At 40.2% G+C, this 134832-nt stretch overlaps 1 protein-coding gene across 3 annotated transcripts; it reads left to right on the top strand.

Annotated features, from left to right (window-relative positions):
- Positions 1–37744: 37744 nt before the first annotated feature.
- Positions 37745–105700, top strand: fgf7 (fibroblast growth factor 7). 3 transcript variants are annotated; one of them, XM_072278241.1, is made up of 4 exons: positions 37745–37978; positions 38953–39165; positions 92908–93011; positions 98832–105700. In XM_072278241.1, the coding sequence occupies exons 1-4, from the start codon at positions 37936–37938 to the stop codon at positions 99024–99026; spliced, it is 555 nt and encodes a 184-aa protein (XP_072134342.1). In that variant the 5' UTR covers positions 37745–37935; the 3' UTR covers positions 99027–105700. The 3 variants fall into 3 exon arrangements, with proteins under 3 accessions (XP_072134342.1, XP_072134341.1, XP_072134340.1); XM_072278240.1 differs by having other exon boundaries at positions 38950–39165; XM_072278239.1 differs by having other exon boundaries at positions 38560–39165.
- The last annotated feature ends 29132 nt before the right edge of the window (positions 105701–134832 follow it).

Below are 134832 nucleotides of genomic sequence, written 5' to 3'. Positions count from 1 at the left end.
ATTATACTAGCTATTTATCTCCTTTTAATCTGAATACACTTAGTATCTTGGAATTGTCCATTTTCCAACTGAAAGCATTGATTAAGGTGTGATTCTCTATTACTTAGGAACAATAGCAAATGGACAGGTGTACTAACTCATACCCAATAATGCACTAATATCTATACTGGACCGATCAGCTTCATAAAAAAAATTAACATTCAAAAATGGTTGAACAATGCATCCACAAAGCAGCAAGCTAACTGTCAACAGAGTCATCTCTGAGTATATCACCACAATTGCTCTCATTTTAGTAAAGCAGAATAAGAGATTAATGGGGCACCACAGTAGCATAGCAGTTAGTGTGACACCATTACAGCTCAGGGCATTTGAGTTCAGAGTTCAGTTCCAGTGCCATCTGCAGGGAGTTAGTACATCCTTCCCGTGAGCACGTGGGGCTTCTCCCACAGTCCAAAGACACACTCGTTGGTCAGTTAATTGGTCATTATAAATTGTCCTGTGAGTAGACTCAGAATCAATAGGTGGGTTGCTAGGTCGCACAGCTCATTAGGCCTGAAGGGCCTGTTCCACTCTATCTTTAGATAAATAAAATAACTGGAGAAACAATTCTTAAGATACAATGAGGGTCAATAGCCTGAAAAGTTCACACTAATGCTATTGGCAAATGCTGACTGTTCTGAACAGAATGCCAGCATTCACTCTTTAAAGCAGAAATATGAAGCACAGATGTCTGATATTCCTGTCAGATTCATAGAACATAGAACAGCAGAGCACAGAACAGACTCTTCTGCCCATGACATCTGTGCCAAACACATGTCAAATTAAACTAATCTCATCTGTCTGTACATGATCTATATCTCACCCCCACTTCTCTGCATATTTATGTTACTATCTTAAATGTTACTATCATTTCTACTTTCACCACCATGCATTCCCAGCACCAACCACCCTCATTGTTAAAAAAAAAACTTGCACATTTTTTTTCTTAAATCTTCTGTAGAGCATAATGCTATTCCCACTGGTGTTTGACATTTAAACCGCAGGAAAAAGCCTCTATTTATCCACTCTATACCTCTCAATTTTATAAGCTTCTATCCAGTCCCCCACCTCAGCATCTCATGAAAACAATTGAAGTTTGTTCAATTTCTCCTCTAATCCTAGAAGGTGAACCTCTTCTGCTACCTTTCCAAAGCTTCTAAGTCCTTCATGTAAATACCACAGAGAAATACACATACTCCAAGTATAGCCCAACCACAGCTGTATACTTGCTGACATTTATACTCAGTACCCTGACTGATGAAGGCAAGCAGCTGCAGGCTTTTTCTTTCCTTTCTACTTGTGTTGCTGCTTTCAGGAAGCAATGGACTTGCATCCCAAGATCCCTCTGGACATCACGGCTCCAAGGGTTCTGCCATTCACGGTTTAATTTCCTCTTCCTTTTGACCTCCAAAAAAAATGCAACTCCTCTGCACCCCCACCTCCAACTGATCTATATCCTGCTGAATTCTTTGACAATCCACAACACCATAAATTACTGCGTCTCTGCAAACTTGTTAATCAGTCCATCTACATTTTCATCCAAATCACTCATACATCACAAACAGATATCCCAGTACTGATGGGGGGTTTCGACTCAAAATTTTGACAATTCCTTTTCTCTCACACAGACGCTGCTTGATCCATTGAGTTCTTCCAGGAAATTGTTTGTTGCTCGAGATCTTGGCACTGATCCTTGCAGAACACCACCAGTTGTATAACTCCAGTCAGAGGAAAAACTCCTTCGCCACTACCCTGTCCTCAATAGCCAAGCTAATTTTGATTCCATTCTACCAAGTCACTGTGTATCCCATATAGCTGATCTAGAAGATTAATACTATTTTATTTAGAGGTACAGCACAGTAACAGGTCCTTCTGGTCCAACAAGATCCTGCCACTCAAGTAAACCCATGTGACCAATTAACCTACTAATCTATACATCCTTTGAGTGTGGGAGGAAACCCGAGCACCCAGGAGAAACACACATGGTAACTAAGACCACATAACTCCTTACAGACAGCAGCAGAAATGACTACCTTGAAGGGCCTTGTCAAATGCCTTGCTAAATTCCATGTAGACAATATTCTCAGCCCTACACTAATCAATCATCTTCATCATCCCTGAAAAATCTCTAGCAATTTCATAAGAGATAATTTGCCTCTCTCAAAGCCCCATTGACTACTCTAAATAGGCCCACATTTTCCCCAAGTGCTTGCAAATCCTATTTGAAACCAGATGCTAAATCACCTTAGATTTTATCATTGGACTGTGGAATAAGAGGCAAAGAGGAACTTCTTAAAATTATTTCTGTTCATTCAGGTGTGCTTCATTATTCAAAATATTTTTAATTACTTTTTAAAATATTTTTGAGAATAATAATTTTTAACATTCACTTCTAATTGTCCCCAGGTTTTGTAGGCATTTAAAAGCTATTAAATAATGCCTACAGCTGTGATGGCTTTTCAGGACTCTGAATGTTCAGGTCATATTCAGGGATGGAGCTTCTTCAGGGTATTCCTGAGAGTCCTGCTGCTGTTCATCATGCCACCGGAGTCTAGACAGTAGCATGATAGGCCTCTGCACCTAGAATTGAATTACTATCGTGGGGCGACCACCTGTGGCGATTCAAGGTGAGAAGATCAGACCAGCAAGTTCTGCTCCTTTAGTTTGTTTTTATCTCAAATGTTACTTAACAGCTGAGGACTTCCAGCTTGTTTTATTGGCAACCTGCCACTTTCTTTGAGGTTCTATCTTTCAGACATAATATTCAACAATGTCTGTTCAGGTAATTTTAAGAGAAGGCTGGTGACTACCTGGGCAATTTCCTTTCACAGTAAACTGTTTCAGCTGTACAATCCTCAATTTTTACTCCCCCCCCCCCCCCCCCAGTACTGGCCTTTTTTGCATTGCCAATTCCTTTATATCATTTTTCATCTGTAACTACCCTGAACATTCCACTTGCTACCAACAGCATGAAGTTCCTACAAATGTGAGTTTTATCCCTGTGTGTAAAATAACTTTGCTCCCCAATCAATTGCTTTCTGATAGTCACAACCCCCACTTCCACCTCACTAGCTAACAGAGAGTTGCCAATCAGTACCCTGAAATGGGCATAAAAAACAGAACTGCAGATGCTAGAATTCTGAAACAAAAACAGAAAATGCTAGAACCCCCAAATAGTATCTGTGGAAGAAGAAACAAAGTTAAGGTCTCAAGTCCAAGGTCCTTCATCAGAATCGAGAAAATAGGATGTTTTGGTGATCATGTTTTATTAAGCAGATGAGCTTAGAGCATGGGTCAGTACTTGGAGCTATGATGTTGTGTGTCAGGTTCTGTCAGGTTTCAGCAGGACTCAAGTGCAGACCAATGAATACTATTTCACCAGGAATATTAGGGAGCACAATGGCAACAGTCTTTCAAAAACAGAAGGCAGGCACAAATCCAAAATGGCAGGCAGAGGTCTTACCAGGAAAGGCAGTCAGACGAGGGCAGACAATCCAGAGTGCACAGACAAAAATCAGGTCCAAGAGCAGTCAAAGCCCAAAACACAGAATCAGGCAAAATCGGTTGGCAAAAGTCGCAATGACAGGCTGGAACAACACAGGTCAGAACTGGGATGAACTGGCAGAGAATGCTAGTCAAGGCAGGGTTTGAATGGACAGGGTAATGAGTGAAAATTAGAAACAGGAGGGTGCAAATGAGGAGACAAGCAGGTAATTGGAGGAAGTCCAAAAAAGGAAAGGGGCTGGGCCAGAACCCACATGGCCAGGTGAAAGAAAACAGAAATTAAAGACTGTTGTGATCCAGAGCTACCAGCAGAGGCCCTTCGACTCAGTGTTCAGGCTGCATCCTTAACGGTACACCCCCCCCCACCCCACAGGCATCTCCAGACGCCCTTCTTGCTGGTATGGGTTGGCTCCTATGAAAGTCCTTAACGACAGGGGGATCCAGGATATCTCGAGCGGGAACCCAACACCTCTCTTCGGGGCCATAGCCCTCCCAATCAACGAGGTATTGCAGTCCACGACCTCTGCGTCGAACATCCAGTAATCGGTCTCTGAGCCATCGATGAGACAGGGAGGGGTAGGGGGCTTGGACAGAGCGGGCTGCAGACAAAGGGCTTAATCCTTGAAACATGGAATGTAGGATGGATTCTGCAAAGGGTAGGGGGTAGTTTTAGACGTACCGCTGAAGGGCTGATCACCTTGGTGATGGGGAAAGGTCCAATGTAGCATGGCGCCAGCTTGCAGGATTCCACCTTCAAGGAAATATCCTGCGAAGATAACCACACCTTCTGACCGTGGCAGTAACAGGGGGCCTCAATGCGGTGACGGTCTGCTTGCTGCTTCATTCTGGCTGTAGATTGAAGCAGAGCCTTTTGGGCTCGTCTCCAGGTCCGTGAACACCTCTGGACAAACGTTTCGGCTGAGGGAACACCCACTTCCTCCTCCCGAGATGCGAATAAGTGGGGTTGATAGCCAAGACAGCACTGGAATGGTGATACACCTGATGAAGCGGAAGGCAAAGAATTAATGGTGTACTCAACCCATGGAAGTTGCTGACTCCAAGAGGAAGATTCCTGAGACGTCACACAACGGAGCATCACCTCCATCTGCTGATTAGCCCGCTCGGTCTGGCCATTATTCTGTGGATGAAACCCAGATTAGAGGTTAACCCTGATCCTGAATAGTTCGCAAAAGGCCCTCCAAAAGTGGGAGATAAATTGCAGTGATAGATACCACTTCAACAGGGAGACGGTGAATATGGAAAACATGCTGAATCACCAGGTTGGCAGTCTCCTTGGCAGAGGGCAGCTTGGGAAGGGGAACTAAGTGGACCGATTTGGAAAAACGATCCACTATGGTAAGAATGGTAGTGTTACCATCGGACAGGGGGAGTCCGGTGACAAAGTCCAGTGCAATGTGTGACCAGGGCCTTCTAGGAACAGGCAGGGGTTGCAGGAGACCAGTTGGTGGCTGGCTGGAGGTCTTGTTCTGTACACAGACTAGGCAGGCAGAAATGAAGCTCCCAACATACTTCCTCAGGGATGGCCACCAAAATCTTTGACTGATGAAAGCCGTCGTGTGTCTGATGCCAGGGTGAGATGCCAGTCTGGAGGTGTGTCCCCACTGGAGAACCTGGGAGCAGACAGACTGGGGAACATACAATAGATTAGCAGGGCAGGCACTGGGAACAGACTCACCCTGCTGGGCAGACTGGACCACAGATTCAATCTCCCACTGTGCTGTGGTGACCAGACATTGCTTGGGGAGAATGGTCGTAACCTCGTAACCTTGGGGAGAATGGTTGGTTGTTGGAAACTGCCTGGAGAGCGCGTCAGGCTTGCCGTTCTTAGAGCCAGGACGGTAGGCCAGGGTGAATCTAAAACGGGCAGAAATCAGGGACCACCGAGCCTGGCGGGAGTTGAGGCGTTCGGCTGAACGGATATATTCCAGGTTCTTGTGATCCGTCCAGACTAGAAAAGGAGTAGTCGTTCCCTCCAGCCAATGCTGCCATTCCTCAAGACCAGTTTAACAGCCAGTAACTCTCGATTGCCAATGTCATAGTTGAGTTCTGCGGCAGAAAATTTGTGGGGAAAAAAGGCGCTCGGGTGTAGCTTGTTGTCCTCTGCTGCACGCTGTGACAGTGGAGCCCCTACTCCTACATCAGAGGCGTCAGTCTCTACAATAAACTGCCTTGTAGGAGCGGGCTGAAGGAGGATAGGTGCCATGGTGAAACGAGTCTTTAGATCAGAAAAGGCTTTCTCAGCCGCTGGATTCCAGACAAACTTTGACTTGGAGGAGGTTAGAGCAGACAGCGGGGCAGCCAGGATGCTGAAATTTTGAATGAATCGGTAGAAGTTGGCAAACCCAAGAAAGCATTGGACATCTCGTACAGAGGCAGGTTGTGGCCACTCCTCTACTGCCTTGATCTTCTGAGGGTCCATCTGGATTCCTCCAGCACTGATCACATATCCCAGAAACGAAGTTGAACTCCGGTGAAATTCACACTTCTCTGCCTTCGCAAATAACTGATTCTCCAGGAGTCGGTGGAGCACCCGACGGACGTGCTGGATGTGTTCAGAGAGACCTAGAAAATACCAGAATGTCATCCAAGTACACAAACACAAATTGATTCAGCATGTCTCTGAGGACATCATTCACCAGGGACTGGAACACAGCAGGGCCATTAGAAAGTCCGAAAGGCATTATCAAATATTCATAGTGCCCAGCGGGCGTATTGAACGCAGTCTTTCACTCATCCCCCTCTCTTATGCGGACCAGATGGTAAGCGTTGCGGAGGTCGAGCTTGGAGAAGATAGAAGCACCCTGGAGCAATTCAAATGCAGATGACATAAGAGGAAGAAGAGGATAGCAGTTCTTAATGGTGACCTCATTGAGACCTCTATAGTCCACGCAAGGATGCAGAGACCCATCCTTCTTGGCTACAAAGAAGAACCCTGCGCCTGCTGGGGAGGAAGAGGGATGGATAATTCCTGCAGCCAAGGCCTCCTGGATATACTCGTCCATCACTTCCCTTTCAGGTGGAAACAGGGAATACAGACGGCCCCTAGGTGGCGAGATTCCCAGAAGGAGATCAATAGTGCAGTCATAGGGGCGATGTGGGGGTAAGGTGGTGGCCCGAGTCTTGCTGAATACCAGCTTGAGGTCCAGATATTCCGGGGGTACAGAGGGCAGATCGGGAAACTCTTCTGTAGGCAGAGGAACCGGACTTTGAAGAGCATGAGCAACATGCAGACAATGATTTAGGCAGAAAGGACTCCAGCTTAACACTTATTTGACCAATCAATGTGTGGACCATCTGAGCTAGCCACGGGTGGCCTAACATAACTTCAGCTTTTGGGGAATCTATCACATGGAAAGCAATGCTCTCCTGGTGATTGCCAGAAACGAGGAGACTCACCGGAGCTGTTGAGTGGGTAACCATGGCAAGTTTCACTCCGGTTAAGCCGCTGGCCTCCAGGGGTTGTTTTAGACGGGAGAGTGGCATCCCGAGAGTGGCCGCAAAACTGGAACTGATAAAGTTTCCCTCAGCCCCAGTGTCGATAAAAACTGAAATGGCGCGTCTCCTCCCTTCAGCCAGTATAAAAGCAGGTAGCAGGGTTCGAGTGACGGGGAACCGGGGGAAGGAAGTACTACTCGCCTGTAGTCCCCTATTTACGAGCGAGCATTGGCTTTTACGGGACAGGTAGATACATAGTGACCAGCCTGACCACAATACAGACAGGAGTTGGTACTGACTCTCCTCCTTTCCGAAGGAGACAGACGGGTACGATCAATCTGCATGAGCTCCGTTGGGCTGGATGGGGGTGACTGAGGACTCGGGAAAGGAGATCTGGGTGCTGGCTGGGAAGAGGTCAAACACCCCCTGGTGATTCTTCGTGACCCCCGGACATCACGCTCCTGCTGACGCTGTTTTATGCAGCTGTCAATCTTAATGGCCAAATCGAACAGCTCTTGGAAGCCAGCAGGCAGGTCGTGGGTGGCTAGTTCATCCTTAACCTCTTTGCTAAGCCCATAGAGGAACACGTCAGTTTGGGCCACCAAATTCCAGTTGGTAGTGGCCGCTAGTGTGTGGAACTGAATGGCATAGTCTGAAACAGAATGGTTACCCTGACGAACTCGCAACATCTCCCTTGCTGCCTCTTGCCCCTGCCGGGAACAGTCAAAGACTCTCCTCACAAAAGTCCTTAAACGTGTGGCAAAAAGGGGCTCTGCTGTCCCACACAGCCGTACCCCACTCTCTTGCTCTTCCTGACAGCCACGTGATAACATAAGCAATACGGGATCAATCAGTGGGAAAGGTAGTGGGCTGCAGCTGAAAAATCAGCAAACACTGAGACAGGAAGGATCTGCAGGTGCCTGGTTCACCATTGTAATGTTCAGGTGGAGGTAAACGGGGCTCTCGGGCTGGAGTCTGTGGGGCTGATGGCGCAGCAAGAGAAGGCAGGTTAGAGCTCAGCACCAGCTGAATCTGCTGTAGCTAGGAGGCTATGCCGGTCAGAGTGGCGGAGAAGGCTTCCGTCAACTGGTTGATAGAGACGAACTGAGTTTCATGTCTCCTTAGCAACACACCCTGTTAGGAGAGAGCCTCACACTCCTGGTTGGGGTCCACTGAGTCCATCTTGGCCAGTTCATTCTGTCAGGTTTCAGCAGGACTCAAGTGCAGACCAATGAATACTATTTCACCAGGATTATTAGGGAGCACAATGGCAACAGTCTTCCAAAAACAGAAGGCAGGCACGAATCTGAAATGGCAGGCAGAGGTCTTACCAGGAAAGGCAGTCAGGCAAAGTCAGACAATCCAGAGCACACAGACAAAAATCAGGTCAAGAGCAGTCAAAATCCAAAACACAGAATCAGGCAAAATCAGTTGACAGAAGTCACAATAACAGGCTAGAACAACACAGGGCTGAACTGGCAGAGAATACTAGTCAAGGGAGGGTTTAAATGGACAGGGTAATGAGTGAAAATTAGAAACAGGTGCGTGCGAATGAGGAGCCAAGCAGGTAATTGGAGGAAGTCCAAAAAAGGAAAGGGTCTGGGCCAGAACCCCCATGGCCAGGTGAAAGAAAACAGAAATTAAAGACTGTCGTGATCCAGAGCTACCAGCAGAGGCCCTTCGACCCAGTATTCAGGCCGGATCCTTAACAGTTGTGGCCATTACAGAGACTTGGATGGCTCAGGGGCAGGAATGGTTACTTAGGCTTTAGATGTTTCAGAATGGACAGGGAGGGAGGCAAAGGAGGTGAAGGCGTGGCACTGCCAATCAGAGATAGTGTCACAGCTGCAGAAAAGAAGGAAGACATGGAGGGATTGTCTATGGAGTCTCTGTGGGTGGAAGTTAGGAACAGGAAGTGGTCAATAAGTCTGCTGGGTGCTTTTTATAGACCACCCAAAAATAACAGGGACATCGAGGAGCAGATAGGGAGACAGATTCTGGAAAGTTGTAATAGTAACAGGGTTGTCGTGATGGGCGATTTTAATTTCCCAAATATTAATTGGAATGTCCCTAGAGCGAGGGGTTTAGATAGGGTGGAGATTGTTATGTGTTTTCAAGAAGGTTTCTTGATACAATATGGAGATAAGCCTACAAGAGGAGAGGCTGCACTTGATCTGCTGTTGGGAAATGAACCTGGTCAGGTGTCAGATCTCTCAGTGGGAGAGCATTTTGGAGATAATGATCACAATTCTATCTCCTTCACCATAGCATTGGAGAGGAATAGGAACAGACATGTTAGGAAAGCGTTTAATTGGAGTAAGATGAAATATGAGGCTATCAGGCAGGAACTTGGAAGCATAAATTGGGAACAGATGTTCTCAGGGAAATGTATGGAAGAAATGTGGCAAATGTTCAAGGGATATTTGCCTGGATTCCTGCATAGGTACATTCCAGAGAGACAGGGAAAGGATGGTAGGGTACGGGAATCGTGGTGTACAAAGGCTGTTGTAAGTCTAGTCAAGAAGAAAAGAAGAGCTTACAAAAGGTTTAAAAAACTAGGTAATGATAGAGATCTAGAAAATTATTAGGCTAGTAGGAAGGAGCTTAAGAAAGAAATTAGGAGAGCCAGAAGGGGCCATGAGAAGGCCTTGGCAGACAGGATTAAGGAAAACCCCAAGGCATTCTACAAGTATGTGAAGAGCAAAAGGATAAGACGTGAGAGATTAGGACCAATCAAGTGTGACAGTGGAAAGTGTGTATGGAACCGGAGGAGATAGCAGAGGTACTTAATGAGTACTTTGCTTTAGTATTCACTACTGAAAAGGATCTTGGCAATTGTAGGGATGACTTACAGCAGACTGAAAAGCTTGAGCATACAGAGGTGCTGGAGCTTTTGGAAAACATCGAGTTAGATAAGTCACCGGGACCAAACGAGATGTACCCCAGGCTCCTGTAGAAGGCGAGGGAGGAGACTGCTGAGCCTCTGGCGATGATCTTTGCATCATCAATAGGGACGAGAGAGGTTCTGGAGGATTGGGGGGTTACAAATGTTGTTCCATTATTCAGGACAGGAAGTAGATATAGCCCAAGATATTATAGACCAGAGAGACTTACTTCAGTGGTTGGTAAGTTGATGGAGAAGATCTTGAGAGGCAGGATTTATGAACATTTGGAGAAGGATAATCTGATTAGGAATAGTCAGCATGGCTTTGTGAAAGGCAGGTCGTGCTTACGAGCCTGATTGAATTTTTGAGGATGTGACTAAACACATTGATGAAGGTAGAGCAGTAGATGTAGTGTATATGGATTTCAGCAAGGCATTTGACAAGGTAACCCATGCAATGCTTATTGAGAAAGTAAGGAGGCATGGGATCCAAGGGGACATTTCTTTGTGGATCCAGAACTGGCTTGCCCACAGAAGGCAAAGAGTGGTTGTAGATGGGCCATATTCTTCATGGAGGTCTGTGACCAGTGGTATGTCTCAGGGATCTGTTCTGGGACCCTTACCCTTTGTGATTTTTATAAATGATCTGGATGAAGAAGTGGAGGGATGGGTTAGTAATTTTGCTGATGACACAAAGGTTAGAGGTGTTGTGGATAGTGTGAAGGGCTGTCAGAGGTTACAGTGGGACATTGATAGGATGCAAAACTGGGCTGAGAAGTGGCAGATGGAGTTCAACCCAGATAAGTGTGCAGTGGATCATTTTGGTCGGTCAAATATGATGGCAGAATATAGTATTAATGTTAAGACTCTAGGCAGTGTGGAGGATCAGAGGGGTCTTGGGGTCCGAGTCCATAGGACATTCAAAGCTGCTGCGCAGGTTGACTCTTTGGTTAAGAAAGCATACGGTGTATTGGCCTTCATCAATCGTGGGATTGAGTTTAGGAGCTGAGAGGTAATGTTGCAGCTATATAGGACCCTGATCGGACACTGCTTGGAGTACTGTGCTCACTTCTGGTTGCCTCACTATAGGAAGGATGTAGAAACTATGGAAAGGGTGCAGAGGAGATTTACAAGGATGTTGCCTGGATTGGGGCGCATGCCTTATGAGAATAGGTTGAGTGAACTTGGCCTTTTCTCCTTGGTGTGATGGAGGATGGGAGATGACCTGATTGATGTGTATAAGATATGAGAGGCATTGATCGTGTGGAGTCAGAGGCTTTTTCCCAGGGCTGAAATAGCTAGCCGGAGAGGGCACAGTTTTAAGGTGCTTGGAAGTAGGTACAGAGGATATGTCATGGGTAAGCTTGTTACGCAGAGAGTGGTGACTGCGTGGAATGGGCTTTCGGCGACGGTGTTGGAGGTGGATGCGATAGGGTCTTTTAAGAGACACCTGGATAGGTACATGGAGCTCAGAAAAATAGAGGGCTATGGGTAACCCTAGGTAATTTCTAAGGTAAGGACATGTTCAGCACAGCTTTGCGGGCCAAAGGGCCTGTATTGTGCTGTAGGTTTTCTATGCTTTTATGTCTATGTTTCTAAAAAAATTTAAGGAAGAATTTGTATTTAGGTGCTGTTGATTAATATGTAAACTTGTAGACATACTCAATGTCCTACTCAAATGCAGTAAGGTTCCACATATGGTATTGGATAAATGATCTGTTTTGGGAGTGGAACGTTAGCTAGTTGAAACACCCTGACATTGGGCTATCTATTACATCCACTTGAATGGGCATTCAAGTGAATAAGGGCAGGACTGCAAAGATGTGAAAATCTTCAAAATATGCACAAATCCTAGCATAGGCTAGAAACCTTGGGGGTTCTTCGAAGAAGCAATTAGCCCTTTCAATCAATTGCATCACAAGAACAAGACTTCATTTCTTTAAACTCCACAACATACCCCACCACCCCAACCTTTTCTCCTCATAAATAGCAACACAGCATTCTGGACCCTGGTAAGTGATGCATATAAGTCAAACGTTGCTAAGAGAATACTTGAAGAAAATGCCTTAATTGCTACATTTCTCTCCTTTATATGTTAATATGATGGACATGTCAAGCAACTTCCTGAAATTGCCAGTATTTTATCATTCCACTGTTATATTAAATTTGATTTTCACTTAGATGATCGACCTTCACTGCCTTAGCAATTCTAAACTGTCCTCACCGGCCCTTAAAGTGCAATGCTTATTAGAAAAACAAGACTTTTATCAATACTTACAGATGTGACAGTATGTTAATAGGATGGTTAAAAATGTAACCAAGGCAAGTACATGTTTGATAGAGCTATTTAGAAAAGCATATAATTCAGATAACGGTAGTAGAATAATTTCAAGTGTGTATAAGGGTTTGTCAAATCTTAAAACACATTCGACTTCATACATTAAAACAAAATGGGAGAAGGAAGGAGGGATAATAATATCTGAGGAAGAATGGACAATAATATGGAGGTATCAATGGAAGTGTACCAGTTCACAGAAATGGAGGGAGTTCAGGTGGAAAAACTTGATAAGATATTTTATTCCACCTTCTCAGAAATCCCATGATGATAGTAACCTCCCTGTTTGCTGGAGAAATTGTGGAAATCAAAATGCAAACCATTATCATATTTTCTGGGAATGCCCCTTTATCAAAGACTATTGGAGTGGGATGCATAATGCCCTACAAGACATCTTTAAGTGTGAAATACCCTTAGAAAGTAAGACCATATATTATTTTGGGTATATACCTCAAGAATGGTTGAAAAGAGATAAATATTTAATGAATATACTGCTGGTGGCTGGTAAAAAGACCCTTATCAGGAAATGGTTATCACAGGAGAGCCCAACTTTAAATGTATGAATGGAAATTAGAATGGACATTTACAAAATGGAGAAGATTATAGCATCTGTTAATCGTAAGTTGGAACAATTTTATTCATACTGGGAAAATGGTCTAATTACATAACACCTGATAGGCCTGATTTTATTCTCACAAGTCAATGAATATGTTGTAAAAAAAAGATCACACCCTACTCTGTACATAGTTTTCTTCCTTTGATTGTTCTTCCTTTCCTCTCCTTTCTATAAGTGTATACCTCAGATAAATATTATGTGGAGATTATGTACAGTATTTGAAATACATCTTATGGAAAGTTTTATTTGATGATGAACTTCAATAAAAAATAAATTACAAACAAAAAGAAATTGCAATGCTCTCCTGCTCACAGAGTATCCATAAAAAGGAAATGTACCTCAATCTTACGAAATGGAACCGAGGGTTTCAGAGTTGTTGGATCTCCCTTTGTCAGATTGCCATTGTTTGCTATTTCCTCATCCAGGTCAAATTTGAAATTGAATGTGGCTAGAAAATCAAAAATAAATTGATCAGTAACTTCAGTGATTCTTTACTTTAAAAGATTAGTTAGTTGATTTGCAAGTCATCAATATCAGAAATCATAAGATGTTAGATGCTTCTTTTTGTTGTTCTACATCTTTTCCTTGAATTCCACTCTTCAAAGGGAAACACAAGTATACTTTATCCAAGTTGCTCATACACTTGGAATCTCCCCCATGAGACTCTCAATTAACTATATTGAGCAAGTCTAACAAAGAAATTTTATAGATGATTAAGAGTTAAAAAAATCAACATGGCCATTTCTGGGGAAAGCCCACTCAGAAATATTTTTCTTATTCTTAACAGCTGCTCTTAATAGTAGAAGCTGAGCAGCTATTATGTCCAATGGCAGTACCAGGAAACCGGCTGCCAAACTATTTCTTGTTTTTTTTTTTGCATTGATAAACTTAATGATTGTTCATAATTTTTAAAAATATGGAACATTTCATGAATTTGTGACATGAAGATGCATGGCAGCAGTGGTAAAAGGGTAATTAAAATAAAGTGTGTACAAGTGATTGGCTGACTTGCCAAAATAAAAAAAGGTTAATCAAGAGAAGTAGCAGTCATAATGGAGACCAAAACAACCATTAAAACCGTTCATGATGGTTCGATAATAAATGCAGAATATGGATTAATCTCCTGAAGGAGCTGTTTGATTGAAATTTTATGGTTTCAGAATTTGGTTTAATTACATTTTATGCACGTCCAAGTATATTACATTTGAATCTTAAAGTTTAGGACAACTTTTCTGAAATGGGAATCCAGAATATTCAAATTAACTCTGCAATGAGAATCATTATATGGTAAAATAGTTGATCACCAAGTAATAAATCCTGTAGACTATTTTGTTTTTGAAATTGCCACAATAAATGTTATATGGCACTAATTATAAAATAGGGTAACAGACAAATTGACATAGAAACAGCTGGAGCAAATATTTTCCTCCATTTCAGCCAAGTATTGTTTTCCTACATTATTATACACTCCTTATGATATGCAAATCTTTTAAATGTAATAGAAAACCAGTTAGAACTTTCAAATGCAAACTAATTTATCCTGGGTAAAGATATAAAAATTACCTTCCTTTAAAAACATTGATGAACTACTGTAAGTTGGATTAACATCATGAATTGGCAGCTTTGTGGTCATTAAAATTGAAATTTGTAGATATTTTTGGGTACTAGTGCTGCTCAGAATTTTCCAGAAGGCTTAGTCACGATAGTGAGAACATATTGACAGGATGACAACTATATTGTTGCTGCTACAAATAAATTAAACACTCTGCAAACTTACCACCTATTTTTAATTGAGAAGAACCTGACCTATCAGTTTCCCCCAGTATAAGGAATTGATATCAAAGGATGCTGATACATGGTGCCCCATGAACTGAGTGTATACATACACTCAACGGTCACTTTATTATGTACCTCCTGCACCTACCACAGCGGCCACTGAGTGTACGTTTGTGGTCTTCTGCTGCTGTAGCCCATCCACTTCCAGTTCAATGTGTTATGTGTTCAGAGATGTTCTGCACACCACTGAAGGAACATGTGGATATTTGAGTTTATGTCTTCCTGTCAGCTTGAACAAGTTTGGCCATTCTCCTCTAACTGCCCTCATCATCAAGGCATCTTCACCAACAGAACTGCTGCTCACTGGATATCTTTTGTTTCTCACACCATTTCCTGTAAACTCTAGAGACTGTTGTGTGTGAACTCCCAGGAGATCAGCAGTTTCTGAAAAACGCAATTTACCCCATCTGGCACCAACAATCATTCCACAGTCAAAGTCACTTAGATCACATTTGTTCCCCATTGTGATGTTTGGTACGAACAACAACTGAACTTCTTGACAATGTTGCATGCTTTTATGTATTGAGTTGCTGTCGCATGATTGGCTGATCAGGTGTACCTAAAATGGCCACTGCGTGTATATGTACAAAGCTCTCTCAGCTCAGACAGAAGATAAACCACTGAGAGAAACTAAGCTGCTTAAAAGTTGCAGAATAATTTCTTAATGACAGGCTAAAGGAGCTCAACCTGAAATGGCGAGCATACTCTTTTTCACAGATGCTGCCTGGCCTGTTGAGTTCCTCAGGATTTTGTGCGTGTTGCTTGGATTTCCAGCATCCGCAAATTTTCGCTTGGTTGTTCTTAATGACAGTGATGGCTTTGATACTGAAGAATGAGGTATTATTTTGGTGAAGAATATGCAATTTTTTATTAAGACACAGATATATATTAGGTAAATTGAAAAGATCTAATAATCCAGACAACATGAGCTCATATCTTGAGGATCGTTGTGAAATTCTATTCAAAAAATGTGAACTGAGAACAAAAGTAGAAGTTAGTTGAACTCTTACGGTACGTCTCCGAACCCACACAATTGCCTAGAAATTGTAAGAAGTGTTAAGTTGGGTCACCCTTAATAAAAAGAGAGAATTTGCTAGAAGCAACTGTTGTGCAGTATTAGCGTAATTTGCACTCAAATAGATTCAGGAATCAATCAATATAGGAATACACATTTATTGCAGTTGCTTCGATTTTATTGCACAGCAAACCAGGGGCATCGGCTACTAAAGGCACACTCTCCATGCTAAACAGACAATAGCAAAGAGAAAACAGCTGCTATGAAGGTGAGAGGGGACGGAAAGAGTACCAAGGTTCTCTGAAAGAGACATTGAAGTGTTGGTGAATGATATACGCATCGAGGGGGAGAAACCATGCATAATAGGTCAATGCTTGAAAAGAAATTATAGATTTCACTAGATAAGTCAAGGTGTCAACTACACAGGAACCAAAATAAAAATATACAGAAACACCTGTAGCCTGTTAAGGGATGACTGATCTTTTAATTGACTGCTAAATGTAGAGTGTAAAGTTGTGCTTTTTTAAATGAATGCCAAAAACAGTTATCTTTTGCACCTGAAAGCTTCAAACCATCCATTGGATGATAGCCGACAAGTGTGTGTCTCATGTGGAGAAATATTTGATGTTATATCACACTTTCTGACCAGAAAGACCAGCTCCAGAATTGCGACTGTTGTACTTTATGCAAAAAAAAGATTGCTAATGTGATTTACTCTAGGTTACGTAAATTTTGGCATGCATACTGTTGAAGGAAACATTATTTATGTCTTGCATATAATGACAGCTTAAACGGTAAATCATCACTTTACTCTTTATGAACCTATTGACAGCTGTAATATTATATTACAAGAGTGACTAAACTTCTGCAACACCATTTGCTCTACAATACTTCAGGATGACAAATGTTAAATGAATGCAAGTTATTGTTTATAAAGCTTTTGAAGATAGTACGCAAAATAAAAACAGGTAGGAACCAGGAAAAAAATTATAATCTGCTCTGAACACAGTAAAAATGGGTATCTTCACAAGGATCATGCTCAGTAAGTATTTCTAAATAAATGCTTAGGAGGCTTGTAATTAACTGGATACATAGGGATAAGTGGTTATTTTTTTAAAGCCTGGTGTCTTCACCAGAGTACACAAGTACTACAAGTAAACATAGTCAACAGCAATGACAAAAATATCCACTAATTAGGAAACTATTCTATTAATTACTTGTATAATTTTCCATTCATTTGAGTTACAAGCTTTCAGAAGTCTAAGCTGCTAAAACTTTAACAAATATTGTCACATTATTTTTTCATAAATTCTTGTACATCTGAACTTAACTTGCTATTTTCTATACTACATTTAAATCCTGAACACAACAGAAAAAAATATAGACTTTGACTCAGTTGTATTGAATTAGATCATTTTAATTTGATATAATGAAAAAAAAATTATATATATACACACATATATTATAAACTTATCTTAGTTAAAATTGCTTAAAATGAAGCAACCACATTTGTTGATCCTTAGATAAACAGAGGGTGAGGTTTCTCATCATGCTGCACTGTACTAATGATAGGCCTGCTGGGAGGTTCAGTTTGTAAATTCAGTGGAGGTATAATATTTGTTCCATTTTTTAACATTATACAAAGCTTACAGTTCATTAAGTACATGTTGAATCTCAAAATAGTCACATTATCTAGTCCCCCACCTATCCCACATCAACTCCTCTAGGATTCTGTGCTAACTCAGCACACTACGGGGGCCAATTACAGTAGCCAATTAACCTACCTGTAAATCTTTCTGAAGTGGGAGGGACCCAAAGAACCAGTGGGAAACACACAGGATCACAGACAGAACATGACAACTCAACACACACACACTGCCAGAGGCCAGAATTGAACTCAGGTCACTGGAGCTGTGTAGCTTGATTGTTATTGCCAATTTTGTAGTTTGTTTTATTTTGTCAAAGATGCAATCAAGAAGCAAGTAAGACAGTAGAAAATATTTATATCAAATGGAACTAAATCAAGGAAGCTAAAAAGAAAATTTAGTAAATAGAAAACGCAAGGCAGGTAAAACTTAAAAACATATTAATTTTGCTCTGGGCAACATGAAATCTTCAATTATTACATTGGATACTATCATCTCAATTCATATTTCCTCTAATTATTTTATCTTACAATATTTTGACTTTTGAATTCTTATTTTAATGGATTTTTCACCCAAGGACACAGAAATAAATACCACAAACAGTTTACTCACAAGAAACATTAGCTGATTGTAATAGCAATGTAGCCTCAAAGCAAAAGAAAAATAGATTATAGCTGCAGTTTTGTTCCACTCATCATCATATTATGTGCGTGTTTTATGACATGGGCGGTCATGGTCTATGACCATGATTGTTCTTGGTAAATTTTTCTACAGAAGTGGTTGGACAAGAAACCAGCCATGGTCAATCCCTTCAGAGATTTTCTGCCTGGTGTCAGGTCTCACATAACCAGGATTTGTGATATTCACCAGCTGCTCATATGACCATCCACACCTGCTCCCATGACTTCATGTGACCCTGATCGTGGGGGTTGAGGGTGGGGGGGGGGCTAAGCAGGTGCTACACCCTGCCCAAGGGGGATCTGCAGGCTAGCACAGGGAAGAAGAGCCTTACACGTCCCTTGGTGGAGATGTATCTCTACCCCGCCACCCACAAATATTGTTAGTTCGTTCCACTAATAAACTCTAATTAGAATGATCTAAGCTAAACCACCTTGTAGAAGTTTGAACAATATCTCAATTAACACAAATAGTAATAACAAACTGTATTTGTTTTACATGGGGTAACTGCTTATGTAAGGATGTCAGTCATAAATGCATTAGGGACCATTTTGAAGACTGATAGAATCAAACCAAAGTCTTGTCCTTTTGTTTCCAGCCTACCCATATAACAATTACAGCACGGAAACAGGCCATCTCGGCCCTTCTAGTCCGTGCCGAGCTCTTACTCTCACCTAGTCCCACCGACCTGCACTGCGATCAAAAAGTTTACACTTAATTATGGGTGTGCAGAGTGACTCAGATGAAATCAGACTAAATCCATCGAATCTAATTCCAAAAACAGGCTAGAAAGCAATGAAAAAGTGACACCATATGTAAGATGAGCATACACGACATATTAGATCATTTCACGAAGAGATGTTTCATTCCAATAACATTCACAAGGGGTTGGCACATCTGGTTTCTGCCATTTCTAATCAAATCCTTTGGTTTCAACAGCTTGGTTCTTATTATACATACTTAACAAGACTAAATTTAAGCCAAACTAGCTCTTGGTTTTGGTTTCCACGTGATTAAGAACCCATGAAACAAAGTAATAGAACATGTTCTTTTAAAAACATCTATAGTTGGTATTATGCTAGAGAATCTGACAAATAGTCAAAGAGCTGATCTTGGAAATACCAGTTTTGACCTTTCTCATGATCTGCTTGGCTGCAGCTAAGGTTCTAACACCTAATTGTCAAATGTAATTTTAGCAATTATGAATCCTGACTGACAACTATAGATCATTGCTTGTGGGTTATGATGTAATGCACAAACTTCTGGCCATGTTTCTGTCATTAATGACTACAAATCAAAAGTACTTCATTGGTTGTAAAATGCTTTGAAATATCTTGACTGACAGCCAAAAGCTGTGGAACTTCAGTACACAAAAACATTGACAGGTGAGGCATTGTGTAGGAATGCCAACAAGATACACATCCCTTCTACAGCACCCTATCATCTGTGTTGTTTCATGAAAAATATTCTATGAATTTTGAGAGAATTAAGTCTTTAAATTAGTCAATTTAAATGGCGGAGATGTAACTGGAATTTTGTTACAGAATCTTGATCCTATCTGGTCCTGGTAAGATGGCGCTTCTCATGAAATGACAGATCAATCATGCAAACAGAGCAAGTTACTGAATGCCTTGCCACAGGCGACTGTGGAGGTAAGGTCACTGAGTGTACTTAAGAGGGAGGCTGATAGATTCTTCATTAGTCAAGGCATGAAAAGTTACAGGGGGAAGCCAGGAGAATGGATTTGAGAGGAAAATGGGTCAGCCATGATGACATGGTGGAGCAGACTCGATGGGCTGAATGGCCTAATTCTGCTCCTATGTCTTATGGACTTCTATAGCTAAATTCAAATAAAAAATCTCCTCCAAAAGCAAAAGCAGGAGGAAGCAGTAATGCCACTGAAACAAAGAATATAGCTGAAGGCTTAGATTTCTAGAGTCCTGCAAGGCATCACATATTGCTACAAATAGTCTCAGTTGGTGAAAAAGGGAAAAAGGAACAAGCTGAAGGTGTGGACAAAGATAAGGATTTTTTGAAAGCACTGATGAAGCAACCTAAGTGGCAAATTTAGGATGTACAAAGAGAAAATCACAAATTTGGGGACTGAGGAAATTTTTATATAAAGGCTATAAATCTAGTATCTTTCACTTTGTATTTATCTTCTAGACTCTGAATTAAAATAGAATAAAATACATCTTCAGCATTAATAATTGACACTAGTACCAATGAACAATGGAGGAGTGGTTTCACTCATGGGATCTGTTCTCCAAAATATTCGCAGAACAATAATCGTTGAGGCCTTATCTATAATCTAGGATATATGCATTTTTCAGATGATTTTTTTTGAAGTAGTGTTTTAGAAGCTTTTCGGACCTAAAATATAGCATGCAACCCTTTTTCCTATGGATTCCTGTTCAGCAAGAGCCCTTATCTGTTTCCAAGAAAGAAGTTGAAAGAAACCTGTACCATCTGTACACGTTGATCTTCAAAGCATGATCTGAAATAGGCATTATTCTATAGTTTTAGACCTATAACTCATTTGAAGTAAAACAAAGCCATATTGCAGCCCCCAGAACTTTAACACATGATGCATTAATGAAAGTTTTATTTCTCTGCAAAGTATGTCACCATTTTATGTTGTAAGAACCTGAAATGGAAAAAAAATCATCTGCTGTGGTTCAGTGTTTTAAAATGTCTCTCTTCACTAGTGAAGAAGAATAAGAATAAACAAGCTAAATAATCAAGGCAAATTACCAATACCTGTGCGGCTCCAAAGACAACTTACCTTATTGGTAATCTAATCTATTATTTAGGATGCATGTGCATCACAGAACCTGATGTTTAAGTAGTAACATTTTCATATCCAAGATACACATAACATGCAATTCTCAGCAGTGTCAATATTTAAAATGTAATTTCAGAAAATTAACTAGTGGGCAGAAAGATTCCTGGATTTCGCTCTGCCAAAATAATACAAAATCAGATCTGTAAAAACAAATGCCAGTGTTTCAATGTGTAGCTAGTCAAATGTAATGTGATTATGTTTTTCTGGTTTTAGATTCATTAATTAGACCAGTATTCTCAGTATTCTTTTTTTATTTGCACAGTTTTTCTTCTTTTGCACATTGGCTGTTTGTCTGCCTTTGTTTGTCTAATTTTTGTACATTCTATTGCATTTTTTTAATGTTCCTATAAATGCCTGAAAAAAAAATGAAACTCAAGGTAGTATTTGGTAACATACACATACTTTGATAATAAATTTACTTTGACTTTGACTTCAAATTCCATCATGAAAACTTCTGAATCAATATTAACAAATGTGTCTATTTGTGAATGGTGCAAATAATATTGAATACAAAAGCAATTATAATTATCAGTACAATTATATATTTCCTTCAAGGATGATGATCTAGCTGTACATGACTGTATTTTGCATTAGATGGTTGATTCACTCTGAGGTGAATTAGCAAGTCATTTTATTGTAAGGTTAAGAAACCCTGCGGGTATACTGTAAGGACAACTGGTGATAGACAACAAAAGCTGCCATGTTAGGGCCATCCACATAGGAAACAAGTAATAACATTCTTCCAGTCTATCCTCGTTACTAGTAATCAATCTAAACCAATATTCTCCTATGGACAGTTGGAATAAATCATAATTGATTTCTTCTTTGGAAATGTATTGGATCACATGTCGAGCTGACAGTATAATCACACGGTTCCGGATACCAAGATGGTAAATTTTGCAAGCTGGCTTTCAACTGTAGGAAAACTCTGGTGGACTTAAGCAAAATCTGCAACAGCATAATGGAACCTGGGAGGTGGAGTTTATATAAATAAAAAAATTGCAGGATTTGGATACCAAATTATCTGCTAGATCAAATGGGTATGGCTTCCACATCAGTGATAAACATCAAAAGAATTCTTTGCAACCAGGACTAGACGGGGACAGCAATTATCTCAAAATTACTTCTGTTCCATTGGGAGAAAAGCTGCATTATTGATTGTATTTTACAGAATACAGAATTTCTCAGCTCAATTTAGAAACATTTTATTGATCTAGCGAGAATTCAACACAAAGTTTGAAAGAAAGACATGAATCAGACCAAGATATAAATTACTCACTTTAATAGGAATTGTCCTTCAGACACAATGGAAGAACAATCAACTCTTGATATGTTTCTTGAACATGTCAGGTATATGAATGATTTCTCCACAATGCATGTCCCTAGAGCAAGGGGTTCAGATGGAGTGGAGTTTGTTAGGTGCGTTCAGGAAGGTTTCTTGGCACAATATGTAGATAAGCCTACAAGAGGAGAGGCTGTACTTGACCTGGTATTGAGAAATGAACCTGGTCAGGTGTCAGATCTCTCAGTGGGAGAGCATTTTTGAATAGTGATCACAATTCTGTCTCCGTTATCATAGCATTGGAGAGGGATAGGAACACACAAGTTAGTAAAGTGTTTAATTGGAGTATGGGGAAATATGAGGCTATCAGGCAAGAACTTGGAAGCATAATTTGGGAACAGGTGTTTTCAGGGAAATGTATGGAAGAAATGTGGCAAATGTTCAGGGGATATTTGCGTGGATTTCTGCATAAGTATGTTCCAATGAGACAGGGAAAGGATGGTAGGGTACAGGAACCGTGGTGTACAGAGGCTGTTGTAAATCTAGTCAAGAAGAAAAGAAGAGCTTACAAAAGGTTCAAAAATCTAGGTAATGATAGAGATTTAGAAGATTATTAGGCTAGCCGGAAGGAGCTTAAGAAAGAAATTAGGAGAGACAGAAGGGACTATGAGAAGGCCTTGGCAGACAGGATTAAGAAAAACCCTAACGCAGTCTACACGTATGTGAAGAGCATGAGGATAAGACGTTACAGAATAGGACCAATCAAGTGTGACAGTGGAAAAGTGTGTATGGAACGGGAGGAGATAGCAGAGGTACTTAATGAATCCTTTGCTTCAGTATTCATTATGGAAAAGGATCTTGGCAATTGTAGGGATGACTTACAGCAGACTGAAAAGCTTGAGCATGTAGATATTAAGAAAGAGCATGTGCTGGAGCTTTTGGAAAGCATCAAGTTAATAAGTCACTGGGACCAGACAAGATGTACCCTGGGCTACTGTGGAAGGAGGGGGATGAGATTGTTGATCCTCTGGTGATGATCTTTACATCATCAATGGGGACGGGAGAGGTTCTGGAGGATTGGAGGGTTACGGATGTTTTTCCATTATTCAAGGAAGGGAGTAAAGAGAGCCCAGGAAATTATAGACCAGTGAGTCTTACTTCAGTGTTTGGTCAGTTGATGGAAGTTGATCCTGAGGGGAAGGATTTATGAACATTTGGAGAGGCATAGTATGATTAGGAATAGTCAGCATGGCTTTGTGAAAGGCAGGTCATGCCGTACGAGCCTGATTGAATTTTTTGAGGATGTGACTAAACACATTGATGAAGGTAGAGCAGTAGGTGTAGTGTATATGGATTTCAGCAAGGCATTTGATAAGGTACTCCATGCAAGGCTTATTGAGAAAAGAAGGAGGCATGGGATCCAAGGGAACATGTCTTTGTGGATCCAGAACTGGCTTGCCCACAGAAGGCAAAGAGTGGTTGCAGACGGGTCATATTCTGCATGGAGGTCAGTGACCAGTGGTGTGCCTCAGGGATCTGTTCTGGGACCCCTACTCTTTGTGATTTTTATAAATGACCTGGATGAAGAAGTGGAGGAATGGGTTAGTAAATGTGCTGATGACACAGAGGTTGGGGGTGTTGTGGATAGTGTGGAGGGCTGTCAGAGGTTATAGCAGGACATCGATAGGATGCAAAACTGGGCTGAGAAGTGGCAGATGAAGTTCAACCCAGATAAGTGTGAGGTGGTTCATTTTGATAGGTCAAATATGATGACAGAATATAGTATTAATGGTAAGACTCTTGGCAATGTGGAGGATCAGAGGGATCTTGTGGTCTGAGTCCATAGAACACTCAAAGCTGCTGTATAGGCTGACTCTGTGGTTAAGAAAGCATACGATGCATTGGCCTTCATCAATTGTGGGATTGAATTTAGGAGCCGAGAGGTAATGTTGCAGCTATATAGGACCCTGGTCAGACCCCACTTGGAGTTCTGTGCTCAATTCTGGTTGCTTCACTACAGGAAGGATGTGGAAACTATATAAAGGGTGCAGAGGAGATTTACAAGGATGTTGCCTGGATTGGGGATCATGCCTTATGAGAATAGGTTGAGTGAACTCGGCCTTTTTACCTTGGAGCGACGGAGGATGAGAGGTGACCTGATAGAGGTGTATAAAATGATGAGAGGCATTGTTCGTGCGGATAGTCAGAGGCTTTTTCATAGGCTGAAATGGCTAGCACGAGAGGGCACATTTTTAAGGTGCTTAGAAGTAGGTACAGAGGAGATGTCAGGGGTAAGTTTTTTACGCAGCGAGTGGTGAGTGTGTGGAAATGGCTGCTGGTGACGGTGGTGGAGGCGGATACGATAGGGTCTCTTTAGGGAGCTCAGAAAAATAGAGGGCTATGTGTAACCCTAGGTAATTTCTCAGGTAAGGACATATTTGGCACAGCTTTGTGGACTGAAGGGCCTGTATTGTGCTGTAGGTTTTCTATGTTTCTAATGGCTCACAGGTGGCAATGACAATTTCAGCTCTAAACCTCAGCAATAGGAATCTAAAAATCAATATCTAGCCAAATAAATTATCTGATTGGATGCAACCCAGTTCTTCAAAAACAAAATTTAAAATAACACTCCAATGGTATTGTATCCAAGCTGAGACCTATTTAAAGCTTTTATCACTGTAAGATCAAATGCAAGACAGAATATTATTATGATGGAAGTCATAGCAGTTAGAATGTTATGCTAGAAAATATCTTCTCCACAAGAAGAACAAAACAATATTTAAAACTATAATCCAATACATGCAGATCCAGGTATCTATCCCCAAGCAATGTAACAGTTTCCAGACTGAAATATACTTCAGTCGTAGGTCATAGAGGGGGAAGCCTGGAACTGCACATTCTCTTGTTGCCATGCCAAGTATCGGCTAAATCTGTATTGCTCACACACTCAACTTCAAGTCACAAGACCAGGGGTTCAAATCTAATTTTGGAAGCATGAGGGGCAAGGCATAAGTTGAAACTGTAAAAAGTGCAAGAATCAAAACTATTATATCTAAAGATATGAGAAGGGCTGCATGCACTATGTTAGCCGAATGCTCCAGCTGAGTTATTCTAATACATGTTCCTCCCCAACTTCCTGTTATTGCAAAATGCAAACACTGCAGACAAAGCTGCTTTCAGGAGCAGATTCAAGATGGAATGGGAAGAAGAGGAGAGGGAAGAGAAGATTGGGTGTAAGGGAACATTTGGGATAATGGAAAAGATTGGGTGGTGGTAGGGTGTTTAGTCAGCCTGATAGTGGGATGGGATTGTTCCAAACAGGTTCGGATCCCAGGCATTGTTTCAGTAAGGTTCACATATCTCAATGTAGCAAAGCAAGCCTTAATTTTTAGTTAGGTCCCATGCCAGTGTCCGTAGATGTCACATGCACAGCACCATTGGTATCACTGAAAAGCCTTACACACAATGAAAATCCAGAAGTGTGCTTTAAAAAAAAATTACTGTACAGTGTGTTCTCCCAAGAATTTCTAGACCTGATGGCTTTTGGATGAGCTACTAAACTGAAGCTCAATGTTGGAGAGATATCAAAGACCATTCAGTACCATTTTGAAGAGTTTGTCCTTCATAATTTTTGCCTCCAGTCCAACATCATTGATTATCACATTGATCTCTACGCATTTCATGTATTATGATAGTCATTATACTTTAGAGGCTGCAGTAGTGTGAGTAGTGAGACACTCTACGTAAATGCAATCTTCTTTTTAAACCCTTATGTTTTCTGTATTTTCAAATGACACTTCCAAGCTGTGTTAGTTGAATTGGATGAAATTAGAAATTGATCACCTGAGAACTACATTTTGCTTCTCAGTGAGGGATTATTTTGATATATCATTTTAAAGGACTTTTAAGTTGGTAATTTATTATGCTGACTATGTGCAATAACAATAATTTACTTCACCATAATTAATCCACCTATGGCAGAAGCAATTTAAAGTAACCAACCAACTTACACACACAACATTCTGGAGGAACTCCAGGTCAGACAGCATCTATGGAAATGAATAAACAGTCAATGTTTCAGGCTGAGACCCTTCTTCAGGACCAGAAAGGAAGGGGAAAGATGCAAGAATAAAAAGGTAGGGGAGGGGAAGGAGGATAGTGAGAGGGTGTTAGGTGAAGCCAGATGGGTGGGAAAAGTAAAGGACTGGAGAGGAAGGAATCTAATAGGGAGGATTGTGGACCATAGGAGAAAGGGAAGGAGGAGGGGATCCAGTGGGAGGTGATAGGCGGATGAGAAGAGGTAAGGGGCCAGCGTGGGCCTGGACACCTTTGGGATGCAGAAGAAAACCAGAGTACTCAGAGGAAACCCACATGGTCAGGAGTTGAATATGCATTCTCCACTCAGACAGCGCCAAACATCAGTCTTTAGCACAGTCACTGGAGCTGTAAGGCAGCAGTACTTCCTATTATGCTAATATGCTTCCTGTTTATAAGTATTTGAAGAAAACCCTGTTTTGGAAAGAATTCTGGTGTTAGGACCATGCTCAGCATATTCAAGCAGGTGCCTTGGATGTTTAGAAATCACCATTTACTCAACAGTTGTTTTGGGGGCAGAGGCTGGTATGGTCAAGTTAGCCGTAGGAGTGATAATTTAGGGATGTTATATAATATTCAAGAAATCTAATTAATATTGAATATTTTGCACTTTTATGTTTGAATCATTTAAAGTTCCATGTGGTATGGGTCTTGAATACCAATAAGGGCAATCTTCTTTAAAGCAAGCCTGATATCTGACCTTGGAATTTATCCAGTTTTAAATCAAAGGGCTATACTAACTATTTACATTGGTAAGAATACATTATTAAATGTCAAATTCTACACTTGGCTTACTTTTTTAATTAGGAATATAAAGAGATATTGATAATTTAAAGACATTATATAATACTCCTGTTTGAATCAACCTTTGTTCAGCTATTTGAAGTTAAAGGACTCAGTTCATCATTGAAATATATCATCAAAGCCACAGTCTTAAATTCAGTGCCAAAATGGTAACAAAAATATCTATCTCCCTGGTGACTTTAGACAGGTTACCATTAGAAGGATCTAAATAGTTTACTTAGATGAAAAGCCTAGCAAATAGACAAGCTAATGACAGGCATTTTAGCTACTTGGACACAGTACTTTATTCTTACCCAAAATGTTATAGTGCTTGCACAGAGAGATTTTTTTTTTGGCTAACAAAGAGCCTCCCACAGATGTCATGCTTGACTTCATTTTTGATAAGTAAATAGTAGGAACAGGTGATTTTTCATAGTTCTTCAGGAAGCTAAAAAAAGTAATTGCTCAATATAACATTTTTTAAATGAGGCACACTATTCAGAAGGAATTTAATCTATATAAAAAGCAAACCTATTTATTGTATCAAATGTTTATACATTTCAGTTAAATTTAGTCACATGACAGTTTAGAGGGCAAGGGTAGAAAAATAGATAATGAAAATATCTGGCTTTGGTTAATTATATAGACATAAAACGTTGAATAAGACAGGCAAGTTGAAGGCACAAATGAGAATATGATATTTCAGTTATTTCTGAAATATGACTAAAAGGGGGGTAGGAATATCAATCTAACATTCCTGGTTACAGCTTTCTCATGAGATAGGAAGGGGAATCAAACAATGGGGGAAGGGCAATAGGTACATTGGTATCAATGGTAAACAAGACAGTAATGTCTGTGAAAGAGATTTCAACAGTAGAAGAGTCACTAAATAAAGTTACATAAATTGAATTACAGAACAACAGAGGGCTGTTCACATTCCTGCAGATGTATTTAGGTCTCTAAACAGCTTGATAGAGATAAAAGAGTAAACATGACTGTGAGTTTCCAGCAACAGCAAAAAACAATACAAAAGGTGAAGTGTATTCAAGAATGGAGAAAAATGATAGCAATAACACATGGAATACAACCCCAAATGGGATTGAGAGAAAAATGGATCAGCGATGATGAAATGGGGGAGCAGGTTCAATGGGCCAAATGGCTTATGGTCTTACTCATTCTTGAAGGATTTAAATCTGTCAACTATTTAACTTACGCAGTGTCTTATGGTTAGGTTAGTCTAGGAACTGCCTTGCAAGAAATAAGTGGCTCAAGGTCTAATGTGTCATTTGCATCAAGAAAATATTACGGTATGTTATCATAAGAACAGAACACCACAGAGACTGAAGAGACTGAAGTTGCTGAGATCTGGAGCAACACACAAAAGTACTGGAGGAGATCAGCCGGTCAGGTGGTACCCATTGATGGTAACGGACACTCGACATTTCAGGCTGAGACCCTTCATCTGGACCCTTGTGTTTGAGTCCCGATGAAAAGGTTTACTGAACCAAAGCTGACATATGAACATAAGAACTTTGCAAGCACTTGTTAAAAAACGTACTAGATCATACAGCATTTAAAAAAAATCTCTTATGGTCAGTAAGTTTCTATTCAGCTCAGTATTCAAATCTTGCTTTTTGTAATATGCTGCTCATTTAGATTGAAGTTTGCAAGTGATACAAAAATTGTTTGTGGTTTTGACAGGGAAGCCAATTGGTAGAAAAGTGGCAAATGAAATATAATTTGGAGAAGTCAAGGCAGGGCATTTGGGGAACAAGGTAAAAGGCACTGTAAGTGGGAGAAGAATAGATAACCATGGAGCATATACCCTAAAGCAGGGGTTTAGTTCACAGACCTCTTGCTTAATGGTATTGGTCCATGGCATAAAGAAAGGTTGAGAACTCCTGCCCTAAAGCTAGCAGGTGATTAAAAAGACACATGGATGCTTTTCATCTTTAAGTGGAACACAGGAAATAAGACCAAGGAGTTTCTGCTAGAACTTGTGTAAAATGCTAGTGGACCACAGCTTGAGAAGAGTTTATTGGTCTTGTTACAATATTGGAGGAAAGATGTGATTGCACTCAAGAATGCTGCCATGACTTGAAAATTTTAGCTCCAGGAAAAGAATGGACAGGTTGCATTGCCTTCATTGGAACAAAGGAGATTGAGGTGAAACTAAATTGTGGTGATATTAATTTATAAGGAGGCTAGAGAAAAAGTGTTTTCATTTTGAGAGTGGTAGGTATAGTTGAGACAGACATTGTCAACAGATTTTAAGAGTACGTGGATGTGCACGTGAAAAGCTGTGATCTGCAGGGCTATACTATAGACCTATTGCTGGGAGGTAGGATTAGATTGAGTTTCTCCTTTTTTTGACCAGCACAGACACAGAAGGTGGCTTAGTAGCCTCATTTTGTATCCAACAATTTCACTTTTTTCTATTTAAAAATGTAATTTCATTTTTTTGGCCTAAAAGTGTCTTTATCTTTGAAGCTGTAGATCTGGTATATATGAAAGCACTTTGTTACTTCTTTGACCATAACACCATAAGATATAGGAGCAGATTTAGGCCAATCAGCACATTGAAGGCAAGGATAACATCTACAGATGAATTGCACATAAATAACAAACTAGAGTGCATTAATATTAAATATTGTAAGGCATGGAACAGATTAACCAGTAACACCTTGAATATGATGTGGCAGGGAGTTCAGAAGCCTAATGGCCTGGGAGAAGAAGCTGTTTCTCCTCCTGACTGTTCTTGTTTTTATACATCGGTGTCTCCTGCCTGATGGTAGAAAACCAAATGGATTGGTGGGATCCTGAATAACACTAAGGGCCCTGTGCACGCAGCACTCCTGATAACTGTCCCCAGTGGATGGCAGGGAGAGCCCTATAATCCTCTCAGCTGTTCTCATAATCCTTGTAGGGACTTCTGGTCTGATGCTCAATTGCTTCCTTACCTGATGGAGATGCAACTTCTCAGGATATTCTCAATGGTGCTCCTGTTAAACAGAGTACGATGGGGGGTGGGGGGTGGTGGGGAGCCTTGCTTGCCTCAATCTTCTCAGGAAGTGGAGGCACTTCTGTGCACTTTTCTACAAGGAGGTGATATTAAGGGACCAGGTGAGGTCATCCGCGATGTGAACTCCCAGGAACTTGCCGCACTTAACTCTCCCCATGGAAGAGCCATGGATTCGCATAGGGGGTTGGTTCATCTGCACTTCCCTGAAGTCAAGGCCTGATCAAGAATAGTCAGCATGGCTTTGTGCATGGGAGGTCATGTCTGACAAATCTTTTGGAGTTGTTTGAAGAGATAACTGAAAGGTTATATGAAGTTAGGGCAATGGATATTGTTATATGAACTTTAGGAGGGCATCTGACAAGGTCCTACATGGCAGACAGATCTGGAAGGCTAGGTCGTATTGGATTCAGGGGGAGCAAGCAAGGTGGATTCAGAAGGTTCAGTGATAGGAAGCGGGGGCAAGGGTTCAAGGCCATTCTCCGAACGGAGGCCTGTTACTAGTGAGGTGCCCCATTGGTCAGTTTGGGACCAATGCTGCCTGGCCTAGGGGGCCTGAATTATAGGGAGAAGTTGGCCACATTGGATCTTTACTTTCTGGAGCACAGGAGAATGTGGGGTGATCTCATAAAAGTTTATAAAATCATGAGGGGTACGGAATATTCTCTGGAGTTGGGGAATCCTTCACTAGAGGTACAAGATAGAAGGAGACTGACTTAAAAGAAACCTAAGAGATAACTCCTTTACACAAAGGGTAGTGAGTACCTGGACTGAGCTGCTAGAGGAAGTGTTAGGTGGGTAAAATTGCAACATTTGACAAGGATTTTGTGGTCCATGTAGTATTATGGGACACGCTGGGAAACTAGGACTAGCAGAGAGGATACTAGAATTGACTAGACCAGCTGGGCAGAAGGGCCTGACTCTGACTCTATGAGTAATGGCCACTGAGAAAACTGTCGGGATGGCTCAATCTATCATTCGCACATGAATTCTAATTTCAGGTTAGGAAAATACAAAATATTTACAATTTTATTTTGATGCACAATTTAATATTAGAGTTAGTAAATAATCTAAAACCCAAATTAACAGGAATTTCAGCTGATGTGTAATATTGTTAATGTTCCTTTAAGTTGATTTGTATCGACTACTTCATGGTTTGATGTGTGCTAAGATTGTAACAATGTAATAGATAGCTCCTTTAGTCATTGAACCTTTTCAATGCTTTAATCCACCAAAAAAATCTCAATTTCTCTAAAGTTCATGCATAGTTTGGATACAATACGATAATTAATGGGATGATTTTGACTCTAATATGTCAGTAACAGGAAAATCATTTCCATATTTCATGCTGATTCTCAATCCAAGCTTGACACAGAAAGAAAAATTGGTATATGCTCAGTTTGGACTGAGAATTCTGTTGTATTATATATAGTAGAAAGGGTGATGTAACTGAAATACTATGTATTAATAAAAAGTGCCTATATTTCTTTCAGTCAGTTTTCCATTACAGAATTGGGAAGCATCTAATCCATTGGGAATCCAGTTTGGGTTTCACCAGTACCATTTGGCCCCAGGTCTCAGCACAGCCTTAGATCCAAGAGATAAATTCTAATAGTGAGGTTATAGTAACAACCCTTGACAGAAAAGCAGTATTTAACAGAATATGGCAACGTGGGGCCTTGGTAAGATTAAAAATCAAAGGGCATAAAGGGAGAACACCCCAAAACCTACTTGTTACAAGTCAATCATCTCAGGTCATCCCTGTAGACGATCCCCAAGGTAGTGCCCTCGGTATAAAACTAGCTGCAGTTGCTTTATCAATGACTGTCCTTCCATCATAAGATTAGAAGTTCGGATATTAACAAATGATTACATAATTTCAATACTATTTTACAGCTCATCATAAAAAGATACTCAGCATTCAGACATAGGCTAATAAAAGGTGCACTTGTGCAGCTCAAGTGTCTGGCAATGATACAATATCTAGCCATAAGCTGAGAAATGGTCTACAATATTCATGCTTCCTCATAGAAGAAGTGCTCATAGGCATCCGTTAGTCTCATGAGACCATGGATTTGCACCTTGGAAGATTTCCAGGGCGCAGGCCTGGGCAAGGTTATATGGAAGACCAGCAGTTGCCCATGCTGCAAGTCTCCCCTCTCCACACCACTGATGTTGTCCAAGGGAAGGGCATTAGGACCCATACAGCTTGGCACCAGTGTCGTCGCAGAGCAATGTGTGGTTAAGTGCCTTGCTCAAGGACACAACACGCTGCCTCAGCCAAGGCTCGAACTAGCAACCTTCAAATCACTAGACCAACGCCTTAACCAGTTGGCCACGTGTCAACACCAACAAGCAACAGTATAACCATCTCTCTTTGATATGGATGACATTATTACTGTTGTCAACCATCATCATCCTGGGGATCACCACTGACCAGAATTTCATGAGGATAAACGGCAAACATAAATAAAGTGGTTAGAGACTTGGTATCTCAACTTGGAGCAGTTTCATTTTTATCTCACTTTTCAGAAAGTGGTAGCCACCTTGATCTACTACCATACCTTTGGGGAGCAAATGTTGATGGAGAGAGAGTGACAAAGGAGGAATGGAAATTTATTTCCAAATTAGAATGGGGACAACTCGGAGAACATACAGGCGGTTGCCTTACCGAGTGTTTGAAGTCCTTCTTCTGCTTGGTGGTAGAGGGCTCTGAAGATGCTATTGAAAGAGTCAAGGCAGTGTTTTTAATGGACAGTATGCACTGCAGCCATAGTGCCAGTGGTGATGGGAATGCATGTGAATGGGGTAGCAATCAAGCTGATTGTGTTGTCTTGGAAGGTGTTGGAGTTCATAAATGTTGTTTGAGGTGGAGAATATTCCTTCATACTCTCTTTCATGAAATTAGATGGTGAAAAGTTTTTGGCTAGGAGATAAATCAATCCCAGACAACCACGGCATCCTTTCTGCTAGTCCCAGTTTCCCAGAGAACTTCATAACCCTCCAAATCATAAATTACTCATACACACAATATTAGAGCACTGAAGGGTCTGCTGATGGTAATGTTATTAAGTATCAAGGATATGTACTGTTGTTGGAGGTGGTCATTGTTGTGAATGTTCCTTACCACTAACCTGCCCATGTCTGAACATTTCCTAAATCTTGCAGGTACTTTGTTTTGCTAATGTGTTGCAAATGGAATTGAGCATTAGCACAATCATCAATGATTTTTGCACTACTCATGGAAGGAAGATCATTGATGAAGCAAGTGAAGATGGCTTGGCTTGGGGTACTGCCCTCAGTGTCCTCTAGTAATATTCTGAGGCTGAGATAACTGGCCTCCAAAAAGACAACTACTTTCCTTTGTATGACCAATATAATGGTTTGCCCTTGATGCCCATTGAGTTCAGTGTATAAGGGCAAACAAAATGGCCGAAGAATGGCTTCTGTAATAGGGAATACTCATACCAGGAAGACTGTAGCAGTTCAAGAAAGTGGTTTATCATTCACTTCTTAGCATTAAACCTTGGGGAACAGAAGACAGCATATGCCTTGAATCTGTGAAATAATTCTTCCCCATCACTCTTAGTTCCTGTCATAAGCCATTGCATATCCTATTACATCGATATTGCTACTGCTTTATATTCCTTTAGATCCAGTTTTGTTTATGTTTATTAATTTGTATTTAATTAACCTTCTCTATGACCTTATCAAAAATAAAAATAGATGGGTAAACATGAGTTATCTTCTATAAATCAATATTGACTTTCCTTTATTAGGCCATTCTTATGCAAATAACCATTAAATTGTCCTTATTAGGCATTTCTATCACATTTTCCAGAACTATGGTTATTTTACCAGCGTAGAATTGTGGATAGATCATTTTTCTATTAAAGACAAAAAAACAAAATTATAGGTAGATCTTTTGTATCAGTCACAAGTCTAAGGAGGATCATAATTGATTTGACCAGTGACCTCAACTCTACTTTTCTGCCCAGTTCCTGTAACCTTAATTTCCTTACATTCCGAAGATCAATACACTTAGTGAGTCAACAATTGCTGCCCTAATGAGGTAGATAATTCCAAGTGTTGACAAATCTCAAGGAAGAAAATTTGCTTATCCTACTGACCTCTTATAATGACTATGCCCTCTCATTATGGAGTCCTCCATCAGTGGAAGCATCCACTTTAGAGGATTCCAAAGAATCTTAGAATCTTTCAATTAGAATACATGTCATTCCTATAAAACTTCAGAAAATATAGACCCACATCCCCAAATGGCCATCTCACCATTCTAGGAGACAACCTAACAACAGTATTTTCACATGTAGTTTGTAAAGGCAGCCTCCTCCCCTATTTACCACACTTCATGCATCATGCTTTCCAACTCTTTGTTTTATCTTATATTTCTCCTAATTTGGGTTTCACCCAATTTCTCATACTCAAAAACTAATTATAACATTTCAGTCTGTGTCTTTCACACTTCTACAGAAGAAAATTTAAAATCATAACATGAGATGGTTTTGAATATGCAAGTTAGTTTCCTCATCCAATGTGAGATACATGAACTCTCCAGTCATTGACCAAGTTCATAAGTGAAGAGATTCCAAAATTCACCTACTAACTTCTGCCAAGTGCGAAGTGAACATCAGCCATGCTTGGAATTATTGATTGATCTATAATGTGTTAGTTAATTATCATTATTTAAATACTTATGTCATAACAGCAAACAAGAAGGGGCTTTGGTGATCCAAAACTATCTTGTAATGAAGGTATTAATGCAGACTACTAATTGTTCATCAGATTAATCCACCTATCATGAGGCTATCTGAAGGAATAGAGGCAAGTGATACATTAAAAATTAAACACAGGTCCTAGATGTATTGGGTTGGGTTATCCTGAGAAAAGGGGAGCAAATTTGTAAGTGAAAGAAAAAAATGTGTCACAATCTAGCAACTTAGTACATTACTCAGTGGTACCTTCAGGTATTTCACAATGATGTCTCTGGATATATTTATGGACAGGTGTATGTTAGATTCTTAACTCACTTTCTTCGGCAGTGGGATAGATATGAAAATAAATTTATAATAGGAATGTTTTGCATGAGTCAAGTGATGAAATATAATGGAAGTAAAGTAAATGCTACTCTATTGGAAACTGCTTTTTACAGATATATAAACTAATACTTTTATCATCAACTTTTTACTATATATAGCTGACCAATCTGTTTTCTTGGCTATGAAATAAAGTTAGCTTTTTTTTAAAAACATCATACTAATTAGATTACATGTCCAAGTCATGAAAGAAGATGCCATTCTGTAAGATGGCTTGCTAATTATATACATATTCTTTGTACCTAATAACTTACCATGGCTTTCAATTAATTTAGTTACTCTTCATCCCACCTGGAACTAAATATTCATAAAAATTGTAGTCCAATGAACAATTCCAGACATTCTTCCTTTGTATGAAAGCACATAACTCATTTATGATAACTATATTTATGAGTTCTTGTTTTTCATATTCATAAAACCACTTCCATAACTTATTGTAGAGGCTTATAATTTAAAATTCAGATTAGTGGTTGGCTCTCCAACTGAAGTTTCCAGCAATATGTAAGATCAATCCAAAGTTGTAATAACTGTCCACCATCAAAAGGATTAGAACATGAAAAAGGTAAATCTCTTTCCCCCACAGTGCCTTGGAAAAGTATTCAGCTCCAAACCTTTTGTTCACACAAAAGAGCATTACGACCAGAGACTTAGGTTAATTTAACTGAAAATTTTTATTTGTGAGTCACATGCTCCTTTGTTCAGAGTACAGCCCAAAATTCAGGAAAAATTATAAAGCATTGAGAACTAAAAACTTAAACACCGAAATTTAGCAGTTCAAATATATTCACCATCCCCACCCCTTTGTTCAGTGCTTGGTTGAACCACCTGACATAGTAGTCTTTTTGGATAAGTCTCTATTCACTTTGCGTAACGTGATGGAGCAAGATTTTGTCCATTTCTTCTTGCAAAATTGCTCAAGCTGTGCCAGGGAGTGGCAGTGGACAGCAATTTTGAGGTCTTGACAGATATGTTTGACCGGGTTAAGGTCAGGACTTTGACTAGGCCACTCAAGGGCATCAAATTTCTTCATTTGAAGCCAATCCATGGTTGTTCTGGCTGTGTGCTTTGGGTTGTTGTCCTGCTGAAATACAAACTTCCACCCCAGTTTAAGCTTTCTAGCAGAAGCTAGCAAGTTTTTATCCAGGATCTCTTTGTATTTAGCAGCGGTCATCTTCCCATCAATCCTGATCATATTTCCAGTCCCTGCTGCTGATAAACATCCTATTACATGGTGCTTCCTCCACCATACACACATTAGGGATAGTGTTACCTGGCTGATGCACAGTATCAGATTTATGCTACATGTACTGCTTAATGCTGAGGCTAAAAAGTTCCACATTGGTCTCATCCCACCACAAGACCTTCTTCCACATGTTTACAGTATCTTCTAACACACTTTTCCAGGTCTTTATGGGCAAGGATATTCTTTTTCTTTACCTTTCTTATGCCCTCCTTGCCTCTCTTCCACATGGCCTGATCTAGGCAATGTGGCTGCAGTTTCATATTTCTCCAATTGTTAACAACGAACTTTACTGAGCTCTAAGGTATGTTCAGTGTCTTTGAGATGGTCTTGTACCCTTCCCCATACTTGTTCTTTTCTATTATAATTTTCCTGATGTCTCAAATGCTCTTGTCTTCATCTTGGTTTGGTCTGTTGAAAATCTACCACACTGTTGTACCTTACAGAGGAGGAAGTATTTATTCTTATGAATTCATTGAAATTAGGTGATCCTTCAATTTTCTAGATCAACAAATTGGGTAAGTTAGTAAAGTAATGAACAGTGTACACCTGTGGAAAGTTAGCAGAGTAATTACTAAGGGATGAATACTTCTTCAGCCTCAAAATTTTGGTTTTTAATTTTTAGTAAATCGTTGATATGATTTGGAATTTTTCTTTTGATTTGACATGATGAACAATGTTTTTTTTAGATTAGCTCAAAAACTCCTACTTCAATACATTTTAAATTTAGAAAACAAGACAGTAAAATGTGGAAATAGTTGTGGTGACTGAATACTTTTTCAAGGCACTGTATTAAAAACCTCCACAAGGAAATATGCCAATAAGCATTGTATGAAGTATTTAGAATTCTGATTAGAAAGAGCAGCTAGAGATAGTTCACTCTCCTTAGGTGCTATATTGCTTGACAGAGGAAAATATTTTAAAATTATTGTACCAAAGCAATTAATAATAGACTATTTAAACAAGATTTTCAATTATTTTAGCACAGGTTAAATTTTACATTTTTCAACTTACTGTAACAAGGCAACCCAATTATTTTTAGTGGCTGATCCAGTTCCTAAAACACAATGAGTATAAAAGAAAATGTGTGTTTTATGTTAACTCGCTCTTGAATTCTGTTTTTTTTTCCCGCAGATGGGAACATATCTAAAGAAACAGAGCACATTTTTTTCTCCCACGATTGCAGTAGATTGGAATTACTGAGCAGAGAATAAAGAATAGTGACATCGTGTGGAAATAAGAAAGCCCTCTCCGAGTTCATAGCTCCCTCTGATGACCATGTGGACATCTGACAAAGGGAACCTCACTTTTTTCTTTGTTCGTGTAGCCAACTGACAGCTGACTGGCTAAGATCTAATTACTTCCAAGTGAGGTCAGGGAAAGGCATTTATTGAACAGAACTGCACAACAACAGGCTCATGATGCCCAGAAAATCCCTCCCGTGTTAACACTTGATTTATGGAAACAATTATGATTCTGCTGGAATCTTCCTGGACTGGGATATAGTCCACAATGACACACAAGCTGATGATGTGAGTGGAGAAAACAATGGATATTTTCTGTGCACAAATTGTCTTCAACATAAACAAAAGTAAGTTTTTAATCACAAATCATCTATTGTTATATGTAATTTCTACAATTGACATGAGAATTTTTTTTGAATTAAACTGGCTTAGATTAAACATGTGTATTTGACATTGAGGTAGTTGTGAAAGCTTCCAGCCAGTCTAGACAGCGAAACAAAAATTCTGTATAGGAAACATGGGAAGTTCCATAGAAAGCATTTGGTTTACCACATAAAATATGTCGTGATTAATTTTGAGTGAATGCGTACAATATGACAAGTGTACAGAAGCTTGGGGAATTGATTAAGCATCAGGGTTTAGCGGAGCAGTTAAAACTCCAGTGGAATAGTAATGTAGAACTAATTTTATGCTACAAACATCACACTTTTTAAATTATGTATGTAAAATACTAAAATTATAGACATTTTGAAAACAAGATACATATTCTACTTTTTGGCTTTACATATTTTTAAAGCAGGAACTGGCAACTAACGAGCTTTTTTAAAAAAATTGGTATACACCTCCAAGCTTGTTGCTATGCTTGTAATTTATTTGTAACAGCTGACTGTAATGGCTTGTTAAAGTTAAGTGATACTTCTGCTTGCAGCTTTATTATCGTCAAACCTCTCTGTACAAAAGGAAAATACTAATAGCAAAGAAGATCAAGACATTCAAGAGCACTACAAACTGAATTGTTTATAGTGGAAATTGTCAGTGCATCACTTCTCAGAAGAAACTCTGGCTCAGCACCATAAACTTTCTCAGGAAAACTTACACACATTCTAAAGTGCTATGCCACAAATAAAAGAGATCCAAGGTCACGGAGTCCAGGCAGAAGCTGAGACCCTAAACTAACAGCATTCATCTGACTCAAAATTTAAATTGCAGTATGTCATTCATGAGAACCCAGAGCAGTGCACTATAATGCGCAAATGGATGCAAACATGGATCCTGCCAATTTTGTTGTACAGACTATACTTTCATTGTATCCTTCTAGCAGGAAATGTGTCTATCGCTTGCAATGACATGATTCCAGACCAACTAGCTGCAAGTGTGAACTGTTCCACCAGTCCTGAACGGCACACCAGAAGTTACGACTACATGGAAGGTGGAGATGTAAGAATACGGAAACTTTTCTGTCGAACACAATTTTATCTGAGGATTGATAAAAAGGGCAAAATCAAAGGCACAGTTAATCCCAGCTGCAATTACTGTAAGTAATACTTTTAGTTTGGAAAGATACAATTAAAGGCTTTAGCAAATCAAGCGAGTGCACAATTTCAAGTTTACTAGGCTTTATAAAGCAAATTGACAATCCATCCCAAATCATTTATATGAGCTCAAAACATCTGGTACTCATTTTTTTTTTAAAATATGTACCTCTTAGTGATACATAACCAGCATATTTTAGTTTTGCTAATGTATTAGTTGACAGCTGGTAAACGTTTGCAGAAATTATCCCTTTTATTCAAGCTGACAAGGAACAGAGATATCAGATAACACTTTAGACCAAAGTAAAAATCATTAGAGTTATCTGTTTTTCATGTGTGGACATTTGAAAAGTGAATTACTGGGAAAGTGGGTTTGTGTGACAATTCCTTTTGCCTCAGATTGTGTTGCTTTTAACACTAGATTTTGTAAACAAGAAATATAAAATAATTTACACGCCAATTCATTGTATCTTTACAACTTGGCATTCTAAATACATTCCTTTTAAAACATTTTGATTTTACTCAAGTTAGATTACAGTTCAGAAATGGTTATTCCCAATATGTAAATTGCTTAAATAATATTATACTTATACTTAAGCATTATTCTGCCATGGTCTAAAGATGGTTAGTAAGATTGATTTTTGAGAAGGTCATAAGAGAACCAAGTTTCAACAACTCTAGAATTGCCTTAATTAAAAAAAGGAATGATTTACAGAAATATCCTTCCTAAGTTTACAGCTCTTTGAAACTCTGCCAGATTAGGAAAAACAGGTATTGTTATTGCTATAAATGCAGCAAGGTGGAGATGTGGTTACTCAACAACATAAGTTATGCCTTTAACAGCTGTAGATTTTGTGATGGATCACAAGTATAATGCAATAGCTTTTAAATCCAAATGGAGCTTTATTAATGCAGCAACAAAGTCAAATACATTGCTTCAAAGAAACAAAATAATTGATTTGATAGCTAAGTAAAACATACTTTACCCAGTAACATTTAAACAATATATAAAAACACTATTAATTTATTAATGATGGAGAGGGTCAGTAGCTTTAAATTCCTTGGTTAACAGGTCAGAGGATCTGTCCTGGAACCAGCACGCCAAGTGTCATCACTGAAGGAATGAGAGTGCCTTTACTTTCTTAGAAGTTTGCGGCATGTCACCAAAACTTCAATAAACTTTTACAGATGCACAGTGGAGAGTATCCTAACTGGTTGCATCATGGCCTGGTATGGAAACAACAATGTCCATGAATGGAAAAGATTAGAGAATGTGATTGATACAGCCTGGAACATTACAGTAAAAGCCCTCCCTACTATTGAGTACATTCGCATACAGTGAAGCCACAAAAAAGCAGCTTCCATCATCTAAGACCCCCACCATCCAGGCCATACCCAGTTCCTGCTAGTACCATTGGGGAGCAAGTCTAGAAGCCTTAGGTTCCAAATCACCAAGTTGAGGAACAGTCATCACCCTACAACCATCAAGCTCCTGAACCGGAATGGACATCTTCAATCACATTACTCTGAACTGGTTCTATTATCTACAGACTCACTTTCAAGGACTCTTTACAACTCATGTTCTCGGTATTATTATATATTTATTTATTTAATTTGCACAATTTGCCTTCTTTTGCATAATGGTTGTCAGTCTTTATGTACAATTTTATTGTATTTTTTTCCTGTAAATTCCTGCAAGAAAAGGAATCTCAAGATGGCATAAAGTAACATATATGCACTTTTGATAATAAATTTACTTTTAGTTTTGAATATTATGAAATGTTAATAGTAAATCATTAAGTTAGATGGTAGAAAATAAAGCACATCTGCTTAAGAAGCTGACAGTGCTGGCATATAAAGATGCAAACTACAAGGGGTAAAAGTAGCCCAAATAATTGTGACCAATAAACTAATCAACTTGCGGCTCTTGCACTCTATTCCATGACATTACAGTTCATCTGTAACATTGATCCACCTCATTGTAATCTTTTTTTCAAATTATTCTTCCTAACCCCAGTCTCCCCCCTGCATTTGGCTAGGTTGAATGCTTGAGGTTTAAAAATTCCTAAGAATGTTACCAGTTCCTTATGAAACCCACTAGGAGACATACTTGAGTACAGGAAGCAAGGAAACCCTTTTTCCTTAGCTGAACATTTCTTCTGTTCATCGGACTGAAGACATAAAAAGTCAAACCTGTAAAGAACTGCAGCTAATCCAATTGGTCTCTCAGTTAAGAACAGCAAATATTAGCCAAAGTCATCAATTGTCAGATATTTGTATAATATCAGCGGAAGTTCTCTTTTATTTTGCTTCGGTGTAACAGCAAGGTAGAAATGCTAATTTTATGCCAAAATCAATGGCTGAGATCCAGTATTGACTCCAGGTGAAGTTAAAATACTGCACAGGCTACAGAGTTTTTGCAACTATTAAATCCTCAAAAACTTTCTGTGATTACAACGGCATGAAGGCCTGTGAGCAATTTGTTTAACCAGTTTAATAACTTTTTTCACCTTGCTGTCCCTGAACTTAATGGCAATGAAAAAGTATCTATTCAAATTCAGTGCTGGCATCTCTTCTCTGGCAACATTAGATAATGCCATCATTAACTACAATAATAAGATACACAAATCAGGAGGTCCTGGATAATTAGATCAGTTTTGTACACTCAGTGTGCTAATCTCATCCAGGTCTATGACTGGGTTGTTTGAATTAGTTTCAGTACTTAGGCTAAGCAGAGTGAAAATCAGCCAAAGTTCACCATCTGATTGTTATCGTGTGACTTCTTCTAGAAAACATATTTCTGGCATTGTACAAGGACTCAATTGGCCCTGTGGTAAAATAAGTTGGCTTCTCAAATTGTCTGAACATACATGAAAGAAAGATGACCACATTGGCAAGGAATTCCTACCCATGGAAATATAGAATAGAAAGTTTAACATGATTTAGGGGACTGCAAGAAATTTGCAACAAACATTTGTTTTATTTGTACTTCTTAGTGAGGAAAAAAGAGCAATACCATTTAAATTACTGAGCTTCCTGACATTGTTCCTGTTTTCAGTACAGTGAGATATTCATTAATCAATAGCCATATCAACAATGGGTGCATGACATAATCATTTAAAAAGAAGAAACATACAGAAGCAGATGGAACAATGCAGATGTCTTTAATTTAGAAAATACTAAAAAATTATCCGTCTGGATTTCTAGTTTTAAAATAGTACGTTGTCATGCATTTTTAATGTTATAACATACATAACAGGAATAAATATGCAGTGGGCACTATAATTCCTAACCCACAACCTGGTTTGTGGGTGACTTCGTTATTGTTCGATATAACAGGAATGAATAACAACTGGGAAAGTTAGGAACACTGCAATAAGGAAAAACTGCACCATGTTAACCAAAACACCAAGAGATTGTGCAGATGCTGGGAATGCAGAGTAACGCACACAACACGCTGGAGGAAATCCGCAGGTCAGGCAGCATTTATGGTGAGGAATAAGCAGTCAATGCTTTGAGCCGAGACCCTTCATCAGGACCTATATGAAGGGTCTCGGCTCAAAACGTTGACTATTTATTCTTCTCCGTAAATGCTGCCTGACCTGCTAAGTTACTCCAGCATTTTGTGTTTGTTACCACACTACCCAATGCACACGTCACAGATTTCTGATGGACTAATTTGTTCTTCCCTAACCTTTGCGTAGTAAGGAAATAATAACATTATATTTGAATCTCTGCATAAAATGCAGAGTTCCAAGTGTCAGTACTGTGACACCTGTATACATGATAATTTCCCTGTCAAATTTAACATAGGTGATTTGAAAATACAGAAAACTAAAGTGGATATGTTGTGATCATGGCATAAGTATAAAAATGTACGTCAAATGCCAGAAACTTCTGTGCTGTTGTCTTAATCAAGATTTAATAACTGACAGACTATCTGATCAAATTACATCAATTTTCTCAGATCATCAGAAGACAGTGGAAGTGACAAAGTAGCATTTTCCAAAACATTTGGAAAGACATCTGCCAACCAGATTCTATTAATGGTGTCACTGAAATACATATCCAAGTATGATTCCAACAAAAAAAAACATAGGAAGATAAACTGGCTGTTTAATCCTCCTAGCCAGTTAATGAGATGGTGACTGATCTATGACCTTAATTTATATATCTTCATTTTTCCCAAGTCACCAACTATATATCAAACTATCAATTTGAAAGACTAACTGACAGTCAATTACATTTGTGGAAGCAAGTATTAATTGTATAAATGTTTTTGTAACCACTTCCAAAAGACCTGGCTTTAATTATTAGACTATGTCTCCCTGCCTAACCCTAGAGTCCCTGCCCATCAGAAATGTTAATTTAAGTTTTGGACTCCATCCAAAAACAATCTAGCCCTCCTAAGCTGTCGTGCCTTGAACTACTTTGAGCTAACCAGTGTCTTGCACAGCTATAGCTTCCACCACCACACCCCCACTCCTCCCAATCTCCCTTCCTTTTGATACAAAGGCTGCATTCCCTTAAACTTATTAACAATTTTTTTTTGTGTGTCCCTATCACTTCAATTCATACTCTTAATCTATTCACATCTCTTGGTAATATAATGTTTCCCTTTACGTTGCTTACAGAGCCATTCATATGTGGCTTTCTGTAGTATTTATTGCAAATAATGGGACTTGTGGGATTACACTAGTTGCAATCTCTCAATTTTAGTACCTGCATATTATTCCCGTGTTTCCTACAATGTACCAATTTCCCAGCAGTCAATAATTTGACTTAATTTCTGAGCTGCAACTCAGTGTCAAATTTCTTCTTGAAGTTCATAAAAATAATCATAGACATTATCCTGTCATCAACTGCACCTAACTTTACAAAAGAAGGAGTTTTGCATGGGACAACCCACCTTTTTTGTTGTCTCTCTCTGGTCATTTGAATACTTGAGGTGTTAATTACTCTATATTTGATTATAAACAACAGATGTTAGGGGTTAACTTGGTTTCTCACCATCCCTACATATGAGCTGCATGGTTATGTGGTTTGCAGTTTGTAAATCAGGCTTCAGTGGGTGGGAAAATGTGGGAAGGAAGATTGTTAACAAGGATAAAGCCTTCTTCAAATGAAGAAGATTGAAAATTAAATGGGTAATGTAATCATGGCCAGCCCCATCTTCTCCATGGGGTAAAAGCATGAACATCCTATCCCTAGGCATCAAATCATAAACATGAGAAATTCTGCAGATGCTGGAAATCCAAAGGAACACACAAAATGCAGGATGATCTCAGCCAGTCAGGCAACACCCGCAGAAAAGAATGCTGATGTTTCTGGCCGAGACCCTTATCAGGACCTAAGCATGCCTGACCATGTTTGTGTAATACATGGGAGGGGAAAGTATGTTTTCAAATGTCATGCAATCTCTTTGGGCGATGTGGCTGTTGTGGATAAGTCATTGGCATATTGTGAAAGCTTGGCAATATAAATGTGTGCAAAGTGTGTAAAGGTGCAGTGAACCATAGAATACTACAGCATAGAAACAGGTCCTTTGGCCCATCTAGTCCACACCTAGTTATTCTGCCTAGTCCTGCACCTGGACCATAGCTCTCCCCACCCCTTCCATCCATGTACTTACCTAAACGTGTCTTGAATGTTGTAATCGATTACACATCTTCCACTTGCACTAGCAGCTTGTCCCACACTCTCACCACCCTCGAAGTGAAGACGTCCCCCCTAAATCCCCTTAAGCATTTCATCCGGAAGATTAACATGCATGGGGTCCATGGTGTATTCAGTACTGGCTTGCCCATAGAAGACAAAGTGTCTTATTTTAGATGGAGGTCTGACTAACAGTGTTCTGCGGGGATCTGTACTGGGATACTGCTGTCATTGCATTATATATAAATGACCTGGATGAAAACGTAGCAGGGTGGATTATTAGGTTTGCAGGAGACACTAAGATTGGTGGTGGTGCGAATTGCATAGAAGACTGGCAAAGAATACAGTGGGATACAGATTAATTGCAGATATGTGCAGAGAAATGGCAGATGGTGTTTAACTTGGCCAAATGTGAAGTGTTGCATCTTGATAGGTCAAATGTTAAGAGAGAGTACAAGGTCCTTAAAAGTTATTAATGAGCAGAGGGATCTTGGAAGTCCAAGTTCATAGCTGCTTGAAAGTATCTACACAGGTTGATTGGGTGGTTAAGAAGGCTTATAGCATGCTTGCCTTTATTAGTTGAGGCATTGAGTTCTAAAGTCAGGAAGTTATGTTGCAGCTTTGCAAAAATCTACTTAGGTCACATCTGAAGTATTACAGATGACACCCCATTATAGGAAGAATGTCAAGGTTTTGGAGAGGGTGTAGAAGAGATTTATCATGATGTTGCCTGGATTAGAGGGCATGTGCTATAATGAGAGGATGGAGAAACTTGGGTTGTTTTCTCTGGAGCAGCGAAAGCTGAGGAGAGATCTGTTAAGGGTTTATAAGATTATGAGAGGCTTAGACAGAATAAACAGACAGTATCTTTTTCTCAGGGTTGAAATGTCTAATAGCAAAAGGAATGCATTTAAGGTGAGAGGAGGCAAGTTCAAAGGAGATCTGAGGGGTAGGATCTTTTTGTTACTTTTAATAACACAGATATTGGTAGGTGCCTGGAATGTGCTGACTAGGGTGGTGGTAAAGGCTGATACATTAGGGACTTCTAAGAAACGTTTAGAAAGGCACACGAACGTGAGGGGAATGGAAGGATATTGACATTGTGAAGGCAGAAGGGATTAGTTTAGTTCGCTATTTGATTACTAATTTAACTGGTTTGCTAAAGGATTGTGGGCCAAAGGGACTGTTCTTGTGCTGTACCGTGACATGTTCTATTTGTGCAAAGTCACTGAAATCTAAGTCGCTATGGCATGAATCCTAGCATTTAGCTCCAGAATTACCTGCTACCACAGCATTCTGGATAGGGGAATGGGTGGGTTGCTTGAGCCCATGCAGGAATTTGTTCGAATTTTGCACTACTTTTATGAAGATATTTAGTGCACGAATCATTAACATAGAACATGGGAATACTACAGCACACCATAGTTCCTTCAGCCCACTGTCGCTGGTAGAGGTAGTGCGTGAAGCAGCCCCGCAGGAGACCCACACACCCACCACTCTCTGTGTAAAACAACTTGCCTCAAACATCCACCTCCCCCCCGCCCCCACACTTTCTTCCAATCGTCTTAAAATTAGGTTTGACCTTTCCCACTTGTACTATTACTCAATGCTTTCTAGGTCAAAGTCACTTTCAATATCTGATTTAGCCACATTGCTACTCCCTCAGAAGAGGCATATACAGACATTAACCAGTTTTAACTGGAGCTAGGTGCTACCATATTAACCCCTTCTGATGTGTCCAGGCAATGAAGAATGCAGTTAGCTCTTACAGTACATTGAAATTGAAATGAACAGGCTGCCCAAATTTGTCATTCTGTCAACTTGACATCACTGGGCATAGGTTCATCTTACACAACAGTTATTGAAATTGTAAGTTTTATCACAAATTTTATAGGCATTCCAAAATGGATAAAGTTTTCTTATTCAGCCAAGCTGTAAATATTATTCTACTTAAATAAATCTGTAATACTTAAAGATGGACAACACCGTGGCATTCCAGGCTCTAAAAAATACTACATGTTTTTTTCATTATCAAATTCTATCATTACATGTTGATTGTGGTTTGGCTGCCTCTTGTCTTTTACACGAGGCATGGGGCTTCATGGTATTGTAGTAGTTAATGCAATACTATTACAGCTTGGGGCATCAAAGTTAAGAGTTCAATTCCAGCATCCTCTGTAAGGAGTTTGTACATCCTCCACATGGGTTTCCTCCCACAGTCCAAAGATATCCCAGTTCGTACGCGAATCGGTTATTGTAAATTGTCCTGTGATTGGCAGAGGGTTAAATAGGTGAGTTGCTGGCCGGTGCAGGGTTGGTGGGCCAGAAAGGCCTGCTTTGCACTGTATTACTAACTAAACTTTTTAGAAAGTAAATAACCTCTCTTCAGAGTGTGATTACACAATGAAAAAACTCCAGTTTTGGTAGCATTCATTATGTTATTAATGAGAAAAAATGTTTCCCATATTCCTCCGTGTAATTACTGAATAAAACAAAGGATTTCAATTTGTTATGCTACTTAACTTCTCTAAGTACATTAAATAGTAAACTAGAATGCACTGCTAATAAACCATTTTGGCAATTTAAAAATGCTTAAAATTGGTCTCATTTTTCTTTCTTGCTCCTTGGGACAATAGAGTCTTAATACCACTCAGTGTGCTCAAAAGGCAAATACGTCACCAAGCAGCAAATGGTTGAACTAGAAATATTGTAGCATAATCCTGTCTCCTACAGTAGTCCAATAACAAGTGAAAATATTAGCTCATTCAATTGAAACATATTAACATTTTTGCTACAGAACCTACTGCATACTGCATGTTCACACAACTTGTGAACTTGAATAGTTAATGGCACTCAAGTCAATATAACTTGGAGCCTAACTGCAAATTGTAAATCTGAGGACATCCATTGTATAGGTTCATTTTAAATTATATTTTAATTACACATATGCCGGAAGCATATAATATTCTATGTATTTTGTGAGTAAGGAACTAAAGAAAAGTGATCTGTGAATTATTAGTTTATGCTGATGACATGCCAAATGCAAGTTTGGATTATAATTCATAAAGAATATACAAGGTACGATCAGGTAAAATGTAATTGCACTGTAATAAGCTGATTCAATACAATTTATACATGCTATAAGAGTAAAGCAAGTTATGCAAGGTCCATTTATATAGCTACACTTTGAATAATGCTTTAAAGCATATTGTAATATATGAAATGGAAATGAAGGGATTTAAATAAATTCAGACCTCTTTTTTATAACGGTTGGGTTGCCAATCAAGTACAATATTGATAAACACGAGAGTTTCTGTAGATGCTGGAAAACCCAGAGAAACACACAAGGTGCTGGAAGAACTCAAACTGTCAGGCAGCATCTGTGGAAATGAATAAAAAGTCAATGTTTCAGCTGAGACTCTTCTTTAAGGACTGGAAAGGAACAGGGTAGAAACCAGAATAAGACGGTGTGGGGAGGGGAAGAAGTATAAGCTGACAGGTGATAGATGAAGCCAGGTGAGGGGGAAGGTAGGTGGGTGGGGGGGGATTGTTCGAGGGAGGAGGGATGAAGTGAGAAGCTGGGAGGTGACAAGTGGAAAAGGTAAAGGGCTGAAGAAGGAATATGATAGAAGAGGTGACTGGACCATGGGAGAAAGGGATGGAGGAGGGGCAACAGAGGGGGATGATAGGCAGGTGAAAAAAAGTAGAGGTAAGAGGGCAGTCTGAAGGGGAAATCTAGAAAGAGAGAAAGGGGAGGGTGGAAAATTTAGCAGAAGTTAGATAAATTGATGTTCATGTCATCAGGTTGGAAGCTACCCAGGCAAAATATGAAGTGTTGCTCTGAGAAAGGCCTCATTGTGGCGGTAGTGGAGGCCATGGACTGACATGTTGGAATGGGAATGGGAATCAAAATGGTTGGCCATAGGGAAATCCTGCTTGTTGAAGATGGAGCAAAAGTGCTCAACAAAGCAATCCCCCAATCTATTTCAGGTCTCACAAATATAGAGGTCACACCAAGAGCACCAGATACAGAAGATGACTCCAACAGACACAGAGGTGAATCTCCTCCATCACCTAGAAGGACTTTTTGGGGCCCTGTATGGTGGTGATGGGGGTGATGAATGGGCAGGAATAGCACTTCTTCCGCTTGCAAGCATTAATGCCAGGAGGGAAATCAGTGGTGAGGAATGAATGGACAAAGGAATCACGGACAGTGCAATCCCTGCTAAATGCAAAGAGTTGTGTGTGTGTGTGTGTGTGGATGGTGGGGGGTAAAGATGTGTTTTGGTGGTAGGATCCTGTTAGAGATGGCAGAAGTTGCAGAGAATGATAAACCGGCTGCAAGGGTCACGGAGTGATAGGTAAGGACAAGAGGAATTATTAAGGCGACGGGAAAATGGAGAGTGAAGGTAGATGTCTGGGAAAGAGAGGAGATACGGTGAGGGCAATATCAATGGTAGAGAGAGGGAAACCCTGTTCTTTGAAGAAGTAGGATATCTCTGATGCTCTGGAAAGTATGGCAGAACTGGGAAAAGGGAATAAACATTTTTACAATTGGCAGGGTGAAAAGGAGTATAGTCAGGATAGCCACACAAGAGTCAGTAGGTTTATAAAAGATGACAGTGGGGATGGTATGTCTCCATGATATTGATAAAGATTTGGGTACAGACACTGTTTCGTTCTTAGTGGAGATTGGTGAAAGTTCAGAATTGTTAGCTTAGCACTCAAAAATTTATGATGAATTGGCTTTTCCAAATTACCTGTTGTGTCAGAATCAGAATCAGGTTTAATATCATTGGAATATGTCATGAAATTTGTTGCGTTGTAGCAGCAGTATATTGCCTTACAAATAGTAATAATAACAATACTATAAAGTATATATAAAAAATTAAATAAGTAGTGCGAAAAGAGAAGGAAAAAAACTGAGGTAGTGTTCATTCAGAAATTTGACGGGAAAGGGGAAGAAGCTGTTCCTGAAAATTGCGTATGGGTCTTTGGGCTCCTTTACCTCCTCCTTTTGATCATAGCAATAAGAAGAGGGCATGTGCAGGGTAATGAGAGTCCTCAATGATAGAAGCCACCTTTCCAAGGCATCACTTTTTGAAGGAGTCCTGGATGCTGGGGAGGCGTGTACCCATGATATAGCTGGCTGAGTTTGCAATTTCCTGCAGCTTTTTCTGATCCTCCTCCATTCCAGAAGGTGATTCAACCAATTAGAATGCTCTCCACATAGCATCTGCAGAAATTTTCGAGAGCCTTTGGCGACACACCAAGTCTCCTCAAACTCCATATGAAATATAGCCACTGCTGTGTCTTCTTTGTAATCGCATCAATATGTTGGGTCCAGGATATACCATCAGAGATATTGACACTCAGAAACTTGAAATTGGTCATCAATTCCACTGCTGATCCCTTGATGAGAACTGGTGTGTATTTCCTCTACTTAACCTTTCTGAAGTCCACAATCAATTCCTTGGTCTTACTGACATTGAGTGCAGAGTTGTTGATGCAACACCCCTCAACCAGCTGATCTATCTCACCCCTGTATGCCTCTTTGTCACCATCTGAAATTTATAGATGACATTTGAGCTGCACAGCTGTGGGTGTAGAGCAAGTAGAGCAGTGAGCTAAGCACACATCCTTGAGGTGCATCAGTGTTGATTGTCTGCGAGGAGGAGATGTTATTTCCAGTCTGCACAGACCTATGGTTTTCCAGTGAGGAAGTCAAGGATCCAGTTGCAGACCGGGGTACAGAGGGCCAGGATTTGGAGCTTTTTGAAGAGAATTGAAAGTATGATTATGTTGAATGCTGAGTTGTAATCTATAAACAGTAGCTTGATGTAGGTATTACTAGTGTCCACTATTATTAGTGGAGAACCAGTGAGATTGCAACTGGTGTACACCTATTACGGCATTAGGGAAACTGCAGCTGGTCTGGTCCTTATTTATGTGGGAATTGATCCTAGCCATGACCAACATCTTAAAGTACTGCATCACAGTATATGTGAGTGCACCTGAGCGAAAATCAATGAGGCAGCTCACTTTGCTCTTCTTGGGCATTGGTAGAAGTGTTGCCCGTTTGAAGCAGATGGAAACCTCCGGCTGTAGCAGTGAGAGATCGTAGATGTCTTTGAACACTCCCATTGGTTGATTGACACAAGTTTTCAGAGTCCTACCATCAGAGCTTGATGCCTTTCGAGGGTTTACCCTCTTGAAAGATGTTCTGATGTCTGCCTCCGAAGCAGAGATCACAGAGCATTCAGATGTTGCAGGGATTCGCACAGGTGTAGTTTTATTCTTCCTTTCAAAGCGTGCATAAATGGCACTGAGCTCATCTGGGAGTGAAGCGTCACGGCCATTCATGATGTTAAGCTTCACTTCGTAAGAAGTAATAGCCTGCAACCCCTGCCAGAGCTGACAGGCATCCGATTCCATCTCTAACCTCAATCGTAATTGTTTCTTTTAAAATAGCCTTCCATAGGTCGTACCTGGACTTCTTGTATAGTTCTGGATCACCAGTCTTGAATACCACAGATCTAGCCCTCAGCAGGCTATGAGTCTCCTGACTTTTAGTTTGAATATGTCAATATGTCCAGTATGTTCTCAAAGCCATACACTCAGCCGCACAGGTCTTGATGAAGTCGGTGAAAACTATGGTATATTCATTCAGATTCAAAGATGAATCCATGAATATTGTCCAGTCCACCAACTCAAAGCAGACCTGTAAGTGCTCCTCTGCCTCCTTTGACCATAACTTCCTGGTCCTTAGCACTGGTCTCTGCCTATACACTGGGAATAGAACTACAGCCAGGTGAGCAGTGTGTATTCAATATTCCAGTAATATTTGAGTAATATTGTAAATATATTGCTCGACTAAGCACTCCTGTTTGAAAAGAATTCCCTCGCCTTTTGATTTCCCTTTCAAAATCTGAAACGTTCTGTAAAAACAATGATTTTGGTTCAAAACACTTCTGCAATACTTTCATGATATCAGCAAAGTTTATTTGAGCTGGTTTGATTGGAGCAGTCAAACCTCTAAGCAAACTGTATCCATCCATCACACTCAGCAAAACTGGCACTTGTTTCTCATCGGCTATCATTGATACAGTTGAAGCAACTTTATCAATGGAAGCAGCAACCAGAAACTAAATTGGGTTGCAGTTAGGAATGAAAGTGATTGCAAACACAATTGCAACATCTAAACAGAGACCTGCTTGGCCAAACAAATTATGATACCATTCTTGGCCGAACAAATTGTGTACTGTTGCGGCAGGGGTTCACATAATCCACACCAATGCCGATTTAAATGAGAAACCTGCAGAAAATGCAACAAAATGCATGTTGGACAGACAAAAATAAATGGTCTGCCCAGGGAGGAGAATAAGATAGAAAGTCAAATTGCAGTTTCAAAAAGAGCACCAGTCTGCATGTGGTTGATGAACAATCTGATAGTGATGAAAGTGACACAGGACGAGGTAGCCTTGACATTTACAAACGTGTACAATGTGAAAACTAACAGGAGACAAGCAATGTGGCTCACACCAGAAGTGAACAGCAAATTAATTAAAATGGAATTATTTCAGTCGTTCCATAAAATGAGCTTGAATGGCATTTCAAAGATACTGAACGGAAGTATGCTATTATCCAATGAGGAACTTATACTGGAGAAAAGGTAATTCCTGTGCGATGACATTTGTAACAGTGAAATACAACAACCAACAAGCCTCATTGGGCTTGTATGTGGTAAAGACAGGAGGGCTAGCATTATAAGGCCATAATTTGCTGAGACAACTACAACTTGATTGGAGATTCATCCATCTTTTACATTTCACATCCCCTGCAATAGTGTCAACTGAAAGCAAATTAAGAAAAGGTACTGGATGATGTCACAGCTTTGTTCAAGGATGTCACTGGAAACCTCAAATGTATCAAGAGTAAAAATTGTAAAATGAAAATGCTACACCCAAGTTTTACAAAGCTTGTCCAGTTCCTTATACCATCTGTAATAACGTAGCCAGTGAGCTAGATCACATGGAGGCTTAAGGAATTCTTTCCAAGGGTGAGTGAAGCCCATGGACAACACCAGTGGTCCCAGTAGCCAAGAAGGATGGGTTTGTCAGGGTCTGTGGTGATTTTAAGGTCACCATCAACCCAATACTGAAAGCAGATCAATACCCTCTTCCGAAGTGAAAGGGTATCTTTGCAAACTCTTCTGGAAAAAGGACTTCATCAAAATGGACTTAGCTGAGGCCTGCCTGCAGATGGAGATAGAAGTGCCCAAAGTGTTCCTCACCATAAACACCCACATTGGCTTAATTGCTCTAATAAGCTTATTTCTGGTGTAGCATCTGCACTTGCATTCTGGCAGAAGCAATGGGCCAGGTGCTGCAGGGCTGCCCAGGCGCCTATTGTCACCTGGATGACATCATTGTTACTGGTGAGGATGCCAAAAGACAGCATGAAAAAGATTACATTATAGGTTCAGAACATGAAAAGTATGAATTCTTTAAATCAAGCACCACATACTGTGGTCACACTGTTCCTGCACAAGAATTACACAAGCGTGCTGAGAAAATTCAAGCAGTGGTGGATGCTCCAAGTCCAAAGGACATTTCACAGTTGTAGTCCTTTCTATGATTTGGCAATTCCTATAACAGATTTCTACCAACTGGGCTACTGGGCTCCACCCCTTGAACTCATTGTTGCAGATCAGGAAGAAATGGCAATTGCCAAAGTAGTGTGAAATGGTTTTCAAAAAGGCAAAGGAAATGGTCACGCCAGACTCTGTATTCACACATTATAATCCACATCGCCCAGTGAAATTTTCCTGTGACGCTTCACATTATGGTTTAGGTGCAGTCATGTCACATGTTACGAGTGATGGAAGTGAACACCCCATTGTATTTGCATCATGTTTCCTTACCACTGCAGAGAAAGATTACGCACAGATTCATATTATCCCACAAGAGTAAGGAATCCTTTACAGAAACTAAATCTTTAGGTTTGAATGGGTCAATGTGAAATTGAATATGTTGTGGATGTCTGTGTAGTAGTCGTGTTATATAGTATACTGTGTATACATACAGTACTGTGCAAAAATCTTAGGCACATATATATAGCTAGGTGGCTAAGACTTTTTCCACAGTACTGTATTTGTCAACATGGGGTGGAGAGTGGATTTATAAATCTAGCAGGAGCAAAGGATATTGGATTTTCTTTGCACTGCTTATTTAACTATATAATATACAGTATATATTCATACTGTAATTCACAGTATTTTCTCTACTGTTATGTTTTGCATTGTACCGTTGCCGCAAAGTTAACAAATTTCATGACATATGCCGGTGATATTAAACCTGATTCTGATTCTGTAACGGTGAAGGTAGAGCATGGTAGGAGGAGTATGGAACAGGTGGCAGATACAGAATTTCAGGGTCCCGGGATGGCGCAGATCCAAACAGTAGGTTTCTTGATCATTACAGAATGTCTCTCCGGTGCTTCCCACACCCTTCCCATTTTCCCAACCATGATTCCCCTCTCCCTGCACACTTCCCATTCTTAGACTTGACATGTGTACATGATATTCCAGTTGCTATTTAGCTAATGATAACTTAATATAGTTGTGCTATAACCTCCCTACCCTTATATTCTTTATCCTAACAAAAATATGACAACCATCTTTTATGCTTTTGAAACGTAGAAAATCCTACAGCACCATGCAGGCCCTTCGGCCCACAAAGCTGTGCTAAACATGTTCTTACCTTGTAAATTACCTAGGGTTACCCATAGCCCTCTAGTTTTCTATGCTTCATGTACCAATCCAGGGGTCTCTTAAAAGACCCTATCGTATTCACCTCCACCACCATTGCCAGCAGCCCATTCCACGCAATCACCACTCTCTGTGTAAAAAACTTACCCCTGACATCTCCTCTGTAACTACTTCCAAGCACCTTAAAACTGTCCCTCTCATGCTAGCCTTTTCAGCCCCAAGAAAAAGCCTCTGACTATGCACACAATCAATGCCTCTCATCATCTTATACACCTCTCATCCTCCCTCGCTCCAAGGAGAAAAGGCCGAGTTCACTCAATCTATTCTCATAAGGCATGACCCCCAATCCAGGCAACATCCTTGTAAATCTCCTCTGCACCCTTTCTATGGTTTCCACATCCTTCTTGTTGTGAGGCGACCAGAATTGAGCACAGTACTCCAAGTGGGGTCTGACCAGGGTCCAATGTAGCTGCAACATTATCTCTTGGCTCCTAAACTCAATCCCACGATTGATGAAGGCAAATGCACCGAATGCCTTCTTAACCACAGAGTCAACCTGCACAGCAGCTTTGAGCGTCCTATGGACTGGGACCCCAAGATCCCTCTGATCCTCCACACTGCCAAGAGTCTTACCATTAATACTATATTCTGCCATTCATATTACCAAAATGAACCACTTCACACTTATCTGGATTGAGCTCCATCTGTCACTTCTCAGCCCAGTTTTGCATCCTATCAATGTCCCGCTGTAACCTCTGACAGCCCTTCACACTATCCACAACACCCCCAACCTCTGTGTCATCAGCAAACTTACTAACCATCCCTCCACTTCATCATCCAGGTCATTTATAAAAATCACAAAAAGTAGGGGTCCCAGAACAGATCCCTGAGGCACACCACTGGTCACCGACCTCCATGCAGAATATGACCCACCTACAACCACACTTTGCCTTCCGTGGGCAAGCCAGTTCTGGATCCAAAATTAATGTCCCCTTGAATCCCATGCCTCCTTACTTTCTCAATAAGCCTTGCATGGGGTACCTTATCAAATGCCTTGCTGAAATCCATATACACTACATCTACTACTCTACCTTCATCAATGTGTTTAGTCATATCCTCAAAAAATTCAATCAAGCTCGTAAGGCATGACCTGTCTTTCACAAAGCCATGCTGACTATTCCTAATCATATTAACCCTCTTCAAATGTCCATAAATCCTGCTTCTCAGGATCTTCTTCATCAACTTACCAACCACTGAAGTAAGACTCACTGGTCTATAATTTCCTGGGCTAGCTCTGCTTCCTTTCTTGAATAAGGGAACACATCTGCAACCCTCTAGAACCTCTCCCGTCCCTATTGGTGATGCAAAGATCATCGCCAAAGGCTCAGCAATCTCCTCCCTTGCCTCCCACAGTAGCCTGGGATACATCTCATCTGGTCCCGGTGGCTTATCCAACTTGATGCTTTCCAAAAGCTCCAGCACATCCTCTTCCTTAATATCTACATGCTCAAGCTTTTCAGTCTGCTGTAAGTCATCCCTACAATTGCCAAGATCCTTTTCCGTAGTGAATACTGAAGCAAAGGATTCATTAAGTACCTCTGCTATCTCCTCTGGTTCCATACACACTTTTTCATGATGCTTCTTAAACATATTATCTGCTTGTGCTTCTGCCTTCATGGATACTGGGGTACGTGCACCAAAATCCTTGTATTCCTCCAGATCTTGTCAGGCCCAATAATTCATTTCAGATATCCTAACTTGAAGTTTTCCCAAAATGTAACTTCCTACTTTTTCTAAGAATAAATTTTGTCTGCAGTTTTTCTGACCATCTAACCAACTGATTGATATTGTTCAGTAGCTATCGCTATACACAACACCATCAACTTCTTGTTATCTCTGAACTAATAACACTTCCTACACTAACCCCTGATCATTAAGATATATCACAAAGAACAAGAGCTCCAGTGCCAGTATCAGCAAGACACCACTAGACACAGACTTCCAATCGCAAAGACAATTCTCAACCAACCCTCTGCCTCTTAGCATTATCCAGCTTTGGTTATCAAATTGCCCTGCATTCCAGTGATATTTTCCTTCTGGATATCTCCATATGCAAATTTGTGAAAGGTCTTCAAACTGGTAAATCTATAATGTGCAATGCTTTCTTGCAATAAGACCATCATCACAAATGACATGTAAAATATGCTGAAAGTACTGAATCAGGGACCATTCCTTCTCCATTCTTTGGTGTCATTTCAGATCTTCTACTAAATTGCATGTACAAAATGCTAATTACTGCAAATTATTTTTAAATTAGTCATCATTACTTCATGTCATCTGCAGTATAAATATTTATTTTCTGCAAATTACAGAGCTGAGGAAATGTGATAATATTGGAGGTTCCATCCTTTGAATTCAAGCTCATGTTTACTTGTTCTGATAGACATTTAACAATACCATAGCTCTTCCAGTGAGAGAAATTGCTTCCTCAAATATCATTTACAAAAACATAATCCCTACCCTTTCCCCTTACTCAATTTTATGGCAACTTGTTGAGTGGGAGCTGGGTGCCACATATTTTTGTAAAGTTTTCATATCATAGAACATTACAGCTTTGCCTTCTCATCTTAAATCTATGCCCTCTTGTTTTTGACTCCCCTACTCTAAGATCAATCTAATCCTTCCCTCTTTCATAGCCCTCCATTTTTATGTCATCCATGTGCTTATCTCAGAGGTTCTGAAATGCCTCTAATATATTTGCCTCTACCACCACTTCTGGAAGGGTGTTCCACACGGCCATCTCTGACATCCCCCTATACTTTCTTCCAATCACCTTAAATTATGTCACCTTCTATACTAGCCATTTCTGCCTGGGGAAAAAGTCTCTGGCTATTGACTTGACCTATGCTCCTTATCATCTTGTACACCTCTATCAAGTCACCCCTTATCTTCCTTTGCTCCTGCGGGAAAAGCCATACTTCGCTCACCTTATCCTTATTCCAAATTCATTCATTCCTTGTGAAAACATGAGATGTCAATCTTTTTCCTTTCAAGTTCAAAGGCTTACAATTTCCAATTTTACCAAAGCTAATAAGTAATGCATATAGCATTTTTGAAAAGATCCACAAGAAAAAAGGGAAACATTACATGAAAAAAGCCCTAAAGTATTACAAAACATTATCTTGAATGCAAATTTACCTTAAACTACTATTTGCTATACCAATAGAAATAGAAACACTGAAAGGCATTAGTCATGTCACATTTATAAACTTTAGGTATTTATTGTATTTTTCCACACTGATGTCCAATGTTGGGCTACACTTTCTACTTAAGTTAGTATTTGCAACCATTCATGTAAAATGAGCTTTGTTTTATTGAGCAAACATAAACAAAAAAATCTGCAGTCTCAGCCCGAACTGTCAACTGTTCATTCGTCTCCGTAGAGGCTGACTGATCTGCTGACTTCCTCCAGTATTTTGTATTTATCTTACTGAGCAAAGGTTAATCCTGAAAGTTTTGTCTACAAATAAGATCCCATCCAAATTAAATTTTCCCATGAAGAACATTCATAATAACTTGCAAAATAAGCCAATCTTGTAATACTGTGATGGAAGTTATTAGAATTACATGGGCATTAGTTCAAGCATAAATGCAATCCTTCCAAGCATGATACATCATCTCTGAAGAGTACGGAATTGGAGAAAGATGTGCAAAATGGTATTAATGATTCCTCTGATCTAATTACAATGTTGACGAATAGGAATATGGAAGTTCTCAAACCATCCATTTATTTTACATCATTTATATTAATACATTTAAATTATCTCATTTCATAGATGCAAAGTGATTGTATTTAAAATAAGTTCTAACAGTGGAAGAGTTCATCTATTCCTTTACAGTGAATTATAGCAGATCATCATGGCTACATTCATAATAGATACCAGAACAAATACTTCAGTTCAGCAATTGACTCAGCAATTATTGAACAGTATTGTCAAAGAGGACCATGTTAAATGTGTTTGATCCATTATAAATCAGCTACAAAAATACACTAAATATATGTAAAATACATTTACTTTTCAACATGAATGGCATCATTCCCTAAGAAACTCATCTATTCAGTCACTCATAACTACATGCTATAACCCAAATATTTCTGTACAGCCATAAAATTTATTCTATCTGTTACATTTTTCCTATCAATGAAGGATGGTTAATAGTGGACTATCTGAACTGCAGCTTTTTTTTTACATAAATCACAATGATAACCTCCCAATTGCACAGGTGATTAAGACTCAGTTAAACAGACTAGGACGATGCCTATCAAGAGGGCGTAATGTGTAATGCTTTCCATTCATTATTGATTATTTAGAGGTCAACAGGCGCGAGCCCAAATTAAAACTCACTTATGCTATTCCTTGGGAATAGTGGAACTTACTGGAACTTATCAACTATGTTCACACTAGGAAAAGATCCATTCAGAAATGGCCTACGCTGCAGGAAATTGAAATAAGTATTGAATGAATGGGTTCCACATTCTGACGTTGCTAGGACTCATCAAATGCTATACTGTATATAGACACAAACACCCACACACAAATGTTTACATACAAATATTTACTGCAATTTTCTTTTCTTTAAGTGTCACATAAATGCCTTTCGCAAGAGGGTTGTCAAGTATCCTATTTCAAGGCTCTGCCAATGCCTTCTTTTCATCAGTCAACAGTAAGAGTATAAGTAGCTCCGAGTAGAAGAGTGCCTAACAATTTACTGAAAGCTCATGCAGTACCTTGTCTATTGCTTCACAAAACGTACTTTTGATAACTTACATTGTTAATTGTATTTTCAAGGTTACTGAATACATTGCTGAATACAAATATGAAAATTAAATATTTATATAGATATAAATATAGATAGTTGCTAGCCTTTGCCTACTCTGGTACCAACCCCCTTATCTTTGATCACCTCTCACTTCTGGATCTCTCGGTCTCCATCTCAGGAGACGAACTATTGATTGAAGTTTACTGCCTCACCTCTTATATCCGTCTCTATTGCTTCTGAAGCATCTGAATCCTTGGTACACTGAGCTGCCAGTGCTGTCCTTCTCTCAACCCAATCTATGTAATGGCTAAACCATTGAAGTTCCATATACTAATGCAGACCATAAATTCATCTGTCTTACCCATAATATTCATTACATTGGAATAAATACTCGTCAGCCAATCAGCCCTACAATGTTAATTAACCAGCCCTGTCTGTCCTTCCTTCCAACCAGACTTGATCTAACACATTCTCCTCAATCCCTCCATTTCCTGACCTATTACCCTTGTTCACATCCTCCTGTCACACTAGCTTAAACCCTCCTGAGTAGCACTTACAAATTTCCTTGCAAAGATACTGGTGCCCCTCCAATTTAGGTGCAACCCCTCCTTCTTGTAAAGGTTCTACCTGCCCTGGAAGACAGTCCAATGACCTTTGTATACCCGAAGCCCTCCCTCCTGCACCAGAACAATGTATTTAATTGAATGATGTTTCTATTTCTTGCCTTGCCAACACAGGGAACAATCCTGCGATTATGATCCTAGGGGGTCCTGCCTTTTACTGCTTAAGTCCCTAAATCCTCTTTGCAGAATCTCATCTTTTTTTCTTGATGATATTGTTAGGGCCAATATGGACTCTGACTGTTCACCCTCCTCTTTCAGAAAGTCCTATACCCGACTTGACCCTTGGCACCAGTAGGGCAACACATCATTCTGCAATCTTACTTACTGCCACATAAATATTCAAGTGTGACTCTGACTAAACAATGCCCTATCACTGCTGCTCACCTATCCTGAACAGTACAGAATTAATCATGGCGTCACTGATATAGCTACTGCTGTTATTTTCGCCTGAGAGGCTATCCCTCACCTTGCCCCTTTCTCAACTATATCCAGAAAGATATATTTGCTTGAAAAGGGACAGCCACTGGAGAATTCTGCACTTCCAGCCTAACCCTCCTTGTGATCATCTAATTATCTGACTGAGCCTTTGGTGTGAGCACTTTCCTGAAACTCATGACTATAACACTCCCTGGCTCCCATCTGCTTCTCGGTGAGTCCAAGTGCCACTACAACTGATCTATGTGATCCGAGAGGAACTGCAGTTGGACACATTTGTTAGGGACACTTGAACACTCGCAAATCTCCCATAACTCGCAGAAGGAGCGTATCACTCTACCATCTGCCATTACTGCAACAGTAGACTAGAGTGAAAGGGAAGTCTTCCCTTCCTAACCTTAATGCTGCTCACATTCTTCATTGACACCAGGGGTTAACTAAAGCTGACACTTTAACCTACTAAGCAGTTCCACCTCAATGCAACCCTTCTCAAAAAAAGTAGGACAAGGCCATGAAAGGACTTTGTAAACATTTTTTTAAAGACTGTTTTCATATGAAACTGTTGTTCAGCAAACACAGATCTCATAAGTGGGGAGGGGACATGTGGGTCAGCAGAGAAATAGTAGAGTTGACTTAAATTTTATGTTGAGCAGAACTTAGAGACAGTCACTGGTTGTAACAGCTAAAACAGCCTCTGCTTTTTTCCAAATGTGCTGCAATATTAAATTTATTGTGAAATACATTGCAATTGTTAATTTTAAGTCATATAGACATATGCTTAAATAGAAAGTGAACCGAGGCAAGGCTCTGACTTGGCAAAGACTGCCAATTAGTTGAAAATGCTTTTGTGTTATTTTAAAGAGTAACTTTATTTGTCGTATGTGAATTGAAACACCGAAAAATACAGTGAAATGTGTTGTTTGTGGCAAATCAAATCAGCAAGGATTGTGCTGGCAGCCTGCTAGTGTCACCACGCTTCCGGCACCAGCATAGCACCAGGAGTTACTTACCCTAACCCGTACGTATTTGGAATGTGGGAGGAAGCCCGAGTACCTGGAGGAAACCTATCCAATTGTAGGGAGTATGCACAAACTCCCAACACACAGCTGCGGGAATTGAACCGCAATCAAGAGATCGCTGGTGCTGTAATACCGTTATGTTAACCAGAATACCACTGTGCCACCCTTTGGAAAGACTTGCAGAGTTTTGCATACATCTAAAAAAGCCTCATCTATTGCACACTTCTGGGCCTACAACACTCATTCACTTCAACTACCCAAACTAAATATGGATTGAAAATAATTTTGTGAGTGATTGATCTAAAAATCTTCAGTGTTCCTTGCATCTAGCCAGGATAATAATAGGCTCAATACAGACATTTACAATACTGAACAGGATGTACATCTATCAGTTGCACTGATGTTTATCCCCCACACAAACAAACATCCTGAACCCCTGTGTCTCTATTTCCGTTTCCTCTCAACTTTGGTTATCCTATCCAATTATCTAACTTTTCTGAACAAATTGGGATGTGAGCTTCTGAAGAACTATTTTCATTTTGGTACATCTTTTGGATCGCGGCAGGGAGTCAGATTAATGAACCAAGTAAGGTTTCAGCACAACTCTGATGAAGCTACAATGGCAGAACTTACTAATGAATTCCATTCAGCCACAAATGGCCCTAATGAACTCTGGAGGTCCCCAGGTTTGAAAATTACCCTAATTAGGCTCTATTTTTCTCTTTTTACTCAATTTGTAATCTAATTTTTCTTGCATTCTCTAATTCCATACCCTTTAATCTTCTGCAAAATGCTGAGGCATCTGAGGATTGGGATGAGCAATTGAAAAGCCATAGCATAGAAATCTGTGGGCCCAGTGCTGTAAAATGGGATTAGCGCAGATAGGTACTGGATATCCAGCATGCACTGGTGGATCAAACAACCTGTTTCTGTGTCATATAACTTTCTGAATCTGGTAGGCATCTTGTCAAAAGATTTCTGAAAGCCCCTATACATAGCTTCCAATGTATTTTTCACATTCTAGCACTTCCTCAAAGGACCTTAATTAGATTGCAAGTCATAGTGTATCTACTTAAAACTATTTCAGATGGTGAGCGTCATTTTCCAATTTTTAACTAACTATGGAAATCTGCTTGTATTTTCATTGCAGCAACAGTTCTGCTTTCTTATAAATTTTATCATGCCTGCTTTTTAAACTTTGAATTCCAACTCATGAGGAGCTTGACCTCATCATTTCTCAGGAATTCATACTAGAGGCAAGATGCCCTAAATTGAATTGCCTGTAAAATAGATGTTTTCAATCATGGATTTTAACTTTTTCACTGTTTGTTGCAATTGTTGCAATATGCAAGAATAATGAAACATGTTTATCCCTAGTTATTTCCATATGATATTTTAAGCTTCTGATTCTGACAATAATTGGTAGAGTTTAAATTTATTATCAAGGTAGGTGTATGTCACCATAGACTCCCTTGAGATTTATTTTCTTGCTGGCATTCACAGTAGAACAAAGAAGTACAAAAGAATCAATGAAAAACTACACACAAAGACTGACAAGCAACTCATGTGCAAAAGATGACAAACTGTGCAAATACACAAAAAATAATAGATAGATAGAGAGAGAAACATAGATAGAAACATAGAAAATAGGTGCAGGAGTAGGCCATTCGGCCCTTCGAGCCTGCACTGCCATTTATTATGATCATGGCTGATCATCCAACTCAGAACCCCGCCCCAGCCTTCCCTCCATACCCCCTGATCCCCGTAGCCACAAGGGCCATATCTAACTCCCTCTTAAATATAGCCAATGAACTGGCCTCAACTGTTTTCTGTGGCAGAGAATTCCACAGATTCACCACTCTCTGTGTGAAGAAGTTTTTCCCAATCTCGGTCCCCTTTATCCTCAAACTGTGACCCCTCGTTCTGGACTTCCCCAACATCGGGAACAATCTTCCTGCATCTGGCCTGTCCAATCCCTTTACGATTTTATACGTTTCAATCAGATCCCCCCTCAATCTTCTAAATTCCAATGAGTACAAGCCCAGTTCATCATGTCTTTCTTCATATGAAAGTCCCGCCATCCCAGGAATCAATCTGGTGAACCTTTTTTGTACTCCCTCTATGGCAAGAATGTCTTTCCTCAGATTAGGGGACCAAAACGGCACACAATACTCCAGGTGTGGTCTCACCAAGGCCTTGTACAACTGCAGTTGTACCTCCCTGCTCCTGTACTCGAATCCCCTTGCTATGAATGCCAGCATACAATTCGCCTTTTTCACCGCCTGCTGTACCTGCATGCCCACTTTCAATGACTGGTGTATAATGACACCCAGGTCTCGTTGCACCTCCCCTTTTCCTAATCGGCCACCATTCAGATAATAATCTGTTTTCCTATTTTTGCCACCAAAGTGGATAACTTCACATTTATCCACATTAAATTGCATCTGCCATGAATTTGCCCACTCACCCAACCTATCCAAGTCACTCTGCATCCACTTAGCATCCTCCTCACAGCTAACACTGCCACCCAGCTTCGTGTCATCCGCAAACTTGGAGATGCTGCATTTAATTCCCTCATTCAAGTCATTAATATATATTGTAAACAACTGGGGTCCCAGCACTGAGCCTTGCGGTACCCCACTAGTCACCGCCTGCCATTCTGAAAAGGTCCCGTTTATTCCCACTCTTTGCTTCCTGTCTGCTAACCAATTCTCCATCCACATCAATACCTTACTCCCAATACCGTGTGCTTTAAGTTTGCACACTAATCTCCTGTGTGGGACCTTGTCAAAAGCCTTTTGAAAATCCAAATATACCACATCCACTGGTTCTCCCCTATCCACTCTACTAGTTACATCCTCAAAAAATTCAATGAGATTCGTCAGACATGATTTTCCTTTCACAAATCCATGCTGACTTTGTCCGATGATTTCACCGCTTTCCAAATGTGCTGTTATCACATCTTTGATAACTGACTCCAGCAGTTTCCCCACCACCGACGTTAGGCTAACTGGTCTATAATTCCCCGGTTTCTCTCTCCCTCCTTTTTTAAAAAGTGGGGTTACATTAGCCACCCTCCAATCCTCAGGAACTAGTCCAGAATCTAACGAGTTTTGAAAAATTTTCACTAATGCATCCACTATTTCTTGGGCTACTTCCCTAAGCACTCTGGGATGCAGACTATCTGGCCCTGGGGATTTATCTGCCTTCAATCCCTTCAATTTACCCAACACCACTTCCCTACTAACATGTATTTCGCTCAGTTCCTCCATCTAACTGGACCCTCTGTCCTCTACTATTTCTGGAAGATTATTTATGTCCTCCTTAGTGAAGACAGAACCAAAGTAATTATTCAATTGGTCTGCCATGTCCTTGCTCCCCATAATCAATTCACCTGTTTCTGTCTGTAGGGGACCTACATTTGTCTTTACCAGTCTTTTCCTTTTTACATATCTATAGAAGCTTTTACAGTCAGTTTTTATGTTCCCTGCCAGTTTTCTCTCATAATCTTTTTCCCCTTCCTAATTAAGCTCTTTGTCCTCCTCTGCTGAAATCTGAATTTCTCCCAGTCCTCAGGTGAGCCACTTTCTCTGGCTAATTTGTATGCTTCTTCTTTGGAATTGATACTATCCCTAATTTTTCTTGTCAGCCACGGGTGCACTACCTTCCTTGATTTATTCTTTTGCCAAACTGGGATGAACAATTGTTGTAGTTCATCCATGCAACCTTTAAATGCTTGCCATTGCATATCCACCGTCAATCCTTTAAGTGTCATTTGCCAGTCTATCTTAGCTAAGTATTTTGAAATAAATACTTTGGAGAATGTGAGTTGCAGTGTCCTTGAAAGTGATTTCATAGGCTGTTTTCAGTTGAGTGTTAAGGTGAGTGAAGTTATCTATGCTGGTTCAGGACCCTGATGGCTGATTGGTAATAACTGTTCCTGAACCTGGTGGTGTGGGATCAAAGGTTCCTGTACCTCCTTCCTGATGGCGGCAGTGACAAGAGCTTGTATGGTGAGGGCCCTTGATGATGGATGCTGCTTTCTTCTGGCAGTGATCTTTGTAGATGTGGACAATGGTGAGGAGGTCTTTTCCTGTGATGGACTGCGCTGCATCCACCACTTTTTGTATATGATTCCATTCTTGAGCATTGGTGTTTCCATCCTAGGCTGTGATGTATCCAGTCAGGATAGTCTCCACTGTGTATCAAGAGAAGTTTATCAACAAATCCAGTTCTAAAATCTGTAGCCTTTTCAAAGTTCTTTCCACCAGCAACCGCTGAAAATATAACTTGCAGTGGGCAAAACTTCTTTAAAGCCAGCTTAGTTTGCTTTTATATATTCTCTGTTCATTGTCTTGTGCCTTACATTGACATTTTATAAGCAAACTATAAAAGATAAACTGGGCATGAAAAAAGAAAACTGAAAATATAAACAGCAACACACATCAAAGTTGCTGGTGAACGCAGCAGGCCAGGCAGCATCTGTAGGAAGAGGTGCAGTCGACGTTTCAGGCCGAGACCCTTCGTCGACGGCACCTCTTCCTACAGATGCTGCCTGGCCTGCTGCGTTCACCAGCAACTTTGATGTGTGTTGCTTGAATTTCCAGCATCTGCAGAATTCCTGTTGTTTGAATATAAACAGCAAATGACTTTGGAAGCACAGAAAATTTGCTGCATTTCAGGCAGTAAAAGAAGGGATGATGGCACAGATACAGTTATGTCAATTCTAATGCTTAGTACAAAGCAAAATTTGACATTTTATTGTGTATGATTACTGATGAATATGTACATACATCTGAGCTTTGAAGCAAAGAAAACAAATTCGGTTTTATGACTTATGTGAATACTACACATGAAAAACAAAAGTAAATAAATAAATCAAAGCAAAATGTAAAGGGAATATTCAAGTTTTTATCAACATTAATAGAAGTGCAGAACAGTTGCAAATTAGATTATACTGCTAGAGGAACTAGATAAATTTACTGAAGCTGAAGGAAAACTTCTTAAGTGTTTCAAACAGCAATAATTCTATGAAGAAACATTTCCATTCCATATGTGAGCTCTGGGATCTCTTGACAATCTGTAAACATCTATGGTTACAGTTACATAAAATGTCGATAAAGTTCAATTTCAACAGTGCTCGCTGAAAATGTCTATCCTGCTGGTTACTATCAAATTTCTATAATTCTATCAGTTTGTGCTGACATATTGCTTCAAAAATAAAATTCAAAATATTGCTTGCATTATAGCTCAATTAGTTATTTCAGGCCACACCTACAGGCAGCCACAAATTCAGCCTCAAGATACAGAGATAGTTATAATAAATAATCAGAAATAAAGAGTTAAGCAACAAATTAAAAATCAAGAGGAAAAACCACAAACCACAAAGTTATTTCAGCATAACTGAAGATACGCAGATCAAATGTAGACAAAATGTTCCAGAAGAAATTTTCCAGGGATATTGCCACATTATCAAATGAATTAATTTAATTTATGAGGGTTATAAAATTGACATTGTAAAGGAGAATGTCATCCTCAACAGTACATCCCTTAAAGCCAAGTAAACTAGAATCCAACTGTTTCTGAGATAATGTCAAATGTGCCTGTTCTTGACCATTAAAAAAAAATCTCTTTCTTAGCTAAAAATTTGGGATTATCTGAGACTCGTTTTGGGATACACCATGCACAGAAAGCATTGAGCTTTGGCAAATCAAAGAGACCAATGCAGAGAGTTGTGTGGGAAAGTTACATTTCTTTCAAAGGGATAAGATAATATCCATTATTTTCATTTCCATATGTGCTCATCATTGCAAAGTTATCAAATTAAAATTGTTTAATAAAATTACATGGATTGCACATACCATCCACATCTTGTGCTAAGAATGTTGACAACAAAATTAACTTCAATTATGTCAACCTGCCAAAATTTACCTTATTTGCTGACATCTTCTTCATAATAGTCTAAATTTTGTTCCCAAAGAAATAAACAATTGAAATGCCAGGTCTTAACTTGTCCTACCTGTATAAAGAAAGAAAAGGCTAGTCTTCAGTGACATCAAGAAGATGACATCTTGTATTCCGTAAAGCTGAATTCACTTCTGCTGATTGCTAGCTTTCTACAAATTATCTAGCACATAAATGGATTAAAGTCTATTTATTTGTTGAGTTATGCCCGATAAAGACAATTTAAATAGAATGGGATGCTTTTGCACAGTCTTCATTTATGGTGTTGACTTAGGCGATATCTGCAGCTTCCTGCCAATGCAATGGTCCCCCAGCTTAAATATCTTCTTCAGCATTGCAAATATTATTAGATAAGTTTTACATGGGACGTGCTATTTACTTTGAGATTTAGTATAATATTCACTCCTCCATGAAGTCTAGCTTCCAGTTGTGTGGAGACATACACTGGGCAACACAGTGGTGGGAGCATTAGAAAAACTACTTCACAGTGCCAGAGATCAAGGTTCAAAACTGACCTCAAGTACTGCCTGCATGGAATTCACACGTTCTCCATATGACTGTGCAGAATTTTTCTGGCTTCTTTCCACATCCCAAAGGCTTGTTGGTTGGTAGGTTACATGGTTAATTGGCTAATCAAAATAATTCCTATTGTGTAAAGAAGTGGTAGAATCATGGGACTTGATAAGAAGTGAGGAGACTAAAAATATAAATAATGTAGGATTAGTATAAATGGGTCAATACGATGGTCAATACGGATTTGGAGGGTCAAAGGACCTATTTTATTCTGTATTTCTGTAGGACTATAGAATATACTTTATTATGATTACAGCTTTACCTCTTTTGGTAGAGTTCTACCTCCAAGTAAGAATGTTGTGGGTTTAGGTTCCATTCCAAAGATCTAATCAGAAAATTTAGGCTGACACCCATTATAGCACTGAGTGTTGCAATGACAAAGATGCTGATTTTGTGTTGGAAATTAAAGTAAAATTCAGTCTGCTGGCTCAGGTAAATGTAAAGATCCAGCTACCTCTTCTGAGAAGCGTAGCAGCTAACTCAGTAATGGAAAGTGAGCTGGACTATGCACATCTATACTCACATCCTTGTGCAGTAGAGAGCATCCTAACGTGCTGCATCATTGCATGGTATGGAAGGTGCACTGCGGTGGACAAGAAGGCTGCACAACGAGTAGTCAAGACGTACCAACATATCACTGGCACCAGCCTACCCGCTATCAAAAACATCTGTAAAGGTACCGGGAAAGGGCCAGTAACATCATGAAGGATCCCATCCACCCTGCTCATTGGCAGTTTGTTCCATTCCCATCAGGGAGAAGGCCACGTAGCATTCACATCAGTTTCAAAAACAGTTACTTTCCCCAAGCAGTAAGGCTGACTAACACCTCCACCCAATGAACCACCACCACTAGTTTATCACTTAGAGTCAGTCACCTTATGTACAGATATTCCTGTGCTTAGCATCATTTTATGAACATACAAATAACCTTTGTATATAGGCTATCTTATTTATTTTATGTTGATTGTGTTGTTTTTAACCTTTGTCATATTGTGTCTTCTTTGTGCTGCATCGGACCCAGAGTAACAATTCTTTTGTTCTCTTTTATACTTGTGAACTGGAAATGGCATTAAACAGTCTTGAAATGAATATGTTAATTCTGTTTCTCCTTTTACAGATACTGTGTGATCCACTGAATGTTTCCAGCATTTTATGCTTTTATTTCAGTTTATTGTGTCTTTATGCCACAATAGTGATTATTGCTACAGTGCTATCTGTGTAAGTTTGCTGCCCAGCTCTTTATTTGCTGCAATCTTTTCCACAGCAGTTTATGAATTCTGAGGTAATGAAAGGTGCTACACATGTTGAATAGTTTCTCTCCTGATTTGAATTTGTACTGAAAAGCTTTCTTTCTTCTATCAACAAGAAACATCCAAATTCTTCAAAAATATTCAACTGTGAAGAATAATAAAAAGGATTTAAAAGTCTGTTTTGAGCACAGGAAGTATTTAGAAGTGCCTTGGAGTTGAAACTACTTTAGGTGTTTTATTTATAATGCTCACCCAAAGCAGAAGATTGAAGATAACCAGGTATTGGGAATTATGTGTCTAACTTCAGCTCATAAGACAAATACCTATCACACCATAAGAAGAATAGAACAGCAGCTAGGGTTGGTGGGAGGTAATAGAATTAAGGATATTGTCATTAAGGGAGAATTCCTGCCCTTCCTAATTCAATTGTAATGGGGTTCATGCATTTATTTTTGCTGATGATTGTCTCTATTCTATGAAACCCTGCAAAACAAAAGACCTCATTAATTCAGTTCCCTTTGGTTGACAGAGCCAAAAACAGGCATTTTGCAAGCTATTACACATGCAAGGCCATTTTAATAGCTGACATGAATACCCAAATATTGAACAATGTATTATAGATTGATTTCTTTCAAATATTCTTAAAATTGTTATAAAAATGGCACACTTGTTCAGCTGCACTTATCAAATGAATCAATTATAATGTTGTAATATTTATCTAATCTCATAATATGTTTTGAGCTTTCTATTTTCTGTTGTTCCTTATTCCAATTAATCTTCAGAAATAAAGTTGATAAATCCCTGAATCTATTGGGGAAAAACATGCTTATTTGCCTCATTAAAATTTTATAAAATCTAAAGCATCAAATCATTTAAACTTTACTAGCAGTTCATTGTTTTATTCAGGGAGAAAAAAAAATCCTGAATGGAAAGCACAGCAGGATGATGATATTTTAATACTGTGGCTAAGGAATGTTATTGAACCAGAGTGAAAGTTTTAATTCGTAAATGCTGCATGCCCCATTTATCCTTGAAGTTACATATTTTAATTCCACCATATCTTTTTTTCATTTCTACCAACCAACCCTAATTATGGCCTCATTCTCCTTCTTAAGAATTAACTACTGTACATCTTTAAATTTGGGGTACTATTTATGGCAGGAATGAGTAATTACAAAGTGGTGGTGATGTCGTCAATCATTCAAAATCGACATTAAGTTGTAATTTAAGTAGACACAAAATAAGCTTTAAAACATGCATGTTGCACAAATTGATAAATATAACATTTCAAATATCATAGTGGTCAAGATTTTTAATGTGAGTTGTGGCTATAGTCTATATCATGCCTCTTTGGAAGTGAATGACATAACCTAATAGTGGCTTTATTATTTCAAATATTAATAATTTTGAATAATAGTGAAGTTAGTGGAACAATGAAGGGACAAAATAGGTTTTATAGGCCCTCTGAAAGGTTGACAGCACAATTTCAAATTTTAAATACAGGATATCCACGCAGAAATGCATGTCGCCTTGGTGAACCAAGGTTGCCAATACTCTACAGTGGCATACTACAGAGTCTATCCAACCACAGACAGCAGCTGTGTCAGAGGAAGAGCAGCATTCATACAGACCTAGAGCTTAGGATGTGAAGGTACAGCCTGAAAAACAGTGACAATGACAAGAGCAAAAGAACAGCAGGTCTCTCTGTCAAGTCATAGATAAACATCAAGAACAGAGTGGAAGAGAGAGGCAGGATATGATTGCTTTCCTTCTCCATTATGTACAGCCTACAATATCAACCTTAATATAAGCCTCGTAATCCCTCTACAGCACAATCCATAATACCAACAGAGTTAACAAATTATCTGGGAGACCCCAAATAGTGCATAAAATTCTTTCTGATCAAATCGTCCTACACAAAATACAACACATCAATGATTGATTTTGTTGCTAATTAATCTTCTTCCTACTGAGTAATGCTTACTGAAAGAACTGTAACCTCTGCCCAAATATACTTCTCTCAAAACCAGTCCAATTCTGCAAATTGAAGCCTTGAGCACTTTGGACTGATATAGGGGAGCATATTCTCTGTGTGTAATGAAGAATTGAGTGACAATGGTGTAATAAATCACAAATATGTATCATGTTTTTGAATGCACCAGGACAAAACTTATTAGAGATGTCCAGGTAAGTCATTGCCAATAGGTTCAAATAAATGAAGAAGCTGCAAAATAATTCTGTGGGTTGGAAATACCGGTGGTTCCCCAAAACATTATATCACTAAAATAACATTTCTTTATTGTAAAAAAGACAGACTTACTTTTCTATAATGTTACCTTACAGCAAAGTATAGACTGAAGGGGATTTTTGAATAATCAATCTGGTGACCATCATACGGGTACTTTCAGGTATAAATGTTTTCCAGAGCTGTTGTTTCTCATGGATGAAGCCTAGTATATAATAATTGCAAACTTTAATGACATATACCCGCAGGTATATGTCATGATGTGATTTGTGGTGGAGGGGGTATCTTCTGCAGCATGCAAGTGGTGGCTATTGGTTTGTGAATGGACATAAAATTAATTTCTATCAAAATGAATAAAGTTTTAAAAAAAGTTGTTAGAGTAAAAAATTCTGAATTGAGTTACATAAATTTAGAGTTTAAAGGGAAGTCTTTATTGAAATCAGTGGCCACGCAAGCCAAAACAGAGCTAGGGTATGTCAATCCCATTGCCATCTTCCGATCCATTTCCTGGCAGCATTTCAAATGCTCATCCAGGATATTTAATTTTGAAAACGTAAACATGAGGAATTCTGCAGATGCTGGAAATTCAAGCAACACACATCAAAGTTGCTGGTGAACACAGCAGGTCAGGCAGCATCTCTAGGAAGAGGTACGGTTGACATTTCGGGCCGAGAGGGTCTCGGCCCGAAATGTCAACTGTACCTCTTACTAGAGATGCTGCCTGACCCGCTGCATTCACCAGCAACTTTGATGTGTGTTATTTAATTTTGAAGACAGATTCTACCACAATCCCTATTTCTGGCAGAGTTCCAGTTTCCTATCATCTCTAGCTAAAAATCATTTTCCTTAGTTTTTGTTAATTTATCTAATTTGAATCTATCCTTTAGTTACTCACATCTATGTTGAGTTATACACCCTTCCTGATCACCCTATCTAAATCTTCTGCTAATTACCTCTTAGTCTTTGTTCTGAAGCAACAAAGAACGCCTCTTTTTTGTAAGTAAATTTCTCCTCCCTGACAATATAGAAATCTCCTCTATCTCGAGACCCAGTGCTACAACTATTTTCCTGTTAAATGTTAACCAGAAATATCCCCAGCTATTTTAAAGTGTTCAAGCATAATTTCACCAATCAATAGAGATTGATCAAGTCTTATTCTACAGAAACAAGCCTTGAATCCATTGTGTTGATGCCAACTATCAATATCAATCTATACTAATCCTATTTTGCAGCACAAGGTCCATGATCTTCTGCTATTTATTGGACTATCCTGACCTTGCTTGTCTACTCTAGAAGCTTTGCTTCACACTTCTCCAGGTGAAATTCCACCTCCGTATTTTCTGGCCGCCTAACTGGATCATTAATATTTTCCTGCAGCCTATAGCTTTCTTCTTCATTATCAATCACAGCCACAATTTTTTGTAGCTGGCACCAAACTTCTTAATTGTGGCTTCAACATTTAAGCAAATTAAAATTGTTTTAAACTACTGAATCCCACTACAGATATCCTTCCATTCACTTCAACTTATATCAATTTATTCCCTATTCTTTTTGCCACTGTACTTATTTTGGATCCTGTTTACTACTTTCCCTTGGATCCAATGTTTTTTTTAAAATTTTCTGTATTCTACGTGGCATTTATTAAACAGCTTGCTAAAAGTGATGCAAGTTACATCAAGTGCAGTACATTTAGTGACTCAATGATTTCTTAAAAAGATTCAGACGAACATGACTCACCAAAGGACAATCTATTTGACATAGTTCGCATAAATGTTAACAAATCCCCTTAATTAACATGCAATAGTCCAAAAGCTGATGTATCCTGTCCCTCAGAATATCTTTTAATAATTTGCTCAGCAAGACTGAATAGTGTTGTCACATACAGTAATACTGCCAACAGAAAATACACCTGCAAAATTTGTTGTTCTGAAGTGATCCTAATAGTACGACCAATGTCCATGCAGACATGCATTGCAGGTTATGAGAACCACTATTTTAAAGTGGTATTAAGTTTGTGATAACCATCACCTTGCAGACCTGTGTGGCAAATCCCTTGGAAAACAGGAATATTATATTTCCTGTCATTTTTATTCAAGATCAATGTAACTTGTAGGTCCTACTGTGGATTATGAGCTTAGTCTTTGAGGGATACACCTGTAAAATGTTGTCACACAAACTGGTCCAGGGAAGACTTGCCTATGATCTTTGTATTCCCTTCTCCTTGCTGCCTGTCAAAACTGGCTCTTCAAAATGGGAGAATCCCTCATATCAATGCTGCCAATTGACTGGCTGATAGATTGCTTGAACTTCCCAGCTTGCTGTGTCAATCATAAGCTTCTTCAGAGATGCTTTGAGGGTTCCCTTGTATTTCTTTTCCTTTGAACTTTACAAGTTCTGCACAGTAAGCTTCCTGAGCCTATAACCCTAAGATTGATGAGTCAAACCATCCTCTAGGAATTAGACTGAGGTATGTTTTGACATCTGAATGCAATGCTGAATTGATGCCACTGCTGCCAAATTGGAGCCACATGTTCCAAATATTGCACTCTCTTAACACTGCAAAGCTGAATTGTATTCTAGAATTGCAACCCTAACCCACCCATCATCATCATCATCAGGTGCCATGCCCAGTTTGAGCTTTGAATGCCATGGCCCAGTCAGTCAGTGGGTTCCGTCCCAAATCCGGGGTTGGCCGCTATGCACCTCCATCTTCTTCGATCTTGCGCTCTTTTTCTGGCCTCAGCATAACTCAACCCAGTCCATTGCCTCACATTATCGTACCAAGTGGTTCGCTGCCTTCCTCTTTCCCTCTTTCCTTCTATCATCCCTTCCAAGAACATTTTCTGCAGTCCACCACCTCTTAACAAGTGCCCGGCATATTCCAGCTTCCTTTTCTGCACATTCTTCAGCAACTCCTTTTCACTTCTCGCTCTCTTCAACACTTCCATATTACTGACCTTCATCACCCATCTAATTTTCTGCATTCTTCTTAAACACCACATTTCAAATGCCTCCAGTCGTTGTTGCGCATCCTTGCATAAGGTCCATGATTCGACTCCATACAACAGACTGCTCCAGACGTAGCATTTCAAAATTCTACAACGCAGCCCAAAACCCAACCTCTTGCCACACAGCACGTCACTCAGGCTCCAGAACGTTGATCTTGCAATCTCAATTCTTCGTCTAATTTCTGTATCATATTTCCCATCCTCTGTGACCATCTGTCCCAAGTACACAAACTTCTTGACTTGCTCTATTTTGACACTGATTTTGGGGACTTCTTTTTTCTGAGATACTACCATCATCTTCGTCTTTGCAGCATTTATTTTCATTCCAAATCGCTCTCCTTCAGCATTTATCTTATCGACTATTCTGAGTAACTCATCCTCAGTCTCGGCTAACAACACTGAATCATCTGCATACCTCAAGTTGTTCACCGTCACTCCACCAATTTGGACACTAGCTTCATCGTTCAACACCCTGAAGATTACCTCTGAGTAAATGTTAAATAATAAAGGGGAGATAATGCAGCCCTGGCGAACCCCTTTTTGAATCTCAGCTTCTGTGAATTCCCACCACTAGTTCTTAATTACTGCCTTCTGATGCCAGTACTGACTCGCAATCAGTTGAACATTTTTCCCATCCACTCCCAATGAGTTCAGGCAATTGACCAGCTGTTCATGATTGACTTGGTCAAAAGCTTTTTCATAATCCAGGAAGCACATGTAAGTGTCTTTTTTTTTCTAGACCTCCCTCCACAATCATTTGCAAATTGAAAATCCCTTCACGGGTATCCTTACCCAGTATAAATCCGCTCTGGCACTCATTAATTTCATGAAGAACTGCCCTTTTTATTCTGCTTAGAAGTATTAATAATAAGATCTTGGAGGCATGACTTATAAGACTTACAGTTCTAAAGACATGGCCCGCACCCTCCTGTTTCAGGTCAAATGGATCAATTCATTGGTATTCATTTCCAGTTCTCTGGCTGCTGTCTCCATCATCATTTGTCTTTGTCTTCCTCTTGCTTTCTTCCCGTCAATCTTTCCCATAGTTTCCGTGCATTCTGGGAACCCATCCATCACATGTAATATTTCAATCGATTATCAACCTGTGGGCTGTTCAGATTGTTGATATGATTCAGAAAGTATGAGCAGAGTGGATTGTAAGATTCATTGTGGTCTGCTATATGTTGTGCGACTGTTATGTGAGGTTCATCCTTGACACTGAAATTTAGGAGAAAGATTGCAAGCAAAAGGAAAAAGGCAGAGGAAATACAAGCAGAGGAAGATTTGACCACTATTTGCCCATAAAGCTTCTACGCAGATAAATTCTCAAAATCTAATATGTTTTATGCAGTATAGCCTGGCTTCCTAAATCAAGCTAGGCTACACTGCATAAAAGTATTATTCATGTAGTTCTTTGTCAGTGGCTACAGTATGGCTGGTGGAAGCCTTTTGACTTTGATGAAACAAAAATGTAAAATCTAGAATCTATTAAGATGGTGGAACAGTGCAAATAATAATAGGGTTGGGCAGAAGCAACATGGGCTAATGAAACAGAAATTAGCTTTAACCAGTCTGTTAGAAGTTTTTGAAGTTGTAATTACCAGAACTGATAATGGTTATCCATTAATGAATAATAGATATGAGGAACTTCAGCTGTGTCCAACAGGATCCCACCACCAAGCACTTCTTTCCCTCCCTCCCACTTTCTGCTTTCCACAGGGATCTCTCCCTATGCGACTCCCTTGTCCATTTGTCCCTCCCCACTGATCTGCCTCCTGGCACTTATCTGTGCAAGCGGAACAAGTGCTACATCGGCCCCTATACCTCCACACTCACTACCCATTCAAGGCCCCAAACAGTCCTTGCAGGTGAGGCAGCACTTCACCTGTGAATCTGTTGGGGTCATATACTGTGTCCAGTGCTTCCGGTGTGGTCTCCTGTACATCAGTGAGACCTGATGTAGATTGGGAGACTGCTTTGCTAAGCACCTAATCTCTGTCCGTGAGAAAAAAGCGAGATCTCCCAGTGGCCATCCATTTTAATTCCACTCACCACTCCCATTCCGATATGCCTATCCATGGCCTCCTCTGCTGTTGTGATGAAGCCACACTCATGTTGGAGGAACAACACTTTATATTCCGTCTGGGTAGCCTCCAACCTGATGGCATGAACATCAATTTCTTGAACTTCCAGTAATGCCCCACCCCCCCATACCCTTCACCATTCCCCATCCCCTTTTCCTTCTCTCACCTTATCTCCTTGCCTGTCCATTGCCTCTCTCTGGTGCTCTTTTCCCCCTTTTCTTTCTTCCATGGCCTTCTGTCCTCTCCTATCAGATTCCCCTTTCTCCAGCCCTGTATCTCTATCACCAATCAACTTCACCCCTTCCCCTCCCGGTTTCATCTTTCACCTTGTGTTTCTCCCCCCACCCCTCCTCCCACATTTTAACTCTACTCCTCATCTTTTTTTCTCCAGTCCTGTTGAAGAGTCTCAGCCCAAAATGTTGACTGTACTCTTTTCCATAGTTGCTGCCTGGCCTGCTAGGTTCTTCCAGCATTTTGTGTGTGTTGCTTGGATTTCCAGCATCTGCAGATTTTCTCTTGTTTGATATTGGAATTGAAATTGGTTTATGATCGACACATGTACTGAGATACAGTGAAAAGCTGTACTGTTCATACAGATCAGATCATTACGCTGTGCATTTAAGATAGAACAAGGTAAAACAATAACAATGTTGAATAAAGTGTAACAACTACAGGTATGGTGCATTGTAGGTCTTTGATAAAGTGCTACACAAAAGTTTATGGAACAAGATTAGAACACGTGGAATTCAAGCATTGGTTGAAGACCGGTTGTCAAACTGAAAGCTGTGGGTTTGGTCTTCCTACCTAAGGAAAGATGTCTTTGCAACAGAGGAGGTGTAATGAATATTCACTGAATTAATTCCTGGGATGAGGGATGGTTGCACAAGAAAAAAAGTTAACAGAATCGACTTCTGTCCTTTGGAATTTCTCCAATGATATGTAATCTCTTTGAAATGTGCAAAATTCTTAGGTGACTTGATATGGTGGATGCAGAGACATTGTTTCCCTTGATCAAGGTATCTGAAACCAAGGGTTAAGGTCTCAAAATAATAAGTCAATCATTCGGACAAAAATGCAACAAAACCTCTTCATTTAGAGAACAGGGAATCCTTGGAAGAGGGCTGTGGATGTTTGGCATATTCAAGACTGAAATAAATAGATCTTTTAATATTAAAGGAATTAAGGAATACAGTTGAGAGCAAAACATGACAATGCAGTAAATCGTCAGCCACCATCTTACTGTGTGGTTAAGCAGACACGAGGGATTGAAAGCCTTACACCTGCTTCTGTTTCTTACATTCTTCTCAAACAGCAGATTTTCTTGAAGGGTGACCAAGAGTGATCCTTACCCCAATAGGCCTGGCTCAGACTGCATTTCCTCAGGATGAACAATATATTTTTTTGTTGATGAGGGCACTGGCTGAGTGGTAATATCTGGACACGAATATTGTCATGAAACGAGACAGCATATTTTTGATCCACTGGGCCAAAACAACTCAGCAATATGTAATCTGTTGGATTATTGTAGCAAACCATACAACTCTTCAGCAATATGATGGCAGAAGTTTGAGCTTGCCTAAAAGCAACATGAATAAATCTGTGTTTCCTTATGTTTATGTGTGTTGCTTGAATTTCCAGCATCTGCAGAATTCCTGTTGTTTTCCTTATCTTGAGTGGCTTTTGCTTGTGCTGCAATGTAAGCTGAGCCACCTGCATCATACATTTGCATCTGTGGATCTGCGAATATCATTGATCAATGCTTGACTATTGAGAAGAAAGGATTCCAAGATCTGTGCAACTGTGCACGATTAGAGCTAAAGGCCATTCAAGTTAAAGTTCATTCAACCATTAGTAGTTTGATTGTCATTCAACCATACAGGAATACCTATGGATAGAGCCAAATGGAATAGCGTTACTCCAGGACTAAAGTGCAAAATGCAGTACCAACAGTCATACACAGCACAAGGCACATACAGTGACTATAAAAATCCCCCCCCCCCGGGAAGATATATGTTTTATTTTTTTACAGCTTTAAATCACATTGATTTAATTTGTTTTTTTTGACACTGATCAATAGAAAGAGACTCTTTGTTGTCAAAATGAAGACAGATCTCTACAAAGTGATCCAAATTAATTACAAATATAAAACACAAAATAATTGATTGTGTAAGTATTCACTTCATTTAGTATGACACACCAAACCATCACAGGAGAAGCCAGTTGGTTTTAGAAGTCACACAATTAATTAAATGGAGATTTGTTTTTGGAGACCTGTGTGCAGTCAAGGTGTTTCAATAGATTGTAGTAAGAATATGCCTGTAACTGAAAGATCCAACTGCTGGTGAATCAATACCCTGACAAAAACTGTGCCATGAAGGCAAAAGAGTACTCCAAGCAACTCCATAAAAATGTTATTGAAAAGTACAAGTCAGGAGATGGATACAAGAACATTTTCAAGTCACTAAATATCCTTTGGAGTACAGTTAAGTCAATCATCAAGGAATGGAAAGAATATAGCACAGCTGTAAATCTGCCTAAAGCAGGCCATCCTCAAAAATTGAGCGACCATGCAAGAAGGGGACTAGTGAGGGAGGCCACCAAGAGACTTTTGACAACCCTGGAGGAGTTACAAGCTTCAGTGGCTGAGATGAGATAGATTGCACATACAACAATGTTGCCTGAGTGCTTCACCAATCACAGCTTTATGGGAGGGTAGCAAAGAAAAAGCCACAATTGAAAAAACTCACATAAAATCTCAGCTAGAGTTTGCCAGAAGGCATGTGAAAGACTCTGAGGTCAGCTGAAAGAAGGTTCTATCGTCTGATGGAACCAAAATTGAGCTTTTTGACTATCAAACCAAACACTATGTTTATCATAAGCCAAACACTGTGCATCATCAAAAACACACCAAGCTGACCATAAAGCATGGTGGCAGCTGCATCATGCTGTGGGGATGCTTCACTGCAACAGGCCCTGGAAGGCTTGTGAAGGTAGAGGGTAAAATGAATGCAGCCAAATACAGGGAATTCCTGGAGGAAAACCTGATGCAGTCTGCAAGGGAACTGCAACTTGGAAGATTTGCTTTCTAGCAAGACAATGTCAATCATAAAGCCAAAGCTGCACAAGATTGGCTTAAAAACAACAAAGTTAATGTCCTGGAGTAGCTAGGTCAGAGTCCAGACCTCAAAATAATCGAGTGTGTGGCTGAACTTCAAAAAGCTGTTCACTCATGATCCCCATGTAATCTGACATAGCTGGAGCAGTCTTGTAAAGAAGAATGGGGAAAAATTGCCGTGTCCAGATATGCAAAGCTGATAGAGACCTATACACACAGACTCAAGGCTCCAATTGCTGCCAAAGGTGCAACTACAAAATACTCACATGAAGGGGGTGAATACCTATGCAATCCATTATTTTGTGTTTTATATTTGTAATTAATTTGGATCACTTTGTAAAGATCTGTTTTCACTTTGTCACGGAACATTCGTTTTCTGTTGATCAGTGTCAAATGAAGCCAAATTAAATCCACTGTGTTTCAATGTTGTAAAATAATAAAACATGAAACTTCCAAGGTGGGTGAATACTTTCAGTCACCACTGTATAGCACATATAAGATAACAGAAAAAATGCTGTCACACAAAAAAATATGTAGTCCAAGTCCCTAAGTCCATGAATGTTGCAGCAGTCTGCACTCAAACACAATACAACTTGTCTTCTGCCAAGTGAACACTGGGGACAGCACTGATGCCAGCAGGAATGTTACACCACACTGCCACCAGCACTCCTGTAGAGCACCCGACTCTAATGCCTCCTACTGGGCGGCCTCTTCTACATTGGTGAAATCCGAAATAAATTGGGGGAAAGCTTTGTCAAACACCTCCACTCCATCTGCCAAAAGCAGAATTTCAAGGTGGCCACTATTTTAATTCCTATCCCCATTCCCATTCCAACATTTTGCTACGATGAGGCCTCGCTCAAGGTGGAGGAGGAAAACCTCATATTCCACCTAGGTAGCCTCCAACCTGATGACATGAACATTTATTTCTCCTTCTAGTAATTTTTCCTTCCCCCTTCTCTCTTCTTGCATTCCCCATTCTGGCCTCTTACCTTTTCTCCTTACCTATCTATCACCTCACCCTGGGTCTCCTCCTCATTTCCTTTCTCTTATGGTCCACTCTCCTTTCCTATCCGATTCCTTCTTCTCCTGCCGCCTTCTGGCTATCCTTCTTCCCCTCTCCCCTCCTTTTTATTCTGGCATCTTCCCCCTTCATTTCCTGTACTGAAGAAGGGTCTTGGCCCAAAACATTGACTGTTTATTCACTTCCATAGATACTGCCTGACCTGCTGAGTTCCTCCAGCATTTTGTCTGTGTTGCTGTAGATACTACGGGGCAGTGGGAATAAAAAAACAGAAGACAAGCTATGGTGAACTTTATCTCCTATCAGTGTGTACCTCCTCTTTTCTATGTGAAAAGAGTCTGACCTTGGTCACATATCCTTTAAAGAGACAATATGGCAAAATGCATTACTTACTAAGAAACTGCATTTGATTTTTGTTGAAAAGCAAAAGAGAATAAATACTAAGGCATTCATAAAGACCATTGCTATCGAACAGGATTTGTTGACAAATTTGCAATGTGAGGAGAGATCCTCAGGCAGTGCTGAATAGTGAAGAATGCACCTATATGTAGATATTCAGATAAGATTATATACATTGAAGAATAATGCAAAATTACTGTGCTTAGGCCAGCACCTAAGAAGATTTCCAGCAATGATTGTGACCCTTTAGGATATTTTGTTGTGAAGGCAGAGATCATTTCAAGATCAGCTAAGTTATTTGGGACTCAACCCATTGTCCATAATTAGCGTTTGCAGTTCTCACCTGTATGCTCATTTAGTCTGGATAAGGAGTGGGGGTAGATGGTGAAGTGGAGGAGGATACTATTTTGCAGTTCCCACAGCTGGGACCTCAACTGTAGCATAGTTTAAAACCTGTCCCCAGATTCTCCCAATGTTTAAAAGTGGACAAAGTTGATGCAACAGTTTCAACACCAGAAATGAATTCTTTGATATAAAGTCTTTAATCATCTTTGATGGAGACATTTAAATAATTAATATAAAAATAATACAAAAAATAATAATAAATACATTTAAAAAATAAAAAATAAACATCAATTAGCATACTAAGAAAAAGTCCAAGCATGAAAATTTGAAGAATGAAGCAGACCAATTGTGCAAATGGCAGGTCTTTGAGAGTGTTCAGGTACAGCCTGATGAATGACCAGTTATATTTGTGCTACATTAATGCCTGAAAATGGCTACTTCTAATGAAAATCTAACCACATCCCCTGATAAAGAATAGCATTGCCATTGTTCAGCCTCTCATCATAAACACCCTGGAATTGCTGAGAAAGTTAACTGGACCAACAATATAAACACTACAGCTAGAAGATCTGGGCAGAAACTGAATACCTTGCACAAAGAAATTAAACCTCACAAAGCCATTCTATCATCTATTCTGCAGGTAACATCAGAAGTATAATCAAGTTGAATTTGAATTTACATTTGAATTTGAATTTTTAAAAATCCTACATCTGTCCCACAATGAGAGGGAGTAAAAATATTTGTGTTATGACTCCGTCGCAATGTACAGACACATGAATTTATAAGTCTAATGGCTTGTAAGAAAGAAGCTGTCCCATAGCCTGCTGGTCGTGGCTTTAGTGCTGTGGTACTGTTTGCCAGAAGGAAGCAGCTGTAACAGTTTATGGTTTGGGTGACTGGTGTCCCTGATGATCTTCCAAGCCTTCGTTATTCACCTGCTGCTGTACATGTCCTCAATGGAGGGAAGTTCGTATCCAGAGATGTGCTGGGCTGTCTGTACGTTCATATCCAGAGATGTGCCGGGCTGTCTGTACCAGTCTCTGCAGTGCCCAGCGATCAAGGTTAGTGCAGGTCCTATACCAGGCAGTGATACAGCCAGTCAGGATGCTCTCAATAATGCCCCTGTAGAAGGTCTTGAGGATTTGGAGGCTCATGCTGAACTTCTTCAGTCGCCTGAGGTGGAAGAGATGCTGTTGTGCTTTTTTTCCCCACACTGCCAGTGTGTACAGTCCAGGTGAGATCTTTGGTGATGTGTATACCAAGGAACTTGAAACTACTCACCCTCTTAACTGCAGTCCCATTGATGTTGATCAGGGCGAGCCTGTCTCCGTTCCTCCTGTAATCCACAATCAGCTCTTTTGTTTTTTAGACACTGAGAGAGAGGTTGTTATCTTGGCACCACTGTGTCAGGGTGTTAACCTCTCCTCAGAGGGCTGCCTTGTCACCTGTAGAAATGAGGCTAATCAATGTCATGCCATCTGCAAATTTGATCAGCAGATTGGAATTGTGTGTTGCAGCACAGTCATGGGTGTAAAAGGAGTAGAGGAGGGGGACACAGGACACAACCCTGTGGGACACCTGTGTTGAGGATCAGGTGGCAGAGGTGAGGAAGTTGATTCTTACCATCTGTCAGCAATCTGATAGGAAGTCTAGGATCCAGCTGCACAAGGCGAGCTGTTGACCGAGGTCTCTGAGCCTCCTGTAAAGTCTGGAGGGGATTCTGCTGTTGAATGCTGAAATATAGTCCAGGGACAGCATTCTAATGTATGCATCCCTCTTCTCCAGGTGAGTGAGGACGGTGTATAGTGCTGCGGCGATGGCGTCATCGGTAAACCAGTTCTGATAGTAGGAGAATTGTAGATGTAGTCTTTAACCAGCCTCTTAAAGTATTTGCTAGTAATTGAGGTGAGTGCGACAGGGCACCAATCGTTCAGGCATGCTACCTTGGTTTTCTTAAGTACAGGGATAACGATGGACAATTTGAAACAGGAAGGTACTACACACTGGGACAGGGAGAGATTAAAAATGCACCTCCCCCCAATTATGTGCATGAATGCAATTCCATCAACTCATTAGAAGTCTTTTGGCAGAATTGAAACCTATTAAAAGGGCAATACAAAAGTGGCTTTGAGCCAGGAAACAGAGAATAAGTGGTGAAGCTTTGCTTGAGCCACAAGTCTTCTTCATATATATCAATGTCTTGGGCTTGGGTGTATAGGGACAATAACAAAATGTGGTTGACTCATAACTTGTCTTACATAATATGGAAAGTAGTGAGAGACTTAAAAGAGGACTGAATAGTGAAGTAATGAGTGGAAGCAAAACAGATATAGTCAAACAATTATGAAAAAAGTTATTTTGTAGGAAGAATGAGGAAATTCAAGATAATCTAAAGGAAAAGTAGAGACAAGATATCTGTGGGTATATATGTGCAATATTTTGAATATTGAATGGCCAGGAAATAGTTGCAAGAAAAAATGGTTACTGATACATAAGATGCAAATGTAAGGAAGTCCTATAAGAAATTGCCCTGGCTACTGGCTGGGTACTGCACTTTAGAACAGATCTGAAATCATTAGATAATGTGACACAAAGATTTACTGGACTGAGTCTAGTGATGAGAGACTTCAGTTACAAAGAAAATCAATAAAATAAAAATAAGTTAAAATTAAAACAATAAAAATTAAGTGATTATATGTTTCAAAGACATGCTCACTTCAAGATATTTCGGGACCAGTTGGCTTCTCAATAAACTCACAGAAACCATATTGATGCAGGCTGCCATGCATTACAAGCTCATGGAGCCAGAAATAATAATGATATGAAAAGAGAAGATATTCAGCTGTAAGATTACACTCTGCACACTGAATGACCCTGCTCTCTCACATACAATGGTTTATTTGATCTTTAATTCATAATGGTTACTGAAGTTATATTAGCAAACACCCAACCCATCCTTCCTTTTCTTTCAAACCCATCAAGAACGTTCAGGGCAAATATGAGATGTTCTTTTACTATGCATTGAAATATAGAGCATTTTGCTGGTGATCATATATCATTTCCACATTTCCTTCCTGTTTCGATACACAATATAATGGTCAGTGATCTTAGAAAACTGTATCAACGTAGTCAATTATATATTATTTACTGAGACAACTTGTTTAAACCTACTGTATTGTCACTGTTTAATATAATTTCCTTGAACATGTGCCAAAAGATACCAGCATAGTATTACCAGTAAACAATTAGCTTTGATGTCTCCTGTAATCATCCAACAAATTATAGATTGCAAGATATGCCTCAAGAACTTTTTTTGTTCATAAAAGCCTTGATGCACTAGATGATATCACATAATCACAACTAATCCCCATATCTGAGCTTACTGAATACAGCTGTCCTGAGGTTTTAAAACTTCAGTTTTAAAATCATGCAACACATAATGGGAAATCATTGAACTATTTATCCTAACTCGAAAATTATGGTAGCTGTTGGCCACCTGAGATACAGCTGTCTATTATTCTCTTTGTAATTTACAGAGGGTAAACAACTTCTTGGTGATAGAATGGAAAAATATTATTACTTCACTCTCTCTTCCAAAAATACAATATGTCCCATTACTAGTGTTTACACTGTATCATTTGTCAATTATCAAGGAAACAGGCCTGCCAGCTCACCAAGTCTACAAACACCATCTGCATCTCATTTTATTCACTTCACATTCTCATCAAGCACCCCCCCCCCCAGATTCTATCACTGGGGATAGGGATAATTTACAGAAGACAGTCAACCTACCAAGCACAAGTTTTGAGATTAGGAGGAAGTCAGAAAGGCCAAAATCCATATTGGAAGCAAGTGGTGTCCCGAACGAAATTCTGAAAATCAGTGCAAAAAGCTTCAGCCATGAATCTACAATATTATCATCACAGCTGGGGAAAGGAGAGCATACCAGGGGTAATCAGAGATTCCATAATTGTGACTATCGTCCAGAAAGGAAACAAATCTGACTTTGATCATTTTAGAGAGAGAGAGAAATCTCCCTACTGTATAGAGTTTGTACACCCTCCAATTGAGTGCATGGGTTTCCTCCAGGTGTTCCGATTTCCTCCCAGTGTTGAAAGACATATCAATTAGTAGGTTAATTGGTCATTGTAAATTGTCCTATGACTAGGCTAGGGTTAAATAGGTAGGTTGCTGGGCAGTGCAGCTTCTTGTGCTGGAAGGACATGTTCCACACTCTATTTCTAAAATAAATAAAATAAAAATAATCAGTGACATAGAGCTAGAACACAGGTACAATCCTGATCTCCCTTGTACTGGTGTGGAGTCGCATGTTTCTCCTGTGACCATGTGGCTATACTCTGGATATTCCATTCTTCTCCTACATCCCCTCCATATATGCTGCCTGACATGCTGAGTTTCTCCAGCATTTGTGTGTGTTATTTTAGTTTTCCAGCATGTGCAGAATCTTTAACATTCATCATTTTCTTTCTTGGTAAAATTATTCAGATTCGGATTCTTTACAAGGCACATATTAGATTTGTCTCAAATCTAAATAACTCAAAATAAAATTGTAGTTATTAATTAAAAATTACTCACCAACATTTTGTCTTTTAAGTATACTTTTGTGACCTACAGAGCATTCTTGGTGTTCCATAAGCTGATATCCCTTTCCCTTAAAAGTCCTAGAAGCAAATCTAAGTAAATTCTCTGTAATAATTCTATCCTATAACTTTTTAATCCCTTTCTAATCAAGAATCTATCACACCTTATAAAAACTGTTTATCCAGATACCCTCTCTTAGAATGGTGCCATGAGATCTTGCAAATCTGAATGACAGTGAGATTCACAGTTTAAATACTCTGAAGGATGGTACATCTGAGCATACAATGCTCCCCCCAGTAAAGTTGTCAAATGTTATCTTATTGTGTGTTCAGACAGCTGGAATAGGAATTGACTTATAAACTTGTCAATCAGTGGCAAAAATAATTCTGCATTTAAAACGCTTCATACATTCATTTATGGGATATGATCGTTGCTGGCAAGCCACCAACTAATGCCCATCGCCATTTGCCATTGAAGTGAACCTTGTCTTGGAATGCTATAGCCCGTGAATAGAGAGAAAACTTAATACTATTTTATTCCTGGAGGTGCATGAGCAGTAGTCCTGTCACAGTTAATTACAGTTATGAAACGTGAAATGCAGAGATGCAGTTAATTAAATTTAAATGCTTACAGAGAATTCAAACATTAATGAGGCATTTATCAAAAACTTAGCAATATGACTTGCATGTGCTAAGCATATGAAAGTAGTTCAGCACAAATTCTGTAATGAGGAAAACAGTCTACAATGAGTTTTAAATAAAATTATTGTAAATATATAATAGTGGTGATACTCAATGTCACACAAAAAAAAATATTTGAAAATTTGCTGGAATTAAACCGATGAAAAACCATAAAAATTAAAAATTTTTTAAAAGAAGGAATTCATGCTCAGTTTGGTGGTGTTTACTACACATTGCCCCAGGGTTCTTCGCTGGGACAACTACTGTCTCTAATTTATAACAACAATTTGAATTCAGAAACACAAAGCAAATTGGTCTAATCTGCAGAAAATATCAAACTAGAAGGTGCAGTATAATCAGCAAAGGTAAATCAGAAACTGCATTCGACTTAGGTAAAATACTTAAATGGATTGAGCAACAGCAGGTATGCTCATATGCGAGTAAATACAAAATGCAGTGCACAGAAAAAATATGGGGTAATATACTTAGTCCATAAGTACTGTTAAAACATAATGGAAGGGACCTAGTAATCCCAGAAGACTCCACCAACGTCACGTACAACCAATAGTAGAACATTAAATCATGGCTGTCAGAAATGTTGGTAGAAGGAGCTCTGATTAAATCTTAACTCAGACGAGAACCAGGTTTTGAGAGACTGGGAGATAATCTAAACACAGGAGCATTGAAGAGAAAGATCACCCAGCAGATCCAAAATTGGCCACCTCAATAGTCCTGCCGAAGGGTCTCGGCCCCAAACGTCAACTGTACTTTTTTCCATGGATGTTGCCTGGCTTGCTGAGCTCCTCCAGCATTTTGTGTGTGTTGCTTGGATTTCCAGTATCTGCAGATTTTCTTTTGTTTGTCATCTCAATAGCTTTTACAAGCATTTATGTTTTAAATATCACAGATAATTGAATAATGATCACACAGAGGTATATAAGATAGTTACAGGTTTCATAAAAGTCATTCTAGTATATTACTCCAAATTAAATGACAGTAATAAAACAAATTTAAATTATCAGAAAAAATTCTTCATTTTGGTAAGGCATTTGATAAGGTTCCCCACACAAGGCTCCTTCAGAAATTAAGGAGGCATGGGACCCAAGGAGACCTATTTTGTGGAACCAGAATTGGCTTGCCCACAGAAGGCAAAGGATGGCATGTATTCTGCATGGAGGTCAGTGACCAGTGGCGTTCTGTAGGGATCTGTTCTGGGACCCCCTCCTCTTTGTGATTTTTATAAATGGCCTGGATGAAGAAGTAGAAGGGTGGGTTAGTAAGTTTTCTGATGACACAAAGGTTGGGGCTATTATGGAAAGCCTGGAGGGTTGTCAGAGGTTACAGTGGAACATCGATAGAATGCAGGACTGGGCAGAGAAGTGGCAGATGGACTTCAACCCAGATAAGTGTGAAGTGGTTCATTTTGGTAGATCCAATTTGAAGACATAATATAATATAAGTGGTAAGACTCTAGTCAGTGTGGAGGATCTGAGAGATCTTGGGGTCCATGTCGATAGGACACTCAAAGTTGCTGCGCAGGTTGACAGCATTGTTAAGCAGGCATATGATATGTTGGCATTCATCAACTGTGTGATTGAGTTCAAGAGTTCAAGAGGTAATGTTACAGCTACGTAAGACATTGGTCAGACCCCACTTGGAGTGTTGTGTTCAGTTCTGGTCATCTCACTACAGGAAGGATGTGGACACTCTAGAGAGGGTGCAGAGGAGATTTACAAGGACGTTGCCTGGATTAGAGGGCGTACCTTATGAGAATAGGTTGAGTGTACTTGGTCTTTTCTCCTTGGAGTGATGGATGATGATTGGTGACCGGACAAAGGTATATAAGATGATGAGGGGCATTGATCGTGTAGATAGCCAGAGGCTCTTTCCTAGGGCTAAAATGGCTAACACAAGGGGGATAATTTTGAGGTGCTTGGAAATAGGTACCAAGGGGATGTCAGGGGTAAGTTTTTCACACAGAGAGTGGTGGGTGCATGGAATACACTGCTGGTGGCGGTGGTGGAAGTGGATACAATAGGGCCTTTTAAGAACCTCTTAGATAGGTACCTGGAGCTTAGAAAAATAGAGGGCTATGTGTTAGGGAAATTCTAGGCAGTCTCTAGAGTAGGTATATTGTCGACACAACATTGTGGGCTGAACAGCCTGTAATGTACTGTAAATTTCTATGTTCTATGTTCTAAAATAACAATTAAATGTTTGACTTATAATTTCCAATATGCTAAGGAGGTCATGTGGGAGACAGAAATATCACCAGAAGTAATCTAACAATGGACATTCTTCAGATGCCCTTGAAATGCAGGATATAGCTCCATAATATTATGCCTTTTAAATTTAAAAAATGCAGCAATAAGAATAAAAAGAAATTGGTTTAATTTTTTATGCAGCACATGTGCTGGCAGTGTTGTACTTTGGACATGAATTTGAATCAAATACAAACTGACTTATGAGTTAAAATTACCAACTTTCAGCCATGTTTGATAATAGATTCCTGTCTACAATTTGTCATAAAAATTGCTGTTAAAGTGGCAATCTCATTAAAGTAAATGAATGGCTATGCAAATGTGTTTCCATGGGAACAGAGGAGCTCTTCCTTAGAAGGATGAAGCCATAGGGAATAGAAGGTGATGGAAGGCAGGTTGCTTCTTTATTTAATCCATGGGATATCTAGTTTAAGTGAGTTTGACTCGTGATAAAAAAAATCAATGCACATCATTGATGTCAAATTGATACCCAAAATGAAATATGTTACAAACCATCAACATAAAATAAAATATGTTATTTTACCATTATCCTTTCATAATAGTACAGTCGACCTTCTATAATCCGGTACCATTGGGACCTGAGGAGATCCCGATTAGTGAAAATGCCAAATTACAGAAGGATCACATTAAGCAATAGCTAACCGCCTCATCATACCATTAAAATGTCATGTAAATCAGTACAAGTTAGATAATAATGAAACAGAAATATTAAATGAGTAGCAAGTGAAATTTTAATAAAGTAATATACTGTACAGGCGCAGATAAAATAAAGAGAACAGGTAAATGTACAGGAATTAACTTATACAGAAAAGTTGAGCACTTCCGCTTCTAAAGTGAAACGTTTAATATACCTTCAGGCAAAGTTACATGTCTGCAAGTATGGGGTTGTCATCATCATCAACATCTTCATCTTGAAAAATGAGTGAAGCATCAGGAACTGGTGCTGAAACTGGCACAACCGTTTCTTCAACAAACTCTGCTGCTGCTTCCTTGTCTGCTGAACGTTTTTCACCACACACTGCACAAAACTGTAAACCATGATGCTGCTTGAACTGATGAAGCCAGCTTTCACTATAGTCACACTCTTAATCTAGTCCTAGTTCTTCATGAAATACTTGGGGCTAAAAAAGAGCCAATGATATTAATAAAAACAGGAAAACAAGCAGGAATCATCCGTCTGTGCTTATAAGAGCGCGCTAACACGTGAACAGATCTAGCTCAACCAAAACAATGCGCAGCAGATTGGAACGGTGGCCCGGAAAATTTGAAAATACAGTTGCCCGGAAAATTTGAAATCAGTGCCGGATTATCCAAGGAACCGGATTACAGGTAGTTGGATTAGTGAAGGTCGACTGTATACAAAATATAAGAGTGAGCTCTGCAAACTGTGGTATCTAATTTTTTTCACTATAATTATTTGCATAATTGATTTCAGAGGACATTAATGTTAAGGCTGATGAAATGTAATGCACCTTTTGTATTTACCTTCATATTATAGATTTAAAAGAGATTGGCACTGATTTTCTAATCAAGCATGTGCATGTCCAATCATATAGCACATGACAAATTAATGTATTTTTACACTATGAAAATTTTGATAATCGAGTTTTGTTAATTACCACGTGTTATATAAAGATTATAAAAGTCTCACAGTACAGTCCACAGGCTGACCTATAAATAAATTGTTCAATTAAATATTAGTTTCATACCATATCATTGTATGTGTTCTTTATAATAATTCACTGATTACATTTCAATACTAATTACAGGATAACCTTTGCTTTCACAACTCAAATTACTCCATTACTTTACTTCTGATAAAGTGCATAGCACACCTTGATGAAATCTCTGTTTTCTTTTGCTGCATATTATTTTGAAAACAAACGTGTGAAGTGACTGCACCTTTAGGTGAGATGCTGGGTCAAAGGTGTCTGTGGATGATATGGAATACTAAGGGATTTCCTTGACAATTTGCTTTAGGAAATTTTTAGTTCAAGCAATATTTTATTTGAAAAAGGATCCAGTGCTTTCCTGGCGTATATGATGAATAAATTCTTCTCAGGCTTCTAGCCAAGTACAGGTATTGATTTTAATTGACATTTCAATGACAAATTCCATCATCTTCATCAAAGATTATGCCTAGGCATGTCTAGTCCAGTAGTATATATACCCCCATTGTTCATCCCTCCTGATTGATTTGTCCTTAACCAATCAGGTTTCCTCTGTCCCACCATGTATATGATCAAACTCCAGTTCTTACTTGAATTGAATTGAATTGACATTATTACTTACATCCTTCATATATATGAGGAGTAAAAATCTTTACATTACGTCTCTGTCTAAATGTGCAATGTGCAATTTATAGTAACATAATGAATAGTATGAAGTCAATATAACATAGAAATACAGTTGTGTCAGCAGTAATTAAGCAGTCTGATGGCCCAGTGGAAGAAGCTGTCCCGGAGCCTGTTAGTCCTGGCTTTTATGCTGCAGTACCGTTTCCCGGATGGTAGCAGCTGGAACAGTTTGTGGTTGGGGTGACTCAGATCCCCAATGATCCTTTGGGTCCTTTTCACACAACTGTCTTTGTAAATGTCCTGAATAGTGGGATGTTCACATCTACAGATGCACTGGGCTGTCTGCACCACTCTCTGCAGAGTCCTGTGATTGAGGGAAATACTGTTCCCATACCAGGCAGTGATCCAGCCAGTCAGGATGCTCTCAATTGTGCCCCTACAGAAAGTTCTTAGGATTTGGGGGCCCATACCAAACTTCTTCAACTGCCTGAACTAAAATGAAGATAACCAGATAACCATACTTAGAACAAAGATGAAGGTCTCACTCAGAAAAAGAATAGGAATTCAATTGTTAACAAGGTGGGTCAGAAGGAAACCCAATTGGTTGAGGACTAACCAACCAGGAGGGCTGGACAACAGGGCTATATATACCACTGGACTAGATATGCCTAGGCATCATCCCTGATGAAGATGGTGGAGTTTATCCTTGAAACATCAGTTAATATCAATACCTGTACCCAGCTGGAATTCCGATAAGAGTTTATTCGTAATATTTTACTTACTTGAATTGATTTTTGTAATTTCGTTTAGAGGCCACGATTATGTTTTGCACTGGAAATATACTCTCAGTGGCCACTTTATTAGGTACACCTGTACACCTGCTCATTAATGTAAAGATCTAATCAGCCAATTGTGTGGCAGCAACTCAATGCATAAAAGCATACAGACATGCTCAAGCGGTTCAGCAGGTGTTCAGACCAGACATCAGAATGAGGAAGAAATGTGAACTGAGTTGATGCCATATGGGGTGGTTTGAGTATCTCAGATCTCCTGGGATATTCAGGCACAACAATCTTTAGAGTTTACAAAGAATGGTGTGAAAAACAAAAAAAACAGTGAGTGGCAGTTCTGTGGGCAAAAACATCTTGTTAACGTGAGAGGTCAAAAGAGAAAGGCTAGACCAGTTTAAGCTGACAGGAAGGTAACAGTAACTCAGATAACCATGTGTTACAACGGTGTTGTGCAGAAGAGCACCTTTGAATGCGCAGTTCATCAAATCTTGAAGTGGATAGACTACAGCAGCAGAAGACAATGAACATAAAGGAGGTACCTAATAAAGCGACCACTGAGTGTAAAGTCTTCCATGGATAGGTGGAATTATACTGTTGAACGTCTTTTAGTAATAAGATATATTAACTACAAAATAACTCTTAATCAGAACTTAGGTGATGCTGACTAATTTTGAATTAATAGTAACTAGAAATGTCATGCTTAAATAATTAATAATTTGCAATTTGTTAAACTGTTTAATAATGACAATGTAATGTATTTCAGGTATTCTGGAAATCAGAACTGTAGCCATCGGAGTGGTGGCTATCAGAGGTGTAGAAAGTGACTATTACCTAGCAATGAACAAATCTGGGAAGTTATATAGCAAGGTAAGTCTATACATAGAATACAGTGCTCTTTTAGTTATTAGGTATAGTGTTTCCTTAAACAGAAATGCCTACAGTCCTGGAGAGTTACTATTCAGTTTATGCCACTGTCTATGTTTGGGCAGCAGTAGTCATACATTCACCTCAGCAAGAAGCAATAAATCCAGTCTCCAAAGAGATGTTCAGCAAAACATACTAAGTTATGTAGTCACAATGGGTGGTCAGTTGCATTGAGGGTGATTAGGATCTGCGAAACCTCACAACTTGCAGAATCGGTGACTTATTTAGGCTTGGAGTGAGGCTGTTCATCATGTCTATGCTGTTCTAAGTAGAACAAACCTCTCAGTAACATCACTACATTAGAGCAGGATTGGAGGCTCTGTACTCTTTTTACTCTTTTACTCTTTTTTTCCAGGCAGTCTACAACAATTTGTAAAATGGTCAAGATGATCAATGCTTGCCTCCTGAGGAGTCATTGAAACTTATTCATCAAGTAGCTGTCCAATGTGAAGAATATCTCTCATTAGTATGCTAAGTTAATGGATGGTGAAATAGTGACAACGGATATCTTTTAACTATCTCCCTCCTTACACCTGTCCAAAATCCTTACGCAAGAAGAAAATGCTTATATAATAAGAGTCATGTAGGCACCCGCAACATGTTGTTTATACAAACCATATTATTTGTAACAAACAAATTATTGTTTTGGAGGTGCTTTGCTGTACAGGTCTCCAAATTTGTTACTACAGTGCCTCGAAAAAGTATTCAGCCATCACAACTATTTTTACATTTTACTGTCTCATTTTCTTGATATAAAATATTTTGATGTAGGAGTTTTGAACTGATCTACAAAACATTGTGCATCATGTCAAATCAAAAGAAAAGTTCCAAAACCTTTTAACAATTTACTAGAAATTAAAAATCAAATTTTCCAGGATGAAAAGGAGTCATCCCATTTGTAAATACTACAATAATGTTCCTCAGGTGCAATATTACCCTACCAACTCAACCTGGCACAACTTGAGCAAGTTTTCTAGGAGGAATGGGCAAATCTTGCTTCATCTCATTGTGCAAAGCTAACAGGGACTAATCCAACAAAACAACTGGCTGTAATAGCTGCGAGAGGTGATGAATATTTTTGAACTGCTGACATTTCAGGTTTTGAATTTTTAGTTTTTCATGTTTTACAACTTCCCCTGTTTTTGACTTTGTAGTTCAAATTACATTTATTATCAAACAATGTATAAATTACACAACCTTGAGATTTGTTTGCTTACAGGCAGCCACAAAGCAAAAAACCCGAAAGAACCCAATTAAAAAAAATTAAAAATAAAGACCAAACCGATGCTCAGAGAAAGGGGAAAAAAAACTAATCATGCAAACAATAGAAGCGAGCAATAACATTCCAAACCAAAATGAGTCCTTGGATCCGAACCCCAGAGCAACTCCGAGTAGGCTCAAGGACTCGATATCCGTTCATCATATTAATGGGTATGAAGCACAGCAGCTGGGGCAATCTTCAGAGCCTCAGCGCCATGGAGAGAAGAGTGAATGTTATGGGAGAGTGACTGAAATCGGCTCTCGCTTCTGATTCCGACACCCTGTCTTTCCAATCTATCTGGGCAGGTGTTTAAATTGTTCAAGCAGCATATTATACCTCCGGCACTGCTGCAGCGAAAGGATCTGGGCCTAGAACACACCATCCAGCAACTCACTCCAGGCCAAGATCTCCCAGCTCGAAGCACCCTCAACTTCTTCAAATTGTCTCTCTGCACAGAACGAACCAACCTTGTACCCAGGCCAGTTCTACAGGCATGGAAATCCTCTGCGTTGATTTCTTGCTGAATGGCTCACTCCATCTGCGTCGATTCTGCAACATACCAGCATGGTTCATCCCTCAAATTCATTTCATCTTAATTGTTTGCGGTGATAATTTACCACAAAATACTTCAGAAAAGGTGTTATTAGTAATGTTTTTAGTCTAATTTCTTGCCGTTTTGAATTTCCAGTGAGCTGTCACACATGTTCAGGAGTTCCGTCTAAAAAACGGGAAGGGGCATGTGATTCACAAATAAAGATTCTCAGTTAAATGGATCAAAATCCCTGGTGGTAATACTTAATTATGTGAACAAAGAGTTGGGGATGAATAGTTTTTCAAGGCACTGTATACCCAGCGTCCTCCTCAATTTTTTAATGACATGATCTTAGACCATGGCAACAGCTGGGACAAATAGAAGGAAGGAAAAAGAAAACAAGATGAAAAGAAGGAAGAAAGTGAGGTGGAGAAGAATGAAATAATTTAAAAATGAACACGCAAGAGACTACAGATGATGGAATATGGAGCAACTTGCAAGATGCTGGAAGAATTCAGTGAGCCAGGCAGGATCTATGGAAGACAATAGACAGTCAACGGCAGAAGTAGGGATGAAATAGCTGACAGTGATAAGGGTTGAAGATGATGCAATCAAATAGGAGAGGAAGGTAGAATATGGAATAAAATGAGGGAGGCGGGCAGGGCAGAGGGGAGAAATGGGGGAGGGTAACCAGTGGGAGGAGTATGTGGGTGATGGGTGGATGGAGAGGGGGAAGAAGGGGAAAGAGACATGGTGATGGGAGCCAGGTAGATCAGGAAGGGAGAGAAAAAGAAGGAGGACAGCAGTTACCAGAATTTGGGGAATTCAATCTTTATACTGCTAGGTTGTAGGCTGCCTAGGCAGAACATAAGATGCTGTGCTTCTAGTTTGCACTTGGCTTGAACTTGGCAGTAGAAGCTAAGCACAATCCAGAGGAACAGCACCTCATATTCTACCTGGGCAACCTAATTATAGCAGAATGAACATCAAAGATGGACAATCAGATCATAATCCCAACTCCCTATTCTAACAATTTCCATTTTAACTTCTTTCTGTTGCTGATCATCTCAGCATTTCCTTGCTAATTATAAAACCTACCCTTTAGATCCAATCACCAGACACAAAAATAAACAAAGAACAACTGATCACTTGTCTGTATGCCCTCGTTAATAGACTGCCTTGTAGTTTCTATACAACTCCCCTTTAAGAGCAGAGGTACAAAAATGACATCTCACATGGTGGCACCCAGTTGACCCTATTTCCCTGTCCTATCTGCAGCAATTTGTGTGCCATTATCCAATGTTATTAAACTAATTTCTACAGTAAAGAAAGTATTATTGATTGAGCAGACAGCTGCAAGTATCAAGTGCTTCCACCTTCTACTCCCACTTCACTGTGAGCTGGGAGGGCTGTCTGACTTTCAAAGTACAAAGAATATTTTTCTCATCTCATCTGAACAAGTAGGTATTTAGAATCATATCAGAAAATGTTGATATGCATTCTTGTATGTGTTTTGCCATCAGTTTCCTACAAACTACCACCGTCTGATGATTTATTCGCTCGCTCGAGCCACAAGGCAGGTGCGAGTTGGTTTTAATCACGCTTGTTGAAACTGCTGCATGCAGCTCACTAAATTGGGGCATACAGACATGCAGAAGTTGGTTTTGATGAATTCATGTTAATGATATTACCACACTAATTTTCCTATTTCCTGCAACATCTAATGCACTTAGATTAATTGGGATTTTGAATCTCAGCAGCTGTTTTTTCTTATATCTTTTTACATACCTCTAGTACTCAATTTCAGCCCCAAATTTTTAGCATGAAATCTTCCATTTTGTAGTGTGTAAGAAGTGTATTATCAATACATTCTAGGTACACTGATGAAAGTAAATAAGGGCATTATTTATTTAGCTTTAATAAATAAAAACTTCAATTAAGAACGCGTAGCTTTTGTCTGTCATCTATTTCAAACATCAGCAAGATAGATTTGAACTTTTGGGCAAAAAATCCACTTCTTAGTGCCTGCTCTAGTTAAATACATCCAGCAACATGCTCCCTTGAAACAGATGGGCTGATGCAGCTTATTGGATTTGAGCCAAGACAGTCTCAGATTGCAACTATTGGAGGAGGTAGGGAGACTGGGTTGGCAAAAATCTACATTATTTTTGAAAGACCCAAAAGTATTTTAACATTTAATTTTCTAAAGCCATTTCAGCCGTATTGACAGAAAGACTGATCAGAGAATAGACTGCACATGATTGGATCTGTCTGTCAAAATAGCAAACAGAAACAGAAAATGCAAGAAGCACTGAGCAGAACAGGCAACAAATGTGAGGAAAAGGCCTTGTATCAGAACTGGAAAAGTCTAAGTAGTAACTGGAATCCCATCCACATAACATATCACCAATTTGAATATATTAAGAGCCTCGACAAATAAAAAGGGTGAGTTTTTCTGAAACAAAGTGGAAGAGTGTGTCAAGACAGCAACAGTAAGAGAATTGATAGTAACAGATGACCAACTTTCTTTCACACCCATTATTGCTCCAATATCAGAAAGTTTAGCAAGTTCTTACACTTGGAACGAAACACCCAAAATATACCTATCAACAAGCTAACTTTTGTCTCATAACTGAAGAACCTGAGACTTTATAACTCTTTAAATCTTTTCCAATTAGAACCACATTTTGTATTTACATACTTCCTTTCCATATATGAAACAGTTCTTCCGTTCTCCAGCATGGACTACATAATTAATTTTGTCTTGAAGAGACAAGAAATGACACAGCTAATGGAGGATGATACAAACCTTTTCACACACATAAGCAATTTTACAGATATTAACTTATGGATGATAATAATCTTTACATAAACTATAATAATGTAATAAATATGATAACACAGAATAAGACAGTCACTATGTAAAACAATGGGATTAGCCACTATGTGATCAGGGAATATTAACACCTAATGCCCTTATTATTTTTCCAATTTATTGTCCTATCACTTGTTATCATGAGAGTATTTTTAAGAGGATTTCTAAAGACCTAGTACAAAGACAAATGCAATCCTGAAATGTCATCTTTCCTAGCAACTAAAGCCAAACAAAAATGTTTGGTGAAAGTACAAATATTATTATGTGTAGCTCGCCCACAGATGTCTCTATTGCACAACATGATTCATGCTATTTAGTGTTTTTATGCAATGACAGACTTTTTGGCTAGGGATAACTAATCAACATTTGAATAAAGCAGTCATCAAAAATCATGTTGCTCTCATTGTTACATCATGCCAACCACATGGTTAATTTTATTCAATGTTTCTTAACATCAGAGAAGAAAGATAGTATTATAATTCTTATGCTAAGTGGAACATAATGATCACAGTTGCCAGTAATTGTGCAATCTGTCTAAATAATGCATTAACTTCATGGACGCAAACTCTTCCTTTTGAAAACAACTCAAAACACAAAAGATTTGAACTCTCCCTGGGGATTTGGGAGAATATTATGACTGAATTTGGATCCACAAAGGAAATAAAATACATTTTCCAACATCTTTAGGTTTCCCAGGTTAGACTGGAGAGTAAACTATTTTGGTTTCCCCACTTAGACAGGGGTTCAAACTACACTCGGGTACCAGTTACAGTATCGGGTATCCATGGAGTAATATAAAAAACTCATTAACTCTGAGCAAGTATCATCGGCACTGCTCCACAGATTAAAATAATGGAACCTTTGCAGCTCAAGGAGAGATGAGAGATACAGGAGATTTTAAAAGCCTTCCTTGACAAACAAGCTTAAAAATCACTCCCAGCATTTAACTGGAATCACTTGTATGATGAATGAAATTAAATCAATATATGATTGAAGAATAATTTCTGAGTACCACCATCATACTGTAAATTGTATATATTGTTATCCTATGCTTCTAAAGTAATAATGTAAATTTTATATTTCATGTTTCCACAGAAAACCTGCAATGAAGACTGCAATTTTAGAGAGCTTATAGAGGAAAATAATTACAATACATATGCTTCTGCAAAGTGGACACATAATGGTCAACAAATGTTTGTAGCGTTGAATCAAAAGGGAGTAATAATTAGAGGCAAAAGGACAAAGAAAGAAAGTAGATCATCTCATTTCCTTCCAATGGCAATATCATAACAAAATATTAAAAAGAACATCAATCTCAGTAATGAAAAGATGTCCCAACTCTGCACATGTATCACTGAAACCTTAACCACACAAGCTAAGATACTACTGACATCTGGAACAAGCTGGGCTTGCGCTTTGCTATAAAAATGTACCCTATCATTTTGCACGATTGTATTCCATGCAACCCAATGTCACTCAGATGTAAAGGGTGAAGTTTCGTAAATTTAATCTTGTAAATTTAATGTCTGAAAGCCAAATGGATGAAAGAGTATGTTTGATCAGACAATCAAATGTGTAAAGAAGAGTAAGTATGTTATAAAAAGAAACTTTTCATAAGACCATAAGACATTGGAGCAGAGTTAGGCCATTCTGCCTATCAAGTCTGCTCCATCATTCAACTTCAGCTGATAAAATTTCCCTCTCAACCCTATTCTCCTGCCTTCTCCTTGTAACCTTTGACACCCTTACTAATCAAGAACCTATCAACCACTGTCTTAAATATGCCAATGACTTGGCATCTACAGCCGTCTGTGGCAATGAATTTCACAGATTCACCACCCTCTGACTAGAGAAATTCCTCCTTATTTCTGTTCTAAAGGGTTGTTCCTCTATTCTGAGGCTATACCCTCTGGTCCTAGACCCCTTCTCCCCCCCACTAAAGGAAATATCCTCTCCACAACCTCTCTGTTTATGCCTCTCAAAATTTGATAGGTTTCAATGAGATCCCCTCATTCTACCGAACTCCAATGAGTACAAGTGCAGAGCCAAAACATGCTCCCCATAACATTAACTCTTTCACTCCCGGGATCATTCTCGTGAACCTCCTGTGGACCCTCTCTGATGCCAGTATAACGTTCCGTAAATATGGGGCCCAAAGCTGCTCACAATAATCAAATATGGATTGACCAATACCTTATAAAGCCTCAGAATTACATTCTTGTTTTCATAAGACCATAAGATACAGGAGCAGAATCCGGTCATTCAGCCGTTGTGTCTGCTCCGCCATTCCATTATGGCTAATTTATTTTCTCTCTCACTCCCATTCTCCTGCATTCTCCCCATAATTTTTGATGTCTTGACTAATCAAGAATCTAGCACCCTCTACTTTAAATATACCCAGTGACGGGGCCTCAACAGCTGTATGTGGCAATGAATTCCACAGATTCACAACCCTAAAAGACATTCCTCCTCCTCATCTCTGTTCTAAATGAACATCCCTCTATTCTGAAGCTGTGCCCTCGGATCCTAAACACACACACTATAGGAAACATCTTTTCCACATCCACTATATCTAGGCAACACACACAAAATGCTGGAGAAACTCAGCAGGCCAGGCAGCACCTATGGAAAAGAGTGAACAGTCGACATTTCAGGCCGAGACCCTTCATTAGGACTGGAAAAATAGATGGGAAGTCAGTTCCACTATGTACACTGTGAAGTCTGCTCCACTATATCTAGGCTTTTCAATATTTGATACGTTACAATGAGATCTCCCATTATTCTTCAAAACTGCAGCGAGTACAGGCCCAGAGCCATCAAACATTCCTCATACGTTAATCCTTTCATTCCTGGAATCATTTTTGTAAACCTCCTCTGGACCTTCTCCAATGCCAGCATATCTTATCTTTGACAAGGGGCCCAAAACTGCTCACAATACTTCAAATGTGGTCCGACCAATGCCTTATAAAGCCTTAATATTACACCCTTGCTCTTATATGCTGGTCCTCTCAAAATTAATACTAATATTGCATTTGCCTACCTTGGCATTGACTCAACCTGCAAGTTAACCTTTAGGGAACCCTGCACAAGGACACTCAAATCCCTTTGCACCTCTGACTTCTGAATTTTCTCCTCAATTAGAAAATAGTCTACGCCTTTATTCCTTCTACCAAAGTGCATGACCAAACATACTACACTATATCCCATTTGCCGCTCTGCTCATTCTCCCAGTCTGTCTAAGAACTTCTGCAGCCTCCCTGCTTCCTCAACACTACCTGACCCTCCTTGTATTGTCTGCAAACATGGCCACAAAGCCATCAATTCCATCATCTAAATTACTGATATATAACATGAAAAGAAGCAGTTCCAATACCAATCCTTGTGGAACACCATTTGTCACCGGCAGGCAACCAAAAAAAGCCCCCTTTATTCCCCACTCTTTGCCTCCTGCGAGGGTGCCAATATTCTGTCCATGCTAGTACCTTTCCTGTAATACTATAGGCTTTTATCTTGTTAAGCAGCCTAATGTGTGACACCTTGTCAAAGGCCTTCGGAGAATCCAAGTGAACAACATCCACTGACTCTCCTTTGTCTATCCTGCCTGCTATTTCCTGAAAGAATTCCAACAGATTTGTAAGGTAAGATATCCCATTTAGAAAACAATGCAGTCTTTGGCCCTCTTTATCATTTGCCTCCAGACCTCATCCCAAAACCTCATCCTTAATAATGGACTCCAACATCTTCCCAATCACTGAAGTCTGTCTAACTGGCCTACAATTTCCTTTCTTCTGCCTCCCTTCTTTCTTAAAGAGTGGAATGACATTTGCAATTTTCCTGTCCTCCAGAACCATCCCAGAATTTAGTGATTATTGAAAGATCATTAGTAATGTCTCCACAATCTCTTCAGCTATCTCTTTCAGAACTCTGGGATGTAGTCCATGTGGTCCAGGTGGCTTCAAGAGCAACACTTCCGAAAAAATTTGTTATCCAGTGTAATCTACCGTTCAGCCTCCCAAGCACCTTCTTCTAAGTAATGGCAACTACACTCACTTCTGGGCCCTGACACTCTTGAATTGCTGGCATACTGTCAGTGTCTTCCACAGTGAAGTCTGTCGCAAGATACTTATTAAATTCACCCACCATTTTTTCGTCTTCCATTACTACCTCTCCAGTATAATTTTTCAGGGTCCGATATCCACTCTTGCCTCTTTTTTACTTTTTATATCATACATCTGAAAAAAAACTTTGAATACCCTCTTTTATATTATTGGCTAGCTTCATATTTCATCTTTTCTCTCATGTTATTTTTTGTTGCCTTTTGTTGGTTTTTAAAAGCTTCCCAATCCTTTAACTTCCCACTATTGTTTTCTATATTATAAGCCCTCTCTTCTCCTCTAATGCTGTTTTTGACTTCCCTTATCAACCACCATTGCCTCATCCTGCCTATATTATACTTATTAATCTTTGAGATGTATCTATTGTGCACTTTCTGAATTGCCCCCAGAAACTCCAGCCATTGCTGTTCTGCTGTCATCTCTGTTACCGTACCCTGCCAATCAACTTTGGTCATCTCCTCTCTCATGCCTCTTCTCTTTCTAAGGATTTGATTTCATTTTTTACCAATTGACCCACCCCACCCCGTCTGCCTACCTGCCTGTTCTTTTGATATAATGTGTATCTTTGGACATTAAGCTCCCGATTTTGGGCTTCTTTCAGCCACGACTCAGTGATGCCCACATGTCATACCTGCCAATCACTAACTGTGCTATATTATCGGAATTCCATATACTGCGTACTTTCAAATATAACACATTTACTCCTATATTTATCAGGCTTTTTGATTTTGCCACCATGTTTCAATTCAACTCATCCGACTGACTGCAATTTTGTTCGCTCATCTGCATGTCCTTCCTCACAGTTTCACTGCTTACTGCATCTACTTGTATACCAACCACCCCATTTTCAGCCCTATCACTTCATTTTCCATCCCCCTGCCAAATTAGTTTAAATCCTCCCCAACAGCTCTAGTAAACCTGTCCACAAGGATATTGATCCCCCTCAGGTTCAAGTGTAACCTAGCTTTTTGTACAGATCATACCTTCCCCAGAAGAGATCCCAATGATCCAGAAGTCGGAAACACTGTCCTCTGCAACACTTCCTCAGCTGCTCAATCATCTGTACTATTATCCTATTCCTGCCCTGACTAGCACACAGCACTGGAGTAATCCAGAGATTACTGCCTTGGAGGTCCTGCTCTTCAACCTCTTCCCTAGCTCCCTATACTAGATCATTGGTGCCAATGTACACCTCAACCTCTGGCTGCTCACCCTCCCTCTTCAGAATATTCTGCAGCTGCTCTAAGACATCCTTGACCCTCGCATCTAGGAGGCAACACAACATCCTGGTGACCCTTTCATGGCCACAGAAACTCGTGTGCATCTCCTATCACTATTGCTCTGCCTGACTTTATCCTTCCATGCTGAGCCTCAGATCTGGCCACAGTGCCAAGGGCCTGGTTGCTGCTGCAGTGCCCTGACAAGTCATCACCAACATCGTCGCCCACACACACACCCAGCAGTATCCAAAGGCATATACTTGTTGCTAAGAGGAATGGCCACAGGGGAATGCTGTACTAACTGCTTACTACCCTTACTTCTCCTGGTGGTCACCCATCTACTACCAGAATGCTGCCTCTGGATGTGACCACCTCAGTAAACGTCTCATCTATGATGTTTACAGCCTCCTGGATGGGAATGAGTACATCCAGCTCCAGATGCAATTCCTTAACCTTGTAGGTCAGTAGCTGAAGTTGGGTGCACTTCCTTCAGGTATAGTCATCAGGGAGACTATTAGGTACCCTGTAATCCCACACCTTATAGGAGGAGTATTGCATTGCCTTAACCACCACCCTGCCTACACTTGTTATACCTTTGGCTCTGACTTCTTTAGCTTACAGTAAGTTATACACTCAACTAAACAATCCCAAATGACTCAGCATCCTTAGCCTCTACCTGTTCTCACCAAAACCTGCTGGGTCAAAGCCTGACCAGTCTAACACTGACCCATTCACACAATGGCCATTCCTACAAAGGCCACTTTGCTTAAACCTCCCTTCTTATTATGTGTGGGCACGTGGCCAAGTGGTTAAGGCGTTCGTCTAGTGATCTCAAGGTCGCTAGGTTGAGCCTCAGCTGTGGCAGTGTGTTTGTGTCCTTGAGCAAGGCACTTAGTCACACATTGCTCTAGTGTCTCTGCAAGGAGTGGCGCCCCACACAGACTTCCAATCTGCGCCCTGTAAGGCATGAAAATGCAGAACGCAAGCCTCTCATGGTCTGAGTTGACGTTCCTTTGACGTTCCCTCCCCCTTATTATTGGCCTTTGCTAATTTACTAATATCCTAAGCAACCTCCAGCTTGGCAGACAAGACCTGTCAGGACCTGCTCATTTTTTAAACCTGTTCTGTAAAGTCCACAAGGAACTGTCTCCAACTCATTCTGCGAGCTTTATATTCTAATCCTCTGGATATGAATGGAAACACTGCATTTACCTTCCAACTCAATCTGCAAGTTAACCTTTAGGAAATCCTGCGCAAGAACCCCCAAAATACTTTATGCCTCTGATTTCTGAATTTGCTCCCCATCTAGAAAATAGTCTATGCCTTTATTCCTTCTACTAATGTTCATGGCCATGCACTTCCCTACACTGTATTTCATCTGACACTTCGCCTATTCTCTTAATCTGCCCATGTCCTTCTGCAGGCTCCCTGCTCCCTCAACACTGCCTGCCAGCAACATCTATCTTTGTATCATCAACAAACTTGGCCACAAAGCCATCAAGTCCATGATCCAAATTATTAGCATGGAACATGAAAAGTAACAAACCCAACACCGACCCCTGTAGAACACCATTAGTCACTGGCAGACAACCAGAAAAGGTACCCTTTAATCCCACTCTTTGTCTTTTGCCAATCTTCTATCCATGCTAGTAATGCCACGGGCTCTTGTTTAGTAGCCTCATGAGCTACCTTGTCAAAAACCTTCTGAAAATCCAAGTAAACAAAATCTACTGAATCTCCTTTGTCTGTCCTCAAAGAATTGCAGCAGATTTGTCAGGCAAGATTTCTCCTTAAGTAAACGATCCTGCCTGCTTTATTGAGTGTGTCTATTACCCTGAAACCTCATCCTTAATAATGGACTCCAGCTTCTTGTCAACCACAGATGTCAGGCTATATCTTTTTCCTCCCTTGCTTCATTAAGAGTGGAGTGATATTTGCAATTTTCCAGTCCACAAGAACAATTCCAGAAAGTAGTGATTCTTGAAAGATCACTATTAATGCCTCCACAATTTCTTCAGCTATGTTTTTCAGAATCCTGGGTTGTAGTTCGTCTGGTTCAGGTGACTTATCACCTTTAGAACTTACAGTTTCTTAAGCATCTTCTCCTTAGTAATAGCAACTACAATAATTTCTTCCCCTTGACACACTCAAGTTTCTGATATGTTGCTATCTTTTCTGGAATTTCTGGCATGTCTTCCACAGTGAAAACTGACACAAAATACTGATTCAGTTTGTCTGCCATTTCTTTGCTCCCCATTTCATAGATAATACTTTTGTGGTATAATGGTACTTTATTTAAAAACAGTACTACATGCGTTTTTTTAAATAATCATTGTTACATTAAGACACTTTGCCTTCAAACTGATACATTTATTCCTTGAAAAAGCACTGTAGACAATTGTCGAATTAAATATCATATAATATATGAGTCTAGTGATGAATGTGTAGCTTCACATACAGCATTTAATTTTTGTAATTCATTATTTTAAAAAGATGAAAATGTAGTTACTGTAGTATTTTGATTTTCACAAGATGGTGTGTTCAAATATCTCGTGAATAATCAGTGATTTTGCCATGTTGTAAATGACTGGTGAAAATAATGATTCTACAGTACCAACAGTGCTGCTCAGCTCAATAAAAGTTATTGCTTTATCCGTGGATTTTTCAAGTCAATCAATATTCGATTTACAAAAAATACGGATTAGCAAATTAGTAATAGACTCCATAATTGATATTTGAAAACCAGAATATAACTAACCAAATATTCTACTGAGCATTGTTATAATTACTGTGCAAAGGAAGACAGTAATATTTATGTTTTGGTGAGGTCATTTATGCACTGTGTGCACATTTGAATGTTATGTTTGGGTATAAACAAGGAAGCCTCCGGAAATATATTGTGATGCCAAAAGGCTTATAAGAGTTGGTTTGATGTGAGTTGCCCCAGTGGTATATGGAACATATGTTTTTCTTCAGCAAACTGCCTTATTAATGTCTTCAGCGTTAGAAATTATTTGTACCATCTACTTCCTTCCCAAAGTTAAAAGGTGTTTCCTGGCACCCTCACTATCTCTCTGCTTCTATTCACTCCTCCCACAACTGCCCAAAGATCATCTCATTGCATTGTATAGTCTCCTCCTATGCACTATCATATCTCCACATAATCTATTCTTCGATTCAGAATTCCCCATCTCCCAGCCCCACACTCAAACTTGTACCATCCACAACCCATACACCATCCTTCGATAGTACTTCTCAATGCTTGTTTCATTCCTCAATGACAGGAGGATGCTGAGAAAAGGACTTTCTGGGCATTTAGCGTTTTTCTACCAAATACATCCTGAGTGGTGTATGCAGCAGAACATTACAGCTTGCTGACTTCCAATAACTGAGCATGTAATACACCAAAAACCACATCTTCTCTGTTATCATTGATTAAACATAAATTAAATAGTTATTCTTCATGGTATGAATAAGGATTTAAATATTGTTTAAATAATTAATATTACAAACTGCTCAAATCATACCATAAAAATGTTATGTTTAGTAAGATTTCTCAGTATTTCTTCAAGTAAGGACAGAAGGGATACATTCTAAGTGGGTGCTGTCTGTGAGGAAGACTAAGAATTTAATTCTGGCAAGCTGTAATCAAATACATGGTATCAATCCAAGGATTTGTCAAGTGTCCAGAAATAATATTTGCATAAAACCTCTTAATATATTAATGCTCCTTTTGAAATGTTTTAATTATAAAACACATCCACACCTACAATACTCCTGACTTGGATGGGATTTGACAGCCTATTCTGGCAAATAGCGAAAGCAGCTGTTCACATGTAACAGTAGATATCTTATAATTGCTGACAACACAGTTATTGTTTTAGTGAGATGCATTGATATCCAAAGGTGATCAGAAGCCAGGATTCCATGAAGGGAAAGGAAGTCAGAGGCAAGGAAATTTGCTGGTGGGAAAGGAAAGCTTGTTGGATCAGAAGCTTCAATGCCACCTGAAGATGAGAGGACATGAAGGTGATATTTTTAGTTTTAAGTATTCAATGTGTCTGAATTGTTTGCAACATTAATTAATTTGCAGGCCTTTAAGGTTGGCGCTGATGTGATCCCAGGAGTGCATAAGTTCCCCAGCAGTGCTTTAAAAAAAGGGGTGACATTTCTTGACATGGAAATCACTTTGGGATCATATGGGAAGAGCCCAGAGTAATGTTAGTTATTCCAGCTATATTATCATCTTGCTATACACAGGGAAAATTACTATTTTCAGTTCTATAATTCTGAAAAAAAACAGACCTCATTCATAGAACATAATAGCACAGTGCAGGCTCTTCACCCTATGATGTTGTGCCGATTTCTTAACCTACTCAAAGATCAATCTAACCTTTCACTCCTGCATAGCCCTCCATTTTTCTATCAACCAGTTTGTAAATAGTGAAAGATATCGAAGAATCACAAATACCTTATTCATATAGTTTGGAATTATTTATATGCAAATGAACAGAATATCTGACCAGCAGAAATATAAATTATAGAAGCAGGAGGAAGCTGCTTGTCTGCTCCACAGTTCAGCAACAATGCCTACATTAAGCTTATATCCCTTAATATTTAAAATCAGATCTTTGATTTGAATGTATTCAGTCACTGAGCCACCACAGACATCTTGAGTAGTGAATTCCAAAGATTTTAGGCTGTGACTTGTTTCTAGACTCTTCAGTCAGAGGAAGCATGAACACTATATCCACCATTTCAAGCTCCATCAAACTGTTACATATTCCAAATTAGATCACTCCTCACTATTCTATATTCAAGATCAGGTTTAGTCTGCATAATTTCTCCTCATTTGTCAAATACCTCACATCCCAAGAACCAATGCAGTAAAGAAAATCAAAACACTGCAGATGCTAGAAATCTGAAACAAAAACAGAAAATGCTGTAAACTCTTGGTCAGGAGCATTTGTGGAAGGGGAAACAGTTACATTTTAAGATTAGCTAGCTTCCCTGGTAGTACATAAAAGGATTAGTTTGGTGACGTTATACTGTCTTCCAGATGCAGTAACAGCAGGTATCTGTACAACTAGAAAAAGCATCTCTACTCAAATCATTCTGCAATAAAGGCCAGTAAAATGTTTCCTGAACCTGGATGTTATATCTCTCAGTAATTTATGCAAAAAGGCAGTTAGTTCTGTTAATCAACACTTTCAATTTTACCAACAGGCTTAGATATATTACACAGCCTCTTCATTCAAGTCACTGATATAGATTGTGAGCAGCTGTGGCCCAGAACTATCCTTATGTTGCCCCACTAGCCATAACATTCCAACTTAAAAATACCTACTTAATCCAATTCTGTCTGTAACTAATCCCCATTTTCTGCCGGTATATAAGTCCCAAATCCATGAGTTCAAATTTTCTTTTAATTATGTGACACCTTACAGAATAGCTTATGAAAGTAGCAACACATATCAATATGTTTGCCCTTGTCTACTCTGATAACTAAAACATTAAAAAATTCCAACAGATTTATCAAACACGATTACCCGTTCAATAATTCACATGCCTCATGCCATTACAATTTTCTAGGCACTCTGTTACAATTTCCTTAATGATTCATTCCAGCATTATCTTTTACAAAGGTCAGACTAATTGGCTTGTTGTCTCGTTTTCTATCTCCTTCTTTCCCATCTATGGGAATAGTTCCTGAATCTAGGAAGTTTTGAAAGATGATGACTAGAGTAATCTATTATCTTATTATCTAGCTCTTTTAAAATCGTATGAATCGAATTCTTGGGGTTTATTAGCTTTAAGTTCAAAGTTCAAAGTAAATTTATTATCAAAGTACATATATGTTACCATATACAACCCTGAGATTCATTTCCTTGCAGGAATTCACAGTCAATCCAAGAAACACAATCGAATCAATGAAAGACCACACACAACAGGAAAGACAAAAAAGTCAATGTGCAGAAGACAACACACAAGAAAAATGCAAAAAAATTATAAATAAATAAGCAATAAGTACCGACAACACGAGATGAAGTTCTTGAAAGTGAGCATGGGTTGCGGAACACAGCACAAAATGCTGCAGGAACTCAGCAGGCTAGACAGCATCTATAGAAAAGAGTACAGTTGACATTTTGGGCCGAGACCCTTCATCAAGACTGGAAAAAAAAAGATGAGTCAGAGTAAGAAAGCAGGAGAAGGGGAGGAAGAACCACAAGGTGATAGGTGAAATCGGGAGGGGGGAGTAAGTTTATTGGTGAAAGAGATACAGGGCTAGAGAAGGGGAAATCTGATAGGGGAGGACAAAGGCCATGGGAGAAAGAAAAGGGGGAGGAGCACCAAAGGGAGGTGATGAGCAGGTAAGGAGATAAGGCAGGAGAGAGAAGTGGAAATGGGGAATGGTGAAGGGGAGGCATTACCAGAAGTTCTAGAAATTGATATTCATGCCATCAGGTTGGAGGCTACCCAGACAGAATATAAGGTGTTGCTCCTCCAACGCAAGTGTGGCTTCATTGCGACAGAAGAGGAGGCCATGGACTGACTTGTGGGAATGGGAATGGGAAGTGTAATTGAAATGGGAGGCCATTGGGAGATCCCACTTTTTCTGATGGATGGAGCATAGGTGCTCGGCGAGGTGGTCTCTCAATCTGCATTGGGTCTCGCTGATATACAGGAGGGCACACCGGGAGCACTGGATACAGTAGATAAGCCCAAACAGATTCACAGGTGAAGTGTCACCTCACCTAGAAGGACTGTTTCGAGCCCTGAATGATAGCGAGGGAGGAGGTGTAGGGGCAGGTGTAGCTCTTGTTCCGCATCCATGGAACAGTTCAGTGATGAGTGCAGTTATCCCCTCTGATTCAAGAGCCTGATGGTTGAAGGGGACCTGGCTAATAACTGTTCCTGAACCTAGTGGTGTGGGTCCTGCAGCTCCTGTACCTTCTTCCTGATGGCAGCAGTGAGAAGAGAGCATGGTCAGGATAGTGCGGATCCTTAATGATGGGTGCTGATTTCCCATGGCAGTGCTCTGTGCAGATATGTTCAATGGTAGGGAGGACTTTACCCTTGATGGGCGAGGCTGTATCCACTAATTTCTGCAGGATTTTCTGTACAAAAGGACCGTGATGCACCCAGTCAAAATATTCTCCACCACACATCTATAGAAGTTTGTCGAAGTTTTAGATGTCATGCCAAATCTTCACAAACTTCTAAGGAGGTAGAAGAAGTTCCATTAATTTCTTCAATTTTTTTATGTTAAGCAAGACTAACTTCTTTGAGTTCTTCATGTACTCTATATCTGTAGCCCTCTGTTTTTCTTGTAAGTTCTTAAGAAAACAGATACAAAATATGCATTCAATTTCTCTACCATTCATCTACTTCATAATTTCCATGTCTTAGTCTGTATGGCAACTGTAATGAATGCAAGTAAAGTTGCCAAAGCACATTCAATTACATACATTAGTTAGTTCAGTATAGGTGTGATAAAATTAAGAAAATGTGACGGGACAATGCAGCCTTGACACAAACCTTCAATGACATTGGCTTTGTTGTAAACTGATGGTTAGCATCATGACTTGTATACAATCAGGAAGCAAACCTAACATTTCTAATGGGAATGGAATTCGAGGAGAGTATTCCACCATCCCACAATTGATAGAATCAAAGGCTTTCATGTCAAAGAAAAAGTTATGTAAATTGTTAATAACATTGTCTGCATCTTTCTTAGAGTTTTCACGCAGTGAAGGTCATGTCCACTCTTGCCTCCATTTTGATGGGATCTACAGTAAAATTTGGGAAGTGTAACTTAACCAACATTATACCTTCATGAAATGTATCAATTACTTTATGGTGAAATATTTTCTGATTCAAAGATTGAGAACGGAAGGTGCCATGTAAGTGCAAAATCAGAGTAATGAATGTTGGTATTTCAACCTCAAAGTCAGTGAGTGATTGTTTGAAAGATTTACTACTGCTGAAACAAAAAAAACCTGTCGATTTTCCTATGGTGATTGATGCTTCATGCCAGATGAAAAAAATGATATTTCTGAACTGCCTATGAACTACACCTGTCCCTACACCTCCTCTCTTGCCACCATTCAGGGCCCCAAACAGTCCTTCCAGGTGAGGCAACACTTCGCTTGTGAGTCAAGCTGAGTGACTTTACAGAAAAAAGTGCAGAATCTAAAAAGGCATACATTATTCTATAATGTACTTAGAGCAAAACATCAACTACACATTACTTGCATTATTGGAAACTCTTATCAATAATGCAAATGCAAACTATGGCAAATATAATCTGGTAAATCATTTTTTATGTACTGAAAATTACTTTGATGATACACTGCCTTGCAAACACTGCATGCATACAGATGATTAATGAAGTTGACATTGAAAGTTTTGTTGAAAATTTAGAACTACTTTCAGTGTCCACCAACTAGCAGTGAAGAAGTCTCTAACCACAAAATACTCTGCAGATGCTGGGGCCAAAGCAACACTCATAACACGCTAGAGGAACTCAGCAGGCCAGGCAGCATCTGTGGAAACAGTCTGCGTACTGTCACAACAGATCGACAGCAGATGCAATTTCATTGGCTCACAACACGCTGGAGGAACTCAGTAGGTTCGGGCAGCATCCGTGGAAACAATCAGTTAACGTTTCAGGCCGAAACCCGTCGTCAGGACTGTAGAGGGAAGGGGCAGAGGCCCTATAAAGAAAGTGGGAGGAGGGTGGGAAGGAGAAGGCTGGTAGGTTCCAGGTGAAAAACCAGTAAGGGGAAAGATAAAGGGGTGGGGGAGGGAAAGCAGGGAGGTGATAGGCAGGAAAGGTGAAGAAGGAATAGGGGAAAACACAATGGGTGGTAGAAGGAGGTGGAACCATGAGGGAGGTGATAGGCAGCTGAGGGAGGGAGCAGAGTGAAATAGGGATAGGGGAAGGGAGGGGGAGGGAATTACCGAAAGTTGGAGAATTCTGTGTTCATACCAAGGGGCTGGAGACCACCTAGATGGTATATGAGGTGTTGCTCCTCCAACCTGAGTTTAGCCTCATCATGGCAGTAGAGGAGGCCATGTATGGACATATCTGAATGGGAATGGGAAGCAGAGTTGAAGTGGGTGGCAACCAGGAGATTCTGTCTATTGTGGCGGACAGAGCAGAGGTGCTCAATGAAGCTGTCCCCCAATCTGCGTCGGGTTTCACTGCTGTAGAGGAGGCCGCACTAGGAGCATCAGATGCAATAGATGACCCCAACAGACTCACAAGTGAAGTGTTGCCTCACATGGAAGGACTGTTTGGGGCCCTGAATGGTGGCAAGAGAGGAGGTGTAGGGACATGTGTAGCACTTACGGTTACAGGGATAAGTGCCAGGTGGGAGATCCGTGGGGAGGAATGTGTGGACCAGGGAGTCGTGGAGGGAATGATCCCTGCGGAAAGTAGAGAGGGGTGAAGAGGGAAAGATGTGCTTAGTCGTGGGGTCCTGTTGAAGGTGCCAGAAGTTGTGGAGGATAATGTGCTGGATCCGGAGGCTAGTGGGGTGGTAGGTGAGGACAAGGGGAACTCTGTCCCTGTGGTGGTGGCGGGAGGATGGGGTGAGGGCCGAAATGCGGGAAATGGAGGAGATGTGGGTGAGGGCATCATTGATGACGGCAGAAGGGAAACCACGATCCTTAAAGAAAGAGGACATTTGAGATGTCCTGGAACGGAAAGCCTCATCCAGGGAGCAGATGCAGTGGAGATGGAGGAACTGGGAATAGGGAATTGCATTTTTGCATGTGGCAGGGTGGGAAGCGGTATAGTCAAGGTAGTTATGAGAGTCAGTGGGCTTGTAGAAGATATCAGTGGACAGTCTGTCTCCAGAGATGGAGACCGAGAGATCGAGAAAGGGGAGAGAAGTGTCCGAGATAGACCAAGTGAATTTGAGGGCTGGGTGGAAGTCGATGAAATTGACGAGTTCAGCATGGGTGCAGGAAGCAGCACCAACGTAGTCGTCAATGTAGCGAAGGAAAAGTTGGGGAGCAGTACCAGAATAGGTTTGGAGCACAGACTGTTCCACATAACCAACGAAGAGGCAGGCATAGCCGGGGCCCATGCCAGTGCCCATAGCTACACCCTTGGTCTGAAGAAAGTGGGAAGAGCCAAAAGAGAAGTTATAAAGTGTGAGAACCAGTTCCGCCAACTGGAGGAGCGTAGTGGTGGTGGGGAACTGGTGAGGTCTATTGTCCAGAAAGTAGTGGAGGGCTTTGAGGCCTTCTTCATGGGGAATGGAGGTGTACAAGGATTGTACATGGAAGAAGTCTCTATGAGTTTGTTGAGAGGAAATGGAAAAAGATATGAAGCATTAATGAAATAATGAAGTATGAATATATCATCTACTACTACTACATCAACTCAGGCCTAGGGGGCCGGCGTTGGGCACGATGACGGACTCTCCACTTCTCCCTCTCCCTCATCAGTGTTTTCAGTTCATCTACATTAGCCGTGCCGCTTTCTTCTAGGAGCGTGTTGACCATAGTTTTGGGAGGGCGCCCAGGGTTCATCCTCCCGTACTTGGGCTCCCATATGATGACCGGGCTGGCAGGTAGCTCGGGGTGGCATAGATAGTGTCCCACGAGTTGCAGTCTTCTTGCCTCAATTTTAGTGGAGAGCATCAGTAGGTTGTAATAGAGCTCAACTTCCGTCATGTGCTGTTGCCAACTCATATCAAGAGCCATCTGGAGCATTCGTGTATAGCAACCATCTAGAGACTTTCGCATTGTGTTGGTGAGTGTCCACATCTCGCATCCGTATGTGAGAATGGACTCTATGACTGCTATGAAAATCCTCTTTTTAAGCCCTCTGGTCAGGTTCGACTTCCAGATTTCCTTCATGTCAGTCATAGCCCTCCACGCCAGTGCCTTCCGTATCTTTATATCCTTCTCCAAACTCATCATTCTTGACCCAAGGTACTTGTAGTCAAAGACTTTCTTAATAGTATCGTTCTCTACGGTCTTGAGAGTACCTTTGTCGCAGTTAAACGCCATGTACTCTGACTTTTTAGCGTTTAGGTGAAGTTCAACTTTATTGCACTCAATTTCCACTTTTGTCAGTAGCTGCTGTGCTTCCTCTATCTGGTCAGAGAGCAGGACTATGTCATCTGCAAAATCGAGATCTGTGAGTGTAACGGGTCTGACCCTTTTGGTTCGCCCTGGTTGTGTGGTAAAACCAAGCTTGTGATGATCTTTGGTAGCTTGATGTAGAGCGTAATCAAGGACGATTATAAAGACGTAGGGTGCCAGAGTGTCTCCTTGCAGCACACCAGCTAGGAGCTCGAACACTGCTGCTTCTCCGTCTGGTGATACAACTTTTGCCATGGTTTTGGTATAGCTGGACTCTATTGCTCTCAGTAGATGGCCCGCCACTTCGTAAGCTTTCAGGATCTTCAGCATTATACCTCGGTGAATGGAGTCAAAAGCTTTGCGAAAATCGATGTAAGTAAGCATGGCTGATAGGTTGTTCTTCTTACTTCCTCGGTGATCCTACGGAGAGCAAGTATTTGCACTACTGTTGTGCGCTTCTCCCTAAACTAAGCTAAGATTCAATCAGAATGGTTTTCGGCAGAATATATCATCACCATACCCTAAATAGCAGCCGATCAACATTTGAGAAGCAGGCCTGATATTACATCTTACTTTAAGTCACTAGGGAAATCTCATCCTGCAGTACTGAGGAACAAATGCAAAACAAATGCCTTGATTCCATGACGAAAAACGTAATGAAGATGTTGAAATTTGTTAGCCATTATAGGAGGTTTTAATTCTCAGATCAAAGGACAGAAAGGGGCAAACTAATAATGGGGAGGATCTGAGAAATAACCAGTTCTTAAAAGGAATTCTGCACTCATTGAAATGTGATAGATATATCCAGAAAGGATATTGCCAAATCCATCATTGAAAAACAGATGTATGTGCCCCAGAGATAGGGAAAATGTACAAATTGTGCCATTGCAGTGTACTGGGAAAGAACAGAGGAAGACACATGGAACAGATGCAGTCCTAACGTAATTAAATGTAAACTACATAATTGCATAAGCTTCAGTTTGTCCTACAAAGATTTCAGGACAACACACAGAAAGATTTCAGGGGATGCTGAATGCTGCAAAAAGTAAATACCCCAGTCAAATGTGGATGAAAATTAAATATCATTAATGCTAATGGTGGGAAGCATGAGACAGAGCATTAAGAATACAGTCCACTGTTCTTGAAATAAAATGTAAACCTAGCCAGAGGCTGAAGAGATGAGAATTTGGAAATGCAGTTGAAAAATATTTCTTTTACCAGGGGCAACATGAAGAACTAGAGTTTGGCAGGGAAAGGATAATATAAGTGGAGAGTAAAGCCAAAAAAAAACCAGAGATTGCTGAATCAGCAACAGTTAGGATTTGAGGAAATAGCAAAATACTAAATTGGCCATGAACACTGGAAGAAGGATTTATATGTGGGGAGCAATTCAAAATGGAAGAGCTGGCAAAAAACTCAGAGGAGAAGTTAATGAAATGAAAATGTAAGTTACTGAAGTAGAGAAGTCACACAGAAAAGATGCTGAGGAAGGAAATCGAAGAGAAAAAAATAATTAAACTTTGTCCGAAATATTGGTAGATAATAAAGAACAAGAGTTTTAAATAAGAGGAATAGTAGTGAGGAACAAGTTGACGTGTTTGAAGCAAAATAAACGATCACAGGCATGGTGGGATGGACTAAGAACTTAAGTTTTCTATAGTGCTAACCATGGCTTTGCCAATGTCAATGTTAATGTGATTTACCACACTGTAGCATGCTTGCTATGTTTGCCCTGAATGTGGAATACCATTATTCTGAGTTTCATTAATCACCTGACCACACAACTTGGCAGCTACAGCAAATATGTGTTTTTCATATTTTTATGAATATGATAAAAGTAGTAACATTCTAACATTTTGTCAAAAGGCACAGACACAAGTCATGGAGGAAATAACCAAAACCTCAATTATATTATATTTTGTTGTCAAAGTGCTTTGATTTTGCTTTTGTCCTTTAACAACTACATCCCAACCCTGAAAACAATTAGTGGTTTTGGACTTCTTAATTGTGACTGCGCCAGAAAACTTCAAAAAATGCCACAATATGGACGAAATCATTAATCAAGCGTCCAGCTATAATGTCAAAACTCCCACACTAACAACCACAACTTCATCCTTTAGTCCAGCAACATGAATTTTCTTTTGTTCTAATCTGCTGCCTTTGCAATTCATTAAGACCACAGCCAACACATACCCAACATACTGACAACATTTGTATATTACCTTTAACAAGATAAATCATTCCAACATTCTTCTCAGCACAGTAAGCAAACAGAATATGGCCTTGAGTCCAATAAGTATCTGTGACCAAAAGACTGGTCACAGAAGTAGAAATACTTTAAGAAGTATCTTGATGGAAGGAAAATTGGTAGAAAAGCAAAGAGAATTCCAGAAGAGACCCAAGCAATTAAATGGATTCTGAAAAAAGACAAAAATTAGGAAGAGGCATCTCTGGAGATCTCAGAAGGATATTGATAAATAAATTAACTACCTACATGCTCTAACAGAAATAGTGGTCACGACAACTATGAGAAACTTCCTTAAAATAATGCCACTTTGAAATGAATCACTGAATATGAGTACTTTAAATTTTTTTTGGATGGTATGGTGCATAAGAACAACAGGTTAAGAATGAGCATACTAAAGGAGGGGTACCATCTACTGGAGTGGTCATCGTCAGAGTGGTATGGGTCAAAATGGTATTGCTTTGAGTCAACAGGGCTTCAGTGAGAACAGGCAGAAGCAAGATAAGTAGGTAAGTTTGTTCCTTATTTCTTATTTAAATCTTGAGAGAATATGGGGTATGTCTACAGACCCAGTGTTCTGTTCTGGGTGTCAGATGTGGGATTTCTGAGAGACTACCAACCTCCCTGATGGTCACATCTGGACCAGGTGCATCAAGATGCAACTCCTTAAAGACCCTGTTAAAAGAGCTGGAGCTGCAGCTTGATGACCTTCAGCTTGTTAGGGAATGTGAAGCAGTGATAAACAGGAGCTACAAGGAAGAAGTTACCCCAAGACTACAGGAGACACATAAATGAGTGACTATCAGGAGAGGGAAGGGAGAACATCAGATAGTGGAGATCACCCCTGTAGCTGTCTCCCTCAACAATAAATACTCCATTTTGCATGCTGTTGGGGAGGGACTAAGTGGAGGAGGCAACAGCAGCCATGCCTCTGGCACTGAGTCTGGCCCTGTGGCTCAGAGCGCAGGGAATTGAAGAGAATGGCAACAGTAACAGAGGCCCCTACAGTCAGAGGCACAGACAGATGATTCTGTGAACGTGAGAAAGAAACATGGAAGGTAGTTTGCCTCCCAGGTGCCAGAATCCCGATGTTCCTGAACGTACCAACAATACTCTGAAAAAGGAGGGTGAGCAGTCAGAAATTGTGGTACATATTGGTACCAATAACATAGGTAGAAAAAGGGAGGAGGTCCTGAAAAAGAATACAGGGAGTTTTGAAGGAAGCTGAGAAGCAGGACCTCAAGGTTAATCATCTCTGGATTGCTGCTTGTGCCATGCGACAGTGAGGATTGGAATAAAATGAGGTGCAGATAAATGTGTAGCTGAAGAATTGGAACAGGGGGCAGGGATTCAGATTTTTGAATGATTGGGACCTCTTCTGGGGCAGGTGTGACCTGTACAAAGGGCTGGTTGCACTTGAATCCAAGAGGGACCAAAATTCTTGTGGGCAGGTTTACTAGAGCTGTTGGGAGTGCTTTAAACTAATATGCCAGGGGAGTGGGAACTAATATGATAGAACTGAGGATGGGCCAGCAGGTTTACGGGTAGATGATGGATGTAACATGAATGTAAGGAAGGACAAGCCAATGACTGGGTACAAATACAGACAAAGCAAAGAATTAAATTGTACCAGATAGGAAAAATTGAAAAGGGTGAAGAATGCAGGATTGAAGGTGCTGTATTTAAATTCACATAGCATTTCGTATAAGGTGGACAAACTCATGGCACAATTAGAAATTGGTTGGTATGGCGTCATGGGCATCACTGAGTCATGGCTTAAAGAAGGCCATTGCTGGGAACAAAGGCAAATCATACTCTTTTCCAGAGATACTGTCTGGCCTGCTAAGTTCCTCCAGCATTTTGTGTGTGTTGCTTGGAATTCCAGCATCTGCAGATTTTCTTTTGTTTATTAAAGAATAAACTTTGTATCAAAAGGACAGGCAGGAAGGTATAGGCGGTGGTGTGGTTTTGTTGGTAAGAGATGGAAATGCATGTTTAGAAAGAGGTGACTTAGGGTCTGAGAATGTTGAATCTTTAAGAGTGGAGTTAAGAAACTGCAAAGATAAAAAAAAAAACATCATGGGAATCATATATAGGCCCTCCAAATAGTAGCCAAGATGTGAGTTGATATTGCAGAGGGAGCTGGGAAAGGCATGTAATAAGAGTAATGTCACAATTGTAATGGGAGACTTCAATATGCAAGGGGATTGGGAAAATCAGGTTGGTGTCAGATCGCAAGAGGGAATTTGTTGAATACCTACAAGGTGGCTTTTTAGCGCAGCTTGTGCTTGAGCATACTCAGGGAAAGGCTATCTTACATTAGGTGTCATGTAATAACCCAGATCTTATTAGGGAACTTAATGTAAGGAACCCTTAGGAGGCAGTGATCATAATATGATTGAATTCATACTGCAATTTAAGAGGGAGAAGCATAAGTCATCAATATCGCAATGGAGTAAGGGTAATTACAGAAGCATGAGAGAGAAGCTTGCCCAGGTGGGTTGGAGGAGGATACTGGCAGGGATGATGCCAGAGCAGAGATGGCTGAAGTTTCTGGGAATAGTTCACAAGTTGCAGGATAGGTATGTCCCACAGAGGAAGAAGTTCTCAGATAGCAGGAGTAGGCAACCATGATTGATGAGGGAAGTTAAGGTCTGCATACAAGCCAAGAAAAGGGCATAAAAGGCAGCAAAGGTGAGTGGGAAGTTGGATAATTGGGAAGCTTTTAAAATCCAACAAAAGGCAACTAAAAAAGCTATAAGAAGGAAAAAGATGAAATATGAAGGGAAACTAGCCAATAATATAAAGGAGGATACTAAAAGATTTTTCTGTTAGATAAAGAGTAAAAGGGAGTTGAGAGTTGATATTACACCACTGGAAAATGTGCTGGTGAGGTAGTAATGGGGGACAAAGAAATGGCAGATGAACTTAATGGGTACTTTGCGGTCTTCACTATGTCCATGAGTGTCAGGAAGCAGGACTGACTGCCATTGCTATTACAATGGAAAAAGTGCTAGGCAAATTCAAAGGTCTTAAGGTGGATAAGTCAACTGGGCCAGATGGACTACATCCCAGAGTTCTGAGAGAGGTTGCTGAAGATGTAATGGATGTATTGGAAATTATAGGCCAGTTAGCCTAACCTCAGTGATTGGAAAAGTGTTGGTGTCTATTATTAAGAATGAGGTTTTGGGGTACTTGGAGACTAATGATAAAATAATTCACAGTCTACATGGTTTTTGTAAAGCGAAATTTTGCCTGACAAATCTGTTAGAATTCTTCAAGGAAGTAACAAGCAGGGTGGACAAGGGAAAGGCAGTGGATGTCATGTACTTGGATTATCAGAACACATTTGATAGGGTGCCACACATGAGGCTGCTTAGCAAGACAAAGTCTTATGGCATTACAGGAGAGATACTGGCATGGTTAGAGGAATGATTGACAGGCAGGAGGCAGCAAGTGGGAATAAAGAGGGCCTTTTCTAGTCGGTTGCCAGTGATTAGTGGTATTCCACAGGGGTTGGTATTGGAACCACTGCTTTTCACATTGTTTGCCAATGATTTGGATAAAGGAGTTGATGGCTTTGTGGCAAAGTTTGTGGATGATACAAAAATAGGTGGAGGGGTAGGTAGTGCTGAGGAAGCATTGCGATTGCAGCAGGACTTAGACAAATTGGGAGAATGGGCAAAGAAAGTAGCAGCTAGAATACAGTGTGGGGAAATGTATGATAATGCATTTTGGTAAAAGAAACAATAGTGCAAACTATTATCTAAATGGGTAGAAGGTTCAAACATCAGAGGTGGAGAAGGACTTAGGAGTCCTTGTGCAAGACCCCAGAAGCGCTATTTACAGGTTGAGTCTGTGGTAAAGAAGGCAAATGCAATGTTGGCATTTATTTCATGGGGAATAGAATATAAAAATAAGGAGATAATGCTGAAGCTTTACAAGAGACTAGTCAGGCCAATGCTTGGAGTATTGCCAACAGTTTAGGGCTCCATATCTCAGAAAGGATGTTTTGTCATTGGAGAGTGTCCAGAGTGGATATATGAGAATGATTCTGGGAATGAAGAGGTTAATATATGAGGAGTGTTTGGCAGCTTTGGGCCTGTACTCACTGGAATTTAGAAAAATATGGTGGGATCTTATTGAAACCTACTGAATTTTGAAAGGACTAGATAAAGTGGATGTGGAGAAGATGTTTCCTATGGTGGGGTATCTAGAGCAAAAGAGTACAGCCTCAAAATTAAGGGGCAACCTTTTAGAACAGAGGTAAGGAGGAATTTTTTTAGCCAGAGAGTGGTGAATCTGTGGAATGCTCTGCCAGAGAATGCAGTGGAGGCTAACTGCATGGGTATATTTAAGGTGGAAGTTGATTGTTTCCTGATTGGTCAGGGCATCAAACGATATGGTAAGAAGGCAGATATATGGAGTTGAGTAGGATCCCGGATCAGCCAAGATGGAATGGTGGAGCAGACTCGATGGGTTGAATAGCCTAATTCTGCTCCTATGTCTATGGTCTAACTTTCATGAGTGCTACAGTATATTTGCATTAAATAGATTTTCTCTTTCGTAATACATTAATTGTTGAATCAAGCGCTACTATTTATTTAGGATCTTGTACCTTATTTGTTTTTATCTTTACACAATGATGTTTTTTTGAAATTGAGATAAACTTTTCCCCAAAAAAAAGAATAAACAACAGGAAGGAACTTGGCAATTGTAGAACAGAGAGGTTGGAGAGGATTGGGAATGAGAAGTGCTTTCTTGTTTCTGGAAACACTTGTCAGATTATTATTACTAGTGACACAGCCAATAATTTTAAATGAATGCCTGACCACCCATCATAACTGAAGCAAAATAATTTTCAGCCCAGCCAAAGATATAAGCTAATGTCGCTTTTGCATCCACATTTATTGCGAAACAACTTCCCATATCTGTTCAAGAAATATATTGCTGCAGGATTTAAATATCAACAGCCCCAAAAGAGGCCACAACACAACATTTTGTCTGAGAGTAATTAAGAATTTTTTAAGGTCTATTACAGAGAGAGAGACCTGTAATTTACTGTGGCCTGATGGTTGGAGATCAGAGATAAAGGAAATCTTCAGTGAATAGCAAAAGGTGCATCAAGAAATCTGCAGCTTGGGGCCTTTGCATTCAGCATCAATTCCATCAATCATTGTGGCAAGAAGTTTAACATAATTTATAAATATGACACTGGTAAAGAAGCCACATCTTTCAATAACAAACAAGAGTTTCTGCAGATGCTAGAAATCCAGAGCAACACACCCAAAATGCTAGAGGAACTCAGCAGATCAGCAGCACAGATGGAGAGGAATGAATTATCAATGTTTCAGGCTAAGTCCCTTCATCAGGACATCTTTCAATAGTATAGTATTAAGCATGCCCGTTGCTCACATTTTATAACATTTCACTGATATGATTAGAGACATTGAAATGATATCTGCTAACTCATGGCTCCAAAGTTAGATTTGAAATAGCCAAGAATGAAACCAAATCGGACCCAGAGCTCTTAGAAAATAATACAAAAAATTAATTTAATATTTCTTCCATTTCTTTGTCTCCTGTTACTAATTTAACAGTTTTGTTCTCTAGAGGTCCCACACCAAATTTAGCCACACTTTTTATTTATGTATTTGCAGAACCATTTACATTTGTTTTGATACATTTTCTCTCAAAATTATTTTTTTTCCCTTCACATACTGCAAGTTTTCTTTGACTTTCGCAGCTGAATCCAAAAAGTTTCCCAAAAGAAGTTTCAGGGACCTTGCCACTTTGTACGACATATTTTCCAATTTAACGTTATCTTTGCCTTCCTTTGTTAACCACAGATTGTGAATCTTCCTCATGGAATCTTTCTTTCTAAATAGGATAAATTCCTGCTAAGTATTATGGATCAGCTGTTTGAAAATCACTGTTCATTCACTGAACTGTTCCTTAACGTAATTTCATAAGAACATAAGAAATAGGAGCAGGAGTAGGCCATCCAGCCCAACGAGCCTGCCCCACCATTCAATAAGATCATGGCTGATCTGTCCGTAAACTCAGCTTCATCTACCTGCCTTTTCCCCATAACACTTAATTCCCTTACTATGTAAAAACCTATCTAACTGTTTCTTAAATATATTTAGTGAAGAAGCCTCAACTGCTTCCCTGGGCAGAGAATTCCACAGATTCACCACTCTCTGGGAAAAACAGTTTTTCCTCTTCTCCATCCTAATTCTTCTCCCCTGAACCTTGAGGCAATGTCCCCTAGTTCTAGTCTCACTTACCAATGGAAACAACTTTCCTACTTCCATCTTATCTATCCCTTTCAAATTTTTTTCTGTTTCTATAAGATCCCCTCTCATTCTTCTGAACTCCAGAGAGTATAGTCCCAGGTGACTCAATCTCGCCACATAGGTTAACCCCTTCATCCCTGGAATCAACCTGGTGAACCTCCTCTGCACTGCCTCCAAAGCCAGTATATCATTCCTTAAGTATGGAGACTAGAACTGCACACAGTACTCCAGGTGTGGCCTCACCAGTACCCTGTATAGTTGCAGCATGATCTCCCTGCTCTTGAATTCAATCCTTCAAGCAATGAAGGCCAACATTCCGTTTGCCTTCTTAATAACCTGTTGTACCTGTTGTACCTGAACAAGCACTCCCAAGTCCCTCTGCACAACAGCATGCTGCAAACTTTCACCATTTAAATAATAATCTGTTCCTCTATTATTCCTTCCAAAGTGGATAATCTTGCATTTACCAACATTGTATTCCATCTGCCAGACCTTGGCCCACTCACTTAACCTATCTATATCCCTTTGCAGATTCTCCACATCCTGCGTACAATTTGCTTTTCCACTCAGTTTAGTGTCATCAGCAAATTTTGCTACGCTACACTCAGTTCCCTCTTCCAAATCATCAATGTAAATGGTAAATAGCTGCGGGCCCAGCACCGACCCCTTCGGCACCCTACTCACCACTGACTGCCAACCAGAGAAACACCTATTTATACCTACTCTCTGCCTTCTATTGGTTAACCAATCCACTATGCATGCCAATACACCTCCTTCGACTCCATGCACCCATATCTTATTTATAAATCCACTATAAACAACTCCTCCTTCATACCATCATAATTGTCCTTATTCAGGGTTGAAGATATTGGTTATGGTCCTGTGGAGTTCACCATTAATCTGGAGTTCTATCAAATTGTGATCACTTCCTCCAACAAGATCTTCAACCACAAGACCTCTTATTCATCCTTCCTCATTACTCATGAGCAAATCTAAAATAGCATGTTCTTGAGTAGTTTCTGTAACATATTGTTCAAAGAAGTAATCACTTATGGTTTCCAAACCAGTTCTTCTTCTACAGTACCCTTGCCAGTTTGGTTCATCCAATTAATATGCAGAATAAAATCTTCCATGACCAACATGTCCTATATATTTCCTAATTTATGCTGCACCATATCAAGAAGTTACATTCTGGGGGCCAGTAGACCATTCCCACCTATACCTTCTTCCCTCTGCAATTCATGATTTCAACCTACACTAATTCTACATTACTAACCACTGCCTCTACATTATGATTCTAATACCTTTCTTGATTATCAAGGCTACCCAACCTCCTTTCCCTTTTGTCTTGTTCTTTTGGAATATCAAGCCCCCAATCCTGGTCACTCTGCAACCACATCTTCAGAATGTCTTTCAGGTCTCTCTTATTGCAAATGCTGCATGCATTCAAATAAAATACCATTAAGCTTTGATAGTTCTCATTTTAGCAAATAAATTTATTCTGTGCTGCATAGTTTTATTTACCTATTTTCCTGAGTCTGTCAGACTTCTGTTAATTTCTTCCCCACTGTCCTATGTGCCACCATTCTCTCACTTTCACTTGATTTATTAACCATTCTGTAAATGGATTCCTCCCCCTTATATTTGGATTAAAATCCTTATCAACAACTGTATTTATTCAATTCACCATGACCGAGATCTCTGCATGATTCAAGTGCAAGCCATCCCAACGAAACAGCTCTCTCCTTCTCTGGTACTTGTGCCAGTGTCCCATGAATCAGAACCTGTCTCTTTCAATCTTCCCCGTCCCATTCCAAGTTCTTGTCCAGCCGAGAAGAAATGCTGCTCGTGCTGACACCATGCAGGTAACACAGCTTTTGAGCCTCTCTGCCTTTGCTTTAGAGAAAAGTGTCTCCTTTCCTAACTCAGCTTTTGCCTATGACTACTACATTTCACTTTTCTTCCCCTGTTTGAATTGTTCCCTGTGCTAAAGCACCATGGACAGTCTGCATGTCAGTCCTGTATTCTGCACCTTTGTCCATACAGGGAGCAAGAATCTGATAACTGTTGGTAAGGGTAAGGATGGAGCCTCCTCTAGAACTGTCTTTGGATCACTCTAACTACCTTTTTTGCTGTCGTACTATCCTGTCCTTGTAAATTTACCATACTCTCTAATTTAATTCTCTAACATGAGGAATTCTGCAGATGCTGGAACTTCAAGCAACACACATCAAAGTTGCTGGTGAACACAGCAGGCCAGGCAGCATCTCTAGGAAGAGGTACAGTCGACGTACCTCTTCCCAGAGATGCTGCCTGGCCTGCTGCGTTCACCAGCAACTTTGATGTGTGTTGATTTAATTCTCTAAATGTCTCCATTTATAAACTCTGAGCTCTTTAGAATTATTTATATATTGGTAATTATAATTTATGTCTGTCATGTACAGGTGTAATGTCTGCATGGAACTGAGGTGGAAATGCTAAAAATGGGATATATGATATTGCTATAACCTGCCCAATTTATTTAACTCACCGACCATTTTATTCTGGGCTTGTCTGCAACAGAAATGGTGGTGAAATTGTTATTTCAGTAGAATGGAGACTGCACATTTCCAACCCTTCAAGCAAAATATCAGCCAATAGAACTCAGTAAAAAAAAGGCATAATGCTTTAATCTGTTAAAATTCTTAGTATCGTTATTATCAGTCTCTGAAACAACATGTGAAACATTCAAGAAAAATCAATGATTAATAACAGGGTGCCGGGATTTCTTTTCCAAATAAGTGGTTACAGTCTGGAATGTATTTCTAGCGGCAGAAGGGGAGACAGATTCAACCGATACATTCAAAAGGGAGGATCATTAAAGGATAGAAATTACAAGACAATGAGGAGAGGGAAGGTGAATGGACTAGCTGCATTGCACTTGTACAGGGCTGCTCTAAACTCCATGGGCTGAATGATCTCCCTCTGTGTTGTAACCATTCTGTGTCATGGCATTTATAATTGTTAGTACTGTAGTTAGTCTCAATGCTATGAATTCAGGCTTGATCCCGACCTTGGGTGCTGTTTGTGTGGAGCCTGCATGTTCTCCCATGCATGGAATTCTGCTGGACTCTGATTTCTTTTCACAAAAGACCCATGTTTCTGAATTAACTGACAACTGTCAGTGTAGGTATAAGAATCAAGTAGGAAGCTGACGGGAATGAGGCAGGCAGTAAATTGTCAGGATTTGGAAAAATAAGGAATGGAAGGAATGCAATTAGTCTTTAATGTGTCGTAATAAGTATGTTTCAGTAAGTGTCAAAGCCAGGGCATTGCTTCCATGCAAAGCTCCTCCTACCATTCTGAAAGCACTATGAAAAAGTTCAGGAACTTTTAAAAATGTGGCTGTAGGGTACCTTTCACTTTAGAATACCTGCAGCTAAGACTTATAGTGGACAATTGAAAAGGATGCCTGTCAACACACCAACCAAGCTCAATAACCAGGATATCACATTTTCTTTTACTTCTGTGAATACCAACAACTCTGACACTATGCCACAAGCAACACTAATAAAGTTGCAGCTCCTTTTCCAGATTCAAATATATGTACAAGATTCTGAACAATGTACCGCACTGGAGCCCTTTCAATAGTTGTTGTTATGATCAAGGAACCTTCAACATTTACAGCTGTCAGTCTGCACACAATCAAAGTCATCTTAATATATTCCAGCAGGACAGAAGACACACATATGAACATTTGTTATCCGTAACATTCAGGACTTCATCAGAATTACAAGTTTTATTCACCAATGGCTATCAGTTTTTTGGTATTATGAATTGTATGTTGTGATGATGTTAATGGTTTTAGACACAAAGGAAATTAAGTTAACTTAGACAAGATTATGACAATATGAAGACCACATACATCGAGGGCACAACCATATCTGAAACAATACCCAAAGTTGCTGATACCTTAAATAGGGAAAAACAACTTTGGACTAGCTTTTTTTTTCCCTCCCTCAACCATGCACCAATTTTGTTACACTTATTCTGTTTTGTACACATTAAAGCTATACAGGTGTCAAAATGGTGGTTGTGTGGTAGTGGTTGTCGCTCTCACTTTCAACTTCCACCGCTGGCTAGCAGTCTTGCAAAAAGGAGAGCTGAATGTGTAAGTCTTTCCCTGGCAGTACATAGCCTCTCCAACGGCAAGCCCCATGTAGTGCCTTCTTGCTGACGACACACGGAAACTGAACTTCTTTCGGACTCAGGCTGAACTACAGAGGACGGAGAGGAGGTCTGGCTCCTGCCCACGTAGCACACAGGCTCACTGGTGTGAGGACACGCCCTAGTGCATGTGAACCAGATCCGGAGGTATGGGTAAATAGCCCCATTGTTTTGTAGGCAGTCTCGGGACAGACAAAGGCTATGGGAGTAAACCCAGTGTCAGTACCTCCAGTTAAACTTTGTCTTTTTGTGTGTTTTCCCCCTAGCCATCAGTGTGTGGTTTTGTATTGCTACGTGCTCTTGTTTGTTTTCATGCCCCATGTGCTCCTGTCCCCACCCCTGCTCTGCTCCAGCCCCTGTATTACTGAGTACTCCACCTCTCACCTGATTCTCATTATTACCTGTTTTGCTGCCACCTGTGTCTCATTGTGCTCCACCTATCAATCTGCCTCTCTGTTTATTGCTCAGTGTATTTTAGTTCTGTGTTTTCACCTGTTTGTTGCCAGATTGTGCCAGTGAGTTTCCTGAGCCTCTCCAGCATTTGTATCTGAACTCTTTCTGTCCAAATATTGACTCTGCCTGTTTCCTGATTCTGGTGTTTGGATTTCTCTGGAATTTTTGATCTCTGCCTGAACTTTGACACTGACTTTGTTGCCCCTCTGGATTTGCTACTCTGTAAGTATCACAGTGCGCACAGTACTTGATCTGCGATTGGGTCCCTTCTTCAGCACCCTGACAGTACAATTTGGCCAGAATGGATCCAGCAGACCCCAGTCGTCTGAGAGCTGTCCGGGAACAACAGGGAGTGATGCTGGACTCTGTGTTCAGGGCTGTGGATTCACTTTCTGCCAGCTGTCCCAGAGCACCCATCAACATTCTGCGACTGCAATACCACCCTGCCCTCCGCGTTCTTGCTTACTCCTCCTGTCCAAGAGCCCCGTCTACCTCCTCCAGAAAAGTACTCTGGTGAGCCTGGTACCTGCCGCTCTTCTCTTTCCCATTGCATCTTCATTTTTGAATTACAACCAACAACCTTTCCAACTGATCGAGCCAAGGTGTCCTATGCCATCACTCAACTGTCTGGTTGAGCGAGAGAATGGGGAACAGCCATCTGGGAGGCAGGCTCACCTTTCTGCATCAGTTTTTAATTATCTTCTGAGGAGATGAGAAAAGTATTTGATCATTCCAAACATGGGAGAGAGGCTGCCTGTGAAATGCTGCACATGCACCAGGGACGCAGATCTGTGTCAGATTACGCCATAGAGTTCTGGACCATAGCTACCTCCAACGGCTAGAACTCTGAGGCACAGTACGACACCTTCCTGAATGGCCTCTCCGAAGATGTCAAAGATGAGCTGGTCACCCAGGACCTTCCTGCCACCTTTGAAGCCCTGGTGGATTTGGCCATCTGTATTGATGTTCGCCTTCAGCAGTGCTGCAGAGGGAGGGGTTCCAGAGGGTCCCTGGGTGAGCTCCAAGCTCCTCGTCAGTCTAAATTGCCCTGCCATTTGCCCCCATCTACAATTCCCATTCCAGAGCCCAAAGCCATGAAGGTTGACTGTACCTACTTGATGCCCACTGAAAGACAAAGGAGAATCAGCACCCATTCCTGTCTGTACTGTGGCCAACCGGACCACTTCATCTCCATCTGCCCAGTAAAAGCCAAGCGCTTACCAGCAGGACGAGGAGTACTGGTGAGCATGACCCCTATCCAGCCCTCCTCGATGCCACTCACTCTCATACCTGCTTCTCTGGAGTGTGGTGTCCAACAGCAAGCAGTCTCCATCTTGGTTGATTCTGGTGCAGAGGGGTGTTTTATCAATTCTGGCTTGGCTGCCCAGTGGGGATTACCCATGTCTGCTCTCCAGCCACCATTGGTGGCCAATGCCTGGCACATCTTCCTCAAGGGGCCACTTGTATACCCCATCTGTACCTGAAACAGAAGCCATAAGTAAGTACATTCAAGAGTCTCTGGCTGCAGGCATCATCCAGCTGTCTTCCTCCCCTGCAGGGGCTGGTTTTTTGTGTTGAAAAGAAAGATGGCTCCTTAAATCCATGCATTGATTACGAGGGACTGAACGAAGTCACTGTTAAGAACCATTACCCTCATCCGCTCATGACCTTAGCATTTGAACTACTGCAGGGAGCCTCAGTTTTCACCAAGCTTGATCTCCGTAACGCCTATCATCTTGTCCGCATCTGCGAAGGGGATGAGTGGAAGACAGCCTTCAACACCACCTCAGGCCATTACGAGTATCTGGTCATGCTATTCGGTCTCACCAGTGTCCCCACCGTCATCCCAGCCCTGGTAAATGACGTTCTCAGGGACATGCTGAACCAATTTCTGCTTGTATATCTTGACCAAACCAAATCTTGATTTTTCTCCCCCCCCCCCCCCCCCCCCAAGTCCTTTACTGAACACACAGGTCACACCCGTAGAGTTCTCCAGCACCTTCTGGTGAACTAGCTCTTTGTGAAGGCTGAAAAATGTGAGTTTCATCACAATATCATCTCCTTCCTGAGGTATGTAACTTTAGACGGTTCCATTCAGATGGACCAACAGTAAATCAAGGTGGTGGTCGAATGGCCCCAACCTTCGACACATCAATAGTTGCAATGCTTCTTGGGCTTTGCTAACTTCTATTGTCGCTTCATCAGAAATTACAGTACACTTGGCTGCACCACTCACTGCTCTTACCTTGTCTGCTGTCAATTTCTCCTGGTCCCCTGCTGCTGAAAAAGCATTCTCTGACCTGAAGGAACATTTCACCTCTGCCCCCATCCTGATTAAACCCGACACTGACTGGCAGCTCATTGTGGAGGTGGATGCATCTGACATTGGTGTAGGGGCTGTTCTCATCCTTGGCTGAGCACAGAGAGAGAGAGAGAACGTACACCCTTGTGCTTTCTTCTCTCACTGCCCCACTCCCACTGAGTGGAATTATGATGCCGGAAACTGGGAGCTGCTGGCTGTGAAGCTAGCTCTGGAGGAGTGGAGGCATTGGCTGGAGGGAGCAAAAGTGCTATTCTTAGTCTGGACTGATCACAAGTATATGGAATATATCCATACGGCCAAGCGTCTCAACTCCTGTCAAGCTCATTGGTCCCTATTTTTCTCAAGATTCAATTTTACTCTTTGCTTCTGTGCCGGTTCCAAGAATGGAAAACCTGATACCATCTCCCGAAGATATCCTTCCTCTGAGACCCCTGAGGTGCCCGATGTTGTCATCCTCCCTGCTCACTGTTTCATGGGTGCAGTGCAATGGGACATTGAAGCCATGGTGCAATCTGCTCATCAGAGCGAGGCAGCCCCTAGTCAATACCCTACTGACCATGTTTATCTTCCCAGCTTTGTCCACTCACATTGTTCCCAGTTATCCTGTCACCCTGGAACCAAGCATACTCAGGCCTTCATCAGTCAGCAGTTCTGGTGGCCCTCCATGGGAGATGACATCCACAACTTCATCTCAGCCTGTTCAGTCTGTGCTCAAGGCAAGAACTCTAACCGGTCACCTGCTGGTCTGCTACAACCCCATCTATCCCCAAGAGACCCTGTTCCCACATTGCCCTGGATTTTGTCACCTGTCTTCCCCCATCAGATGGTAACACCACCATTCTCAGTAGTTGATTGTTTCTTTTATACCCTTCATTCCTTTACCTAAACTCCCCTCTGCCAAAGAAACAGCCAGATTACTAGTACTGCATGTTTTTAAATTACATGGTATACCTGTAGATGTTGTGTCAGACGGGCTTTCAATTCACATCTAACTTCTGGAGGGCATTCTGTAATCTTCTGTGTGCCTCTGTGCCTGTCTTCAGGATTCCACCCACAGACCAATTGCCAGACCGAGCGGGTCAACCAACAGCTAGAGACAGTATTGCAGTGTCTGGTCTCCCAGAACCCCTCTGTGTGGAGTCAGCAGCTACCTTGGGCCGAGTACACCATAAACTCTCATCTGTCCTCATCCACCAGTCTGGACCTTCTTGAGTGCTGCCTTGGCTGCCAAACTCCACTGTTTCCTACCTAGGAGGAGGAGGTTGGTGTTCCATCTGCCGAGGCATTCATCCACCATTGTCAGCGGACGTGGAGGTGCATTCGCTCTGCCCTTCTCCATGCCTCTGCTAGGATCAAGCATCAAGCTGACCGCCATTGCTCCAAGGCCCCATGTTATCTGTGTGTGGGCTTTCAACTCGAGACCTGCCCCTCAAGGTCTCGAGTTGAAAGCCCACACACAGATAACATGGGGCCTTGGAGCAATCTCGCGCACACACCCCTGCTTCATCGGCCCCTTTCCCATTGCTAAAGTCATCAGCCCTGTTGCCGTCTGTCTCAAGCTCTCCTCCACTTTCCGTTGCATTCATTCCACCTTCCATGTGTCCTGCATCAAGCCTTTCATGAGCCACCACCTGTATCCAACCCTACCCCCCCCTCCCCCACAGCTCATCGATGGTTCGGAGGCCTTCATGGTGCGTCAGCTGCTGGACATTCATTGCCGGGGCCGTAGCCTCCAGTACCTTGTGGACTGGGAGGGCTACAGTCCTGAGGAGGGGTGCTGGGTCCCCATCCATAACATCCTGGACCCCTCCCTCATCAGGGACTTTCATCGCCAGCACCCAGCTCTACCTGCTGTGACGCCAGGAGGTGTATGTAGAGTGGGGTACTGTCAGTACCTCCAGTTGAACTTTGTCTTTTTGTGTGTTCTTCCCCCTAGCCATCAGTGTGTGGTTTTGTATTGCCACATACTCATTTGTTTTCATGCCCCTTCTGCTCCTGTCCCCACTCCTGCTCTACTCCAGCCCCTGTATTACTGAGTACTCCACCTCTCACCTGTTTCTCATTATTACCTGTTTTGCAGCCACTTCTGTCTCATTGTGCTCCACCTATCATCTGCCTCTGTTTATTGCTCAGTGTATTTTAGTCCTGTGTTTTCACCTGTTTGTTGCCAGATTGTGCCAATGAATTTTCCTGAGCCTTTCCAGCATTCGCATCTGAATTCTGTCCATCCGAATATCGACTCTGCCCATTTCCAGAATCTGGTGTTTGGATTTATCTGGAATTTTTTATCTCTGCCTGAACTTCGACCCTGACTTTGTTGCCCCTCTGGATTTGCTACTCAGTAAATATCACTGTGTGCATAATATGGTCTGTGATTGGGTCCCTGCTTCAGCGCCCTGACATCCAGACAGCAAATCTGGAGTGAAGCCCTTCAGGCAGCTGGACATCATTGAACATTCTTCCAGCAGCTCCTGCAGCCAAGCTGGTGCCAAACATATTGCTTGATAAGCTTTCCTTTGGACTATACTGGTAAGGCTGAGAGGGGGATCTTGATGACTGGGCATCTCAGGATCTCCATCCTGGCTTGTGATGATGAAGGTCATCACCCACTGTCCTTTGAGATAGACAACCAACCAAAGCTATACAGAATTTATGTTAAGCTTAAGTTAACTTTTGTCTGTCATTATCTTGTAATATATTGTGGTGCTGCTGCAAAAGGATAATTTTCATAAACACAAGAGACTCTGCAGATGCTGGAAATCCAGAGGAACAAACACAAAATAATAGAGGAACTTAGCAGGTCAGGCAACATCTATGGAGAGGAAGGAACAGTCGATGTTTCAGACTGAGCCCATTCATCAGGACTGGAAAAGAGGGGGGGGGGGGAAGACAATAAAATGGTGGGGAGAGGGGAAAGAGCACCAGTTAGTAAGGTGAATCGGTGAAACCAGGTCAGGGGGAAAATAGCTGGTTTAGGGAATGAGAAGTGAGAAACTGGAAGAAGATAGGCTGGGAAGAGATATAGTCAAGATAACCATGCGAATCAGTTTCTAATATGATAAAGCAGGTTACAGAGTAAATACACACCATTGACTTCACTGATTTCAGTAATTAAAGATAAACTGCCTTGTGACATATTGGAAAGGAAAAAGCTCTACTGACACCAGAAGGCTAAGTTCCAATAGAAAACTCAGGGTATGCATACAAATAGTGCATGGAGAGGATGCGGGGATTCAGCACCTTAATAACCATAGCCTACCCATACTCTTCAGTGCTGACAAGCCCACCTACTACCTAAGCTTCTGAAGCTTACCCAGTTAAAGAACCAGGAACTGAAGAGAGTTAGAGAAACTCAGCAGTACTCTGCTCCTGATATTATTAAATTTGATTCCATTCCATAATAAATTGTCCTCTTATAACCAAAGACCAATAAGAAGGTAAAAAAGTTTTATAATAAATGAAAATCAGCAAGGTGCTATGCATGATGAGGTGGGGAGAACTTTCAGATACCAATTCACATTCCTGTTTCCCACAATTGGGAAGAAAGAAACATATTTCAATGGACCCTATCATTGTGGCTTGTCCTCAAGAAATGAGTCAAACCTTTGATGATGTCCAACATATTCTTTGACTGGACAACTCCCTTCAAAGGGGAGAGATTAGCCAGCAGCACTCCTTATACATGAGCACTTTCAACCTGGCAAGGACTTTTGACCAACGTAAAATGCTGGAGGAACTCAGCAGGTCAGATGGCATCTACGGAAAGGAAGAAACAGCCGTCACTTCGGATCAAGTACCTTCATCAGGACTGGAGAGGAAAGGGGAAGAAGCCAAAATAAGAAAGTGGGCTTTGGGTGATTAATTGTGAGGTTCTATGTATTACCCTTAGCAAATTCAGCAGCCATGATTTTATCTAGTGGGCTCATAACATAATTAATATCAGTGAAGATTTCTCATGGAAATACTGCACCACACTCCAATAAATCTCCCACTGGAGTGGAACTAACCTACAGAATAAATTGAAAATATTCAACTTATTTCTTCCACTTCAGAACCAAACCCAGCTATCAACCTGCATGTGGCACAGATAACACTTGCATATGTGTGTGTGTGTACATTCCGAGTCTGAGCACCAAGTTGTTATTATTCAACTTATTCATCAAAGTACACAAGAAAATGGGCACAAAGCTGACGTTCCTCAGAACTTGCTCACATTGCACAACCCTACACCCACTCAAAAGTCACCCGCAGCAAGATCTTTGAAAAGAAGGACCACTTTTCATATCTCAGGGGAACCTCTTAATGAAGACAGGCATCAACCTTCAAATTCACTATCACTGTCCGTGCTCAGTAGAGCCTTTGGCTAGCAGAGGAAGTTCTCAAACTCAAAACCATGTATGCCAGAGAGTAGTAATTACTCTTCTATGCACCCTTCAGAGAAATGAAATGTCTGCAGAACACACCTTATAACACCGGAGCGGTGCCACCAACAACATCCACATAAGATCCTCTAAATTCACCAGTAGGATTAAAGAATCAACATCAATTGTTTCTTTACCTGGAATTACCTCTTTCAGACCAATATCCTCAACATCGAATTACTAACTAAACAGCCCATTTCAACATCTTAAACAGCCCAAATTATTCACATGTCTGACACCAAGTGTGCCAATGTTACATGCGCCTGAGGCTCCGGAGAGTTCCTGTACTGTGGAAGACATCCTGCCTCGTCCCTGTGTCGAAGACGCTGCACCCCAGTGGCCTCAATAACTACAGACCAGTGACATTGACCTCCCATATCATGAAGACCCTGGAGAGACTTGTTCTGGAGCTGCTCCTGCCTATGGTCAGGCCACACTTAGATCCCCTCCAGTTCGCCTACCAGCCCTGACTAGGAGTTGAGGATGCCATTGTCTTCCTGCTGAACCCTGTCTACGCCCACCTGGATAAGCCAGCGAGCACTGTGAGGATCATGTTTTTTGACTTCTCCAGTGCGTTCAACACCATCCACCCTGCTCTGCTGGGGGAGAAGCTGACAGTGATGCAGGTGGATGCTTCCCTGGTGTCATGGATTCTTGATTACCTGACTGGCAGACCACAGTACGTGTGCTTGCAACATTGTGTGTCCGACA

This window comes from Mobula birostris, chromosome 14, assembly GCF_030028105.1.
Source record: "Mobula birostris isolate sMobBir1 chromosome 14, sMobBir1.hap1, whole genome shotgun sequence".
NCBI classification, from domain to species: Eukaryota; Metazoa; Chordata; class Chondrichthyes; order Myliobatiformes; family Myliobatidae; genus Mobula; species Mobula birostris.
The sequence above is the reverse complement of the archived record's forward strand: the minus strand, read 5'-3'. Positions and strand labels throughout refer to the sequence as shown.

Coding starts and splice junctions, on each gene's coding strand:
- fgf7 (XM_072278239.1), top strand. CDS start 38,877: ATGCGCAAATGGATGCAAACATGGATCCTGCCAATTTTGTTGTACAGA. Junction 39,166..92,907: donor TAATCCCAGCTGCAATTACT/GTAAGTAATACT, acceptor AATGTATTTCAG/GTATTCTGGAAATCAGAACT. Junction 93,012..98,831: donor CTGGGAAGTTATATAGCAAG/GTAAGTCTATAC, acceptor ATGTTTCCACAG/AAAACCTGCAATGAAGACTG.